Raw genomic sequence first — 144,179 nt, forward strand, 5'->3', positions numbered from 1 at the left:
GGATTAGAAAATGTATGTGAGCCTCTAGCACAGTGCCTGGTGCCAACTAGGGCTCAACATGTAGTAGTATCATGAGTATTTTAAGCAGAGTAATATGGCATTGGTGTATAGCACGGTTTGGGGATGGAATAAATGAGAGATAAACAAATTGAGATGTACATAATTAGTACTAAGAAAATATTGTCAATTGCTTCGCTACTAATAATGAATAGAATAAACTGCTGGTTTTTTCCAGGAAGATGAAAGGCCATTTCACTGGTTACCTGCTATTCCCAGTTATAAAGCCATGGTCTCTGGCTTCATGGAAACATTCTTGAACCTCTCTGTGGAACCATTTAGTTCTACTAAGACCCTAGGATATGTGTTCAATTCCTCTGTGCTATACCAACAGTTCTTTAAGTACTTTTCTTAGCACACAAGTATAACAGACATGCAGCCAAATAAGGAGATGAAAATTGACAGGTAGGTTTTATTAATGTTCACCCTGCTGTGCATGTCAGAAGGCAATAATTTTAGGCAAACATGACTCAACTCCCAGTGCCGTCTCCATCTGTTGCTTCATCTCAGACTCTCATCAATTTATCAATCCAGTGTCCCAGCCTTATCCCCTACCAGGCTTCATGCCTGTTACTGTAATATTCTTGACTTTAATTCCATGATTTCTGACGTTTCCACAGGGTTTCTGATTCATTAGATATTATATGCTTCACTGCTTTGAATGAAAATGTGCTCTGTGATTCAGAACTTGAACACTCTAAACTGCTTCTCGTAAACCTAATATTTACTATCTCCATCAGGTTTCTAACATACTTGAATTGCTGGATTTCCCTTGGAAAACTGTATTAAAGTGCCCTCAACAACCCAAATGCCAGTATTCTATTTAAAAGCAAAATCCTACTACCATGTTCTGCATCACTTGGGAATTTTGCAATGTGGCTGAAATATGAAATAGATAATTAATGTACCTATCCAAGCTATACAAGTCTTATGTATTTTGCATTTTTCTATGTATTTATAATTGAATTCAAAAAGTTTGGGACTTGATAGGATGTTGTGATCAAAGTATAGTCAACAATAGAAGAGAAATTAATGTCATGGCCATTCTATTAGAACTCTTTCAACTGCTAGCGATACAACCCCATCTCAAACCAGCTTGAGCAAAATAGACTTTATTAGCTTAAATAAATAAAACATTCATAGGTTTCTAGCTCAGGACATAGCAGCATCCAGGTGCTGATATATAGCTCTCACTCTCCCTTTCTTGGACAACTAGCTTTTCTAGGCATAATGAATAGCTGCACCCTACAATATCCCTCTCCAGCATGCTATCTTAGCAACTCCACAGAAAGAAAGCAATGAGACGCTTTCTGAACTAAGCACTAAGACCAGGGGACTAGGGTGCTCTAATTAGTTAGACCTAAGGCATGTAGCCTCTTCTGCATCTAGGAAATGGAGTCATCCATGCTCAAATCATATAGAATGGGTTCTTCTCGGGAGTGGATGGGATTTGTCAATAGGTACGATAAGGGATACTAAGCAGACAAAATCACTGATCTTTTCCATAGATTTTCAAGAAGATGACAATGTTCTCAAAGATAAATCTACAAGATACTATCAAATAAATTGTGAAATTAAATATACTCGGCCGGGCGCGGTGGCTCAAGCCTGTAATCCCAGCACTTTGGGAGGCCGAGACGGGTGGATCACGAGGTCAGGAGATCGAGACCATCCTGGCTAACACGGTGAAACCCCGTCTCTACTAAAAACTACAAAAAACTAGCCGGGCGAGGTGGCGGGCTCCTGTAGTCCCAGCTACTCGGGAGGCTGAGGCAGGAGAATGGCGTGAACCCGGGAGGCAGAGCTTGCAGTGAGCTGAGATCCATCCGGTCACTGCACTCCAGCCTGGGCGACAGAGCGAGATTTCGTCTCAAAAAAAAAAAAAAAAAAAAAAGAAATTAAATATACTCAAGTTAACATGTAGAGGACAATCTGTGTTTGTGCCATTGAAAATCAGGTAACTCTTGAAGAGAATTCCCAATAAAAACATATGGAGGAAATCAGGCTGCAATAGCTTTTGCACCCCTCATTGCTGTTCATATTATACAAATATCACCAAATTAAGCTTCCTAAAACTCTGCTCAAAAATTTTTGATAGCTACTCAATACCAACATAATAAACGATGATCTTCTTAGTCTGAAAGTAGACAGAATTTTATTCAAATTTAGTCAATAACACAGATACCTTTTGGCCTTGAAAAACTATCTAGTCTCTTTAAACTTAAGGTTACCCATTAGTAAAATTATAATAACTACTTTAGTAGCTATTAGAGAACGAAATGAGTTTATCTCAGTATCTGGCACATAGTAGATGCTCAACAAGTAGAGGGTAGGTATGTTCTTAGCACTGCTTGTTTATTTCCTCTGCAGGAACAAACTTCTTCCCATTATACCCTCATTAAATTCTCCCAACATTTTCTTCACTTAGTGTGATCTTGGTAAAGGTAGAGATTTTGTCTTTTTTCCCCCACAGATAAATCTCTAGAGCCTATAACTGTGCCCACAGCATAATAAGAACTCAATAACTATTTGTAGAATAAATTAATGGTCTGCCTTGTCTCCTAACCCAAATTATTGACTTATTGAGGAGATGATACTAGCTCAATTCATGTTTATATTACCCCAAATTCCTGGTTCAGCAACTGAAACAAATCAATTTTTATTGAATGAATTACTGAATAGATAAAACCTGAGCCATTGGCTCAGTACTACATTTTCACCTCTCAAACACAAATATAGTCATTGATGAACATTTTAAACTGCAACCGTAATCATGATTTCTAGGATTTTAAGCTCATATTCAGAGGGGAAAATGGTACAAACAATACACCTTCATGCTCAATCAAAAACATGTGCAAACCAAAGTTAAAAGCATAAGGAGTGGCATTTATGTTGTTCAATGGCATAAAAATATAACGATTGCTCAATGACATGGAGCGTGTTCTTTTTAAACCAGTTTACTTTTCAATGTCAGAACAATAAATAGTAAATAGTATGTATTTAATAAAACATTTCTGAAGTCAGAGCACATTACTGAGTAATCAATAAAATGTGCTTTTTCATGTATAGGCAGGGCTGATATCACCAGCTTTTTAATGAATCCCCAGACCGCAGCAGAAAGTTTAATGGATTCCAAATTAGTGAGATTTTTATGAAAGTTATTAGCACACTTGTTCAACTAAGAACTTTACACCATTTCCTGGTATTTTCAACTGCTTTAATGAGGCAACAGTTACAACTTTGCCTAAATTTTATTGGCAGTATAATAGAAAAAAGTTCCACTTAGCCATCACTTAAGTCATTCTCCAAGTATTTGCATATGGGATAAGCATGACATAAAACAAGGAAGGGGTTGCTTGTTTTCACCAAATCTTGATGGGACTGCATACATGAACATGATTTGAACCCACATTAGTGAATTTCCTAATGGAAAAACATGACCTCTTACCTTTAAAACTTAAATGACCCTTTTGGGACTTTCTAAAAAGAAGGTTCACCCGACATTGCTAACATCAAATGACCTATTCAAAATAACTTCTTAATGTATTAGTATATGAATCAAAAACATCTGTATCATGTTTGACTTAAAATATCCATTTATTTGAAAATAAAAGGGAAAAATTTATAAAAATGTGTGCTTTATTTCAAAGAATCTAAACCATTAAACATATTTTTGATACCCTTCTAACATTTAATTCAGTTGATTGAAATAAGGCTTGGAGACATCTGTCTTTCTTCCTGAAATGAAACTCACTTGAGCCTTTCAACAGGGGTGTTTTGACCTGGGATCAATGCATTCAGATAGGCCTAGGGAAGTCCCTCAATTCCGTGAAATTACGTTCAGAATTTTGTGTGTCATGCTGACATGCTGGTATCTACAACAGTGTTTCTTAACCTTGACATTACTGAAATTTGGAACCAGAGAGTTCTTTGTTGTAGAGGCTGTCCTGTGCACTGTAGGATGTTTAGCAGCATCCCTGGGCTCTACCCACTAGATGCTAGTAGCATTTCCAATCATGACTATCAAAAACGTTTCCAGACATTACAAATGCTTTGGGAGAACCACTGATCTAGAGAGAGGGTCCATAGCTTTTAACAGATTCTCAAAGAGGTTAAGAGTGACTGTGTTAGTGTGTGGACAAAAAGACTTAGTCACCTACCCATTGGAACCCATAGATAAGTGTGCTGGTCTGACCTTTGAGGTTTCCCCAGATTTCTTTCTTTCTTTTTTTTTTTTTTTTTAATGTTACATAGGTATACGTGTGTCATGGTGGTTTGCCGCGCCTATTGACCCATCCTCTAACTTCCCTCCCCTCATCCCTCACCCCCCAACAGGCCCTGGTGTGTGCTCTTCCCCTTGTTGTGTCCATGTGTTCTTATTGCTCAACTCCCACTTATGAGTGAGAACATGCAGTATTTAGTTTTCTGTTCCTATGTTAGTTTGCTGAGGATGATGGCTTCCAGCTTCATCCATGTCCCTGCAAAGGACATGATCTCATTCCTTTTAATGACTGCATAGTATTCCATGGTGTATATGTGCCACATTTTCTTTATCCAGTCTATCATTGATGGGCATTCGAGTTGGTTCCATGTCTTTGCTATTGTAAATAGTACTGCAATAAACATACGTGTGCATGTGTCTTTATAGTAGAATGATTTATATTCTTTTGGGTATATACCCAGTAATGGGATTGCTGGGTCAAATGGTATTTCTGGTTCTAGATCCTTGAGGAATCACCCTACTGTGTTCCACAATGCTTGAACTAATTTACATTCCCACCTACAGTGTAAAAGTGTTCCTCTTTCTCCATAGCCTTGCCAGCATCTATTGTTTCCTGACTTTTTAATAATCACCATTCTGACTGATGTGATATCGTATCTCATTGTAGTTTTTATTTGCATTTCTCTGATGGTCAGTGATGTTGAACTTTCTTTCATGTTTGTTGGCTGCATAAATGTCTTCTTCTTTTTTTTTTTTTGAGAGGGGCAATTTTTATGTTTATTTTTAAAAAGAACATAAACATCAGTTCTATGAGGAAATTGAACCAGTTTCGGTGTTTCTAGTAAATAACTACAAAAACTGTTGTGCGACTTTTGCCTTAATCCCAAGCATTCCTTTGTTTGATGGTGAGTTTTGGGTTCTCAGTCTTTTCGTTATGATATTCCTCAAATTATTTGTGATAGGCATTCACTGAGTCTACCTGCAATATTAGTTCTACCACCCATTGAATATTTTTCTAAGTGAGTGTCCTCATCCTCCAAATTTCTATCATTGGGATTGAGGTATAATTTTCTCTGAATCATGTGACTTTCCAGTTGAGAAAATGACACTTACTTGGTCCAAATAAAAAGGAAATGCCTTTTTGTTCTGCTTCTTGAACATTCTTCCCTTCTCCAAGCTCCTGTATGACCACTGCAGCCTCCACTTTGAATCACTAACTGCTCATAATTTGGCAATGAGTCCGAAGATCTAGACTTTTACAGATTTGATTAAGGTCTGTTGAAATGATTATTTCACAAAATATATTGCCTTCGGATATTACTCTTCATGTGGTTGTGATTTTATACATTTTGCTGTGAACTTCATTCCTAACAAATAAGGCAGGAACTTCAAGTTCAATGACCATCCAGTGTACAGCAGGAAGAAAAACAGTGGATTATGTTGGCATGCAATTATGGAAATAATGGTAAGTATGAAAGTTAGTAAACTTGGAGAGAAGCTACTAAGTACTCACTTCCCCAAGTCTCAGTTCCAGGCTGATTGAAGCAGAAAGTTTTTGAAAATCTAGACATTACATCATGATTCCCCATTCTCTCTCTCATTCTTTTTCTTTATTTTTTAAAAATTATTATCATAATTTAAGTTCTAGGGTACATGTGCACAACGTGCAGGTTTGTTACATATGTATACATGTGCCATGTTGGTGTGCTGCACCCATTAACTCCTCATTTACATTAGGTATATCTCCTAATGCTATCCCTCCCCAGTACCCCCTCCCCACAATAGGACCCGGTGTATGATGTTCCCCTTCCTGTGTCCAACTGATCTCATTGTTCAATTCCCGCCTATGAGGGAGGACATGTGGTGTTTGGTTTTCTGTTCTTGTGATAGTTTGCTGAGAATGATGGTTTCCAGCTGCATCCATGTCCCTACAAAGGACAAGAACTCATCCTTATTTATGGCTGCATAGTATTCCATGGTGTATATGTGCCACATTTTCTTAATCCAGTCTGTCACTGATGGACATTTGGGTTGATTCGAAGTCTTTGCTATTGTGAATAGTGCCACAATAAACATACGTGTGCATGTGTCTTTATAGCACCATGACTTATAATCCTTTGGGTATATACCCAGTAATGGGATGGCTGGGTCAAACAGTATTTCTAGTTCTAGATCCTTGAGGAACCACCACACTGTTTTCCACAATGGTTGAACTAGTTTACAGTCCCACCAACAGTGTAAAAGTGTTCCTATTTCTCCACATCCTCTCCAGCACCTGTTGTTTCCTGATTTTTTTAATGATTGCCATTCTAACTGTTGTGAGATGGTATCTCATTGTGGGTTTGATCTGCATTTCTTTGATGGCAAGTAATGATGAGCATATTTTCATATGTCTGTTGGCTGTATGAATGTCTTCTTCTGAGAAGTGTCTGTTCATGACCTTTGCCCACTTTTTGTTGGGGTTGTTTGTTTTTCTCTTGTAAATTTGTTTGAGTTCTTTGCAGGTTCTGGATATTAGCCATTTGTCAGATGAGTAGATTGCAAAAATTTTTTCCCATTCTGTAGGTGGCCTGTTCACTCTGATGGTAGTTTCTTTTGCTGTGCAGAAGCTCTTTAGTTTAATCAGATCCCATTTGTCAATTTTGGCTTTTGTTGCCATTGCATTTGGTGTTTTAGACATGAAGTCCTTGCCCATGCCTATGTCCTGAATGGTATTACCTCGGTTTTCTTCTAGGGCTTTTATGGTTTTAGGTCTACATTTGAGTCTCTAATCCATCTTGAATTAATTTTCATATAAGGAATAAGGAAAGGATCCAGTTTCAGCTTTCTACTTATGGCTAGCCAATTTTCCCAGCACCATTTATTATATAGGGAATCCTTTCCCCATTTCTTGTTGTTGTCAGGTTTGCCAAAGATCAGATGGCTGTAGATGTGTGGTCTTATTTCTGAGGGCTCTGTTCTGTTCCATTGGTCTATATCTCTGTTTTGGTACCAGTACCATGCTGCTTTGCTTACTGTAGCCTTGTAGTATAGTTTGAAGTCAGGTAGCGTGATGCCTCCAGCTTTGTTCTATTGGCTTAGGATTGTCTTGGCAATGCAGGGTCTTTTTTGGTTCCATATGAACTTTAAAGCAGTTTTTTCCAATTCTGTGAAGAAAGACATTGGTAGCTTAATGGAGATGGCATTGAATCTATAAATTACCTTGGGCAGTATGGCCATTTTCACAACACTGACTCTTCCTATCCATGAGCACGGTATGTTCTTCCATTTGTTTGTGTCCTCTTTTATTTCACTGAGCAGTGGTTTGTAGTGCTTTGTTCTCCTTGAAGAGGTCCTTTACATCACTTGTAAGTTGAATTCCTAGGTATTTTATTTTCTTTGAAGCTATGGTGAATGGGAGTTCATTCATGATTTGGCTCTCTGTTTGTCTGTTACTGGTGTATAAGAATGCTTGTGATTTTTGCACATTAATTTTGTATCCTGAGACTTTGCTGAAGTTGCTTATCAGCTTAAGGAGATTTTGGGCTGAGACAATGGGGTTTGCTAAATATACAATCATGTCACCTGCAAACAGGGACAATTTGACTTCTTCTTTTCCTAATGGAATACCCTTGATTTCTTTCTCTTGCTTGATTGCCCTAGCCAGAACTTCCAACACTATGTTGAATAGGAGTGGTGAGAGAGGGCATCCCTGTCTTGTGCCAGTTTTTAAAGGGAATTTTTCCAGTTTTTGCCCATTCAGTATGATATTGGCTGTGGGTTTGTCATAAATAGCTCTTATTATTTTGAGATACGTTCCATGAACACTGAATTTATTGAGAGTTTTTAGCATGAAGGGTTGTTGAATTTTGTCAAAGGACTTTTCTGCATCTATTGAGATAATCATGTGGTTTTTGTCTTTGGTTCTGTTTATATGCTGGATTACATTTATTGATTTGCATATGCTGAGCCAGCCTTGCATCCTGGGGATGAAGCCCACTTGATCATGGTGGATAAGCTTTCTGATGTGCTGCTGGATTCAGTTTGCCTGTATTTTATTGAGGAGTTTTGCATCGATGTTCATCAGGGATATTGGTCTAAAATTCTCTTTTTTTGTTGTATCTCTGTCAGACTTTGGTATCAGGATGATGTTGGCCTCGTAAAATGAGTTAGGGAGGATTCCCTCTTTTTCTGTTGATTGGAATAGTTTCACAAGGAATGGTACCAACTCCTCCTTGTACCTCTGGTAGAATTTGGCTGTGAATCCATCTGGTCCTGGACTTTTTTGGGTTGGTAGGCTATTAATTATTGCCTCCATCTCAGAGCCTGCTATTGGTCTCTTCAGGGATTCAACTTCTCCCTGGTTTAGTCTTGGGAGAGTGTAAGTGTCCAGGAAATTATCCATTTCCTCTAGGTTTTCTAGTTTATTTGCATAGAGGTGTTTATAGTATTTTCTGATGGTAGTTTGTATTTCTGTGGGGTCGGTGGTGATATCTCCTTTACCATTTTTTATTGCATCTATTTGATTCTTCTGTCTTTTCTTCTTTATTAATCTTGCTAGCAGTCTATCAATTTTGTTGATCTTTTCAAAAAACCAGCTCCTGGATTCATTGATTTATTGGAGGGTTTTTTGTGTCTCTATCTCCTTCAGTTCTGCTCTGATCTTAGTTATTTCTTGCCTTCTGCTAGCTTTTGAATGTGTTTGCTCTTGCTTCTCTAGTTCTTTTAATTGCGATGTTAGGGTGTCAATTTTAGATCTTTCCTGCTTTCTCTTGTAGGCATTTAGTGCTATAAACTTCCCTCTATACACTGCTTTAAATGTGTCCCAGTGATTCCGGTATGTTGTATCTTTGTTCTCATTGGTTTCAAAGAACATCTTTATTTCTGCCTTCATTTCGTTATGTACCCAGTAGTCATTCAGGAGCAGGTTGTTCAGTTTCCAAGTAGTTGAGCGGTTTTGATTGAGTTTCTTAGTCCTGAGTTCTAGTTTGATTGCATGTGGCCTAAGAGATAGTTTGTTATAATTTCTGCTCTTTTACATTTGCTGAAGAGTGCTTTACTTCCAACTGTGTGGTCAATTTTGGAATAAGTGCAATGTGGTACTGAGAAGAATGTATATTCTGTTGATTTGAGGTGGAGAGTTCTGTAGATGTCTATTAAGTCTGCTCGGTGCAGAGTTGAGTTCAGTTCCTGGATATCCTTGTTAACTTTCCGTCTCATTGATCTGTCTAATTGGGATGTTGAAGTCTCCCATTATTATTGTATGGGAGTCTAAGTCTCTGTAAGTCTCTAAGGACTTGCACTATGAATCTGTGTGCTCCTGTATTGGGCGCATATATATTTAGGATAGTTAGCTCTTCCTGTTGAATTGATCCCTTTACCATTATGTAATGGCCTTCTTTGTCTCTTTTGATCTTTGATGGTTTAAAGTCTGTTTTATCAGACACTAGGATTGCAACCCCTGCTTTATATTGTTTTCCATTTGCTTGGTAGATCTTCCTCCATCCCTTTATTTTGAGCCTATGTGTGTCTTTGCATGTGAGATGCGTCTCCTGAATACAGCAAACTGATGGGTCTTGACTCTTTATCCAATTTGCCAGTGTGTATCTTTTAATTGGACCATTTAGTCCACTTACATTTAAGATTAATATTGTTATGTGTGAACTTCATCCTGTCATTTTGATATTAACTGGTTATTTTGCTCGTTAGTTGATGCAGTTTCTTCCTAGCATCAATGGACTTTACATTTTGGCATGTTTTTGCAATGGGTTGTACCTGTTGGTCTTTTCCATGTTTAGTGCTTCCTTCAAGATCTCTTGTAGGGCACGCCTGGTGGTGACAAAATCTCTCAGCATTTGCTTGTCTGTAAAGGATTTTATTTCTCCTTCACTTATGAAACTCAGTTTGACTGGATATGAAATTCTGGGTTTAAAATTCTTTTCTTTAAGAATGTTGAATATTGGCCCCCACTCTCTTCTGGCTTGGAGAGTTTCTGCCAAGAGATTTGCTGTTAGTCTGATGGACTTCCCTTTGTGGGTAACCCGACCTTTCTCTCTGGCTGCCCTTAACATTTTTTCCTTCAACTTTGGTGAATATGACAATTGTGTGTCTTAGAGTTGCACTTCTCGAGGAGTATCTTTGTGGCATTCTCTGTATTTCTGGAATTTGAATGTTGACCTGCCTTACTAGATTGGGGAAGTTCTCCTGGAACATGTCCTGCAGAGTGTTTTCCAACTTGGTTCTATTTTCCCCATCACTTTCAGGCACCCCAATCAGATGTAGATTTGGTCTTTTCACATAATCCCATATTTCTTGGAAGCTTTGTTCATTTCTTTTTACTCTTTTTTCTCTACACTTCTCTTCTTGCTTCATTTCATTCATTTGATCTTCAATCGCTGATACTCTTTCTTCCAGATGATTGAGTCGGTTACTGAAGCTTGTGCATTTGTCATGTAGTTCTTGTGTTATGGTTTTCATCTCTATCAGTTCTTTTAAGGACTCCTGTACATTGGTTATTTTAGTTAGCCATTCATCACATCTTTTCTCAAGGTTTTTAGTTTGTTTGCGCTGGTTATATCGTTCCTCCTTTAGCTCCGAGAAGTTTGATCGACTGAAGCCGTCTTCTCTTAACTCGTCGATGTCATTCTCTGTCCAGCTTTGTTCCATTGCTGGCGATGAGCTGCTTTCCTTTGGAGGGGGAGATGTGCTCTCGTTTTTTGAATTTCCAGCTTTTCTGCACTGCTTTTTCCCCATCTTTGTGATTTTATCTGCCTTTGGTCTTTGATGATGGTGAAGTACTGATGGGATTTTGGTGTGGGTGTCCTTTCTGTTTGTTAGTTTTCCTCCTAACAGTCAGGACCCTCAGCTGTAGGTCTGTTGGAGTTTGCTTGAGATCCACTCAGACCCTGTTTGCCTGGGTATCAGCAGCAGAGGCTGCAGAAGATAGAATATTGCTGAACAGCGAGTGTTGCTGTCTGATTCTTGCTCTGGAAGCTTCGTCTCAGGGGTGTACCCCACCGTGTGAGGTGTGAGGTGTCGGTCTGCACCTAGTGGGGGATGTCTCCCAGTTAGGCTACTCAGGGATTAGGGACCCACTTGAGCAGGCAGTCTGTCCGTTCTCAGATCTCAACCTCCGTGCTGGGAGATCCACTGCTCTCTTCAAAGCTGTCAGACAGGGACATTTACCTCTGCCGAGGTTTCTGCTGCTTTTTGTTTAGCTATGCCCTGTCCCCAGAGTCTACAGAGGCAGGCCGGCCTCCTTGAGCTGTGGTGGGCTCTACCCAATTCAAGCTTCCTGGTGGCTTTATTTACCTACTTAAGCCTCAGCAATGGCAGGCACCCCTCCCCCAGCTTCACTGCAGCCTTACAGTTAGATCTCAGACTACTGTGCTAGCAATGAGGGAGGCTCCGTGGGCGTGGGACCCTCCGGGCCAGGTGTGGGATATAATTTCCTGGTGCGCCATTTGCTAAGACCCTTGGTAAAGCACAGTATTAGGGTGGGAGTTACCCGATTTTCCAGGTGTTGTGTCTCAATTTCCATTGGCTAGGAAAAGGAATTCCCTTCCCCCTTGTGCTTCCCAGGTGAGGCAATCCCTCGTGCTGCTTCAGCTCTTGCTGTTCGGGCTGCACCCATGGACCAGCACCAACTGTCTGACATGCTACAGTGAGAAGAACCCAGTACCTCAGTTGAAAATGCAGAAATCACCCGTGTTCTGTGTTGCTCATGCTGGGAGCTGGAGGCTGGAGCTGTTCCTATTTGGCCATCTAGGATGCACCCCCATAAATGTCTTCTTTTGAGAAGTGTCTGTTCATATCCTTTGCCCACTTTTTGATGGGGTTTTATTTTCTTACAAATTTGTTTAAGTTATTTGTAAATTCTGGATATTAAACCTATGTCAGATAGTTAGATTGCAAAAATTTTCTCCCATTCTGTAGTTTGCCAGTTCACTCTGATGCTGTGACAAAGCTCTTTAGTTAGTTAGATCTCATTTGTCAATTTTGGATTTGTTGCAATTGCATCGGCATTTTTGTCATGAAGTCTTTTCCCATGCCTATGTCCTGAATGGTATTCCCTAGGTTTTCTTCTAGGGTTTTTATGGTTCTGGGTTTTACATTTAAGTCTTTAATCTATCCTGAGTTAATTTTTGAAGATGTTAAGGACTACCTTTTTTTTGGTATAAAGTGTAAGGACCACATTTTTGTGAAAGGTATAAAGTAAAATGGTCCAGTTTCAGTTTTCTGCATATGGCTAGCCAGTTTTCCCAGCACCATTTACTGAGTAGGAGATACTTTGCCTATTGCCTGTTTTTGTCAGGTTTGTCAAAGATCAGATGGTTATAGATGTGTGGTGTTATCTCTCCTCCATTGGTCTATACGTCTGTTTTGGTACCAGTACCATGCTGTTTTGGTTACTTTAGTCTTGTAGTATAGTTTGAAGTCAGTTAGTATGATGCCTCCAACTTTGTTCTTTTTGCTTAGGAATATTTGGCTCTACAGGGTCGTCTTTGATTCCATATGAAATTTAAAATAGTTCTAATTCTGTGAATAATGCCAGTGGTAGTTTGATGGAAAGAGCATTGAATCTGTAGATTACTGTGGGCAGTATGGCCATTTTGATGATATTGATTCCTCCTATCCATGAGGATGAAATGTTTTTCTATTTGTTTGTGTCCTCTCTTATTTCCTTGAGCAGTGGTTTTTGATTCTTCTTGAAGAGGTCCTTCACATCCCTTGCTAGCTGTATTCCTAGGTATTTTATTCTCTTTGTGGCAATTGTGAATGGGAGTTCATTCATGATTTGGCTCTCTGCTTGTCTATTGTTGTTGTAAAAGAATGCTTGTGATTTTTGCACATCGATTTTGTCTCCTGAGACTTTACTGAAGATGCTTAGTTTAAAGAGCTTTTGGGCTGAGATGATGGGGTTTTCTAAATATAAAATCACGTTGTCTGCAAACAGAGACAATTTGACTTCCGCTCTTCCTATTTGAATACCCTTTATTTCTTTCTCTTGCCTGATTGTCCTGGCCAGAACTTCCAATACTATGTTGAATAGGAGTAGTGAGAGAGGGCATCCTTGTCTTGTACTGGTTTTTAAAGGGAATGCTTGTAGCTTTTGCCCATTCAATATGATATTGGCTGTGAGTTTGTCATAAACAGCTCTTATTATTTTGAGATATGTTCCATAAGTACCTAGTTTACTGAGAGGGTTTTCCTACATTTCATTCAAAAATGAAACCTGCTGCTATTATTCTCATGTCTGGCAGAGTGATGTATCCCCACCACCACCACGACTGTTCTCTCTAAGCAGGGCCATCACCTGAAGATTTGTTGCCTCAAAAACATTTGTTTCAGATTTCCTGATATCTGAATGGCTTCAGAAAGTCTAAGGACTATGTTTAAAGAAGGAGAGTCTTATGAACCTCCTAGGTTTGTTGTGATCAGGAATTCCACTTTGCTTATCTTGTTTGGATTCTCCACTACCCAACCCAATGCCTAACTCACATAATCAACATGTATTTGGTTAATAAATGTGCAGTAGAATTGTGAAACCCATGGCAACTGCAGCAGTTTATTTTTAATTAAAACAGCCCATAGGAATGAGGTAGTTCTGGAGTTACTACCTCCCAAAGTTCTGATTTTCTCTTTCTACTTTCTGTAAATCTTTTGTCTGAGAGATCCAACTTAGAGAGAACAGAGTCCAGTGAGTACATTCCACCATTAACTTCAAATCCTGGGCAGTGGATTTTCTCTTTGCTCCATATAGGTTTGGCCCTGTATACAGGTCACAGGTATCCATGAAGGTCTGTAACATTCATAGTATTCTTATGATCTCCAATGAAACCCTGGTGAAGTATGGGATAGTTCTCACGCTCCCCTTTCATTTTGCCAACAAGTTCATGAATTTTGACCTGCTTTCCTTTTTCCTTTGAAATAGCTACCACACTTATTGTATTCTATGTTATTTTCCAAACCTAATTCTGAAGTGGCATATAATCTTTCCAGCACCCTTTCATATACCCTCCGCCACCACCACCTACACACAACTTTCTTACCTACCCCACAACAACCTAAAGATGTTTTTCAATCTAAGTGTTTTGTTGGAAAACCAAAAAAGAATAATAAAAATGATGAATAAGAGGAGATATAAAGTTGTAATGTTGCTGATGTCTCACAATCTTTCTGCTAGTCTATAATTCCTCACCACTCTTTCAGATGTTAACTGGAAATTTTACTGACAATTCTCTTTAATGCTATAGGTGGAGCTCACCAAGCTTAAGCCTTTCTTTCTTAACCCTGCTTTTGTCTGGATCTGTGGCTTCCTAATGCTGGGCCATACATGTGAAGCATCACAATCATCTGGGAGCTTGAAAAGTACAGATTCTGAGGCCCAGCCCAGACCAAATGAACAAAGTGAATCAATCTGAACATCTTATACTGCTAAATGGGGAGAGGGAAGAATGACTTTCTCCACATAGTCATTCAGGGACCCAGGCTAATAGAGGTTCTGCAGTCTTCAATACAGGCTTCCAAGGTCACCAAGGTCATCTCTCTCCACTCTGTAAAAGAGAGAAGAGCATGAGGAGACAGGTGTGGGAGGTGTATGTAGCTCAGGCTTGGAAGTGACTCATGTTCCATTGGCCATAACTCAATCATATAGCACACCAAACTGCAAGGCTGACAGGGAAATGTTGCCTAGTTGTTGTTCCAGAAAGAAGAGGAAAACATGGATTTTGGTGAGCAGCTACCATTATTTGTGAAATGATTTGAGATAACTAATATTCTTTTGGCAGGGCTAGAAAACCAGCTTTCAGCCACTAGAATTGGTCTGATGTGAAGAAGTCACTACTGCTCTGCTCGATGTTGCAGTCATCATGTGAGGGAAGTAGCCGTGTACCCACTGCCATCATCAAAAGCCAGATTCTTGCATTTCCACTATCAACAGTAAAATGGATTCTGCCCATTCCTCTGGAGACTGGAGCCACAGAAGCCTTGCAGAGCTGAATCTGATGAAGGAAGTCCAGGTCGCATTGCTTGGCCCTAGCTGCAAAAGGGAAGGTTGGGAATCAAGTCTTCTGGTTATATTTTTAGAAAGGCAGGACTCATAAGACTAGACGGTGACCCAAACACATCCAGGGTATTATAGAGCTGCTAAACATCTAGAAACAAATGATAAAATCCACACCGCAGATAGAGCTTCGAAAGGAGGGGCCATTGGCAAGCAACCCATAAGAAATAAACCAAAATATATCAAGAATTATGATAAATATAACACAGTGATTGACAGATTGGACTACGAAAAACAAAAATTCAGCTATATGCTGTTTACCGTAAACATCCTAAGACATAAAGACATAAAAATGTTAAAAGACAATTATGGAATGTCACTCTAAAAAAAACCGTTGTAGCAAAGGAGACTGTAAGCACAGTAGTGTCACCAAAGTGAAATTTGCCACATAAAGATTCAACTCACTGAAAATACATAATAAATCTAAACTTATATGTACCTAATAAAATAGCTTGAAAATATGAACAGCAAAATTTGACTGGACTACACAAGCAACTTGGAAAATCCTCTATTACAGTGAGATGCTTATCACGACATTCTCAGTAACTAAGTCAAACCCCAAATTAATATGTATATAAAGATTTGGCAAAGTCACTAACAAGCTTAATCCAATATAAGTATATATTTAAAACCTTGTTAATACCCTCCACTCTACAAGAAAACACTTCACATCAATTTGTTTACAGAAGCCTCCACTGTCTAGTTCCTGTCCTCTCTTTCAGCTGATGATTTCCTTGCTATTGCATTGAGAAATTTTAAGCATTAAGAACTTACCCAGGCTCCTTCTATCACATTTTCCCACTTGCCAACATGTGCACCCATACTCTGCCTCCCTACATGTACTGTAGATAACTACCTGTGCTCCTATGTAAAGCCAGTCCCTGTCCTTGTGCACTAGGTCCCATCATCTCTTCCAGTTTCTTTTCTCTAAGAGGCCTCCTTTCTCTTCTATATTATTCTGCTGGATCATTCCATCAGAATTACTATCAGCTTTTCCCCATCTCCTCTGCAAATATTGTTCATTTCTCTGTTACCCTTTGTAGTAAAAGTGCATGGCTATCTCCCAATACCTGTCCTCTGATACTCTCAAATCTACTCTAGTTTGGCTTTCACAGCCATTATTCCACTGAAACTGTTCTAGTCAAAGTCTTCTGCACATTGCTAGATCCAATGGTCATTTCTGAGTCTCCATCTTACAATACTATTATAAGCATTGACCCAGTTGATTACTCCCTCCACTTTTATCCACTTTCTAGGATACAAATCCCCCTTGGCTTTCTTCCCATCTCAAATGTTGGTTCTTCTCAGTCTCTTACCGGTTCTTCATCTCTTCTTGGACCTCTTGAAACTGGAGACGCTTAGGGCTCAGCCATTAGTCCTTTTCTCTTCTCTTTACATACTCACTCCCTTGGCAACCTCATACAGTCTTGGGGCTTAAATGCCTCTTATTTGTTCCAAATGTATATCTCCAGACCAGGAATCTCTGGAAATCCAAGTTTGCATATACAACTACCTACTCAACATCTCCTTTTGAACAGCTCGTTGACATCACAAATTCAACTTGTCTAAAACTTAACTTCTAACCTCACGCCCTCTGCCCCTGAAATCCTAAGTCACCCACAAACTTCCCTGCCTCAATTATTGATGATTCTATACTTCCATGAACCCAGGCAGAAACTGTGGAGTCATCCTTGACCCCTCTGTCTCATACTACCAATATTCTGTCAGGAAATGTTTAGGTCTATCTCTAAAATATATCAAGAATTTGCCCACTTCTCCCTACCTTCACTACTGTTACCATTATCCATGCAACCATCATCTCCTCAATGGATTGCCACAGTATCGTCCTAACTGGACTTCCTGCTTCCATCCTTCCCCTTTTAGTCTATTCTAAACACAATAGCCACAGTGACCCTTTGAAAATCTAAACACATCACATCACTTCACTGCTCTCCCTCTCACTGGGAGTAAAAGCCAAAGACCCTATAATGATCTGCACCTCTTATTATCTCACCTTATCTCTTACTACACTCTTTTGTTCAACCCCTGCAGTCACACTGCCTCTTTGTTGTCCTATGAACACAACACATAAACTCCCACCTATCAGTATCTGTATCTTTATGCTCTTAGACGCTCTTCAATTCTTCACACTGTTTATTACCTCTGCCTGAAATGCTCTGGACTACTGAGGTGGGTGGAATGAGGGGGAATGAGGTTAGAGTGTTCTTGGCAGAATGAAAAAACATGAGCAAAGACCTTAAAGCAATAGAGAGGGTATAAAGAGCAAAATGTGCTTTAAAAAAAAAAAAAAAAAGTTTAGAGGGAAGGGATGATGGTGAATGATGAAGTCGGACTGAGAATTAAGTGGTGACCATTTCGTAAATATCCATGTAGTCTCTGTTAAAGAACTTAGACTTCATCATAAAAGCAATAGGGTATCTTCCAGTTCCTTGACCTCTTTATCTCCAGTGACATTTCTCTTAACCCTATCAGCCACCCATCGCCATGGTCCCATCCTAGACTTTAACAACACTAGACATTGCATTAATTCTGAAATATTAATTTCAAATGTTATACATTCTAACTGTCAGATCACTTGCTTCTACATTCCCACAGCTAAAAGCCTTCACCTTCACCAAGGCCCTCACTATACTAATCCCATCACTTTCTCACTAACAATAAGCCCCTGCCTCCCTCATCTCTTCCCTTATCCACCATACATCCCATGATCTACCACCACCATCACACTCTTTCCAAAGACCCTCAGCTCCCTTCCTCTTTTACCCCTCCACACTACTGTCCCAGCAAAACCCCAATTGTTAATCTGCCTTTCTCATATGTGTACTGACAGCTGAACATTGATAGAGAAATATCATTCATGTAAACTTACTTGTTTCACTTTAAATTAACATCACAGACCACAAATGGGTACTCAATAAGATCCAGAAATCCTACTGTTTTTCTAAGAGACTCACTCCCACACTGCCTCTTTCATTGTATCTCCTTCTTCTAACATCCCATGCCCCTCCTCAGCTTTCACCTTTACTTTTAGTTAATGACTTTGCTTCATACTTCATTGAGAAGCCATACATGGGAAGACTCATCATCTCACCCTCCACCTACCAATGAACCTGCATTTGCACTGCTCTTCTCTACAAGTCCAGGGGAGAACATGCTCACTCCTTCTAAGGAAGGTCCCTCCTCCAAACATGGCTCTTGATCCAATCCCTCTTGCTGTCACCAAGACTGGGTCATTCTCTCCCTTTCCTTCATTATCATCACTTCTTCTCAACTAAATCATTCCATTGTTATCCTAATATTCCCTACTAGCTCCCAACATAAAAGAAAAGGTCTCACTTCTCTGCATAAACCTCTCCAGGTTCCACTCTCTCTCTCCACTTCCTTTCACCAAAAAACTGCTTCCAACTTTTTCTATACTCAGCCCATCCTCTTTCTTACTTTTCATTCTCTCTTCAGTCCACTCCAGTCTGGTTTTCCCTCCTGACCATTCCAATTAAGGCTGTTTCGGTCAGTTGCTATCATCCTCTCTCCTGTCAAGTTCAAATAACTTCTCCCTGTCCTTATCTTACCTCTCAGCAGCATTGCAGAAGAGACTAACTTCTTTCTTTTAAGAATCTTCTGTTTACTTCCCTGACACAATGCATTCTTACTTTTCCTCCTACCTCGCTTGCTACTCCTGACTCTCTTTTGATATCTCTTCTGCAAACTCTCTTTGTTGGTGCTCCTCAGAATCACTCAGGAACTCTCTTCTACTCCTTTCTATTTACACTTAAAAAAAAATCCCATCCAATAGTTTAAATTACCACCTGTATTTTAACGATTCCGAAGTTGGTATCTCCAGTATGGATGTTTCTTCTCAACCCCAAATACCCACCACCAACCTTAACCAATGTCCAGTTGAAAGTTTTACCATCTGAATGAGTCTGAAATTGAATTTCCAATCCAAACCCCCCATACCTCCACCATCTCAGTAGATGCCCTTATTGCTCATCTGATTTGCCTAGCTCAAATGCCTCAGGATCTTCCTGATCCCTTTATTTCTCTTATCCGTCACATTTATTCCATCAGAAAGACCTACTGAATCTAGCTTCAAAACCTACTTCAATTATGTCCATTTCTTTCCATCTACTATGCTACCAGCTTTGTCCAGGCCACTGTCATTTCCCTTTTTGGTCTCCCTTTTCTATCTTGCCCATCATTTCCCACTCTATTCTCTACATAGCATGAAGTGATTTTTTAAATAAGATTATTCCTTCACCCATCCATGACTGCATAATTTACTTAGAATAAAATCCAATCCCCTTACTATACCTCCTGCAACTGGGCCTGACCTAGCCCTGCTCAAGTCTATATAGACTTCCTTCCCCCTTGCTGACCAACACTCATCCCCATAGGTCTTGCCTCAGTTCCTCAGATACAGCATGCTCTTCTGCTTCAAGGCATTTGCATATGATTTTTTCTCTGCTCGGAATATTCCTCCCACCACTCTTTGCATATCTAGCTTCTTCTCTTCCTCCAGGATGGACCTGAAATGTTATCATCCAGAGTAAATTTTGCCCCAGTCCAACCTTGGTTTTTCGAGAGCTTATTATAATTTATACTTTTTTGTGGACTCAGATTGTCTGTTTACTGAAATAGAATACAAGCCCCATGGGCAATGATCACATCCAACTTGTTCACCTTCATATTCCTATAGTCTAGCACACAGCTGGGCACAGCACATACTTGGTGAATGAATTAAATAAGGAATTACTGAAATAGAAGGAGGGGAGTGATATGATGAAATCAATATTTCAAGGTAATGATTCCCAACTTGGGGCAATCCTTACTCCCCAAAGGATATTTGACAATGTCTGAAAATATTTTTTCTTGTCATGACTGCGGTAAGGGAGGATTTGCTAGAGGCCAAGGATGTTACTAAGGATCCAGTGAAGCACAGGACAGCCCTCCACAACAGAGAATTATCTGACCCCAAATGCTACTAAAGCCAAGGTTTAAAAACCTTGTTTTTAAAGTGAAACTCTGTCTCTTTAAACAAAAACAAAAGCAACCAACTTGCTATACCTCTCTCAGACTCGCTTTTCTCATCTGCAAATGGAGGTAATTATATCTACTTTATAGAGCTATTGTCAGGAATAAAGGAGATAATGTGTGTAAGCAGTTAGGGGGAGCGGAATGGATTGTTCCCTATGGCCTCCAGAAGAAGCCAGCCCTGCCAATGGGATCCTTGGTTCTCAGCCCTTGGACTCGGACTGAATTACATTTATATATGTTTATAGAATCATAATATGAAAATATACTCTTGACCAAGGAAAAGTGTTGTTTAAGAAGAAGTCTTAATTGTAACAGACTAGCATATTTTAACTGTTTTTCTTATTATAACACACTGGGATAGAAATCACTATGAAGAAAAATACTAAGAAAATACACGTTTAATTTCAGATTGAAGTTTATGACTACAGGTAAAGCTTAAACAACGTTTTTTAAATTAAACTATACCTTAGATTCAGCAGAACTCTCCCATCTGCATAAGAAGGTATTCATGGCGTTGAGAACAGCAGTTACATATCAGAGTGACACTTGCATTGATAAATCATCCCTTGCTGTTGCACTCTTCAAATTAGCAAATGTAATAACATCATCTGGCAATGGGGCAATATTTATAAATTAAATTTATTAACACATGCACAAAAAATCCCTATTTTAGAGAAATCAGCAGAGAATTTAAATAACAGACTATTGCTAGTTGGTCTCTTCTTTAACTGGCAATGGGGAGGCCAGTTAAAATGTTGTTCCCAGGTGAGAGATGATGGCCTGAAATGACGTAGTGCATGCAGTATAGAAAGAAATGAATAAATATTTAGGATGTAGAGTCAACTGTACTTTGTGATAAACTATATGGAGGAGACAGAGACAAATAGACAGACAAAGATATTCAAGATTATTCCCAGACTTTTGATTTAAATGTCTAGATTAAGGTAGTGCATTTATTGAGTCTAAATGTATAAGTGGAGCTCATTTGGAGAGGAAGATGCAATCAATTTCGAATGAAACATGAAGTTAATAAACGACTGTGGAAGTCACAATACAAGCTCAATAAACTCTAAATTTATTGCTAAAGTTAAAAAACTCGATATAAATTTGTAGAGGTAAATCATGACAAATATTATAAAGGTAAAAACAATGTGGCATGGATAAATACCATACAGAGAGTTACTATAGATATTTCACCAAAGAGAAAAAAAGAATAACATGAAATAACATAAAGAGGAGTAAAATTTCAGAAATGTAATGATTAAAAATACCTATAGAAAATAATTGAAAGGATTAATGTATAATTCCTTTTAGCACAAGCAAGTCAATGAAATGACCAGTTTCTACTATTTATATGAAAGGAATTTAAAGTTTTACAATATATAGAAAGAAGACAATAATATCTATTAAAACAATGGTATTAGGTCTTCTGGTTTTATTTCTTTATGACTTGAAGTTCTTTATCATGAAGAAGATTTATATATGTTTATAGAATCATAGTATAAAAATATACTTTTGACCAAGGAAAAGTGTTATTTAAAAGGAAGTCTTAACTAGCATATTTTAAAATATTATACTAATTGTGGTAGGCTGAAAACATGGCTCCCGAAAGATACCAGGTTCTAATCCCTGAAACCTGTAAATCTTACCTCATTGGGAAAAAGACTCTCTTTACAGATGTGATTAAGTTAAGGATCTTGCGATGGAAATATTATTTTAGATTATATAACAGGGTCCCAAAGGCAATCTTGTAAGAGGGAGATTTGACACAGAAGGAAGAGAAGGAGGCCATGTCATTGCAGAGACCAATATTGGAGTGATACAGCCACAAATCAAGGAATACTGGAGCTAGCAAAATCTGGAAGAGGCAAGGAATGGATTGTTCCCTACAGCCTCCAGAAGAAGCCAGCCCTGTCAATGGGATCCCTGGTTCTCAGGCCTTAGACTCAGACTGAATTACATCACTGGCTTTCCTGGTTCTCCATCTTGCAGATGGCATATTGGTCTTCATAATCATGTGAGCCAATTCCCATAATAAATCTCCTCTCATATATCTATATATCTATAGATATAGATAGATCTAATTAGCTAGCTAGATATAGACATATAGATTATATTGGTTCTGTTTCTCTGGAGAACCCTAATTCAATGAGATTTGCATTTTAGAAGAATCATTCTGACTACAGACTGGGGAAGGAGTTGGAAGGGAGCTAGAAGGAATGCAAGGAGATTTCTAGGAAACAAGAAACAAGCAAGGGATAATGGTGATCTGGAATGCATTAGTGGCTGTGGTGACAGAAAGAAGAAAACAGATTGAAGAGATGTTAAGGGAAATGCATAGATAAAGCTAAGTAATTCATTGCATATGAGGGGAGAGAGGGAGGAAAGAGTCAAGCTGACTCCCAAGTTTCTGAATTCAGCAACTGGTTATTTTGCTATTTATTGAGAGAAGGAAATACTGGTGATGATTTAAGGTGAGAAAAGGGCTCATTTGAATTTGAGATGTCTGTGAGATATCCATGTCAAGACGTGTTCTCTGATTTTAAAAGCAATATGCATTTATAGTGCATTATTCAGAAAACAGAGTACATGGAAAATAAAGCAAACATCACTTTAACCCCACTACCCAGAAATAGCCACAGTTAATATATGGGCATACAGTCTTTTCTTTAAAGCTGTGTGCACGTGCCTACACACACACACTTATAAACACACACATATACACATAGGCACACACAAATATTAGGCTATTAACATTTTGTAGTCTATTTTCCCCTTAACAATGAATCATGGCCATTTATAAAGATATTATTCTTCTACATTATTTTCGATGGCCACATAGGATTTCATTATATAATTTGCTAAATTTGATTTAACCAAAGCCCTATTGTTACCAAATTATATTATGAGAAGATTTTTGGACCATAAAACTATGCTGTATATCATTATACATTTGTCAAAACCAATAGAATGACCACCACCAACAGTGAACACTAATTGTAAACTATGGACTTTGGGTGATAATCATGTGTCATATGGGTTTGTTGATTGTGACAAATACACCAATCTGGTTCAAGATATTGACAGTGAGGGAGGCTGTAAGTATGCAGGGGTAAGGGATATACAAAAACTCTCTATGTCTACTCAGTTTTTCCAGGAACCTAAAATTGCTCTAAAAGAAAGTCTACTCTGTGGGTGTGTGTGTGTGTGTGTGTGTGCATAGAGAGCGAGCATCCTTGTATATAAAACTGCATATCTATTACTTTAAGATAAATTCCAGTAAATGGCATTGTCTGTTCAAAGAATATGCTCATTTAACATGTGCTTATTGGCCAAGCACATGTTCAATGAGGCATGGTGTCTCCTGCCTGTAATCCCAGCACTTTGGGAAGACTAGGCAGGAGGGCAGAGGATCACTTGAGCCCAGGAGTTCGAGACCAGCCTGGAAAACATAGTGGTATCCCGTCTCTAAACAATAAAAAAATTGTCCAGGCATGGTAGTGCATGCCTATAGTCCCAGCTACTCCAGAGGCTGAGGCAGGAGGATCGCTTGAGCCCGGGAGGTCAAAGCGTTAGTGAGCCATAATCACACCACACTACACTCAAGCCTGGGTGACAGAGTGAGACCTTGTCTCAAAAAAAGCCACATAGGCAAACTCAGGTTGCTTGTGTTGCCAAATTGCCCTCCAGAAAGTATTTAATAACTTACATTTTTACTAAAAGAGTACAATTGAGTTGATTTTTGATCCCTGACTCAACACAGCTCATTATTGCATTTCACTCTATACTTCCATTTATGCCTTCCTCAAAATGGTAAACATTATTGATGCTTCTGTCAACAATATCCCATTTTCTTCATCACAACGTAGTACCAAGTTCACCTTGTCTTTTGATTACCAGCTAGTTCCATCTCTGAGAAAACGTATGCCATGCTAATTTGTCTTTATTTAAAATTTCAAAGAAATTCTCACATGGATCCCAGATGTTGACTACTTAATGCAAGAAAGTGTTTCCTCATTATACAAATATGGTATGTGCTCAAAATATTGGCATTGTTTAATGAATCACTTAAAATAACTACATCACAAAAAACAATGGTTCATGTGTGAGTCATAATTTAAACAATGCCAATTTTTTATGTGTACCACATTTGTATAATAAGGAAACACCTTCTTGGATTAAATGGTCAACATCTGGAATACATGTGAGGGCTTTGAAAAATTAGCATTGTATTTTCTTAAATTTTCCCAGTATAGAAAGAAATCCACACTGGAGGAAACTTTCACAACAATTTATGTATCCCAGATATTCTTGCAAGTAGTGTGTTGTGTGGTTGGTACACAACAAGCTAAAGTCAAAGCAATATTAGTCAAATTCCATGGGAAGGACTGCTAAGGAAGTCTAAGTCTTTTGCTTTTGTTCATTCTAAGCCTTCTCCTCTGATATTGTAGACTATGATTGTAGGAGGTTGAATAGTGGTCCCCCCTGCAAAAAAAAAAAAAAAAAAAAAAGTCATGTCCTGAACCCTGGAAGATGTGAATGTCAGCTTATTTGAGAAAAGGGTCTTTGCAGGTGCTATTAAGTAAGGAATCCTGAGACATGATCATCTGGATTTAGGGATGGTTCTAAATCCAATGCCAGGTATCCTTTTAAGAGAAAGGCATAGGGACATTTGGGACACAGACACATAGGGAGAACACATAGGAGAGAAAACCATATGGAGACAGAGGTAGACAATGCAGTCATGCAACCCCAGGTCAAAGAATGCCTGGAGCTGGAGCTGGACCTATCAACAACTGGAAAAAGCAGCCTTCTGGATGCATCAGAGGGAGCATGGCCTTCCTGACACCTTGATTTTAGGTGTCTTTCCTCTACCACTATGAGAGAATAAATTACTATTGTTTGTGGTAGTTATTGCAACAGACCTAGGAAACTACAATGCCTATTCAGTAGTTGATGGGCATGGCATTCATAGTGAAAGAATTAGATATATATTATGTATTAATTATATCACTGTATTTTATTCAAATTTGGCATGCCTGGTGTTTGGCTTTTGACTAACATCAAGGAATGATGTTTCTGCTTTCGGTGTAAATAACATTAAAAGTTTCCCAGCTCCCTTTTAACCTTGGAATGTTCTGATCTTGAAAGACTCTCCCCTTCGGTTATTTAAGCAACTTGGAGAAAAAATCCATAAATTTATAACAAGTGGGAGATTCTAGACTAAATAGGCAAACCAGATTTATCACCTCAGGCTTTGGAGTGGTGACAGATGCCAGATCCCCATTAGTTTGCTTGACTCCTGCCCACTTGGTAGACAATAATACATACTCAAAAAGCTGAATAATGTATCAGTTTGACTACAAAGCACAATAAAACAGACAAATATTATCCCGTATTATTATGTTTGCTGCTGGCTATGGACTCAAATCCAAGTGTGTACACTCTCTTGAATTTTGAACGCATGGGATATGTTTTGATAAGCTTTATGGTGGCTTTTTGGAAGAGGCTCTCCCTTTGGTGTATTTGATACACTATATTTAACACCACTAAAAGTATATTTATTCAGTTTTCATTCTAAGTCTTATGTTTGTTGAAGTTTCATTTAGCTCAAATAAATGATAAACATCAGATTACTTTTCTTAAGTGTATTCTATGGTACAAAAGCCCATGATCATTCTTTCTATCACCTGTCATCTCCTAGCCCCATACCCTGGTCCACCTTAAGAAGTGAAAGAGCTACAAGGAGATATTACACAGCTGTCATAAACAGTTTCAAGTAATTTTTAATGACATGGGGCAATGTTCTGTGTACAAAATTGAGTAAAAAGATAGTAGAATCAACTGGATATATGCTATGGTCCAAATTTGTTTAGACACATATAGTTACATAAAAATACATTCAAAAAATGACTGAAAATGTTTCACGAAAGAGCTAAGTTGGCTATCACCAGGTGGAATTATATATGAACTTTACTTTGTTAGCTATATTTTCAAGTGTGCTTCTTTATAACCAGAAATAATAATGTAACAGAACTGAAGTAGTAGCTGGAAGCTAAGGGCCATCTTTGTTAGGCTATTGCTATGTCTTTAGGGTAGTTGCTTATTTCAGAAATTGTTTGTAATTAATTCTGCAAAATTTTCCATATGTATTCAAGAACATTCATCCTGACTTCCCCAACTTGCACTATTTGCTTTTTCTTCTCTCGTCCTACTTACCATAGGTATAGGCTGACCTGAGGCTGAGAAGGTAGAAAGAAAAATAGAAATAGGGTACACCTTGAACGAAAGGAAGCTACTGAATTCTTCCCTGGACTCTTTCTGGCTCCTCTTGGGTCCACTGTGGCCTGAATGGAGGAGGGACAGCACAGAAAAGCAGCAGGGTCAAGCAGCTTGCATTTTTCTGTATGGTGGATCATGGAAGAACCTTGCATTGCAAATGGAAGATGACGTGTTGGAGGATGTCAGAAGCTTATTTTTTGCCCCAAATTCACTGGATCCCATCACCAGCGGAATGGAAAATGTCACAGAATTTCTTCTTGGCAAGAAGACTAGATTAGAAGCTCCTTGAGGTCAAGAACCATGCTCTTCATCATACTTGTTTACATAGAGCTAGGATAAGGCTTCATACATGTACCCGGTAAGTGCTTAAATTTAGAGAGAAAAAATATTTTGAGGAATTTCAGATAGCCAAAATGCAGTGTCTAACAAGCTTATGTACACAGTAGAATAGGCTTCATGGAACCATTAGTCATCAAGGGAGGGGTCATGGAGCACACTGGGGGGTATGTAGTTTTTAAGGGAATGCATCAGAAAGTGGAGTGAAGGGGGCCAGAAAGAACATCTGTGGCTTGGACAAGCATATTTAATTGTGACTGGTATTTGAAAAATGAACAAGAGTGTGTATTAATGATTCTTGAGAGGTGGGGTGGGTGGCAGGGATTTTGAAGCAGTATGTATGAAGTGTATGCCCAAATCTGAGCACATATTCAAAACTGGTTGGAAGGTATAGCATGTTCATGGACATGTACTTTTAATGTTTGAGAACCACTGGACTGAATAATTGGGTTCCCCATTCAAACCACCATATTACTAAGAAAATAGAACTGCCCTTTAAACATTAATGATCATGGTTTTCATTGTCTCAAAAGCCAGTGATCATCCCTAACCTGTTTGTATATTTCCAACACTAAGTATTTATCTTTCTGAAAGCTTAGGGGATAATGCTCACCATTTTTTCTCATCTGCTTAAGATCTTTTTGATAATGTTTTTTTAAATTAAAATGCTTCAGCCTCCAGGCTTCTATGGCCCTGGCTCTCACTAGAGCACTATTTGTCTGGAAAGCAGACAAGAAATCTACTAATATGTCATCAACTGAAGAAATGGAGTCTGCATCTAGATGGCAGAGAAAATTATATATTTACATGAGGGGAGGAAGGATGGTAGCAAAGCACAAGAGAGAAGGGAGACCCTTCAACACGATAGGGGGCTCAGCCACTCTCTCCAGCCATTCAGGCAAGTAAAGGCAAAGTGAAAGCACACCGGGCATATGTATGTGTACTGTGTGTGTGTTTCCTAAGTACCGGTAATATATCCATCTAAAGCATACTTTTCCTAAGTGTTAACACATTCCAAAGTGGAAAACAATTAAAAGCTTGATTTATCTATTTGAATATCAAGCTAATTTTACAGTGAGATGCCTCTGCTGGGTCTTAGATGCCTCTGCTGGGTTAGGCCCTGAGGGAAGATTATCTAAGAACCAATTAGCCCTACCTGTATTATCAGATAGCCATGACAGAGGTTTCTCTTATTTGACTTTCAAGTTATTCTCAAGAAACACTGACCACAGGTAAGCATTTTATGATTTTAGCAGTGAGTGATATATATGTTATATATATCTCTCATATATATATATATGATAACAGTGCTTATGCTTAAACACTCCTATGGGACTATTTTCTATAGAGGCTTCATAGTTGAAGGATTTTGCAATTCCTTAATTTCCTTAAAGTTCAAAATCTAATAGAAAAGACAATACTGAAGATAAAATCATTACCCAAGTAAGATGGTAAAGCTTCTGAATTTCTTTAACAAATCTCACTGCAATCCCCAAAATGTATCTCTTACAATGCATCCCATAGCTGTGTGAATACATAACACTGGTATGCAATCCCCACATGGTTGGTAAGATTCCAAGATTCAAAACTTGAATGTCAGGGTTCAAATCCCATTTATTAACTTAATGACGCTGGATAATTACCCCAACCATACTCTGCCTTAGTGACCTTGTCTGGGTAACAGGAATCCTGATAGTAATTACCGTCTACATCACAGGGTTATTGCCATGAGGACTAGATGAGCTAATCCACCCTAAATGCTTAGCACAGTCTCTAGCACATAGGAAGTACCCTATAAATGTAAATGAGGTTAACATTATAAGAATAGAAATCATACTATAAATCATTTTAAGACTAGTTTTAAATTTCAAATTTTTGTCAGCAGATCCGTGCTCCCATTCCCCACAATGAGGCACTGAGACACGCTTCTAAAATGACTTTTAAGTAAAAGATCATGTGGTAAAGACACGGGTTGACATACCAAGTCCAATTCTATTCATATAAAATAATTTCCTGCTGTTGATTAAAACCATTATCTTCTGAAATATCTTTTCTAAACACTAAACCCTCAAAAGACGTTAACTTCTCAGACTAGCGGAGTTCAGCAAATTAGAAGCCACCATCATTATGCAGCTTACTCACTAACAAAATGCTACTTAATGAACTTCTCAGAGTGTTTCTTGTCCACAGATTGATAAGAGTTCAAGGCAAAACCACATCATTTCCTATTTTTGTTTCATTTCCTTCAAAGTGAAACATAATTTCTTCTTGGTCCTGGAGTAAAAACTTCTGGATTAACTAAGTAGATCATTACCAGAAATGCAATTTTAGAAAGATATGATTTCAGGGTAGTCAAAAAACACAAAACATCTGTGTAGTGTTTGTTAATACATAAAAATAACCTAATATGTAAAGTGTATGTCACCTAAGTGGAAGATTGAGTCTCTAACTAGAAGCGCAAACAGAAATCATCGTTGATTCTGTTAGTTATTGTGGTTTTAAGTCCAGTTAGAAAAATTTTAAGAACTGTGACACCACGACTTTCTTTAGTCTTGGCCAGAGATTACATACTTCTTGGCATAGATATTCTGTTTGGCCAATACGGTATTTGAAAAATTACTTGACTCAAATATCTCTGGGTGAGCCATAGCTTTTATTTACCTGACAGGGTCTTAAAGGCATTTTATTTTGCAAACCCTGGTCTAGGCCCATATTTACAGAGAAAAGAGTAAAAAATACTTATTAGTTAAATGGGCCTCCTGATGGCCCGATGGTCCAGAGACTTGGAGATTAAGGATACTAATAGTTATATAGAGAAATTCTTCTAATTTGCTTGTCGGGTTCATTTTAAATATATATTTTCAGTGTATGTATCTAGCAGCGGCTCATTTGATGAGGACTGCTGAGTCAAGGTGTTAAAATTCACTTACAGCTGGATACCAAAAGAAGTTGGAAAATAGAGAATTTTTTAAAACATGTTTTTGGAGTATGAAAGTTTGCACCAAAGTCCAAATTTTACATTATTTTCAAAAAATTAATAACATTCTGTCAATGGTATTTTTCTTCACATAAAAGGAAATGAATTTACTCAATGCAATAGTTAGAGAGAAACTAGTTTCTACTAACACATTTTAATGGATATTTATGTATCTACACACATAGAGACACACATACATATACACATACTAAGAGCAGGGACCGAGCCAGCTGTTGCTGTCATTCTTTTCAGTTCCATCATACTTCTTGGGAGATTCTACTCCACTTACAAATTAAGCCTGAGTCTAGGGCCACACTGGAGTGAGTTTCCTAAAGCATTAGTTCATATATCGCTCCAAAGTTGTTAGGCTGTAAGCACTGATGAGGTACAGGCGAGCTGGCATTAGAGCCCAAATGTTACTACTAAGCGTTCTTTTAAATTGACGTAGAAGAATGCTTCCATTCAGACGGCCCCAGTAAGTACACCCTTGCTTCCAGCTTCTTCTTCAGAACATAAATACAAGGCACCTTGCAGTGAATTTGCTTCTGGGGGTGGTGCCCCTGAACTCTCCTGGATTAGTCTTTCTGAAGGTTCTGGAGAATTCTTCCTCCATCTTGGACTTGAGTGCTGTTGGGGGACATCCCATATTGAAGGACATGGAGAAGGGAAACCCAGAGCAGACTGTGAGAGGGGATCCTCTTGAAGACCTACTTCTTGGATACACCTGTTGGAAAGCACTTCCTTTTCTTTGGAATTCCGCCATTTCATCCTTCTGTTCTGAAACCAAATTTTCACCTATTGACAAAATAATTGCACAAAATGATCACTTATTCCAGGTTATTTTACTTCAGCATTTTCAACTGTAATTGCTTCTACTATCCCTTCTACAGAATACCTTATGAGAGCCGACCTCAAAAAGTCCTTGTGGCTTTTCACATGAACTCCTTCAAAATATCTTTTTTTTTTTTTTTTTTTTTTTTTTGAGATGGGGTTTCTCTTTGTCACCCTGGTGCAATCTCAGCTCACTGCAACCTCCACCGCCCAGGCTCAAGCAATCCTCCCACCTCAGCTTCCTGAGTAGCTAGGATGACAGGCACGCACCACCACAACAGGCTAATTTTCATATTTTTTTTGTAGAGACAGTGTTTCACCATGTTGCCCAGGCTGGTCTTGAACTCCTGAGCTCAAAGAATCTGTCCGCCTTGGCCTCCAAAAGTGGTGGGATTACAGGCATGAGCCACCACACCCTGCCAAAAATACCTTAATCTAATATCCCCATACACACATTTGAAACAAAACAACTGTGATAAATTGGTTACACCCTGTAAGTCTGATAGCTTTCAAAATTCATTTAACTCCTAGATATTTTAAAATATCATCTAGTCTGTGCTGAATTATTTATTCAAAGAAAATGGATGGGCTAGTATTAGCATCTGAGTGTTTATTTAGTGCCAGGCATCAGGCTATGCACTCGGGATGGATTTTATAATTTGATCCTCAGACTGGCTGTAAGAAGTCCTCATTTCACATGTTAAAAAAACTGAAGTTTGGAGATATTAACTAGCTCATGGTCACACAGCTAGTGAAATGGAAGCACTGAGACTAGAATTCATGACTGTCTGACTCCAGGGCCCAGGCTCTTATAAACATTCAGACCTCATCAGGAGCTTTCTGAGACTAAATTAAGAATGCATTCTGTAATGCTTTGATAAATTGCAGGCTTTATACAGTTTCCAAGTCTTGATTACTCCCAGGATTTATCAAACTGTAAGAATTAGGCCCAATAAATAACAACTAATTGTAATTAAGCCAAAAGTGCTTATGATAGTGGTTCCTAATTTGAACCATACCTACCCCCAACCCATGCCACTTGAGTCTTTATTACTAACCTCCCTCTTTATACACTGTGTAGTCAACTGTGCCTGAGCTGACAACTTCACAACTGGTTTCCTGGAAGCTTAAAAGCCAATCACATTCTTTCCTGTGTATTGCATCACATCCTTACACTAACAATTTAGTTGATTTCTATTTTTAAAACAAAAACTAGAAAATTTTTACCTGAAGAAATAATTATTATATCAACCAAGTATTTCTCTCAGTGAAGAAAAAAATTCTAGCTGAGGCTCTCATTCCAGATTGGAAAAACAATTTCTTCTTTCTTTCAACTTGATCGGCAGTGTTCAAAATGGCAACCAAAGAAACCTACCCCAGGCAATTCAGTGCAAAAGACTGTCATCTCAGTTACAACACCATGATTAAGGCTTTTCATATGAAAACAGGACTAATGTGTACATACCACAGCACTTGGTTCTACTCATAAGCTCATTTATTGTTTGCAGTGGGCATTTATTCCTAGAAAGCATATTCCTAGAAAGCATGCCAAGTATTTCTAATGGTTTTCACTGAGACAGTTTTTTGTTTTCAATGGTGATTCTTTCCTTTATCATCACATTCGTTATTTCCTCTTCTCTTAGCTTTTCTGTATATCTATAAATATTTGTTGTTAAGTGATATCTCAAAGAAAAAAAAGCATAAAAGGAGTTTCCTCACAATCAATCGTGTTGAGACAAATGCATATATGGGGAGTAACATTGAAAGTTCTACCTCTCAAGAAATGCAAAAACAAATTCCAGATAGATTAAATAGCTAAATATAAAAATAAAACTGCAAAAGTTTTAAAAGAAAATAGAGATTATCGTGATAGTCTTGGGGAGACGAATGTTTTCATAAGCATGACATAAAACAGAGGATACATGGAAAAGATAAAAAGGAGCCGAATACATAAAAATGAGAAATTTCTGTACAAACATATGAACAAGCCAGAAACTACCCAACAAAACTAAAAGCAAGAAATCTAAATGATATTTGTACATCCATGTTCACAGCAGCATTATTCACCATAGCCAAAAATGGGAAGCAACCAAGCACCTAGGAACAGATAAATGGATAAATAAAATGTGGTATATACATACAAAGGAATACTATTCAGCCTTGAACAGGAAGGAAATTCTGGCACATGCTACAACAGAAATGAACCTCGAAGATATTATGCTAAATAAAATAGGCCAGGCATAAAAGTACAAACGCCATATTATTCCACTCATATGAGAGCCTTAGAATAGTCATTAATAGAAACATAAAGTAGAATAGTGGGTGCCAGGAGGTGGGAGAGGGGGAAATGGTGAATTATTGTTTAATAGATACAGAGTTCCAGTTTTACAAGATGAAAAAGTTTCTGGAGATGAATGGTGGTGATGGTTTCACAACAATGTCTATGTACTTAATGTCACTGAACTGAACACTTAAAAAAGGTTAAAATAATAAATTCTGCTATGCATATTTTACCTCAATAAAAAAAGTCACAAACTTAGGACTTTTGTAACATCTGAAACAGGAAAAATTTCCTAACCATAATATTCCATAATTCTTGACTAACAGCCAAAGTATTGCTACATATCAATAAAAAGACAATATGATAAAAAAAAAAAAAAAAAGATGCAGCCATGAAAAGGCCAATTCACACACTACAAGTGGCCAATAAAACAATTAAAAGCCCCTCACGTTCTGGTAGTTAGGAAAATTCAAATTGAAAAATTACAAATAGCATTGCCCATGAGAGTGGCAACATTTTTCAAATCATAAATGGTAGAGGTTTTGCAAAATGGAACTATTTGTTAGTAAGAATGAAATTTTCATATGTCAGTATCTAATTTGATACAATGTTGTATTTGGAAAGGAATTTTTAATCTGCCACATTTTAAATGTACGTACACTTTTACACATAAATCTCACTCACACTCTCTTCTTACAAAATATTTTTAAAGTGCATAAAAATTTGTGATAGTGAAAATTGGAAGTAACTTAAAATTGAGGATGGTGAAATGATGGTCTGTTACGAAACACAAAAAAAGAATGAAGTAGATCCGTATGTACTGACATGGAAGGAAGCAATCCATAATATTCAAAAAGGAAAAAAGCACCAAACAATACACATTATCAGTAGCATTATTCATAATAGCCCAAAACTGGGAACAATACACATGCCCACTATCAGTAAATGGATGAACTGTGGTATACTACATAATGGTAGTACTACACAGCAATGAATACACATGAGCTTTTACTACATACAACATGCAGATTCTCACAAACATACTGTTAAGTAAAAGAAGCATATAAAATTCTATTTATATAAATAATACTGAATGATACTATTTTTTAAAATTTGTTAATAGCTCTATGAGCCTATAATTCACATACAATACAATTCGCCCATTTAAAAGGTACAGTTCAAAGGTTTTCATGTATTCACAGATAACACAACCATCACCAATTTTAGAACATTTTCATCACCTCAAAAGGAAATCCCACACCCTTTGGCTATCTCTGTTCTACTCCCTATTTCCCCAGCCCTAAGTAGATTCATTTACTTCTTGTCTGTATAGATTTCCCCATTCTGGACCTTCAAATTAATGGAATCATATAATATGTGGTCCTTGTAAGTGTGTTATTTCACTCAGTATAATATTTTCAAGGTTCATCCATGTTGTAGTATTATCAGTAAGTAATTCATTCTTTTTTATGGGTAAATAATATTCTACTATATGGATATACCACATTCTGTCTACACACTGAATAATACTACTTATATAAAAGTACAAAAAGAGGCAAAACTAAGAAGTTACAAGTTAGGATAGAGGATACCCTTGGAAGGAGCAGATAGTGAGTGGGAGGGGATACTTGGAGGATCTTCTGGCCTCTACTGCTAGATCTGTGAGCTGGATATACAGGTGATTTGTACTGTTCTTTAGAAAATGTCAAAATACATGCACAATGTGATTAAATTTTTATGTAAGTATGTATATGTATATATATGTATATATATACACAAACACAATTATCAGCCTCTTCACTTGTAAAATAGAGGTAGTAAAAGTAGTTACTTCATAAAATTTTTGTATGAATTAATTGACACAAAATGTAAGGGCACCTGGTAAGCATGCAAGTGTTTGTGTTACTATATGTTCGTGCATATACAATACACATATATTTTTTAAATAATACATGATGTGTCAAAAATTCAAACAAGTGCCATTTGTGAATGACAGAAGTAACCAAGGAATTGGATTCGAGGAGAGTAAGATGAGTTTTCACTTTTATCTTTACAGGTTTCCTTTTCAATTGAATTTACCACAATAAATACCATGTAATTGATATATTGTAATTGATGTATTTACAAATAAGAAAATGTTAAATTACTTCTGAGATGCTGTAATTGATATACTGATATATTTACAAATAAGACTGGTATATTTACAAATTGTAATTGTAATGTTATCATTGATATAATTGTGTAATTCATACATTTGTGTAATGGATATATTTACAAACAAGAAAATGTTAAATTCTGAGATGCTGTAACTGATATACTGATACATTTACAAATAAGACTGATATATTTACAAATTGTAATGTTATAATCGATATACTACAATTGTATAATTGATACATTTGTGTAATGGATAGATTTACAAATAAGAAAATGTTAAATTACTTCTGTGATTCAATAAGACAGAAAGTACTCGCTCCTGAGGCACCAAATTTTAAACACAATATAATTAACTATGTAAAACCATATGCCTATGGATAAGAACAAGATAGCATACAAATAGGAAAATAGTTGTTTTTGAGGCAGGAGGAGAGATTGTGGTCATACCCCATAATTTTTATATATGTCTGTTGCATTCTCTTTTCAGAAGTCTCTTTTTGGGACCACAATATGTACTATCAGAGATTTTCACAATTTCTCAGAGCACTGTCAGATGGAACTTAGCTACTTTCCACTGCTTTCCATCTTTTAACACTTACTTCAAGTTTCAACTCAACCAGAGGCTCTCCAAGCTCCCAAACCTGCCTGTTGTCTCCCCTCTGATAATAGGAGCTTCTTACACCAGTGATATGCAGGCCAGGCCCACTGAGCTCCCCTGATATCCTCTCTCAGGCCCAACAGCTCCTCTGAGATTAGAGAGTTCCATCACTAGACTTTCCAGAAGTCGTATATGGACCCATCACACGGCTGTCCTTTGCAGAGATGGTGATCAACATAAGGCTTCAGAGAGATAAGTAACTTTGAGAACTGATCCCCTTATTGGGCAGTATATCTAACCTACCACGTGATACTGTCTAACTTTTTATGAGTGTCCATGGGGTGTGGAAGCTTCTGAGGTGCACAGACTTGTGTCTTATTCAGTATTTATCAATATTCCCTGTTATTGCCTACCTAGCACAGTGTCTTACACACAACAGACCATCAAGATCTGGCTGCTGATTTATCTGTTATATACACAAAACTGCTTTGTGACATAGACAGAATTCTTATATTTGTTTCTGTTTTTTTAAGTGAGAAACTGAGGCACAGAACAACCAATTAAAGTTATGGACTCATTAGTACCACACAGCTAGGAGAGCACAGACTGACTAATATAGGCCAATTACCCTCCACTACACCTCGTGCAGCTTCCTACTACTTGACAAAGTTGGGGCAAGCAGCTTGTGAAGACACTTCCCTAGGGTCAAGGAGCGTTTAGTCCAATAATAACTGTGTTTATTTTTTTGTTTTTTGTTTTTTTTTTGAGATGGAGTCTCACACTGTCACCCAGGCTGGAGCGCAGTGGCGCGAACTTGATTCACTGCAAACTCTGCGACCTGAGTTCACATCATTCTCCTGCTCAGCCTCCCAAGTAGCTGGGACTACAGGAGCCCACCACCTCACCCGGCTAATTTTCTTTGTATTTTTAGTAGAGTCAGGGTTTCACCGTGTTAGCCAGGATGGTCTCGATCTCCTGACCTCATGACCCACCCGCCTCAGCCTCCCAAAGTGCTGGGATTACAGGCGTGAGCCACCGCATCCAGCCAATAGCTGGTTTTAATAAGATCCAAAATTAACCACCAAGTCATCGGTAGTGAGGAACAACAGTAGAGTATGGTGGTTAGTCCAGAGCCTCCTCTAACTCTTTAGTCCCTTTATGTTAATTCAAAAATTGCAGGCAGATGTAGGCCTGCACCAGAAAACTCAACCTGGCAAACAGTGTTCGTGCTGCATTTCAGCTGCCACCATTCCTTTTGGCCAGACGCCTTTGTACAGTGAACTCTATGCACAACTGTACGTGGTATTTTTAGGTTAAAGAGAACACAAACCCCAGAGTCAGGTTGTCTAAGGTGGGAGCCTACCTCCGAAACCTCTTTACTACATGATATAGAACCTACATTCAGTTTCTTATTTTTTCATTTAGAAAACAGGGATTATTATAGTGTGTATTTCACATGACAACTTTAAGGAGGGTTAAATAGGAAACTTCCAGTGCCTTATGATATTGATTATTTGCAACAAGTAGGTCAAACGTTAAATGGAGTATTATACAACTCCAAAAGCCAGAAAGTCCCATTCACAATTATACAAAACCTCAATGAAGAAGAAAGCTATGTAAGTGTTGCAAATGTGAAACTGCTTAATTGAACTTGACATAAACCTAAAGAACAAAATCATGAAACCCATTAAGAAGTATTCATGAGTCACTCATTCATGCTTTGATTTTGGATTGGAAATGAAAAGAAAGATAGGAAAAGTGGTTCCTGCTTTTTGAAGAATTATTTAACCTGTTTCTCTGAACACAGAGCAAACGATTTATAACGTAATTACCACATCCTTAGCACTTCTCTTCATTTGAAAAGAACTAAGCAGCCCAATGGCAAAAACCTAGACCTCTCAGCAAATGGATCTGTTTCCAAATAGGAAATGGGACATATATCTCCACCCACTAAAAAATATGAAAAGCATTTCAAGAACACCTCAGGCTCTAGCACCATGCCTGGTATAAGAAATATTTGCCAAATAAATGGATTCCATTGTGTGCCTCAAGAAATCAGAAGCAGTTTCCTCTGGCCCACCACCCTGAACACAACTGATTTCATCTGATCTCACAAGAAATCAGAGGCAGTAGACATCTTCCTGCTCATTAGTACCTGTGATTCCTTTAGTCCCAAGTTGATGGCAAGTTTCTTTCGGTCTGTTTTGCTGATATATTTCTGTTTCTGAAACATTTTCTCCAGAGCCTTTCTCTGGTCCTCAGAAAAGACAGCTCTTCTTAAAATGCCCCTCCGAGCCTTGGAATTAGAGTCCTGTGTCAGGAGAGGCAGCACGCTGTCTTCTCCTAGAGTCGAGGGAAAAAGATACAAAACCCCAGTTAGCTTCAGAAAGAAGTCAGTCTTTCGTGGGACAATATGGTATCCTCCTACTCTGTACTATGGCCAAATGACCTCATTTCAACTCTGCTCACTTAAAGCAGTACTTCCTAATCTCTTTTTGGCTATGGACTCTGATATGGTCTGGCTCTGTGTCCCCACCCAAATATCATCTTGAATTGTAATCCCCACGTGCTGAGGGAGGGACCTCGTGGGAGGTAACTGAATCATGGGGGTGGTTCCCCCGTGCTGTTCTCATGAAAGTGAATGAGGTCTCATGAGATCTGACGGTTTTGTGAGGGGCTTTTCCCCACTTTGCTCTGCACTTCTCTCATTCTTTGCCTTCCTGCTGCCATGTGAAGAAGGACATGCTTGCTTCCCCCTCTGCCATGACTGTAAGCTTCCTGAGGCCTTCCAGTCATGCTGAACTGTGAGTCAATTAAATCTCTTTCTTTTATAAATTACCCAGTCTCTGGTATGTCTTAATTAGCAGCATGAGAACAGACTAATATAGACTCCTTCGAGAATCTGATAAATACTCTTTGCTCCACAGTGCAGGGGAAATATACATTTGCTCATCCTTCCAATTTTGCATGCCACATCAGACAGCCCAAGGTCCCGGTTACAAAGCCCCAATATGGATTAAGTAGTAGGTGATTTAAAAACTTCATTTTTCTCTAATTCTTCACTTGTTTATTTACTCATTTTTTCAAAAAAATTTTGAACACTTACCATATGCCAGACACTCTGCTCAATACTACACAATGAGAAATAAGACAGATATGTTTAATTGCCCTCCTTACCTGTAAAATATTGTAGAAGGGCATTTATTGAACTAGCATCACAAATGTGTTGTATTCCTAAAGAGGGAGATTTGGGAACACAAAACAAGGGGTCTGACATAAACCTGGGACAGGGAAAACTTGCAAAAGTCAGAGATGTTTAATCTGAGAAGAGAAGAGAGAACTGAAGGGCTCTCAGTCACTCCCCTGCAATTCCACTGATCATCAACTCCTTGAGGTCAAAAAGGCAGAAACTCCTCTTTCTGCCTTTTTGTGCCTAGCACAATACTGGTTCCCATGCTCTGAGAGTTTATAGGCTTTCATGGTTCATTCACTCATTCTGCTTCCCAGGTGTGGCAGGCAGAGAAATGGCTCTCAGAGATGTCCATGTCCTAATCCCCAGAACCTGTGAATATGTTATGTTACATGGCAAGGGGAATTAAGGTTGCAAATTGATTAAAGTTGCTAATCAACTGACCTTGAGATGAAGTATCCTGTATTATCCAGGTGGGCCCAATGTAATCATAAGATTCCTTATAATTGGAAGAGGGAGGCAAATTAGGAGGTCCTAGTCAGAGAGAGATTTCAAGATGCTACATTCTTGCTTTGAGGTTGGAGGAAGGGGCCAGAAGCCAAGGAATGCAGGCAGCCTCAAGAAGCTGGAAAAGACAAGGAAACAGATTCTCCCCAGAGCCTACACAACGAACACAGCCCTGCTTGATTTTAGCCCTGTGAGACCCATTTCAGGGTCTGACCTCTATAACTATAAAATAATAAGTACTTGTTGCTTTAAGACACTCAGTTCATGGTAATTTGTTACAGCAAAAATAGAAAACTAATACACTGGGTGTCAGGCTCACAGAACCAATTGCTGAAGAAACCAGACAAAGAGCACATGGTTCCCACCCTAAAGGAGCTCACTTTCTTATGGGAGGGGTGACTCATGAACATTAACTCTGTAACACAGCACCAGGAAGGCAGGCTTATGGTTATAGCTACTATGCATTCTGCTGCTTAATAATTATTTACTGAATAAACAAGTAAATGAATGTCTTAAGTACTAGAATAGAAAGATCTGCAAAGTGCACTGGCACCACAGAGGAGGAAATGATGAATTCAGAGAAAATAGTCAGGTCAAGTCAAGTCTAAAAGAACAATACCGTTAAAGAGAGAAAGAACCAAAGCCAATTCAAACAGTTACTAGTATGTCTGAAAGCACAAGGAATAAAGTCTATGCAAGGAAAAGTAAGCAGTCATCAAGGCTGCAGAAAGGCATAAAGCAGAGGCTGCAAGAGGGCAACCATATCCAGTCTGCAAATGGGCTTTTTTTGGTCTTAGCATGTTGGTTAAGAATTCTTATTTAGTTATACACATTTAAAAAGCAGGAAGTTCCACATAAAGTCCAGGTTTCTGACACCTCTTCAAAGGTAACCACACTGGGCTTAAAGTGAGTAGCAGGTGCCTCTTTTTTATATGGAACATGTGGCCCCAGTTTGCCACAGTCTTGCTTAGTTTGCTTTTTACCTGCCAGGCTTTTGAAGACATTTGGACCTCTAAAGTGGAATGGAGTCAGATAATAGAGAACTGCAAGGGTTTGGGCAGGTAATGAAGATCAACAGAAGTAGGACAGGACATAATAATAAACATACACTAAACACCACTATTAATGATTACTTTGTGTTAGGCCACTGATATGCATTATTTCATTTAATTCTCACACTGAATCTATGGAATGAATGCTACTATTACTCTCTCCATTTTACAGAAATAAAATGAAACTTAGGAAGGTTAAGTAACTTTGTTCAAGGTCACAAAGCTAGGGTTTCAAACCCAGGAGACAGATACCACAATAAATGTACTAACCCTACACAATACTGGCGTTATCTGATATGTATTTTAGAAGGAAAATGACAACAAATCTTGTCAATTTGGCTTCTACAATGTGACAGCTTCCTTTTCTATTTGTCTAAAAGATTACAAACATCTCCTGGCTAAGCCCCGGGTTACATCTCATTACAATTCATCCTCACTCTGCAAAATGAACCACTAACTTCTCCCTCTTTCCTTCCAGCTCTGTAACTCTGTATCTTCTTTGAATTGCCATAACCTTGAGATGTCATCAAGCCCAATTCTCTATAAAGGTCTACTTTCACTGATGCCCCTCCATTCACCTTCACATAGGATGTTGGTTATTTCCCCTGTTACATCACTAATTCTTTTTGCCTGTCTCATACCAAGATCATATCTTGAAGTCAGACTTTGACAACTAGATTCACTATTCTTTATCAGAGATTTAAGCAGTTTTATGAAATATTGATCAATAATAAAAATATTCTGAATATCTCAATATCTTTTCCTAAGTGTGTTTCTTCTCTGAACATTCCTTGGTTTGGATCTCAGCCCTTACATGCATGTCTTAAAGCAAGTTATTCAGTCTCTTCCAGCTGATTTTATAAGGCTGCTCCCAAGATTCAATGAAATAAGATAGCAAAATTTCAGTGGTTAGCTCACATTAAGGATCCTACAAATCTACTTCACTTCCCATTGTTGGATTTTATTTGATCTTTACAAGAATCATATGCCACAGATATCCCTCACTATAGATGAAGACGTGTTCAGAGCAGTCAAGGTCCAAAGACACACAAAGGACATGGAGCAAAGCTGGCACCAAGATCTTCTGAATTCAAATCAGTGGCTCTTTCCTCTGCACTCTGGCATTCTTAATTTCTAAATGTATCCAATATATAATTATTACAGCAATAAGTATTAAAAATTAGGAGGAAAAATAAATATCCACTGGTAAAGAAATGCATATGTAAATTATCCACTTGGTAAAATTTAAATGAATCATTAAAGATGAGAACTATGAAGATTAGGCAGCAGCAAAGAAAGTACTTACACTATGATTTTTTAAAGTATGATATTTAAGATACATATTATGTTCACAACTAAGCAAAAATGCAGAGAAAAAATGGAAAAGACAAAAGTAAACACAAAACTGTGTCATTGCATTATAGAATTCTGGACAAATAATTCATCTCCACTGTCCATGTTTTAAGTTTGGTTCTATTTTCTAATGAAAACAGGCAAGCATTGTAGCAACCTTTTTGGGAATAACCTGTCAGTTACCAAGTCGTTGTTGAGCAATAATCAAAGATGAATCCAAATCCATCCTTAAGGTGTTCGCAGTTGATAAGGAAAAGTCCAAGAAGAATACAGCCACAATACAGTGGGATGAGACCACAGCACAGAAGGCATTAGTGCACCAGATAAGACGCCACTGAATTAGGATGGTCAACAAAGTAGGTCCTAAGACAGAGCAGCACCTAGAAGAACAGCAATTCCTCTTGCTGGCACACGAGGGAAAGGCAGGTAGAGGAATTAGCATTTGCAGAGGCATGAAGCCAGGTGAAGACAAGTGTGAAACATGGCAGACCTAAGAATCTCACACAACCTAGTATTTCTGGATTGCAGGGTATGACTGGAAAGAACACAGGAGAAAAGCTGGAAAGACAGATTAGGGTCAAGGGTGCCTGAAACAAGTTTAGGTTATAACTTGTCAAGGGAAGCCTTTCAAGAAGGACATAACCAACCTAGCATTTTAGAAAGGCAAATGTCCTCTTGAGTTAAAAAAAAATCTTTTATGTCTATATACAGAGTCTAAAACAAATTTATGGTAATGGAAAAAATATGTACCCATTTTTTTCTAAGTGGAATTTGTATAAGTAAGGCTCAAGATTCTATTCATTTTGGCTCTTCTTCACCAAGATCTACAAGTTAAAATAAAATAGTAAGGAAATAAAACTCATTTAAATGCCCCTAAAACTTTTAGTAGCAACCCATAGGTTTCCCTAACAAGTTGTTTTTAAGTAAAGAAAAAGATTTGTTGCGGGAAGTCAGGGACCCCAAACGGAGGGACCGGCTGGAGCCACGGCAGAGGAACATAAAATGTGAAGATTTCATGGACATTTATTGGTTCCCAAAATTAATACTTTTATAATTTCTTAAGCCTGTCTTTACTTTAACCTATGAACATAAATTGTGAAGATTTCATAGACATTTTTCAGTTCCCAAATAATACTCTTATAATTTCTTATGCCTGTCTTTACTTCAGTCTCTTAATTCTGTTATCTTTGTAAGCTAAGAATGTACGTCCCCTCAGGACCACTATTGTACGAATTGATTGTAAAACCTGTGTTTGAACAATATGAAATCAGTGCACTTTGAAAAAGAACAGAATAACAGCGATTTTCAGGGAACAAGGGAAGACAACCGTAAGGTCTGACTGCTTGCACGGTTGGGCAGAATACAGCCATATTTTTCTTCTTGCAGAGAGCCTATAAATGGATTGCAAGTAGGGAAGATATTGCTAAATTCTTTTCCTAGCAAGGAATATTAATAATTAAGACCCTGGGAAAGGAATGCATTCCTGGGGGCAGGTCTATAAACGGCCACTCTGGGAGTGTCTGTCTTCTGCAGTTGAGACAAGGACTGAAATACGTCCTGGTCTCCTGCACTATCCTCAGGTTTATTAGAGTGGGGAAAAAACCCCACCCTGGTGAATTTGAGGTCAGACCCGTTCTGTGCTCTCGAACCCTGTTTTCTATTGTTTAAGATGTTTATCAAGACAATGCATGCACAGCTGAACATAGACCCTCTTCAGGAGTTTTTGATTTCACCCTTTGCTTGTGATCTTTGCTTTGCCCTTTGCCTTGTGATCTTTATTGGCCTCAGAAGCATGTGATCTTTGTTCTCTCTTTTGCCCTTTGAAGCATGTGATCTTTGTGACCTACTCCCTGTTTGTACATCCCCTCCCCTTTTAAAGTCCTTAATAAAAACCTGCTGGTTTTGTGGCTCAGGGAGGCATCATGGTCCTACCGATATGTGATGTCACCCCCAGAGGCCCAGCTGTAAAATTCCTCTCTTTGTACTCTTTCTCTTTATTTCTCAGCCAGACGTCACTTTGGGAAAATAGAAAGAATCTACATTGAAATATTGGGGGTGGGTTCCCTCGATAAAGATTCCCATCAAGAAAGCCTACAAATAAATTATTCTTACCATTGTGGTATATATTAACATTTGGGGCATCATCAACCCAAACTAGCCCTTGATCTTGAAAGGTGAGACCTGGAGTGGCTGTAAGGATCAAAGGGTTAACTACTGGGTCTGGTCCTCAAGTTTCAGTGCCCTATAACAAACAAGAACTCAACCAATAGACAAGCAAAAACAAAACACCAAAAATAAAGAATATTGTATTTTTTCCTTCTTTACTAGTTGTCTGGTTTCTTTTAGTACTGACCTCAATACACAAATCAAGCTTGTTCTCATAAAGTGATGTAACGTGGTTCCTACAAGAAGCATATGACAATGCTGCTATTCCTAAACCACCACTGATGCTCCTTCCCATGGCTCACCCATGTCTTTTATGGGCAATCTCTGGATCTAACCACAAACCACATTGATGAACCCATACCACTTTCATACCTTCTAAATATACATATAAGCCCCTAAATTTTATGTCTCCATAACACATGTCCAACTATTCATAAATGTATGACAAATGTCTGACTTTTATGGATACTTCCAGATAAACAAAAATAAACAAACAATATAGAAAGAAACAGGCATGGAGAATAAGGCGTGTAGCAGAAATGAGGCTTTAAAAGCTGGAGTCACCAATTCAAGGCGCTACAGTCTCTATCAGTTCGAGGATATTATTATTATTATGCAGCTTCCACATATATTTGGGCTTACATGTGCTGACATATGTGCCAACTACATGCATTATGTCATGTAATCTTTACAACAATCCCTGGAAGAAGAAATTACTTCCCCCATTGTTTACAGGAAAAACCTAGGTTCTAGAAAGTTAAGTTGTGCAATTAAAGTCACACATCAAAGCAGAGGGAAGCAAATCAATGCCTTTGTCAAATTACATCAAAGATCATCAAAGGTACGAGTGGGCAAGGAAAGAAGTGGGGAAGTGGGAAGAGTCATATTAAAATAGCAGAATGACGCAGGATAGGCTGGGTGCAGTGGCTTATGCGTGTAATCCCAGTACTTTGGGAGGCCGAGGTGGACGGATTGCCTGAGGTCAGGAGTTTGAGAACAGCCTGGCCAACATGGTGAAACTCTGTCTCTACTAAAAATACTAAAATTAGCCGGGCGTGGTGGTGTGTGCCCATAATCCCAGCTACTCAGGAGGCTGAGGCAGGCAGAAGTGCTTGAACCTGGGAGGCAGAGGTTGCAGTGAGCCAAGATGGTGCCACTACTGCACTCCAGGCTAGATGACAAAGCAAGACTCCATCTTAAAAAAAAAAAAAAAAAAAAAAAAGAGTGGCCTGGGATAGAAAACTTTTCGAAGGCATGATTCCCTGGACCCTGACATGCTCCCTAATCACCGTCTTCCCCAGCAGCCCTGTATGAGGGCCCAGTGAAGGGTGCTACAAATTGAGGTATGCTGTGGAGGGGAGGTGGGGGGAGACAGACAGAGAAACAGAAACACAGCATTGGACAATCTAGTGGTCATCATTGCCTCTCTCTATTGCCTCAACTTCCAGAAAACATGACTTAACTCTGAAGACAGGGCAATGGTGTCTGTAGCAGCCAGCAAACACTACCAAACAGAGAGACCTTATCCAGTCACTTTCTAAACATCAGACCACGAGCAAATAGCTGCAGCTCTGGCCTATCTACCATTGCAAATCAAAAGCATCTTGTACTGTGAACAGCTTGCCAGTAATGTGTGTAATGTTTAGACTCACAAGGAACTCATGTTAATCTCTGGATCACTGATCCCATTCGGGGACACTTCCTTTCTCCTGTATCTTTTCACCTATTGCTTTGAGAAGCTCTAGAAAGGCTTCTGGATCATGCATGTCCAGTGCTGCTCTTTGCCCCAGTATAGTTTCCAGCACCTGCCATGGCACTGGCCTTCTCTCTGTTTCCTGTTCTGTTCCAGCCTTTGCTTGCAACCTGGGCTACCCTGAGGTAGGCCAAGGAGTGCTATATAAAGTCCACTTCTAACAAGTCATGTTGTTTAATGTTTGCTTTCTAAGTTTACAGTTTTTCCATATTAAAAACTAATTCATAACCCGGTATCCCCCGACTTTGTAAGGAAAATAATAGCATAAGTCTATGAAGTACCATTGAATCTAAACCTCTCAAAGCTTTTAGTAAAAAATAGGATTATTTCAGGATAACTCAAGCCGGGGGCTACCAATAACACATTCAGAAACAGAATTCTTTCATCCTTTTATATAGATTCAATAGCTTTTCAGAACTGAAAGGGATAAGAGGTCATTTGTTTAATCCAGCTACAACACCATCAGCCTCTATTAACTATTTCCTCAAAAGTAGCTCATTTCAAACCTTGAGTCTGTGTCTCTCCCTCCTGGAGTCAGTTTTCCTCAAATGGGAGATGTTTCTTGTCTGTGTGCTCACCTTTTCCTGCTGCAATATTCCTCACAGTTGAGACTTCCTACCTCCTACCTTTCAGGGGCTTCTCTTCCATGAAGAGCTTCCTTACCCTTCTTATTTTCAAGTGTGTGTGTGTGTGTGAGAGAGAGAGAGAGAGAGAGAGATGTAATTTTTGCAGATTTGAAGTTCAGAGAGAAAAGACACAGCATTTGCCAAACCCGTGTGATTTAAATTAAAAGTCTATCCTTCTGTCTCTATATAATCTTGTATTTGGGGGTGCCACATGATGACACTTATCAAACAGCTTGATTTGCTAGAAATCATTCCCTTAAAACAAGCCAAAAATTAACTTTCCCTAAACTCCACTCATTAGTCCCAATTCTACACTTCATATCTATATGAATACAGCAGACCTGAGTTAAAGAAAACTCTCATGTTCTCTCTAGCATTTCTCTTCTCCAGGACAAAAATACTCAATTTTTTCCCCAAAATTCCTAACAGTCATACAGAGTCTTTGCTATTTTAAGTTACTGTATACCTCTTAACCTGGTTTTCATATGAGAGTTTGTTCAATGTACCTTTTAAAGTGGGTCTCCAGAACTGAACAGGTGCAGGCAGTCTGACCATTTCAGAGTCCAGTAGCACTCTGATGTCTCTTGTTCTGGAGGGTCTATTTCCAAAAGCACAATCCAAAAACCCTGTATCATTCTGTAGACACATACTGAGCTGACAGTACAACGCTTTCCTGCTTTGTTCTATTCAGCCATTCTCCCCCTCCCCTATTCTTCACTTGTTTTTGGAAACCAAAAATCAGGACTTTATAAGTAGCCCTGTTAGGTTTCACGTTATGCTCAGACTAGTGCTATAGACAAGATCAGAGACAACCACTCCATATTGCTAAGCAGTTCCCCTCCCCCACCCATCACCCACCCTTTAACTGCTTAAGAACATTTGGGGAGAAAAGGAACTCCATTCCAGGAATGTTACTCCAATACTTTCACTGCCTCTCTAGAACTGCTGAATAGAGCCATCAACTTGGAAAATCCATTGTCTTTGAGTCTCTGACCCCTTTAAACATTGTTCTTGGTTGACTGAATGCCATTTATCTATGGAACAGCCCTCCCTGTACTTTTGAGAAGTCAACACCTATTCAACTTATTGCACAAACTCGATTATGTTTTAGGCAATATAATTAGCCTTCTTTTTATATTAGAAAAAAATTATGCATCCCTCTGAAGATCTTATAGTGCTAAGATTAATCCCTATTTAAAAATTGTATGCAACCTTTTGTAGATTTCCACAGATCCTGTTCAGTGTCCTCAGTCCACTGGCCACTCCAGCTGAGAGCAGTAAAAGAGAACACAGTCAGGACAGGTGGTAAGAATACTAATCAGTGCATTCCCTGTCTTTGACCATGAAACTCATAGAACCAACCTACATTCACAATTAGAAAAATAATGTCCCTTCCTTTCTGCCTTCAACACAATCCTAAAAATTGAAACTTGGAAAGTGTATTACTTTTTTTAAGTTTTAACAAGAAGAAGAAGACAGTACAATTATCTTAAAATGTAGAATATAAGTTCATCTCCCAAAAGGCAGAGCAGTTTGTCCCAGAAGAATACTTTCCTGGCTCAAATTTTTATAACGCTGCTCCAAATTTAAGCTTTGTCTTTTAAGGCGTAAAATTCAAAGGTCAAATTCAAGTTGGGTACTCAAAGACGAAACAAAACAATTATCTGATTAATTCAATTACCTAGTCTACATCATTAGGATTCCTATACTTCAAGTAATTTTTAAAAAGTCATTATTTACATAATTTCCACAACTTTCCATTTCATGTTATTTGAGAAATACGTTATTTTGAAAAGAACCTTGAGGTTGTAATATCAAAGATTTTCCATACACTGCTTTGGGTGAGGGGAGAACGGTTAGCACTGCCTTTTAATTTTTCCCCACTGTAAGTGTTGTGCTTAAATAGCCTATTAAACTATTTACTATATGTGAGAAGGCCATTGAATGATTGTTTCCACATTGCAACAAGAAGTTAGTCGTAAATCTAAGAAGTTCACAAGAAAAACTAAATCAATATTAAATAAATGAATCATGTAAAGAATCAAAATAATACTTCACTCGCATAGTTAAAAATGTGCTGGTCTGATCCTACTCTTTTGGAAAGAGTGAAGCAATATAGTGAAACAATGATGAGGGCCATTGATTTAATCAGTTATTACACTTTTCAATATAAACCTAATTTTGGCTGTCTGAGCTGAAACTTAATGCAAGTTTATTTGGACAGTCCACTTTCCTTTGTTTGTACAATGGAAAATAATATAAAGACCTGGGCATAAAAATCATTCTTATTATTTAAAAAAGAAGAAAAAAAGAAAAACTAGTAAATGTCTTATTAAAAATTGTTGTACGGATATAAACCTTATTAACTGTACCTTATTTATGTAAAATTATTTATTGACAGCTTAATTCTATCATGTTATTATTTGCTGCCAATACAAATGAACATTACAAATAAGAAAATATGAAATTCATTTTAGACTTATAACTAATAATATGAGAAACTATCATTTATTAAAATCACTTGTGGGATCTCTAAACTGTTTTAAAATGCCAACTTTAGAAATGAAGCCAAATCAAGTGAATCATTTTCTATCCTTGATTAGAGCTGCACTGACTTTCAGATTGTATATTTATTTTTAAGAAAAAGATAAACACAGGACTTCATAAACCTCTAGGGTTAAACACTGTAATTTACAAGAGTTATGCAAAAGGCACAAAGTAGGAAAAACTGGGAAGCAGATGGAGAAAAATAAGGCCTGCTTAAAGTAATTTTTCAAGCAGTAGAGAAGATAAAGTCATCTAGAAAATGTCTTTAGCATTACTCTTACATGCTCTATTTATTGAACTGGCCCAGCCTTTCTTTTCTATCTAGTAAACTGCCCCAAACTTTGATAGCTTGAGACTCTTCAAACATCCCTATAAAATAAGTACACACACACACACACACACACACACATACACACATGCACATGAATGTCTGTCCACCTGTTAAATGGAATTTTTTGTCCATTTCCACTTACCTGAACTGCCAGAGATTTTCTGAAGTAAAAACCCAGTATCATATCATGATGAAATAACTGAAGCTAAGCGTGGGACCTCTTTTGATCTCCACTCCCGAAATCTAACACTGAAGACTTAATTCCACAGAGATGCCACCATGATACGGTACCAGATATTTGGGTTTTAGGTCTCTACTCCAGAAGTCTTTTCCTGATACCCTCATATATGGTGATAAATGTCTCCTTAATTTGCACAAGAGTTTTCAATTGTCCTCATAGGAGACCACCTTGAAGGAGCGAGTAAAAGGTTTAGTCATGGTTTCTATTTTTCTGTTTGAATTCAATACATTCTAGTTAAATGGACAATTAATAGGTCACTTCCAAAATAGTAGTGTATCAGTCCCGGTTAATAAACAATCCCCACAGTTGATAATGGGCCCTACGTATTCAGCAAGTCCCTGTATACACTCAGCTCATCGACTAAATCCCTTTTCAGGTAGACAGGGTTATATGGGAAGATGAGCTAGAATGAGTCTATAAAAGTCAGTTTCATTCACTGCTTTATTTTTCAGTCAAGTGTTTTAAATGGTGTCCAGAAATTCACTTGGAATGTGAGACAGGAGAAAAGACTGACACACAGAGCCTTGCTTTATGACCATACAAAAGGGCAACTGACCCTTGCCCAAGCCTTTTCCATGTGAAATGGTTCCTAAAGTTCATCTGCAGAGTGAAAAATCGTGGTGAGGTCGCGTGTGGATGAGTCGAGTGAAAGTGACGATTGGTCACGGGTCTGTCACCCATTGTGGCCGGGTCTCAGCCATGTAAAGTGCTCTGTGGGAAAGTATCAGCCCCCTAAAGAGATGCTCAGAGCCTGCAGCTCATTAAACCGCCAGCATTTGCTGCCTCACTTGTCAGGAATTATTCTGTCGAGCAACTGTTTTCCTGAACCATTCCCAAGACACATGCACAGAGGCAGCAGGGATCTGAATTGAACCGTGATGGGGTTCGGCACAGGAGCCGGACTCAACTCTTATTTCACTTTTCACCTGACAGAGCTGTTAAGCTGAATAAGTGTTTTCTCTTGGGCAGCTGAAAGAAATGCACCCCTCCACTGGATCTCTTTACCGTAAACTCAAATTCCCTGCCTAGAGATTCTCATCTGACCCAGAAATCTCAAGACCAAGGGGAACTTTACTTTTATGCCTGTGTTTTTCCTTTGCCTGTGAGAGTGTGTGTGTGCACGCTGCGAGATTTCGAAAGTCTGTCATTCTCACTCCACCCCCAGACTCTACTAAAATTTTGCTTTTATAACGCTGGGAGAAAAGAGTTCTCTTGAAAATATTTCCAACAGTTCTGGTTGGTTAACTTCAAGATGCCAAAAATGAGAGATTTATCTCCTCTCATGATCTTGACAATTTTAAATTATTCTCCATAGATACTTAGTGACTTTCTGTGTTACATTTTAAGCGGAATGGAAATTTTACACAGCACAACTTTTTCACCTTCCTTCCTTTCCTTTTTCCTCTTCTTTAAAGGAGTGTTGCTACACATTTCAGAAAAGCCAAACTGGTCCCTCCGAGATCTTTTATATCAAATGGAAAACAAGTTGCTTTTGGTGATGTGTCGGCCCTGGGTTTCAATGCCATTAGAACTGCTCACAATTGCTCAGTGTGCTGAGGTTTGATAAATCTCTGGAAAGCTCCTGAATAGGATTGCTGTGATTTTTAGTGAGGAATTAGCTCCTTGCCGTTGCATTACCAATTAGTTTTCCAGAGCACATTAAATCCTGCAGCTTTCCTTTACAGAGTAACTGAGGCATTGCTGATGAAGCATAAAAACTTACTTGGAAAAGCAGCGGAGGATGCAGTGCGCCGACAGGACCCACCACAGCACGCCGAGTAGAATGGCGGCGCGCTCAGAAGAAAAGGTTTGGAAGGTGCTGCGGAGAAAGCATTGATCTCATTGATTAGCCATTTCTTTAAGACAATATTCAAAACTCCAGTTTCCTAAAAGTCATTGAGTAAATACTTTGCTTAGTTTTAATTTGTTTTGAAATTAAAGTTGTTGTAAAGTAGCCTTTGTCTGTCAAAGAGCATGCCAAATAATCTCATCAAGATTTGAGAGGTGTGGTGGAAAGATGCAAAGAGACTATGAAACACCAAGCCTCTTAGATCATTTTCTGCGCAGTCATCATTGTAAACAGTAAACATCAAATATTCCTTTATTTAAAATACCCTAGAGCAACACTGTCCAAGAAAACTATCTGTGATTATTGGAAATGTCTACATCTGCATTGTTCAAAATGGTATCTGCTACCCACATACAGCTACTGTACACTTAAAATGTAGCTAATATAATGAATAACTGAATGTTTAATCTAAATTCACTTATATTTAAATAGACTTATACGACTAGGGGTTACATTAAATAGCACAGCTCTAGATATCCTACTCACCAAGAAATGATTTAAATTTTATGTGCTTACATTTAATTGTTAAAGTTTGTATCACTTTGCTTATTTTCAGATGGTTCTTTGAAACATATAGTTAGTTGGATTCCAAAGTTGGTAAGAGTAAATTTACTGAGCCATTCCATAACAAAAAGTAGTGTTTCTGATCACATTTACATGACTTAAAGTATTTGAGAATAATCCCATCTTATCTCAAGAGAAATCTAGTCACCCTGAAGATATGTGTTTCTAGTATAGTGAGTTGTCGTGTAATTCTGCTCTGCATAGTTTTATTAAAATAATCTACTCATAAAATTTTCAGGAGAGACGCATGAACTATTTATGATTACTCCTGTGCAAAAGTATGAAAAAGAGACACATTTTGGTGACTAAAAACTTCTATAAAAATTTTTTGAAGTCTCATTAGTATAAGTTGTTCTATTATTTTAACTATAAAACCATCATAGAAATGATGAATCATCCTCTTTGAATTTAACATTTTAAGCTGAACTCTGTTCCTCAGTAGATGACAACAGTTATAAAGGATAAAACATGAATAATAACTCTCCATTACTGAGCACTTACTGTATGCCATGCTTTGGTTATGTGCCTTAGACACACCATGTCCTTTCATAGAATGTGTTTAATACAATATAACTGTAGGTGGAGATTGCCTAAAGTGGGCACTTGCCCATACCATGACACACTCTGAACAGAGTGCCTAGCACATTCTACATAGTCAAAACTTTTTTAGTAATTGAGCAAATGGTCTTCCAAACTAACAAACAGAAAACTTCCCTGGTCTTAGGGAAAGAATGAGGGTCAAGAATTAATCCTTCCCCTGCTTCCTGACCCATCCTAAAACATGGCGTCTTTCATAACTGATGACCTTGAAATCTAAAACATGACTTGAAAATAAATATTTGTATGATTCTCCTTTCATATTCAAGTGACAAATTCTTTCCTTTTCTTAATCACATTCAGTGAATATTGTTTCCATATGACTACATACCTTTTTGAAGAACACAGTAATTTCAGACTTGTATTTTAATGAACTGATGAGTTGTTTATGTTCATGTTTATTTTCACAATTTCTGTGAAGGATGTATCAAAATAAGTATAGTTCCCAATAAGAATTATTATAGTATTTCAGGGTCCTGGGTGCTTTAAAATTGCAGATTAATCATAAATGCAGTTTTCTTCCTAGCACACAATGGGAAGTTGTTAACATTAATGCTTTTAGGTTTTTTAAATACTTGGGCTTTTAAAGAATCAAGTGTTTGTTTTAATGATCAATTAAATCAAGTGTTTGTTTCAAATGATCAATTAAATTCTTAGTGATAAATGTGGTTTACAGATGTCTGATCTTAATGCTGAATTTAACCAGCAAAACCATTTTAATTGAATAGTCTATTATATCGCTCTACATTACCCTATCTTAATATATAAAAGCTGTAATCAAAATGACAGTATCAAAATCTGTAATTGCAAAAAAGTTAATCATAATCTACAGTAACAATTCTAGTTTTGACTAAAGAACTGGACTTCTTCACATTTTGTGACATGACCAGGCTTGAAATTCTATTGTGTACAATTTTTCACCATTTTAAATCATCTTTTTGACACACATATTTACACATGAGTTTAAGTCAATTCCTGATTGCTATACACAAATACATCTTGTTTAAGCTGGTTTATGTGAAAATCACTGTAAAATTCCAATTAAGTGTTTTTTTTCTTTATGTGTTCCTATTTTGACCTAAGTCAAATGCTAATCCAGTGAGCATGTGATTGCAGGAGCACTGAATGGTCTTAAGAAATCACCATTTAAAACAATGCACTGCATTGAAGGTATACATATATACATACCATATATATATATGTGTGTAACACTTTTAACTGTAGTGAACCATATACATTTTTTAAGTAATGACCAAAACAGGAAACTCAGCTTTGAAGAAAACAAAGTGACAAATTGATAGACATACCATAAACCCTTAAGAACTACTTGGAAGGTGCTCTGAAAAAGGTAGAAAAGGTAATTTGATCCTATATAAAATGCATTTCAAACCTGATCCGTGCCATCTAGATGCAGTTGCTTAATCATTTATCATGTTAGAAATGATTAACTGTAGGCTCACTGAACAATATTTATAATGATAATATTTAAGGAGTGCTTACTATATATCAGGCACTGGACTAGCTACAAATTTAACACATGCTATATCATTGATTCATTAACATTCAACACATCTGAAATGTGATTATGACCGCTCACAGCAAATTAAAAGAAAAAAGGATGAGAAAATCAATAAAGATTTAATATAATAATTAATTACTAGCCATGAGGGATAGAGATTTCATGCACCATGACTCTGCCAGTTATTCAATAAGAGCTGGACCCTGGATAACTGACACATCTCCCAAGATTTCCATGAGAAAGAAAAAAAATGGCCTTTCCTCTGGAAAAAAATATAAACAGGTCAGGTTCTAGAGCATGACGCCAGTTTATATTAACACAACATCTTGAGACACTCCAAATTTCATATCCTACTGTGATGGCTAATACTGAGTGTCAACTTGATTAGATTGAAGGATGCAAAGTATTGATGCTGGGTGTGTCTGCGAGGGTGTTGCAAGGGAGATTAACATTTGAGTTAGTGGGCTGGGAAAGGCTGGGTGGGCACCATCTAATCAGCTACCAGCACAGCTAGAATATAAAGCAGGCAGAAAAAAGTGAAAAGACTAGACTGGCCTAGCCTACCAGCCTACATCTTTCTCCCATGCTTCCTTCCCTCAAACATTGGACTCCAAGTTCTTCAGTTATGGGACTCGAACTGACTCTCCTTGCTCCTCAGCTTGCATACATCCTATTGTGGGACCTTGTGATCTTGTGTTAATACTTAATAAACTCCCCTTTATATATATGCCTATATATCCTATGAGTTCTGTTCCTCTAGAGAACCCTGACTGATACACCTACCAATCAAGCTTCCAATTTCTGTGTGAAACTGTTAGGAGTGACAAACAAAATGACTTAAAATCTTTGGAACTAAACTGGGGCCTGTCTGAATCCAAATGACTAAAATTATGTATTCAGAGAAAACTTCATGAACTTTCCGTATGACTTATTTGAAGATATAGATTCAAGATACTTTTTATTTTGCATGTTTATTTAAGATGGGAACTTCTAGCCAACCTAATGGTGAACTGGACTGATTTTTTTAACTTAGCTGACTAGATGGTTCTGTGATATAAGTATCCCATAGCCAAGCAAGGTTACAAGTTTAGCTACTGAGAAATTATTCTGTTTTCTAGAAAACAATAATTTTTAAAATTGTTTTTTGTTCTTTTCATTCCCCTTTAGTAAAGCAGAAGAACATCAGGAATCTAAATGGTGTGAAACCACATTCTTATTGGCAATACAAACTATGGTACTAACCGACTTGAACTGTTTTTCGAAGGAAGAATACTAAAGACCACTAATAAAACTTTCAAATAAATTTCAGGAGCCCACTGCATTTAAGAAGGATGAGGAGAAATAACAGAAAGTTCCAAAGTATCTTACTAAGGCAACCACTGGGGGAAAAAACCCTCTAGGAAAGAATGACAGGGAAGTAAATAATTAAGAATATTATTATAATAAATAATATTAATAGTTAATTAATTAAATTAATTAAAGGGATCAATTCAACAGGAAGAGCTAACTATCCTAAATATACATGCACCCAATAAAGGAGCACCCAGATTCATAAAGCAAGTCCTTAGAGACTTACAGAGACTTAGACTCCCATACAATAACAATGGGAGACTTCAACTCCCCACTGTCAACATTAGACAGATCAACGAGACAGAAAGTTAACAAGGATATCCAGGAATTCAACTCATCTCTGCAGCAAGCAGACCTAATAGACATCTATAGAACTCTCCACCCCAAATCAACAGAATATACATTCTTCTCAGCACCACATCACACTTATTCCAAAATTGACCACATAATTGGAAGTAAAGCACTCCTCAGCAAATGTACAAGAACAGAAATTATAACAAACAGTCTCTCAGACCACAGTGCAATCAAACTAGAACTCAGGACTAAGAAACTCAATCAAAACCGCTCAACTACATGGAAACTGAACAACCTGCTCCTGAATGACTACTGGGTACACAACGAAATGAAGGCAGAAATAAAGATGTTCTTTGAAACCAATGAGAACAAAGATAAAACATACCAGAATCTCTGGGACACATTTAAAGCAGTGTGTAGAGGGAAATTTATAGCACTAAATGCCCACAAGAGAAAGCAGGAAAGATCTAAAATTGACACTCTAACATCACAATTAAAAGAACTAGAGAAGCAAGAGCAAACACATTCAAAAGCTAGCAGAAGGCAAGAAATAACTAAGATCAGAGCAGAACTGAAGGAGATAGAGACACAAAAAACCCTCCAAAAAATCAATGAATCCAGGAGCTGGTTTTTTGAAAAGATCAACAAAATTGATAGACCGCTAGCAAGACTAATAAAGAAGGAAAGAGAGAAGAATCAAATGGACGCAATAAAAAATGATAAAGGGGATATCACCACCGACCCCACAGAAATACAAACTACCATCAGAGAATACTATAAACACCTCTACGCAAATAAACTAGAAAATCTAGAAGAAATGGATAATTTCCTGGACACTTACACTCTTCCAAGACTAAACCAGGAAGAAGCTGAATCCCTGAATAGAGCAATAGCAGGCTCTGAAATTGAGGCAATAATTAATAGCCTACCAACCAAAAAAAGTCCAGGACCAGATGGATTCACAGCTGAATTCTACCAGAGGTACAAGGAGGAGCTGGTACCATTCCTTCTGAAACTATTTCAATCAATAGAAAAAGAGGGAATCCTCCCTAACTCATTTTATGAGGCCAACATCATCCTGATACCAAAGCCTGGCAGAGATACAACAAAAAAAGATAATTTTAGACCAATATCCCTGATGAACATCGATGCAAAAATCCTCAATAAAATACTGGCAAACCGGATCCAGCAGCACATCAAAAAGCTTATCCACCATGATCAAGTGGGCTTCATCCCCGGGATGCAAGGCTGGTTCAACATATGCAAATCAATAAACATAATCCAGCATATAAACAGAACCAAAGATAAAAACCACATGATTATCTCAATAGATGCAGAAAAGGCCTTTGACAAAATTCAACAGCCCTTCATGCTAAAAACGCTCAATAAATTGGGTATTGATGGAATGTATCTCAAAATAAGAAGAGCTATTTATGACAAACCCATAGCCAATATCATACTGAATGGGCAAAAACTGGAAAAATTCCCTTTGAAAACTGGCACAAGACAGGGATGCCCTCTCTCACCACTCCTATTCAACATAGTGTTGGAAATTCTGGCTAGGGCAATCAGGCAAGAGAAAGAAATAAAGGGTATTCAGTTAGGAAAAGAAGTCGTCAAATTGTCCCTGTTTGCAGATGGCATGATTGTATATTTAGCAAACCCCATTGTCTCAGCGCAAAATCTCCTTAAGCTGATAAGAAACTTCAGCAAAGTCTCAGGGTACAAAATTAATGTGCAAAAATCACAAGCATTCTTATACACCAGTAACAGACAAACAGAGAGCCAAATCATGAATGAACTTCTAGTCACAATTGCTTCAAAGAGAATAAAATACCTAGGAATCCAACTTACAAGGGATGTAAAGGACCTCTTCAAGGAGAACTACAAACCACTGCTCAGTGAAATAAAAGAGGGCATAAACAAATGGAAGAACATACCATGCTCATGGATAGGAAGAATCAATATCATGAAAATGGCCATAGTGCCCAAGGTAATTTATAGATTCAATGCCATCCCCATCAAACTACCAATGAGTTTCTTCACAGAATTGGAAAAAAAAAAACTGCTTTACAGTTCATATGGAACCAAAAAAGAGCCCGCATCTCCAAGACAATCCTAAGTCAAAAGAACAAAGCTGGAGGCATCACACTACCTGACTTCAAACTATACTACAAGGCTACAGTAACCAAAACAGCATGGTACTGGTACCAAAACAGAGATATAGACCAATGGAACAGAACATAGCCCTCAGAAATAATACCACACATCTACAGCCATCTGATCTTTGACAAACCTCAGAAAAACAAGAAATGGGGAAAGGATTCCCTATTTAATAAATGGTGCTGGGAAAATTGGCTAGCCATAAGTAGAAAGCTGAAACTGGATCCTTTCCTTACTCCTTATACGAAAATTAATTCAAGATGGATTAGAGACTTAAATGTTAGACCTAATACCATAAAAACCCTAGAAGAAAACCTAGGCAATACCATTCAGGACATAGGCATGGGCAAGGACTTCATGTCTAAAACACCAAAAGCAATGGCAACAAAAGCCCAAATTGACAAATGGGATCTAATTAAACTAAAGAGCTTTTGCACAGCAAAAGAAACTACCATCAGAGTGAACAGGCAACCTACAGAATGGGAGAAAATTTTTGCAATCTACTCATCAGACAAAGGGCTAATATCCAGAACCTGCAAAGAACTCAAAAAAATTTACAAGAAAAAAACAAACAACCCCATCAAAAAGTGGGCAAAGGATATGAATAGACATTTCTCAAAAGAGGACATTCATACAGCCAACAGACACATGAAAAAATTCTCATCATCACTGGCCATCAGAGAAATGCAAATCAAAACCACAGTGAGATACCATCTCACACCAGTTAGAATGGCAATCATTAAAAAGTCAGGAAACAACAGGTGCTGGAGAGGATGTGGAGAAATAGAATTACTTTTACACTGTTGGTGGGATTGTAAAGCTAGTTCAACCATTATGGAAAACAGTATGGTGATTCCTCAAGGATCTAGAACTGGAAGTACCATATGACAGCCATCCCATTACTGGGTACATACCCAAAAGTTATAAATCATGCTGCTATGAACCACACATGCACCGTATGTTTATTCGGCACTATTCACAATAGCAAGACTGGGAATCAACCCAAATGTCCATCAGTGACAGACTGGATTAAGAAAATGTAAGCACATATACACCATGGAATACTATGCAGCATAAAAAGGATGAGTTTGTCCTTTGTAGGGACATGGATGCAGCTAAAACCATCATTCTCAAACTATAGCAGAACAGAAAACCAAACACGCATGTTCTCACTCATAGGTGGGAACTGAACAATGAAGCACTTGGACTTCGGGAGAATATACTTACACCGGGGCCTATCATGGGGAGGGCGGGAGAGGATTGCATTGGGAGTTATACCTGATGTAAATGACGATTTGATGGGTGCTGACGAGTTGATGGGTGCAGCACACCAACATGGCACAAGTATACATATGTAACAAACCTGCATGTTATGCACATGTGCCCTAGAACTTAAAGTATAATAAAAAATAATAATAGTTAATTAATTAAAATTAATAATTAATGAATAATTAATTAAAATAATTAATTTAATAATAAATAATAAATTGATTACAAATAATAATAATGACAGAGAAGTAAATAATTCCAAAAGTATGGTTTTAATGACCTCCTTCACATGCCAGGTACATGGCCATTGAGAAGTTAAAAATCTAAACTTCCGACTTGCAAATAATACACAATTGAACAGACAGTCTATGGTGGGGTAGACCCAAAACAAGACTCCAAAGAACAGCAGACATCTGTCTTGAGTAGTTGGAACAAAGAAATATCAATTAGCTAATGAGGTTTGATTTATTTTAATACTTAGTACATCTGAAAGTAATTCATTCATGTGATCTAACTGCAAACCTTGCCTTCAATCACCAGGCATAACAAGTTAGGTAAATTCATCCTTACCTTTCTGTTTATCAGAAAACAAGAGAAGCCTGCATTTTTTGCCTCAAAGGTGTTTTAAAGACAGAAAAACAAAGGGTCTTAATGTTTCGGTACAGCTCATGAGAAGACAAATCGAATGCAGTGTCTACTTGTTTGCTTCTGTCCTTTCAACTTAGGGCAAATAATATGTATTGCCTATCTGTCAACTGCTGAGCACTGCACTGTGTGCCAGGACTACAAAGATTGAAAAAGGAGTTTTCCTTCCTGGAATAATTTATATTTTTTAATATTCTTTAACTTACAGATTTGAGTCTGCTGGTTAATGAAATGAAATGTAAATTTCTCAGTTACTCCAAATTCAATTTTGTTCAGTGAAACCTGACACACTCCCCAAGGAAATGCAATCTAACAAAATTCATACTGTGCACATCCATAGCCAGTGGTTCTCAACCCTGAATACACATTAGAATTGTCTGGGCTGCTTCTCAAAGATACAGATGCCTAGCCCCCACACCAATTGTTTTAAATCAGGCTGGCTAGGATTGGACACCTGCACAGCATTTTTTCATTTTGTAGGTAATTATAAAATACAGCAAGGATGAGACTGTGAAAAGAACATAAAACAACACCTGACACATCGTAGACAATCAATAAATGTTAGCCTCTCCTCTTGCCATTAGTATATAATCTGAGATCAAGACTAAAACAGCATATAAAAAAGCAGTATTGTCCAGACTTCTACTGAAATACAGAATAAAAAGAAAAGGATATTTTAAGAAAGGCTTGTTCAAAGAAGGCTTTAAGCAGGAGAAACATCTTAATCAGGGTCTTGATTTGGAAAGTACTTGGAAGGGCAAAAGAAGAGAATGAAACCATTCCAAAAAGAAAAGGTTGCAGGGACAAAGGAAAAGAGGCAAGGATGGTGTTAACACATGGGGCAGGTGAAGGAGACCAGCCTGGCTACTGGGACAAGGTTCAAGGGGTGAACATTAAGCAATGTGGCTAGAAGAGTTAAATGCAGTTGATGGAATTAAGGTCTTAAAGGCCAAACTAGGTAATTTCATTTAATCTGTAGTCAAATTGGATAATTTGGATTCTCCTGAGTAGCTTGGTGACATGATGAAAACTACATTTGAGAAAAGTTCACCTGGCAGTGGTGGATGGGATGCAGTGGAATAAAGAAGGGCCAGGCCGGGCGCGGTGGCTCAAGCCTGTAATCCCAGCACTTTGGGAGGCCGAGACGGGTGGATCACGAGGTCAGGAGATCGAGACCAGCCTGGCTAATACGGTGAAACCCTGTCTCTACTAAAAAAATACAAAAAACTAGCGGGGCGAGGTGGCGGGCGCCTGTAGTCCCAGCTACTCGGGAGGCTGAGGCAGGAGAATGGCATAAACCCGGGAGGCGGAGCTTGCAGTGAGCCGAGATCCGGCCACTGCACTCCAGCCTGGGTGACAGAGTGAGACTCCGTCTCAAAAAAAAAAAAGAAGGGCCAAAGGGAAAGCTGCTATGCAGTAACAACGTGCTGTAGCAGCAGGTGATGATAAGCATTTGTGTGAACACTTCCAGCAACATCTTATCTATCCTCACAACACCAACAAGTTGACAGGGTCTGGCTTCCCTCCAGCTGTGGGACGCTAGTTCACTGTGATCATCACAGGTGCCCAGGGTCATCACCTCTGCTGCCTTACCCTCAGGGAGTCTCAATTAGACCGCTCTGAAAAAATGATCTAAACTTGAGGAGATTCCTTGCTCTTTGTATTATAAAGTCTATGTCACAGAAGAGAATACTACAAGCCTTTGTGAAGGCTCCCTGAGTTCCCGGCTATAGTACTCTGTGTGATTAATTCCTGCACTGGTCTACTCCAGCAGAAGATAGACCTAGCAGGAAATGCATCTGATATTGGTTATCTTGATTTCATCCTGGGACAGATTTTAAATGATCACAAATTATTTGGTAGTCCTCCCACTGACAGGTGGGGTCTATTTCTTCTTCTCTTGAATTCGGAATGGCCTCGGTGACTTGCTTAACCAAGAGATATGGCAGATAAGACATTCTGAAACTTCTACAACTAAGTCTTATGAAGTTCCAGAATGTCACTTCCAAGACTAAGTCATAAGAAACTGCAAGACTTCATATGACCTAGTGTTGGAAGTACCAGAATGTCCAAAGTTCCAAAGCCACATGGGGTTTTGGAATGTGTGCTCTTGGTGTTCTCCCTTTCCGAACCCAGCCACTCTGCTATAAAAAGGCCAAGAAACTTGGAGAGCCCAAGTATGAATGCTGCAATAAACAGCTCCAGTTGAGCACCCAGTAAACAGATGGTATCAGCGCCAGCCATGTGAGTAGCCATCTTGGACATCCAGCCCAGTCAAATCTTCCCAGGACTTTACTCCCAGTTGACATCTAACATCAGTCAAGATTCTAAGTGAGAACCACCCAGCTGAGCCCAGTCAACCCACAAAACTGTAAGAGAAAATAACAAATTGTTCTTTAAGCCACTGAGTTTTGGGATGGCTTCTTATACAACAATATCCCTTTTACCAATATTTTGCTTATGGTGAAATGGTGGGAAGGAGTGCTGCGCATCTTTTCCTGTATCTTACCAGTGGGTTTTTGAGGTATGTGCTTTAAAGTCAAATACTGAGTCTACCACTGTTCACATTTTGAAATGAAGAAAGAGAGGCTCTGTGAGGTTATATGAATTCCTTATGGTTACAGAATCAGTAATCTGAAGACCTTGAATCTAGACTTAAATACAGGAATGTTCAGAGAGCTATAGGTAGTTTTAAATTTAACCAATTTGCCATTTACATGTCGCAACAAGCACTGGCGTACTTGTATTATAAAAAGCAAGATAGTAAATACTTTACGGTTTGTGAGCTACACAGTCTCCATTATGACTATTCAATAGAAAAGCAGCTATACGAAATATGTAAACAAATAGGTGTTATTCTGTTCTAGCTTTAAACAATCAGATGGTCTTTTTTGTTTCAAACCCGATATAACCACAAAACTTGTTCAATACACCTAAACTCAATCCAGCCCTAGGTTATCTATTAAAAACTTGCCAGAAGTCACAGTTTTTATTTCTTTTTTAACATACATAAATTTTCTCGAAGAATGACTTATTAACTCCTTCCCATATTTTAATTTTAAAAATAATAGAGACAAAGTTTTAAAGAACAAGGAATTTTGAGTCTTTTCAAGAGGCCTTGTGGAAATCTATATATTGTATATTCTATTTCTGATGGTGCTTAGAGTTAACAAAAAATTAAGGTTGTTATGGCATGGTCCCTGAACATGTGAAAGAAAAGTGAAAAACCTGGTTCATCTGGGGAGTATTTATAAACAAGAAGGCATTAAAATAGTCAGCAATTTTTACAAAAAGACCCAAGTTTTTTTCTGTTTTCCTTTCCTTTTCCTGAATGCTTCAGTTCTAAAAGTCTAAAAACTCCTATAGGCTTTTTGATCTTTGACTTCAGAGAGAATTTTAGTACCTTAAGTTGACTGTTCACATACCTCACAAAACTGTGGCCCTGAAATATTCTCAACTAATAGCTGGTTGACAAAATGAATAATGCTATTAAAAATGAAATCAGCTATGGTAACTTTATATAGAGTGATGAATCACTCAGCATTGCCAAGTTAAGTATTGACTGGAGGCTAAAAAGAATGAAAGAGAGAGATTTCATTAAAAGTGGAAACATTACTGAAAGTAAAATAAAATATCTTGGAATAAAATACAAGGGCCTGGTAAGTATGTTATATGTTAAGGCAAAAATCCAATTTCTTACTAAGAGAGTATAAAATAGAAACATGATCTAATGAAGTCTACAATGAGGATTCTAACAAGCATTCCTAGATAAAAATCATAGTTTCATTTTACAACTTGCCTTTTTATTCCTGACAGACTCCAGGTGTATTTGAATGAAAACTTAGTTACTTAAACTGACTTAAAAGTTGTGTCCTTTCATTGTACATATAAAGAAAAACTACTGTAATTAAGAAAAACTTTACTTAGAGCTTCTTCTAACCGAAAATTAAATAGACAAACACTGTATTAAGGGTTGCAAAGCAAGATCCTCAAAAGATCTTCGCATGTAACGCCCATCTTAATGTAAGCACACATTTCTTTAAATAGTTTAAATAACAATTTCATTTCTGTATAAACTTTCATAGCAAAGAATCTCAAAGGATGTTATGAACACAATGATTAAACAGAAATTATGCATGGATGTTAGGTCCTTCACTTTTAAGTTGCTACCGTTTCACTGTTCAGCAGCAAATCTAACCATAAAATATCTTCTTACAGCAAAAAGACACCTACTGGTCAACAAGAACAGGAATGAGGTGGCACACCCAAAGCGGACTATCATGGAGTCTAAGCACAGCTTAGACTTAGACATGGAAACACATCCATGGCAAACAAATATAAATAAAATCACCCTTGGCAATCCCCCCCCCCCTTTTTTTTTTTTTTTTTTTTTTGAGACAGAGTCTCACTCTGTCACCCAGGCTGGAGTGCAGTGGTGCGATCTCGGCAATCCCTTTAAATTGCCCAAAACATACGGCATCCTTTTGACTTTATGTAGCATAACCCTGAACACTCTAAATTCTACGTTTAATTCTACGTAAGTCCATACGTAGATTTACGGGCATTCAAACCATCGTATCTCTTAAAATAACCCTCAAATCCCTAAAGGAAGGGAGCTAAGTGGAAAGTTCTAAAACATTCTTATTTGCCTGCTCCATGTACTCCTGTTTTACTATTAAACTTCAAGAGTTTCAGTACATATTACCAGACTGAAATTTACTTGTTGTTACAGCAAAGAAGAGAAGAGAAGCATGTGTTGGGGCAGAAGAGAGGTAGAGATATTGGTTCTAATAGTCTCTTTTATTTTATCCACTGCAAGAACTTCTCCTTGAACCTGAAGGTGTTTATTAACTTAGGGACCATAGAGTTGATTACTCACGAACTAGGTAAAAGTTATTAATATGTTAATTTTAAATAAAAAGGTATGTTGAGCAGATTACAGAAAAATATACAGACATAGAAAGAATATGGTTCTGGAATTCTCAAAAAATTCCACCAAAGGATGACTGGAGTGATGGCCTCAGCAAAGAACCACTAGCATGGGTCCCATCACTATCCCATTCAGAATCCCCTTTTGTCATCCTGGTTCTGAATCAGCATCAACACTCAAAATTCTATGATTTTAATTTGTCAAAACGAATCTAAATCATAGTGTCAACAACACAAAGCTCAAACTCAGGCTTAAAAAATAAGGTCACAAAGTCTTTACTTAGACTGGAATCCCCACCTTGAGCACAAATCCCTTTTCTCCCTCCCCTAGGTGCCTAAAATGTAAGAGAGGCCATTTTATTTCACACTTTCAGTGTATCTCAGTGGAGGAAAAAACTACCATTTGCAGCACCAGACACAAGTGTGAACAGTTTCAGACAGTCAACAATCAATGGGTAAACAGTACCTGGGATTGGGAGACAAATAAGAAAACTAGAGTGCACATTAAGTATTGACGGTCAGAAACAATTCTAACTGGATGCCAGAAAAAAAAAGTACTAACGCTCTTTTATTTCTTTACTACACAGAATGACTTACTTGGCAAAACTACTTTTTGCAGTTCAACTCACCTATCCAGAATGAACATTTGCTTTCCAGTCCTTTCATATGCAGCACAAGAATAGATTTAATAAACAATAAAAGAAATTATATTCAGGAAATTATTTTTATGTCAAACATTTTCTAAAATGCTTAAAATAACAAATGTTATTAATAAGCAAGACTATTTGTTCCACTTATTTTGAAGAGAACTGATGGCATAACCACCAATTGGAAAACTGATGTCATTCTGTAGCCAGGAGAATTTAAATCTTTTGGCATTTTACATTTTCAGGCCCTCTTTTATATACAAAGACATGAATATTTTTATCAGGCATAATATTTTCCAAATATTGTCACAAATAATGGCATCGGCAAACTTCTGAGGAAGGATGTCTGATAATCAGAGTTTACTCCAAAAACCTCCTGGTTTCCACTAATAAACTATAATACATTCATGACATTTTTTCTTTTTTCAGATATAAGCCCTGCAGGAGAACCTATTTACTATCCAATATTGCCCTAAATGTGCCCCTCCCTAGCCCTGAGTCCTTTGATTTTTAAAGTTTTAAAACTATTCTATATAAACAACTTGACAACATATAGCTATGGAGTGTGGCTTTTCTTGCTGTAAATACTCAAACTTAACAACTTTCAGGGATGAAGCACTGACAACTCTACTTTCGCCCACGAGCTGTAAATTTGTGTTACCGTGTTTAACTGTCACCACCTTTCAAATATATTTCATAACAAGAGGAAAGGGAAAGCTAATTTCTTCCATTATGGGCTGAGGTACAAAATCACAATTTGATTTATTATTGTGATACTATGTAATTGGTGATCCAATTAGCCCTCATTATTTTCTTCTAGTCAATGAAAGACTAACCTAAGGTAGGAGTCTGAAGATTTGGAGCAATTTTTTTCTCTTTCACAAGTTCATAGATGATTAAAGTGATACTTTGGACAAAAACAAAATGAGCAAATGAAATAATCATTGAGAAAAACAACTGGAATCCCCACAGCCATCTCATTAGCTTATTAGGAGGATTAAGGGAGCTGTTTTGAAAATGGCTGCTAACCTATAAAGCGGTACAGAACATGGAATGTAAGCTCTACAAGGGCCCAGTCAGTCATCTGTTTTGTTAACTGATTATGCCAATGGCCTAGAACAGAGCCTGACACATGGGCCACACTCAGTAAGCATGTGCTGAATGAATGAAATATATGGTATATTTAAAGTAGGTAACAAAAATAACGAAAAATAATGAAACAAAAACGCATACAGAAGCAGAAATCCCGCAGTTAAATGGTGGTATATTTCACCAATGAACTTAGAAATAACTCTGGGGCTTTCTTATTCAAATTTAGATGTAGTGCACTGAACAAATTAAGGCTAGGAAAAAAGCGGGCAGTCAACATGCGGAAATTACTAAAATCAGATTTTGTGGTCCACTCCCAAGTTAACGTCTAAAGGATCAGAACTGGTTGTTCAACAACATTTCAGAAAAATATAGTATTATCTTCCCGAAAACTCCAACTCTTAGGCTCTCCCCCAGAACACCAAATCACTATTTCATCCTCACCTAATTTCCACCTGATAGGAAAAAAAAAATTGTTGGCACTCCATTATAATTTCATAATTGTACATTCCATAAAATAATTCCCACATTTGGTAAGGCAAGAATCTGTAATTTAAATAAAACCGGGGCAATGTTCAGAAAACTACATTCTTTATCCAATTATCAAAATATATCAATATAAATTCTGGTTTTAAGCAGCATATTTGTGGGGTCAAATTCATGAGATTTTAGTTTTCTTCTTTAGATGTTCTTCTAGTTTCAGAACCTAATGTTTTCTTTACAAGAATAATTTTTTAAAAAACAAAGGTTGTTTGTTCAAATGAAAATTAATCTAGAACATCATCTCTTCAATGAGTATTGAATAAAATATTTGGAAAAACACATGCTTAAACTGTATTAGAATACTTCAAAAGGGAATAAAAATTCTTACAACCCTCGTAATTATTCCAAAAACAATGTTTGCAATTGGACACTTTAATACGTGTACAAGAATGAATATGTTCTTGAAAATAAAAAATGTAGTTATGAAAACTTTTAACCTTTAGTTGCAATATTTTGAAATAAATAAATAGATATGGGAAATTACTTTTGAGGGTTATTGAAATAACTGCACTTGACTTGCATTTATTTTATTTAAATGTAATCTGTAAAATCTGCAAAGGTTAAAATTAAATACCTTTTCATGGCTGAGACAATTATGATTAGAAACGGCGTAGGAATCCTTGAAAGATAACTTCTGTCAATACAAACAAGCCACCAAAAGTTATGCAAATCAACAAATTTTCTGGAAAATGTTATTTTTATGAAATATAATTTATTAACTCTTGTCCAAGTGAACCTGCTTTATGCCTAATTTTTCTAATACTTCAAAAAGAACAGAGAGGCCCAAATTTCCATAAACTTTGCCTTAACTGTTTGTTCCTCTTTCAGGGTGCAAAAAAGGCTCCCTAGCATTTAGGTTTTACACTAAGTGAATGAGACCGGTGTTCATATAGTTACATTTGTTCCATTCTGTTAGTAACCATTTCAAACTGAAAGACTAGGACAGGTTCTAAACATGTTAAATTCTATAAAGCCATTAGCAATAAATTTGATCCGGCAGTTTGCTGGGACAATGGAAACTGCTGAAAAAGCGTCTATTAGTCATTCTGGACAAACCCATCGGGATTAAAAGAATGAGTTAAGATCGTTTAAGGACGCAGCCAAAAAAAAAAAATCCAATTGGATCTCAGTTTCCGAGTCTCTAAGAAGCTTTTTCCCTTTTATCACTGACAATTTCAGGGAGCCCCACATAAGCTTTAGCTAATATTTGACTAAATTGTCAGCATCCTTCTTCCCAGTCCCACTAGTTAGGTTTAATACGGTGATTAAAATAAACCCAAACTGCCCTTCTTTCGGTAAATTCTTATTTACTGGTGAACTTCCTATTCCAGTTGCCAATTCAGCTGTTTTTCAGCTCAGCACGAAGAAAGAGCCGGCCTTCATTTCTTTGCGCCTAACGTGATCCAAAATTTAAGAGTGGAGAAAGCCAGAACTTTGCGCAACTCTCCTTCCAAAGATCGTTGCGCGCGTTCCTGACCTATCCCGACAATCCTAACAGTTTGAGTGGCAAAATCTCCCCTAGTTGGGCCGCGCGAAGCTCTCCTTGTCAGTAACTTTTCTGAGAGCTGGTGTCGTGCGGCCCGGGGCACAAGAGCGGGCGGGTTAGAAACGTTGAACTTGGTGAAACCCCTTGAGACTGATCCAGGCAGGCCGAAGAACCTTCAGAGTTTCCCAGTTAAGGCCAAAAACTTAAGGAGCCCTACCACCTGCTGAAAGAAGGGAACAGCAAGGAAGCTGGTGGAATGGAATGGGTGGGATGAGGCAAAAAAGAATCACAGAAAGTGGTGCGCCTCCGCCTGGGCCCCCGACTCCCAAAGTGGCATCTCCACTAAAGCTTGAAATGCTCCAGGAAGGTCCCAAACCGGCGCTCCCCGGGCACAGTGCGCACCGCCGGCGCTGCCAGATCCCGTGACCGCCCGGCCTGGGGACACGGTCGCGGCTGGGGAGGGAGGGGAGAGCTGGCTCACCTGGCGCTGAAGGCTGGAAGGTACAGTCTCGGTCCCCCGGAGCCCGGCCCGGCAGCGTGGCACTGTCCATAGAGGGACTGAGCACTTGAAAAGCCCACCGCGTACCGTAGGGCGCCCCGGCGGGGCTAACTTGTTCGGCTGCGGCGCACAGCTTTAGGGGAACCGGGCTGGCGGGCAGGGGCCGGAGTTGCGCGCCCGCGGTGGCCAGGGCGGTCGCCGGGCCGTGGGGCGCGGGCGGCTGCAGCCCGGGCGTCGGGGCACCCCCGACCCGCAGCAAGTTCTCGATCAGGAAACTCTTGCCCAGGTTGCCAAAGCCGGGCGCAGCGGGGAGGTTGAGGAGCGCGGAGGAAGCCACCACGTCCCAGTACGCACCGGCGTGGGCTGCCACCGCGCTGGGGAGCATAGTGCGGCGCCGGCTGGCCTGCTGCGCGCCCGCCGCACCGCACAAGGAGCCGCAGCTTCTCGTCGCCGCCTGCCGCAGAGCTGGAGCGCGCCGAGCCGGGCGGGGAGAAGAGGCCGCCCGGGACGGCGGCGGGCTTCGAACGATATTATTTATTTGCGTTGGGCGTTTTTTAAGGGATGGGAGGAGTGAGTGTGGGAGGGGGAAGCTGTGAATTTCTCTGGCCCACGGCTTAGGCTCTGGGAGCGTCGGGGGGAGTCTTTCCCCCTCTCTATGCAGATCTGGACGGTTTTTTCTGGTTTGTTTTTTTTCTGAAAGGACTGAAGGTGTGTCCAGCCCATCCATTCATGTCACCAGTCCTACAAAGTGACAGACGCGGCCAACAAGGGCAGTGCTGTGGCAAGGGGAGGGGACTCGTAGTGGGAGGAGGTGGGCATGAAAGCGACGTGAATCGGGCGCGCTCACCTCCTCCCCGCGGCCGTGCAGAGCCTTGGCACTCTCGCTGGAGCCCGCGCAATCCCCCAGGCGCGGGGTCAGGTGGATGCCGGCGTGGAGCGCCCAGAGGGCGGGGTGGGGTGGGGGGAACGCCCTGTCGTCTGGGGCGCCTCCCCGTACTACCTGTTGGGCGAACCCTGGCATTCCAGTGTTGGTTGTCACTTCAGCAACTGATGGGTTTCCGGGGGAAGTAAACGGAGTCGCTAGTGGCTGGAAGGGCTGTTATCAGGGTCAGTGGAAGGATATTACCGAGACTGTTGTAGCTGTGCCGCAGTTGAAAAGTTACTTCTCAAAGAGTGGGTTGTTTGCATATTAAATGAAGCCCTTATGTTGTAAGGGGGAAGGAGATGTGTTTTTCTCAGAGATCTTTTAAGAAATTTCTGTTTCCAGTGACTCATTTCCGGTCACCTTTTAATAAGATTTGTTTTAAGGGTTGTGGGGAGAGGTGCCTACAGCTTCTTCACTCCAGAAGAGAGGAGCTAATACTTGTTGATCTAGAGAAGGAGCTCGTAGTCGGGGTTGGTTAAATGCCAAATGACAGATGGTTGTGTTCAAAACCTGGAGGGAAAAAACCACCACCAGGTCCTCCTAGACATTGGTAGTTGAGTACGTTTCTGCAGGGAGACGGGGATGAAAACACTGCGTTACTTAGGATTACAGCTGCTCTTTTTTTTTAACTCTGAAAATTTAAGTATTTTAAGATGTATTAACAGTTTGCTAAGTGGGAACTGGACAGATGAAAAGCATGGGTGGGTGGGTGGGTAGGGATGTGTGTGTGTGTAATTAAAGCTTGCTTTTTAACCACAAGACAACTTTGGGAAGGCTGCTCTTTTAGGAAACTCTGTGTAACAGTGGAGTGTTAAAATTGTGAACTCTCTGCCAATTAACACTTACCATTGCTACTCTCCTGTCCAAATTTAGATGAATTTATTTAGAGTGAGATTTTTTAAGGATGTCTGTGAAGTTTGGAGTCACATTATATTTTTCCTCTTTATCCTAAGAATAATTTGGTCTGTGGCCTCAATTTAGTTAAAATCTGGCCAGAGTTGCCAGGCTAGTGAGATAAATATTCTTCATAAGTTCACCTTATGGTGAATTTAAATGCCCAGCTTCATCAAAGATGAGCATAGGTAACTAAATTAATAAAGTTTGGATTTTTTTCCTAAGAGGGTGGACAATTTTATGACCTGCTACTAAATGGGAGGAAAGTTATTTGAAAGACTGATGTATACTACCAATGTTCATTCACTTGTTGATTTAGTCAGCAGACCTTTACTGAGCATTTCATATTTATTGAACACTTGTGGTGGTCTTGGGAATACATAGAAGAAAGATCTGGTCCTTGCCTCGTGGGAATTCACAGCCTACTGCGGGAAGAAAAGTAACATCTGAGGAAGGGCTTCTAATTTGAAAGGAAAAATGTGAGAGAAAACTTTCTAAAGACAGCCTGTATTGTCATTCAGTTTGAAGAATTTTTTAATTTCCATCTTGATTTCATTTTTGACCCAATCATCATTCAGGAGCAGGTTATTTAATTTCCATGTATTTGCATTGTTTTGAAGATTCCCTTTGGAGTTGATTTTCAGTTTTATTCCACTGTGATCTGAGAGAGTGCTTGATATAATTTCAATTTTCTTAAATTTATTGAAGCTATCTTGGAGAAAGCTCTGTGCACTGATAAATAGAATGTATATTCTGCAGCTGTTGGATAGAATGTTCTGTAAATATCTGTTAAGTCCATTTGTTCCAGGATATAGTTTAAATCCATTGTTTCTTTGCTGACTTTCTGTCTTGATGACCTGTCCAGTGCTGTCAGTGGAGTATGAAGCCCCCCCCACTACTATTGTGTTGCTATCTATCTCATTTCTTAGGTGTATTAGTAATTGTTTTATAAAATTAGGAGCTCCAGTGTTAGGTGTCTATCAAAACCTCTGGGATACAACAAAGGCGTGCTAAGAGGAAAGTTCATAGCCCTAAACACCTACATCAGAAAGTATGAGAGAGCACAAACAGACAATCTAAGGTTGCACCTCAAGGAACTAGAGAAAAAAGAACAAACAAAACCCAAACCCAGCAGAAGAGAGGAAATAACCAAGATCATAGCAAAACTAAATGAAATTAAAACAAACAAAATACAAAAGATGAATGAAATAAAAAGCTGGTTCTTTGGAAAGATAAATAAAATTGATAGACTCTTAGCAAGATTAACCAAGAAAAGAAGAGAGAAAATCCAAACAAGCTCAATTAGAAATGTAATGGAAGATATTACAACTGACACTGCAGAAATGCAAAAGATCATTCAAGGCTACTATGAACATCCTTATGCACACAAACTAGAAAACCTAGAGGAGATGGATAAATTCCTAGAAAGATACAACCCTCCTAGTATAAATCAGGAAGAATTAGATATCCTAAACAGACCAATAATAAGCAGTGAGATTAAAATGGCAATTTAAAATTTACTGACAAAAACAGTCCAGAACCAGACGGATTCACAGCAGAATTTGACCAGACATCCAAAGAATTGGTACCAATCCTGTTGACACTATTCCACAAGATAGAGAAAGAGGGAATCTGCCCTAAATCCTTCTGTGAAGCCAGGATTACCCTAATACCAAAACCATGGAAGGACATAACCAAAAAAGAAAACTACAGACCAATATCTCTGATTAACATAAATGCAAAAATCCTTAACAAAATGCTATCTAACCAAATCCAACAAGATAGCAAAAAAAAAAAAAAAAAAAAAAAAAAAAAAGAAATCCACCATGATCAAGTGGGTTTCATACCAGGGATGCAGGAATGGCTTAACATATGCAAGTCAGTAAATGTGATACACCACATAAACAGAATTAAAAGCAAAAATTGCATGATCACCTTGGTAGACACAGAAAAAGCATTCAAAAAAATCCAACATTCCTTTATGATTAAAATTCTCAGCAAAATCGGCATACAGGGAACATACCTCAACGTAACAAAAGCCATCCATCTCTGACAAACCCACCGCCAACATAATACTGAATGGGGAAAAGTTGAAAGCATTCCTTCTGAGAACTGGAACAACTTAAGGATGCCCATTCTCCCCATTTCTCTTCAACATAGTACTGGGAGTCCTAGCCAGAGCAATCAGACAACAGAAATAAATAAATGGCATCCAACTCAGCAAAGAGGAAGTCAACCGGTCGCTGTTTGCTGATGATATGATTGTTTCCCTAAAAATCCCTAAAGACTCCTCCAGAAAGCTCTCAGAACTGATAATTTAAAAAAATTCAGCAAAGATTCCAGATACAAAATTAATATACACAAATCAGTAGCTCTTCTATACATCAACAGCGACCAAGCTGAGAATCAAATCAAGAATTCAACCCCTCCTACAATAGCTGCAAAAAAATAAGATAAAATACTTAGGAATGTATCTAACCAGTGAGGTGAAAGACCTCTACAAGGAAAAGTACAAAACGCTGCTGGAAAAAATCATAGACAACACAAATAAATGGAAACACATCTCATGCTCATGGATGGGTAGAATCAATATTGTGAAAATGATTATACTGCCAAAAGCAATCTACAAATTCAATACAATTCCCACCAAAATACCACCATCATTCTTCACAAAATTGGAAAAAACAATCCTAAAATTCATATGGAACTAAAAAAGAGCCCACATAGCCAAAGCAAGACTACGCAAAATGAACAAATCTGGAGGCATCACATTACCCGAGTTCGAACTCTATAAGGCCACAGTCACCAAAACAGCATGGTACTGGTATAAAAATAGGCACGTAGACCAATGGAACAGAATAGAGAACCCAAATACTTACAGCCAACTGATCTTTGACAAAGCAAACAAAAACATAAAGTGGGGATAGGACACCCTATTCAACAAATGGTGCTGAGATAATTGGCTAGCCACATGTAGGAGAATGAAACTCAATTCTCATCTCTCACCTTATATAAAAATCACCTCAAGATTGATCAAGGACTTAAATCTAAAACCTGAAACTATAAAAATTCTAAAAGATAACATTGGAAAACCCCTTCGAGACATTGCCTTAGGCAAGGATTTTATGACTAAGAAGCCAAAAGCAAATGCAACAAAAACAAAGATAAATAGCTGGGACTTAATTAAACTAAAGAGCTTTTGCACAGTGAAGGCACAGTCAGCAGAGTAAACAGACAATCCACAGAGTGGGAGAAAAATCTTCACAAACTACATCTGACAAAGGTCTAATATCCAGAATATACAATGAGCTCAAACAAATTAGCAAGAAAAAAAAATCTCATCAAAAAGTGGGCTAACGACATAAATAGAAAATTCTCAAAAGAAGATATACAAATGGCCAACAAACATATGAAAAAGTGTACAACATCACTAATGATCAGGGAAATGCAAATCAAAACCACGATGTGATCCCACCTTACTCCTGCAAAAACGGCCGTAATCAAAAAATAAAAAATAAAAATAATAGATGTTGGCACAGATGTGGTGAACAGGGGACACTTCTACACTGCTAGTGGGAATGTAAACTAGTACAGCCACTATGGAAAACAGTGTGGACATTCCTTACAGAACTAAAAGTAGAACTACCATTTGATCCAGCAGTCTCACTACTGGGTATCTACCCAGAGGAAAACCAGTCATTATACAAACATGCATGTTCATAGCAGCACAATTTGCAATTGCAAAAATGCGGAACCAACCTAAATACCTATCAATCAACGAGTGGATAAAGAAACTGTGTGGTTTTTATATATATATATATATATATACACACACACACACACTCCATATATATTCCATCATATATATATATGATGGAATACTACTCAGCCATAAAAAGGAGCGAATGAATGACATTTGCAGTGACCTGGATGAGATTGGAGACTATTCTAAGTGAAGTAACTCAGGAATGGAAAACCAAACATTGTATGTTCTCACTCATATATGGAAGCTGAGTTATGAGGATGCAAAGGCATACAAATGACACAATGGACTTTGGGGACTCAGGGGAAAGTCTTGAGTGGGGAGTGAGGGATAAAAGACTACAAATTGGGTGCCATGTATACTGTTCGGGTGATGGGTGCACCAAACTCTCACAAATCACCACTAAAGAATGTAAACAAACACCACCTGTTACCCAATAACCTATGGAAACTAAAAAAAAAAAACAAAAAAAACAAAAAAAACAGAAATAAAGGCAGTCTCACTGAACTGAGTTTGCTTGTTGTTGTTGTTGTTGTTCAGTTTTTTTTTTTTTTAAAGACAGAATCTGACTTTGTCACCCAGGCAGGAATGCAGACACAATTCTCGAACTCCTGGAACTCCTGGCCTCGGTCAAGTAATCCTCCCACCTGGGTCTCCCCAAGTGCTCGGATTACAGGCATGAGCTGCTGCGCTGGGCCCTGAACTGAATAGTAAAGGTGAATAGCGGTTGGTGATAGGATGTGAAGTGGTAAAATTTGAGATTGAGCAGGGAAAAGAGTGATTACATGATTATTGTCATCACTATATATATATATAATATAATATATAATAGTGACCATGCAGCCAGGCACAGTACAGGCATACCTCAGAGATATTGTGAATTCAGTTCTAGACCACCACCATAAAGTGAATATCAAAAGAAACCAAGTCACACAATTTTTTTTGTTTTCCAGAGCATATAAAAGTTATGTTTACACTCTATTAAGTGTGCAATATCATTATGTCTTTAAAAAAGTACGTACCTTAATTTAAAAATACTTTATTGCTAAAAAGTGCTAATATTCCTTTGATCCTTTAGCGAGTTATAATCTTTTTGCTGGTAGAAGGTCTTGCATCAATGTTGATGGTTGCTGACTGACCAGGGTGGCTAAGGATTGAGGTAGCTGTGGCAATTTCTTAACATAAGACAACAATGAAATTTGCCACACCAATGGACTCTTTCTTTCAGGAAAGATTTGTTTGTAGCATGAAATGCTGGTTGATACCATAGCATTTTACCCATTGTAGAACTTATTTCAAAATTGGAGTCAATCCTTTTAAACCTTGCCACTACTTTACCAAATGAGTTTATGCAGTGTTCTAAATCCTTTGTGGCCATTTCAAAAATGTTCACAGTATCTTCACCAAGAGTAGGTTCCATCTCAAGAACCCAGTTTCTTTGCATATCACTGAGAAGCAACTCCCCATCTGTTCAAGTTTGATCATGAGATTGGGGCAATTCAGTCATGTCTTCGGGTTCCATTTATAAATTCTAGTTCTCTTGCTACTTGTAGCACATTTGCAGTTACTTCCTCCACTAATGTGTTAAACCCCTCAAAGTAATGCATGAAGGTTGGAATTAACTTCTGCTGAACTCCTGTTAATGTTATTTTGACCTCTTCCCGTGAATCATGAATGTTCTTAATGGAATCTAGAATGGTGAATCCTTTCCAGCATGTTTCAATTTACTTTTCCCTGATCCATCAGAGAAATCACCTTTATGGCAGCTATAGCCTTACAAATTTTTTTTAAAGAATAAGACTTAAAAGTTGAAATGGCTCCTTGATCCATGGGCTGCAGAAGGGATATTGTGTTAGCAGCATGGAAACAACATTAATCTCCTTGTATAGCTCCATGAGAGCTCTTCGATGACGAGGTGCATTGTCAATGAGCAATAATATTTTGAAAGAAATCTGAAAGGCCCTAGGATTTTCATAAGAGTAAATGCCATTGGCTTCAACTTAAAGTCACCGGCTGCATTACCCCCTAACAAGAGAGTCAGCCTGTCTTTTGAAGCTTCAAAGCCAGGCACTGACTTCTCCTCTCTGGCTATGAAAGTCCTACCTGGCATCTTCTTCTAACAGAAGACTGTTTCATTTACATTGAAAACCTGTTGTTTAGTGTAGCCACCTCCATCGATGATCTCAGCTAGATCTTCTGGAACACATGCTTCAGCTTCTCCATCAGCACTTGGCACTTCACTTTTGCACTCTTATGTTATGGAGATGGCGTCTCTCCTTAAACCGCATGAATCAACTTCTGTTAGTTTCACATTTTATTCTGTAGCTTCCTCACCTCCCACAGCCTTCATAGAATTGAAGAAAGTTGGGGCCTTTCTCTGGCTAAGGCTTTGGCTTAAGGAAATACTGTGGTTGGTTCGGTCTTCTATCCAGACCACTTAAACTTTCTCTATATCAGCAATAAGGCTGTTTTATTTCCTTATCATGTGTGGGTTCCCTAGAGTAGCACTTTTAATTTCCTTCAGTAACTTTCCTTTTGCATTCACATCTTAGCTGTTTGGTGCAAGAGGCCTAACTTTTGTCCTGTCTTAACTTTTGACATGCCTTCCTCACTAAGCTTAATCATTTTTAGCTTTTGATTTAAAGTGAGAGTTGTGTGACTTTTCCTTTCACCTGAACATTTACAAACTAGGCTTTTTAATTGGCTGAATCTTGTTATGTCTCAGGGAATGGGAAAGCATGAGGAGAGGCAGAGAGGTGGGAAAACAACCAACAGCCAGTTGGTGGAGTGGTCAGACCACATACAACATTTATTAAGTTTACTGTCTTATATGGGCACAGTTCTTGGTGCCCCCAAACAATTACAAACAATTTGACATTATAATAATGTCAAAGATCACAGATCACCATAACAGATATAATAATAATGAAAACTTTCAAAATATTGCAAGAATTACCAAAATGTGACACAGAGACACAAAGTGAACACATGCTGTTGGAAAAATTGTACTGATAGCCTTGCTCAGTGATAGCCTTGCAGGGTTGACACAAATCTTCAATTTGTAAAATACGCAATTTCTGTGAAGCACAATGAAGCAAAGTGGAATGAAACAATAAAACAAGGAATGCCTGTATTAAACACTTTATACATATTAACTCATTTATCTTCACAATAATACTATAAGGTTGGTACTACTATTATCCCAGTTTTACTGATGGGGCACATAGAATTTAAATAACTTTCCTAAGGTGGCACAATTGTCAGAGTGATGAGGCTGGGATGCAATGATCCAAGCTGGATGATTCCAAAGCTTTGCTGTTAACCTTTAAGTTCAACTAGCTTCCCTTCATGAACCTAATATTCCATGCTACATTGTGTCAACTGGTTATCCTTAGATGCAAATGAGGCTGAAAAACAAGCATTCCATTTTTCTTTAGTGCATGGTAGCAACAAATATTTGAGTCAAGAATTACTGTTGGTTCAGCAAACTTGCTTGCCACAGCCAGAGAGGAGGCAATTGGAAATATCTAGAGGCGAAATTATGTGAAATTAATGAAATGGGTCAGGCAAGGTGGCTCATACCTGTAATTCTAGCACTTTGGGAGGCCGAGGTGGGAGGATTGCTTGAGCTCAGGAGTTTGAGACCAGCCTGAGCAACATAGGGAGACCCCATCTGTACAAAAAAAATCAAAAACATTATTTGGGTGTGGTGGCATGCTCCTGTGGTCCCAGCTTCTTGAGAGGCTGAGGTCGGAGGATCACTTTAGCCCAGGAGGTCAAGGATGCAGTGAGCTGTTATTGTGCCACCGCACTCCAGCCTGGGTGACAGAGTAAAACTTTGTCTCAAAAAAAAAAAAAAAAAAAAAAAAGAAGAAGATGAAATGAATGGCAAAAAGATTTAAATGAAGAAAGAAAATGTTGAACTACAGGGTTGAATCTGTAGGACTGGATGATTTTATAGGGCAGTTCTTAACTGGAGATAACTGGAGACAGTCTCCCCCTCCCCAGGGGACATTTGGCAATGTCTGGATATTTTTGGGGATTGTCACAACGTGGGAAGGGGTTCCCTACTGGTATCTAGCAGGTAAAGGCCAAGGATGCTGCTAAACATTCTACAATGTGCAGAACCTCTCCCACAACACATAATTATCTGGCCCAAAATGTCAGTAGTGCTGAGACTGAAACCTTCAGTTACAGAGGATAAAAGAAGAATGTAGGATCACTTCATTTTCTGGTTTGGTGACTGGGGAAGATGCCCACTTACCAAAATGGAGACTTAAAGGAAGAACAGCAGGTTTTACATCGGGGTCTGAACAAAAAGATGGAAATAGATCTGCTGGTTATTTATGGAATGTTCCAGGAAGAATATTTAGTGAGAAGAGAAATGACTTAAGAACAAAGTGCAGCAGGATGCCAACATTTAAGGAAATGAATAAAAGAGGATCTGTGAGAGACTGAAAATAAACAGCCAGGATTTGAAGACAAACCAAGAGAAAATGGTGTCATGGAAGACACAGGAGAGAGTTTCAGAAAGAAACGATGGCAGACTTTGGTAAAGAACTGCTGTATACTCAACAGTTTAATTTTCCAACTGGAAGACAGCTGCAATGCATGTTCCAGCCTTCCTTGCAGGCTGTGTTATGGCCAATGGAATAAAGGTAGAAGTGATAAATTTCTCCCTGGCCCTGCCCCCTTCTAACAACTCAAACAATCTTCCACACTCTTCGCTCCTCAGCTGCCAGATGCAGAGCTCCAGTGGAGGGCCTTAAGTCCATAAGAGATGGTGGAGCCACAAGATGAAAGGAGCCTAAGGACCCAGGTCACCACAGGGAATGCCAACAAGCAAATACATGAGGAGATCATGACCTAAATGAAAACTAAGCTTTTATTGGTAATCCCATTAAGATTTAGGAATTGGTTTCCACAGCTTATCCTCACCGACCTTAATATACTAACTCTAAAAATGCCTCAGACCAAATAAATAACTTGATCATGAGTGACTTGGGCAAGAGCCTCTTTTCATGGGGGCAAGGGAGCCAGAAACTAGTTTGTGGACTGCTGAATGCCAGTAGAAGGTAAAAAGGTGGCAATGGGGAGGTTGAAGAAACACAAAGGGAAAGCTAAAGGAAATCATGTGATTAAAAGAAGAGTCAAGGATATTTATATGATGAGAGAAAAGGGGCACTGCAGAGGAGAGGCTGAAGGTTAAGGATAGATGGGGGTGTTTAAGGAAGCAAAGTTCTTGAGGAGGAAGGAAAAAGTAGGATCCATAGTCCTAGTGGGACAATTAAAATTGAACAAAGAAGGGACAACACTTTTCCTCACATGAGAGAAAAGAGATAAAAATGGATTCAGAGAGACTTTGTGAGAAGGGGGAAGAAAAACATTAGAATTCTTGCCTCATGATTTCTGGATTTTTTTCTGGTGAAGCAGCTGTGAGTATAGAGGAAAGAAAATTGGCTCTGTGTTAAGAGATCTGGGTTTGAAATTCATCTGTACAACTGATTAGCTATGTGTGGTAGATCAATTTCATTTATAGTCCAAACTATGAGTTCCCTCCCCACTACAGTTTTGTAGTTCACTCCCATTCTGACTCTGGGCTTAATCATGGGACTTATTTCATCCCATGGGATAGCAAGCAGAGGCTTGAAGGACACTTGTGTGTTTCTACTTCCTTTCATGAACTCTTGTTAATATGTGAAAATAGACCTGGTGTAGCCCATGGGAGGAGATAAGAGGCCACATGGAGCAAAGCTGGATTGTCCCAAGATCCCAGCTCACCTGCCAGCTGACAGCAGATGCATGACTGAGTCCAGTCCAGAGCAGCAGAACCAGCCAATGGACTCAGAACTCAAAAGAAATTACTCTAGTTAATTATTTTAACCCAATAAATTGGAGTGGTTTGTTATACAAGTATACTGGACACTCATGGGACAGTTGTTTAACCTCTCTTAGAATCCATTTTCTCTTAGGTGAAATGGAATATTTATCCCTAACTCATAGCACTATTTTGATGTGTAAATACGATAATGCATTCAAAACATCTTGCTCAGTGTCTGACACTTAAAAGCAAATCAGAGTAATTGTTAACAGAAAGTTTAAAATGAGGTCATCAGCTGAGATTGAGGGCAAGAGACTAGAGTCTGCTGTAGTAAGGAGAGGAGCTAGGGGAAGGTCTGGAATAGCCATCTGAGACGAGAATGTATGACTGTATTAGTCTGCTTTCACATGGCTGTAAAGAACTGCCCAATGCTGGATAATTTATAAAGAAATGGCGTTTAATTGATTCATAGTTCTGCAGGGTTGGGAAGGCCTCAGGAAACTTACAACAATCATGGCGGGAGGGGAAGAGGCACATCTTTTTTGTTTTGTTTTGTTTTCTATTTTGAAAAAGCCATTTACTTTTTCCCAAATATTATTCTAAATAGGTGTTTTACAGATAAGGCTCAATATAAAGTTAAACATTCTATAGAAGGAAATCATTTTTACAGAAACTAAGAATAATTTTAACAAAAGAAAACCCTAACATCTGTCTAGATGTGGTTGTGTTCCATGGGAAAATTTCAGCATCCAAAGTGCAAAGAAAAAATGACTGTGGCTTTTCTTACCACATAAAATATTTACCATCTTCCTTATAGCCTATTCTTTATTGTTAGTTGAGATGCCAAAGGATGACATATTGATCTTTAGAAGTTGGGCTCCACTGGACAAGATTGGGAGTATGGGGGTCAAGCATCAGAATGAATTCAATTTTAAAAGAAAAACTGACTTTGACCCCAAGTTAACCCAAAGTTCAGCCAATGGCATATTAGAGATAAATACAAGTTGTACTTTCACATTTACAAGGTTGTGCCACTCAACACTATTAAAGACCTAATCATCCAAATTAAAACTACGCATACTCCCATCACTAGTTCTGTCCTCAATGCATCCCATTTTTATGAAAGCTCCATATTATAGCTCTGTTCATAATGGGGAATGAGAATTTCCAGGTCTTAGAAGGAGGCATCCTAAATCTTCTGGTGTAATCCTTTCTTTGCCCCACCCTCCCACTTCCCACCCTGAGACAAGTCAATCTTACCAGATAGGTAGGGTTTTTGTCATTGTCTCATGGAAATCAGTTATAAATGAAACTAGAGAAAGATCATTCATTCCATGAGCAGCATTTGACTTTAAGCCAAAGGGATAATAACCCCCCTTCCCCCAAAAGAATCACAATCAATTCCATACTAACCCTGCTACCCTTGGAAAGATCTCTCATCTAAAAGCTCCCAACAATGACCGGAACAAGGTACTGATATTATGTGACTCGAGGAGAAGGAAGGGGAGATACATGTAATTTTAGTAAAACTCTCGTGCAAAATTAAACTTGAATAAAAGCCTGGAGAATGCCAAAAGTAGTCATGAGTACAGGAGGCTGCAGAGCAGAGAGTACAGGTGTCCTTTCTTATAGTCAGTGCTGGGAGTAATAGGCAGATGTGACTTCACTGGAACATTGTAGAAGTAAAACAGTTGCCTTGTCATCCTAGGTTGGTGGCAAACTTGCTTTTGCTTCCAAATCTGGGAGTGTTCTTTGTGAGGGTGGAACTGACTCTCTGTGACAGGGAACTAGATGAAGGAGTCTTGAGAAGCTGATGTCCAGGAGTGGTCACAGATGCCAGTAAACTCACTTTAATATCTGGTGTCTGTGATGTTGAAAAGGCATTTGGGTTTTCAATGACATGTAGGGGGTCAATGTTCTCTTGCTCCACTATGGTGAACTGACTCCAATACTCCAGGGGCAAGGAAAGCAGGCGCTTGACCACCTTGAGTTGACACTTGATGTCCTGTAACATTGTAACTGGGTCTGGATTGGGCACAGCATGGGCCACTATTATAGGGCAAGGACTTTAGCCAGATTGGCAGCATTCATTTTAGTCTGTGGACTCTGAGCTACTCTCTGCAAGTGAATCGTGAGGAAAGCCAGTGTGTCCCTGTTGACCTGGAGCAGTTCACCAACAGCCTGGTATATGGCAGCTATGCTGTTGTCTTCATCTGTGATTTCTGCTGCTTCCATAAAAGCTTTGTTTAGGCGAAAGGTTCTTTGAAGTTTCGAAGAAAGTCTTTTAGAAGGCTGCAGATAGCGTGGATATCATCCACTTTGCTGAGGAGGGGTACAGTTTTCACTCTGAGGAATTTCTCTTTCAGCTTTTACTGTGCGGTCACCGCCCAAGATCCTATACAGGCCTCTCTCAGTAAGACCTCTCTGCTCAATCTCATTTACACAATGCACAACAATGGAGGGGATCATTGGAGAGGTCTGGGATACAAAGTAAGCCAGCATTCCCCCTCCAATCTTGACAGGTGTTCCTATCAGAGTACGAATGCAGGTAAGGGGACAGTGGTCCCGACATTCTGGATGACAGACCACACAACAGTCTCCACACTTCAGAGATAGTTTCCCAAATTTTATCTGCTTTCCACATGGAACATAGAATTCAGGTTTAATAACCGTCTTAGAGACAAAGTCATGCAGGTACATCCCTCTGTTACTCTCTGGCGTGCCCACATTGTCTCAGTTCTTGGCTCCAGCTGCCTGCTGTTCAGGGTGGGGTCACTGTTCCAAGGTTGTAAAGTACCTGTTTTCCTTTGGCTCCTGATCCAATATGGCACAGTCTCAATAGTGGACACAGCTTTGATGGGCCCGCCATCTCTGGGAACAGTTACGGTAGTTTTTGCAACTATGGATTCATTCCACCTGGTCTACTGTGGAGCCAATGGAACGGGTTTTCTTTACAGGTCCAGAGGGACCATCAACAAACTGTCGGCTACTAGAGCGCCTCTTTTCTCTCTTCTTCAGCTTGAAAGTCTTCACCAAAGAAGAGCCCCAATCCAGTGATTCATCAGTCTTGTCAAAGCTGATATCTGATAAAATGGAACCAGATTCATCGATGATTGATAGTCTTTTGTTCCCAGCATTGCTGCTGGATGGTTGGCCTCTGTTGAGAAAAGCCAAAGCTGATTTTTGCTCCCCGCTTAGTTGGCCAGATATGTCACACATGAACATCTCTCGAATCAACTGAATCTGTCATTCCAGCTTTTGGCAGTCAGCCTCAGCTCGCCGTTTGGATGTCTGCATCCACCTGATTATATGCATGCTTCAGCTTAACATCCAGAGCATTTCACTCAGTCTCTGCTTTTATCAAAAGATCCTTGTATTTCCCCCAGCTCATAGTCAGTCCTCTCCCACTTTTTAAAGAAATCCTCAAAGTCCTTCACCAGCTGGATAAATTGCAGTTCGTTTCCTTCACTGAGAATCTCCGCCCCGAGCACAAGCTGCTCAAACAGATTCTGCGTATTCAGTATAGTAGTATCCATCTTTTTCCGTCAGCCTGGCCTCACCTGGGCAGCCCTTCACTTCGCTCTGCGCCTCAACCAATGGCAGAGCAGCGGCCCCGCGGCCAGCTCTTGAGGCACATCTTAACATGGCGGCAGATGAGAGAGAGCAAGCGTGAGAAGGAGGAACTATCACACAGTTATAAAACCATCAGATCTCGTGAAAACTCACTATCAAGAGAACAGCATGGGGAACAGCGCCCCCATGATCCAATCACCTCCCACCAGGTCTATCCCTCTGCAACTGGGGATTATGGGATTCATGATTTAAGATGAGATTTGGATGGGAGCGCAAAACCTAACCATATCAGAGAGGAAAGTGCCAGATAACACAGTAGATCTCAGCTGAGGCCCTCAGACCATGAATTTTTAGTGGCTTTTTAATAGGCACATACTATTGTGTACTTTTCTCCAAAAGGACCCAAGACTAGAAGGGAGAGTTGGACTGTTTCATAATAACAGTTCTGCAGGCAGGCTCTGGAAAAATAACCCAGGAGCAATGAGCATGAGTAAAGATATGCATTTTGTAGGGTAGACTGGAAAGGGAAGATAGGAGGAACCCTGAGAAGTTAGGGGACCAGCAATCTCAGTAGGGTATAAAATTTGTGAATCATAAATGCCAAAGTGAGAGCACTGGTGAAAGAAATGATTGTGATCAGTGAGGTGGCTGCCAATGTTACAATTTCAGAAGCAGAGCAGTTCCAGTTAATGAAACATTCTAAGATAATGGTAATGGGAGTGACAGGCTAAAGTGGCAACAAGTCCAAGCCAATACGTTTGACAAAGAGATATCTGAGGTGGAGACAATAGATGAAATATCCCCATAGACACTGAATTCACCAAGGATGTTACATTAGTCTGTTCTCACACAGCTATAAAGAACTACCAGAGACTGGGTAATTTATGAAAAGAGTTTTAATTGACTCAGTTCCACAGGCTGTATAGGAAGCATGATTGCAAGGCCTTAGGAAACTTACAATCACGGTAGAAGGTGAAGGGGGAAACAAGAACCTTCTTCACATGGTAGCAGAAGAGAGAAAGTGCACAAGAGGAGAAGTGCCACACACTTTTAAACCATCAGATCTTGTGAGAACTCCCTATCAGGAGAACAGCATGGGGGAAATCTGCCCCTATGATCCAATCACCTCCCACCAGGTCCCTCCTCCAACATTGAGAATTACAATTCAACATGAGATTTGTGTGGGGACACAGAGCCAAACCATATGGGATATGAAACCAGCTTCCTACACACAGTAGACATTACGGCTAACGGACAGCTCCAGCACCTCTCAAAATTTTGTTAGTAACTTAATTCTTTCTCCTATTCCAGTTCAAAAGATTCTAGCAGAGGACTTTGGTGACATGCCTGTGCTTAGACCTAGAGAGGAAGAGTATGATGACTAAAAACAAATGACTAAAGTGAGAAAAAACCAATTTCCCAAAAGATGAAATGCTGTTCCCAGAAGAATGAAGTGGAGGTTAGTATATTACAAAAGAAAACAAACAAATTACACCTACATGTCTACCACATTTGCAAGACTGTAATGTTGTTCACACAGAATCTGTTGTTTAACCCTCCTATCTCCTAGAACCCATATTGTGTGGTCTTTAAATATTCCCCAGTAAAAGGAACCAGGACTCTCTGGAGAAACAGCTGAATCCACCTCTGCAGCAGGATGAGCTTGGAAGATCTAGCCATATAAGGAAGCAAGAAAGCTATCTGGGATCACATCAAAAAGACACAGGAGCCCAATTGAAGGTACTGCCACTAGGACAAGATGGGGCAGCTTGAGTATTGTATTAGTTTGTTTTCGCATTACTGATAAAGACATACCCAAGATTGGGCAATTTACGAAAGAAAGAAATTTCATTGAACTTACAGTGCCACGTGGCTGGAGAGGCCTCAGAATCATCGCATAAGGCAAAAAGCACATCTTACATCGCAGCAGGCAAGAGAGAGAATGAGAACCTAGCTAAACGTGTTTCCCTTATCAAATCATCAGATCTTGTGAGACTTACTTACTACCATGAGAACAGTATGGGAGAAACCACCCCCATGATTCAGTTATCTCCCACTGGGTCCCTCCCACAACACATGGGAATTATGGGAGTACGATTCAAGATGAGATATGGGTGAGGACACAGAACCAAACCATATCAAGTATGAAAAGGAATAATGACTATAATGGACCAAAATACCTCAAGTAGGTTAAAAATCCATGAGTCAAAAACGATAATTTTTTTTAAAAAAACTCATTAGCTCCCTTGGAATGCTATGGTACCAATTCACTACTATGAAAATAACAAATACATGGAAATACATGTTCATCGTGTATTTTAGCATAAGCAAATAATTTATAGGAGGTAAGTGCTCCTTTACAGAAGAATTTAAGTGTAGACCAATAAATGCAGAAGTAATGATAGAATTGGTGTATCATCATTACCTGAAAGATAGGCATATTGAGAAGGCAACACTTGAATCTACTGATCAATTTAATATGACAAAATAGACAACCTGATAATTGTATTGTATGTTAGCTTATAAAGGCCCCGGTTAGTGACCTCTATGCATCCAGTGTCTCACACTCCAACTTTGAACTCAGTCATGTGACTTCCTTTGGCCAACAGACAGTAAGCAAGGGCTTGACAAAGCACTTGTGAGTTTCTTCTGCCTTTGTATTAGTCTGTTCTCATGCTGCTATAAAGAACTGCCCAAGGCTGAGTAATTTATAAAGGAAACAGGTTTAATTGACTCACAGTTCTGCAGGGCTGTGAGGCTCCAGGAAACACAATTATGGCAGAAGGGGAAGCAAACATGTCCTTCTTCACATGGTGGCAGGGAGGAGAAGTACTGAGCAAAGGGGGAAAAGCCCCTTATAAAACCATCAGATCTCGTGAGAACTCACTCACTGTCACAAGAACAGCATGAGGATAACCACTCCCATGATTCAATAACCTCCCAGTGAGTCCTTCCCACGACATGTGGGGATGATGGGAATTACAATTCAAGATGAGATTTGGGTGAGGACACAGACAAACCATATAATTCTCATGTTCTCACATTTCAAAACTAATTATACCTTCCCAACAGTTCCCCAAAGTCTTAACTCATTCTAGCATTAATACAGAAGTCCAAGTCCAAAGTCTCATCTGAGACAAGGCAAATCCCTTCTGCCTACGAGCCTGTAAAATTGAAAAGCAAGTTAGTTACTTCCTAGGTACAATGGGGGTACAGGCATTGGGTAAATACACCCATTCCAAATGGGAGAAATTTGCCGGAACAACAGGGCTGCAGGCCTCATGCAAGTCCCAAATCCAATAGGGCAGTCATTAACCTTAAAGTTTCAAAATGATTTCCTCTGACTCCATGTCTCATATCTAGGTCACACTGATGTGAGAGAAGGGCTCCCATGGCCTTGGGCAACTCTACCCCTGTGACTTGGCAGGATACAGCCTCCTCTCAGCTTCTTTCATGGCTGGCATTGAATGTCTGTGGCTTTTCCAGGCACACGATGCAAGCTGTCAATGGATCTACCATTCTGGAGTCTGCAGGATGGTGGCCTCTTCTCATAGCTCCACAAGGCAGTGCCCCAGTAGAGACTCTGTAGGGTGGCTCCCGACCCCACATTTCCCTTCTGCACCACCCTAACAGAGGCTCTCCATGAGAGTTCCGGTCCTGCAACAAACTTCTGCCTAGACATCCAGGCATTTCCATATATCCTCTGAAATCTAGGCAGAGGTTCCCAAACTTCAATTCTTGAACTTCTGTGCACCCACATGCCCAACACCAAGTGAAAACTGCCAAGGCTTAGGACTTGCACCCTTTGAAGCAATGGCCTGAACTGTATGTTGGCAACTTTTAGCCATGACTGGAGCTGAAGCAGCTGGGATACAGGGCATCACGTCCTAAGGCTGCACAGAGCGGGGGGGGGCCCTGGTCCTGGTCCACAGAACCATTTTTCCTTCCGAGGCCTTTGGGCCTATGATGGGAGGGGCTGCTGTGAAGGTTTCTGATATGCCCTGGAGACATTTTTCCCATTGTCTTGGTGATTACCATTCAGCTCCTCATTACTTATACAAATTTCTGCAGCTGGCTTGAATTTCTCCCCAGAAAATGAGGTTTTCTTTTCTAGTGCATCATCAGGCTGCAAATTTTTCAAACTTTTATGCTCTGCTTTCTCTTGAAGGCTTTGCCACTTAAAAATTTCTTTCACCAGATACCCTAAATTGCCTCTCTCAAGTTCAAAGTTCTTCAGATATCTAGGGCAGGGTCAAAATGCCACTAGTCTCTTTTCTAAAGCATAGCAAGAGTCACATTTACTCCATGATATGGTTTGGCTCTGTGTCCCCACCCAAATCTCAACTTGAACTGTACTCCAATAATTCCCATGTATTGTGGGAGGGACCCAGTGGCACATAATTTGAATCATGGGGGCAGTTTCTCCCATAATGTTATGGTAGTGAATAAGTCTCATGAGATCTGATGGTTTTATCAGGGGTTTCTACTTTTGCATCTCTCTCATTTTCTCTTGCCTCCACCATGTAAGGAGTGCCTTTTGCCTCCTACCATGATTCTGAGGCCTCCCCAGCCATGTGGAACTATAAGTCCAATTAAACCTCTTTTTCTTCCCAGTACCGTCATGTCTTTATCAGCAGCATGAAAAGGGAATAATACACTCCAGTTACCAAGAAGTTCCTCATCTCCATGTGAGACCACTTCAGCCTGGACTTCATTGTCCATATCGCTATTAGCATTTGGTTAAAGAAGTCTCTAGGAAGTTCCAAAGTTTCCCACATTTTCCTCTCTTCTGAGCCCTTCAAACTGTTCCAACTTTTACCTGTTACCAAGTTTTAAAGTTGCTTCCACATTTTGGGGTATCTTTATAGCAGCACCCCACTACTCAGTACCAATTTACAGTACTAGTCCATTCTCACACTGCTATAAAGAACTGTCCAAAATGGGGTAATTTATAAAGGAAAGAAGTTTAATTGACTCACAGTTCCGCAGGACTACGGAGTCCACAGGAAACTTAAAATCATGGTGGAAAGGGAAGCAAACACGTCCTTCTTCACATGGTGGCAGTAAGGAGAAGTGCCAAGTAAAGGGGAAAAGCTCTTTATAAAACCATTAGATCTTTTGGGAACTCACTATCATGAAAACAGCATGAGGGTAACTAAACAATATCAGCCTTCCTTGAACACCCTGCAATCTCTATGGGAATAAACCTAGGGTCACCCCCTGAAAGAGGAGAGACAACATGGAGTAGAGCTCAATTGATCCGACTGAGACCATTCTAGACTAACCAGATCCCAACCTCTGAAATATATTTTGCCAAAAAACATTGAAATAAATCTTTAATCTGGCTGGGTACAGTGGCTCACCCCTGTAATCCCTTTGGGAGGCCGAGGGGGGAAATCACTTGAGTCCAGGAGTTCAAGACCAGCCTGGGCAACATGACAAAACCCCATATCTACCAAAAAATACAAAAATTAGCCCGGCATGGTGGTACATACCTGTAATCCCAGCTACTTAGGAGGCTGAGGTGGGAGGATCGCTTGAGCCCGGGAGGTGGAGGTTGCAGTGAGCCAAGATTGTGCCACTGCACTCCAGCCTGGGTGACAGAATGAGACCCCCCCCAAAAAAAAAAAAAAATATATATATATATATATGTGTGTGTATATATATATATATACACACACACACAAATTTCTTGGCAGTTATATATTTTGATCAAACCTCTACAGGAAATGCAGGAAATAGAGAAACATATTAACATATTAAGTAACTCCTCAGGTATACAATCTCTAAAATCCAGAATGTGAGACATTCTACACAACAAAAAACTGACTTCATTGTTAAATAAATGAAGAAAAAAAAAAGAGGGAACTGTTACAGATTAAAAAGAGATCTAAATCAATTAAATGCAACAGATAGACTTGGCTTGGATCACGATTAGAATAAAATAATGATAAAAAGGCATGAGGTAATTGGGGAAATTTGAACATCGATTAAGTATTTGATGATATGGAGAAGTTGTTGAATATTTTATTTTATTTATATAGAGAGACTGGGCCTCACTATATTAACCAGACTGGTCTCAAACTCCTGGCCACAAGTGACCCTCCTTCCTTGGTCTCCCAAAGTGCTAGGATTACAGGCATGAGCCACTGCACTCGGCCCTGGCATATTTTGTTCTATGGTGAACATCTATAGCCCCAACTACTACAGAGGCTGAGGTGGGAGGATCTCTTCACCCCAGGAGTTTGAGGCTGCAGTGCACTATGATTGAAAGCTGGGTACCTTTGAAGATAATGAAATTCAACAGGTCAAGTCATCTAATAATAGACTTTACTGTAACTGCAGAAGCACTTAGAAAATCCAAGGCAGAACTCATGGAAATCAGTGAAGATAAAACTAAATTCAGAAGGTCTTCAAGCAAGCCCCTCCCAGAAATGACTGATGAGTCTAAAACTGATGTAAAAACAGATCTGTTTATATCAACGGCTTCCCAACTGATGCAACTCATGATGACATAAAAGAATGGCTAAAAGATAAAGGTCAAGTACAATATTCAGATGAGAGGAACATTGCATAAAGCATTTAAGGGATCAGTTTTTGCTATGTTTGGTAGCATTGAATCTGCCAAGAAATTTGTAGAGACCCCTGGCCAGAAATACAAAAGCACAGACCTGCTAATACTTTTCAAGGAAGATTACTTTGCCACACACACAAAAAGAAAAGAAGAAGAAGAAAGAGAACAAAATGAAGTGGAAGCTAAATTAAGAGCTAACAGAGTGAGAAGAAAAACAAAAGTTAGAAGAAGATGCTGAAATGAAATATCTAGAAGAAGATTGGATGCTTGCTGAAATTATCAGGTGACTTAGATGATCAGATGTGTAGAGAAGAGTTACACATTCTTTTCTCAAATCATGGTGAAATAAAATGAATAGACCTTGTCAGAGGAGCAGAACAGGGGATGTATAATTCTAATTAAAGTAAATGTCAAGGAAGTATTGGGTAAAGCCAAAGACACGAGTAATGGTAACCTACAATTAAGGAACAAAGAAGTGAATTGGGAAGTACTAGAAGGAGAGGTGGAAAAAGAAGCATTGAAAAAAATCTTAGAAGACCAACACAAGAATCCCTAAACAAATAGAAGTCAAAACGTTGCAGATTTAAAGGAAGAGGAACAGGTAATTAAGCTGTCTGGCCTGGGTCTGCTAAAGGAAAAGTACGTTTCAAGTTTAAAAAAACTAAATCTGCTAATGATGGTGAACTGGATGAAAATGGTGCAACTAGACTAGTGAAACGAGCAAGAGAAGAAACAGACAGAAGAACCTGCATCAAAACAACAGCAAATGGTGTCAGTAGCTTAGTAAACCAGTAGTTTAGTAAACACATTTTTTATTTATTTTAATTAGGTTTTAAGCTGCTTTTTGTTTTGGGGAGCTTTTAAAATGAAAAACAAATTAGGTCCACTTCAATATCCATATGTGAGAAAGGAGAAGTTCTTTTGTTGTTTAACTTGTCTTTTTTTGTTATCCAAATGAGGATTTTTTAAAATGCATAGTTCTGTATGTGTTGTTTCAGATTATTCAAGTATTGAAAGGAGCAGTCTTCCCCTAAATTGCCTTTGTAATATGATAATGTTAGTACAAGCTAATAAAATATATTCTTTATTAAAAAACAAAACAAAAACAAAATAATCCACAGGGTTTGGCAAGTGATAAATGAAACAGAACAAGAGCAATAAGGAATGCATGATTGCTGAAGCTGGATAATGGTAGGTTGGCTCATTAAACTATTCTCTTGCATTCATATATATTTGTCTAATTTCCAAAATAAAAATAGGCAAAACAAAGTCCTTCATCACCTACAAATTATTTCCTGAAAGTAACTTCCACTAACAGTTTTTTATATTGTTTTCCAGACATCTTCCATGTATACGAAGGCAAGTTCATGTCTATCTATATATGTATATGTATATGCAAGTGTATATAATTTTTAAAGCAATGGAAATCATACTGTATAAGACAAATAAAATGAAATGAAATAAATTAAAGCCCCCAGGTATTTGTCTACATAATAGCAAACATCTGAATATTTACATAAATATATGTATGTGTAATGGTTTTGGAGCAGGAGAGAGTCAACATCTATAAATCTAGCCTGTCAGATTTGACTGTTTTTTAATGTGATATTAAAAGTGTAATAGTTATTTTTACATTAATAAAAATCTTCCTCATAAATACATACACTTTTTTGAATTAAATAATACATATTTTGGAGTCATGAATAGACAGTTCTTGCATACACTTTCCCTCTTCACCAAATGATTGCTTAATAGAGATTGTGTATAAGAGTCTTAGGAAACATTTGCTTAAGGAAGCAAAATTTAAATTTACTTTTACTAAAAGATCCTCAAAGTTCATATTTTTGACATATTCTGTAAACCCCTATAATCTAATACATAGCTTTATACCTAGAAATCATTTGATAAATACATCATTGCATATGATGTGCTGTCAATGTTGAAGTTGATAATGATAAAATGTAGGCCCTAAGTAACTTCTGTAATAACCAGAATAATTTCTGTAATAATTCTGCAAAAATCAACTTGATAGCAAATTGTCCAATTGGAAGTAATGTTCAAAATAAGACATTCTAAGCAAACTTCTTTTCTCACCAAGACCAAACAAGAGCATTTATCCTTAAAATATCCCAGGCCAAAACTGTCAGATGTCTGTGCTGCCTTGAGCAATATCAACCCTCTACTCTAGGAAAGTCTTGCAACTTACAATTTAGTGCTCTTTTCAACCAAAAGCACAAGTCATTCTCCCAGATTTTTATAGTTAAATATCAACTTTTCTACCAGTACATTTGGTGTACAAAGCAAACCGATCATTTTTTAACCTACATAGGAGAATATCTGCTTGAGAATTCAGTCTTGAACTGATGTCTCTCTGAATTCTGTCAAAAATACAGGTGAGAAAAAATTATACTTGATAGCATGTATAAGAGATGTAAAAATCCATTTTTCTGCATTTTCTCTGTTCTACTTTAGTTATCTTTTAGTATTACTGTAGTTCTTTGGAATGGTATGTATCTGTAATGTGGTTAGTATTTTACTTTAAATACTTTAGCCTAAGAAATGGATCTATAAAGGCGCATAATTTATTTTTAGGTTATACATACCTCAGGGCTGGTTAGTTGATATTTAACCAAAAGCCAGTAATCCAGAAGAGGCTACCAAAAGCACTTTGGTTATCTTTAACTTCAATTAACACTGGAGGGTTTTTTAGTTACCACTACTGACATAATAAATTATTTTTTCCCATTGGATAAATAAGTGGTATTAGAGAGGTGGAGAAAAACATTTTTATTTTTACATGAAAACTTATACCTTCCTGAATGGAAAAGAAGGCTTAATTCTGAATCAGTCCTGTGTTCAATCACTGACTTAGAGAATTGTTGTCTAAACTGAGCTATGATGTTAGCATCTCATGTTGGAACATTGTCACATTTCCTCAAGTGAACCTTTTATACAGGGTAGAAACTTGGAAGGACCAAGAGCTGAACCTCACGGAGTTTACAAAACGTTATATGACTGTTTCTTTGCCTGCTAGCACATAAATGTTTAAATATATCATAAAATTCAGTTTGACCCTTGTTTTCATGCCTGGTAGTAGAGTTATGGGGATAGCTCTATATCCCCTAATCAGCTTAATTAGATATTAGAGGCTACTCATGTTTAAGAAAAAGAGCATAATAATTGAGGATGCCTAAATAGGCTCAGGCCATTTTGCTGAAGTTCCTTGAAGAACCACTTTGGAAGGCCGGGAGCGGTGGCTCATCCCTCTAACCCCAGCACTTTGGGAGGCGGAGGCCGGCGGATCACCTGAGGTCGAGATTTCGAGACCAGCCTGTCCAACATGGAGAAACCCCGTCTCTACTAAAATTTAAAACTGAATCATAATTGAATTTTATTAGGCCAGCATGCCTGTAATCCCAGCTACTCGGGAAGCTGAGGCAGGAGAATTGCTTGAACCTGGGACGCGGAGGTTCCGGTGAGCGGAAATTGCACCATTGCACTCCAGCCTGGGCAACAAGAACAAAACTCCGTCTCAAAAAACAAAAACAAAAACAAAAAAAACAAAAAACACTTTGGCCTGTGCTGAAATCTGGCCGCCAAAAAAGAACAACCTCAAAAAGTCAAACGACTTCAGGGTCAGATGGGTAAAACCTGTACGTCGGGTGTAAAATAATAGAGAATGTGAGCTAGCAATTAAAGGGGAGACGATAAGGAAATGTGATCCTGCCGAGCAGAGCATTTGCCTAAGTGTTTGTTGTCACTAGGGTGGAGAAGTAGGCTGGAACCACATCATGCTGGGTCTTGCATGCAGCACTCAGGATTTTGGATTTTGCCTTCACAGCAATGAGATAGGATCATATTTGCATTTTAAAAGGACCACTCTTGTGGTGGTGTGGAGACTGTACCAGGATCTGAAGACACTGGACACTGCCAAAGTAATCTAGATGAGAGCTGCTGGTATTTTGGACTGGATCTGTGACACTGAGGATAGGAGCAGGAGAATTTGAGAGTTATCTAGGAGGTGGAGTCTATTCTACTGTGAATTTAGAGTCTGAGGAAATCTTGTCTTTCCTGAGGAACTAGTGTGCTTAATTTTATCAGGCCATGATGAGAATGACATAGCCCATCATGTTTTGGCTGCCAAGAAGTTGAGCTAATTTAAGAGCTCTATCGTAACAATTCTAAGTTTGTATTTCTCTCATTTTCACCCTCTCTCTATTTGACTTTAGATATTTTATGTTATTTTGATGGTTCTGTAATGTGGTAATATGTGTATCCACTTAGTGTGCCTCCTCAAATCCTGTGACAAATCAACACAATGTATACCCCATAAATATATACCATTAGTATGTATCAACAAAAATTTTTATTAAAAATTTAACAACAGGCAGGCATTTTTTTTTAATAAAACAGCCTGTACTTACAATAGTTCCACTAAGAATTGGACTTCTGCAATAGAGTCTAAAGAAGTTCTTCCCTGTTGCTCCATAGTCAGCTAAATTTTTCCCTTTGGCAGGAGACATCTTTGTGCTTGGTGGAGAGCAACAGCTCCTGTAGTATGAACTCAGGCTGGTGAACTCCAGGAGTGAATAGCTGACCTCCCACTGCTGCAATCAGCTGTAATCTGAGATCCTGCTTCAACATTCAGACACCTTTAAAAAGGAGATGGTGAGGAGCTAGGTTCTTTTCTCAACTGAAAGGAGAAGACTCTAGAGAATCATTGCAGCCTTTTTAGTAACCTGCTGGAAATCTGGCTGGTGCATGATTACTCAGGGAGAAATAAATATTTCCCAATAGCTGCTAACTCTGTGGATTCCCTCTGCAGCCTAACACCCACTCACAACTCAGAGCCTTGGGCGGATTATGTCTTAATCCTTGAGTTATTTTCTCTTCAAAGAGAAAAAACCTTTTATTTTTTAAAGAAAGTACAATAACATGTTAAGAAATTTATTCTACCACTTCAATAATCATTGCTTAATTAAATTTCTATAATTCTGTACTTTCTTAAATATTCTTCTATTCCCTCCACCCCCCACCCCATCCCCCAAATACTCTTGGGTCTTCAAAATAAATTCTAAAAACCTGGCTCACCTCTGAAAGACATGTATAAATATGTTTTCCATTTCGATCTGGCAGAACTCATGCTCTTATTGTCCTACTTTTCTTGCACATGCCTTTTCTGGCTGGCCCTATTTGACTTTTTGTGCATTATTTTGCCTTGCCCCAGGCATTGTTCATCTCCGTGCCCTGCATTCTACCTTCAAACTCTATTTTACTGACTTTCTTCTGTTACTGGGAAACTTCCCAGTTTCCTTCTAGGCCATTCAGTTTCCTTGGCATTACTTGCTCATTGATCATTTCTAACCACTTTCCCAATTCTGCTGCTTGGCCCAAAGTGAAATGTGAGACTACTGAAAGATTTTGAGGAAATTACTCTGATGCTGCTGAGCAGGAGTCTTTTCAGCTGGTTTTATCTTCGTTGCCTCAAAGTCACAGGTGCCTCTCATTCATATTGGGAGCCTACTGCATTTTGTAATTTGACCTGAATTACTGCTTTGAACAAAAGGATGCATATTGCATCATGAATTTTGTCATATTCTCCAATATTTACACCAAAATAGTCCCTTCAGATGAACTTTAAATGTTTTACATTTACTGCCAAAATTATAAAGCAAACCCAGAAAAGTTAATCCTTTGGGAACCTCTACTCTAAGGCTATGAATCCTGGCTTTCTGAACCAGATTTGGATGTGTTAATCTCTTTGTTTTAGAGTGTCATTTCTCTGGTAAGAATGTGTCATGTAAAATACAATAGACATTTTAAGCACATACACAAAAATTAATTTCTACAGTTTTTTTCTAGTTTCCTAATTCTATTGAGTTTTGCAGTTTTGATTTATTTGCAAACTCTGTAAAAATCCATGTTTAACTTTGAATTTGTTTGATTTGATAGTTCCAAATTACTGAGAAAAAAAGGGGTGTTCTCCTTTTAGAAATATTGTACTAAAATAAAGGAATGATTCACAGTGAGGAAAGAACCATGAAATTGAAAAAGGACATTTATAATATTTAAAAGGAAAGGAAAGTTTGATGAGGAAGGGTAAGAGCAGGTTGATGCTGAGAGCTAACTGGGGCAATTTATGTTCCCCTCTAGTTTCCTAGCCCTGTAATGTTAAAAGCCTGGCTGTGCATTAGGACCACCTGTGTAGAGTTTACTAAAAATGCAGTGTCAGGCATCACTCAACACTTTCTGAATCAGAATCAGAATTAGAATCGGTCTCTTCTGCAGTCACCCCAGATGTTGCTGATGGACAGTTGTGCTGTGAGTAGCCCCTTAACTGGCCTGGAACCTCTGCTTCCTGCCTCTTGGAACAAGTGGCCATATGGGAAGTGTGTCTACCCACAGATCACCATGCTAAGAAATGCCCAGGCCACATGAAGAGGCTCTGGAGAATGAGCCTCTTAGAGAAGGGAAAGCGGGCTGAGTATCATCATGAAACAGACAGACACATCAAGGCAATGGATATGTGAATGAGCCATTTTCAATGTCCAATCCTATTGAACCTTCAGTTGGCTACAGCCTCAGATACCATTCTAATGGTCACAGCATGAGACCCCAAGAGAACTATTCTGCGGAGCCTAGTCAATACACAAAAGCATGAGGGATAATAATGAACTGTGTTTTAAGCCACCAAATTTTGCAGTAGTTTATTGCACAGCAATAGATGACCCAAACATCAATCCCTACTGCCCCCTCAGGGACTTATCATCAATAATCTCTTTTTAAAATACACAAATAGAAATAACTGACATTTACTGAGGCTTACTATGTACCCTACACTGTTCTATACACTTTTTATGAAATCCTCTGAATAATCCTATTGAGATAGGTGCTGTTTTTATCTCCATTTACAAAAGGTGAAATTTATCCAAAGAACACAAATAAAAAGTGGCGTGGAGCAAGACAGTGAGATCCCAGAGTCTGCACACTTAACCATCACATGTACCTTAATCTGTCACTCTTTATGGGGTCTTCTCTACCTGCATTTAAACATATTTGAGTTTCTCCTTCTTGACCCTATAGATCTCCTCTAACAATCACTCCATTTCTCTCTCTTTGCATCTTTAAGGTTAACTCTCTAGAAAGGGTTGTCTACTTTCTGTCTCTTCTTTCTCCCATTCATCCCTCAAGGTATTGCTGACTTCTTCCTCTTCCACCCTATAGACACCAGTTCTTGTCTAAGCCATCCGTGGTCTCCCTTGCTAAATCTAAGGGATCACTCTTTGTCCTTGTCTTCTTAATTTCTCTTACACTGGTGATACTGATAACCATTTCCTTCTCTTGAAACTGTTCCCTTCTATAACTTCTGTGACCTCAGTCTCTCCTAATTTTACTCTTACTTTTCTAACATTACATCTCGTTTTCTCTTACTGCCGTCTCTTCCTCTGCCTGTATCTTAAATATTAGTGTTCCTTAGGAACTCCCTTTCTAATTATTATGTACAATTACGTCTATCCCTATGGCTTTACTCACTATCTTCATGATGAGAATCTCAAATATCTCTAGTCCAGATTTCTGTCTGAACCTGATTCTTAACCTGAGGTCCACAGAACCATTGGAATTTTGTGTGTAATTCAGAGGGGTCCATGAACTTGGACAGGAAAAATATACATCTTTCTTTTCACTAAACTTTACTTGAGACAAGCATTTTCTTTCATAAAACATATGGGCGACAAACCACAGTGGAATTATCAGTACTTCTATCAATAGAAACCACAGATTTTTAAAAAAAATTTTAATTTTTGCTTTTAGTTCTGGGATACATGTGAAGGATGTGCAGGTTTGTTACACAGGTAAACGTGTGCCATGGTGGTTTGCTGCACCTATCAACCCATCACCTAGGTATTAAGCCCAGCATGCATTAGCTACTTTTCCTAATGTTCTCCCTCTACCACCCCACCCCCAAATAGGCGCCAGTGTGTGTTGTTCCCCTCCCTCTGTCCATGTGTCCTCATTGCTCAACTCCCACTTATAAGTGAGAACATGCGGTGTTTGGTTTTCTGTTCCTGTTAGTTTGCCAAGGCTAATGGCTTCCAGCTTCATCCATGTCCCTGCAAAGGACATGATCTCATTCCTTTTTATGGCTGCATAGTGTTCCATGGTGTATATGAACCACATTTGCTTTAACCACTCTATCATTGATCAACATTTAGGTTGATTCCGTGTCTTTGCTATTGTGAATAGTGTTGCAATGAAGATATGCATGCATGTATCTTTGTAATAGAATGATTTATATTCCTTTGGGTTTATATCCAGTAATGGGATTGCTGGGTCAAATGGTAGTTCTAGTTCTAGATCTTTGAGGAATCACCACACCGACTTCCACAATGGTTGAACTAATTTGCATTCCCACCAACAGTGGAAAAGCATTCCTGTTTCTCCAGAACCTCACCAGCATCTGTTGTTTCTTGACTTTTTAATAATGGCCATTCTGACTGGCAAACCACATAAATTTTTATATCAAAATACAATTGTCAGATGTGAGGGCTGTCTGGCTGTGGCATCTGTCACCCCGTTGATAGCCAGGGTTGATTTGGCTGAATTGGCTGGCTAGGTGGGTGTCCCCTTCTTCCCTCACCATTTCATGTGGATCGCTCCCAAAGCTGCACGCTCAGTTGAACAGAATGACCATCAAAGAGGACAACCATCCCCGATAGAGGAGGACAGTCTTCAGTCAAGGATATAAGAGTAGCTGCGCTCTCCTGCTAGAACCTCCAAACAAGCTTTCAGGGTCCATTTGTAGGGGAACATGGGGCAGTCAAGCTTCCAAGACTCCAAATACATCCAAATGAGGTGCTGCATTGGTGAGCTTTGAATTTTTATAAGATGGAAATATCCTTATTTTCCTTTATGACTGAAACCTGATTTATGAAATATTTAACTAACCTAAGGTATTAACTGTTGTCTCATACTTTCCCACAAAAGTTTAAATTTTCTGTTTTTCACATGTAAATATTTAATTCATTGGCAATTATGGATAGTATGATATATAAGGAAATTATTTCATCAAAGCATGATGACACCACCATTCAATATCTGACATAAAAAGACAGAGCTCAGTCTGGGCAACATGGCAAAACCCTGACTCTACTAAAAATACAAAAACTAGCCAGCGTGGTGGCATAAGCCTGTAGTCCCAGCTACTTGGGAGGCTGAGGTAGGAGGATTGGCTTAAGCCCAGAAGGTTAAGGCTGCAGTAAGCTGTTATTGTGCCACTGCACTCCAGCCTGGGCAACAGAGCAAGACCATTTCTCAAAAAAAGAGACAAAGAGCTGTGTTTATTGCTGGTCAGGTATGGTCTCTCAGAGCACAGGAGACTGTTGATCTCACATGGCTGTTTTTGCAGCATGGAGTTCAGGGATGGGCTGACTTTCCAAGGCATCAGTGGGTTGACATCATCTATAGTAGTAGTGTGACTACTTAGGTAAGACAGTGGTTGGTTTGTTGGCACTTGAGGTATGTGACATTTTTGGAGTGAATCTGCCCCTGACTAGGTGGCTCTCAGAAGCCGGTTGCTGATCCTGTTTGTGTGACTTTCAAAAGTGTGTTGACTAAGGGGAGTTATTGTTCACATATTGAACAGGTTTCAGACTGTTACCACGGTTTCAGAACTATCTGTCTTAGAAAATGCTTGTGGAAACTTTAATTCTCAGTTCTTTCTTTGGTTTCTCATTCATCTAGAGCTATGGAAGAGATAATCAAGAGTTTTCCAGATTTTACTATGGTTGTTGATTCAAGACTTGGTTTGTGGAGGACTAATTTTTAGATTGAGCATTGATCAGTGTGATATTATCCTGTGTTTCTCTGGAGTAATTTAAGTCATTTTTCAGAAAAGTGGCTGTGTCAAAGTATTTGAGACACTGAACAACAGACATAGAAAAACTGTGACACAAATACATGAAGATAAATGTACTTAAGAATAGATTAGAAGATTCTCCACAGCTGGGGGTGATTAAGGAGACAATTCCCAACTATTCCCTGAGTCCATCTTAAATAGCCAGGCTGCCTTTTATTTTGGCTGAGATATAGAGTGTTTTACCTTATTTGAAGGGTTAATTCAGTACTACATGAAGTGTTGGCCAGGAGCATTTTCTTCTCTGGTTGGCCAAAAGAAAGTGTGTGCGTGTGCGCGCACGCACACACACACACACACACACATATTCCTACAGTCAGGTACCACATAATGATGTTTTGGTCAATGGCAGACCACATATATAATGGTAGTCCCACAGGATTATAATACCATATTTTTACTGTGCCTTTTCTATGTTGGATATGTTTAGGTATACAAACTCTTACCATTGTGTCACAATTGCCTGTAGTATTCAGTACAGCAAAATGCTGTACAGATTTACATCCTAGAAGCAATAGGCTATACCAAATAGCCTAGGTGTGTAGCAGACTATACCGTCTAGATTTGTGTAAGTACATTCTAGGATGTTCCCACAATGATGAAATCCCCTAACAAGGCATTTCTCAGAACAAGCAACACGTAACTGTATATACAAATTTGTAATTTATATTTCTTCTCATAATGTTTTATCTTTAAATCTGTTTTGGCTATTATTAATACAGTAACAGTTTTGTTTGTATTATTATTACCTTCTTTGTATATTCTTACATATTCTTAGTTTTAAATGTCCTGTGTCCTTATGTTTTAGATGTATGTTTTAGCTATAACTGTAATTTAAAAATTTGCTCTGATGATGTCAGTCTTCTAATTAATGAATAATCTCATTTATATTCAATGTGATTGCTTATATTTTCAATTTGTTTCTATAATTTCATTTTTTTCTACTTACCCTTTATTATGCTTTCTCTTTCCTTCTTTCTTGACTACTATTAAATTAATGTTTTATTTATTCTTTTTTCCTTCTCCACTAGACCAAAAGATATGTACTCTATTTCTATTCTTTTAATGGCTAATCTCAACATTTTAACACTAGTTTAAAGTTATTGCATATCTCTACAGTTGTTTTGAACAATTTGCCTCTAAATACAATTCTACTCACATGTTACCTTTCTGCAGTTATTTCTATATTGTTTTTATACCCTTAATATGATGATTACTTACATATACTCATCTAGCTACAAATTTCTTAACTTACTATTCCTTCTCACATATCATTAACTTTTTTCTATATTTATAGTCTATCCTTATGAAGTACATCCTTTTTTTCAATGAGTGGCAATTCTTACTAAAAATGTCTTCAGTTTGCTGTCATTGTTGAATTTGAATGATAGTTGAGCTGTGCATATATTTTAGATTTACAATAGTCTTCTCTAAACTTTTGGAGGTATCATTCCATTGTCTTCTGGATTCTGCTGCTGCTGGTGTAAAGTGTGCCATAAGTCTAATTGTTATTATTTTGTAGGTAATGTTTTCTTGGTTGCTTTTAAGATCTCTATTTCACTATGATGTATCTACTGATTACTCTTTTTCCTTTAAAAAATCTTCCTCAGAACTTCCTCAGAACATATCATTAATATATTCTTCAGAGCCTGAATCTAAAGATTCATATACTTGAGTAATTTTGGAAAATTCTCAGCTATTATCTCCTTAAACATCGCTTCTCTTGCAGCCATTCTTTAGTCTCTCTCTATTCAAATCCTATTAGACCAATTCTAGATCTTTTGCTCTGTTTTTCATTTTTCTCATTTTCTTTTTTATATTTTTATCTCTTAAGCCTTTGGGGTAATTTCCATATCTCTATATTCAAGACACTATTCCTCTCTTCAGCTGTTTAATTTGCCGTTTAATTTGAACTAGTGGAACTCTTACTGAAATGCTTACATTTCCTATTTTAATTCTAGATGTTCTACTAGTTCTCTTTTCAAATCTTCCTGGGTATTTTAATAATGTATTGATCATTTCCCATGTTTAATTCTTTTCTAATGTTTTTAAATAATTTAAGCATACTTATTTTATAGGTTCTATCAATAATTCTATTATCTAAAGAGCCTAAGGCTCTATACCTGTTACTTTACGAGTCATAAAATTTGCTTTTGTTAGTTGTTTCCTTATGTGTTGCAATTTTATTAAGAGTACTTTAGATTGTAAAGTCATTTTTTTTTTTTGAGACGGAGCCTTGCTCTGTCGCCCGGGCTGGAGTGCAGTGGCCGGATCTCAGCTCACTGCAAGCTCCGCCTCCCAGGTTTACGCCATTCTCCTGGCTCAGCCTCCCGTGTAGCTGGGACTACAGGCGACAGCCACCTCGCCCAGCTAGTTTTTTGTATTTTTTAGTAGAGACGGGGTTTCACCGTATTAGCCAGGATGGTCTCGATCTCCTGACCTCGTGATCCGCCCGTCTCGGCCTCCCAAAGTGCTGGGATTACAGGCTTGAGCCACCGCGCCCGGCCTGTAAAGTCATTTTTAATGGAGTTTTATCTTGTAGAAATCCACTATAGTTTGCCTTCAACAAGTATTACCCTAGAGATGTTTCGTGGCTACTTCTTACAATTTGCCCAACCCTGCAAAGATGAAGTTTTGGGAACAGGCAAATTGAGGAATTTGCCTGAAACCCAGGCTATGTATTTAAAATCAATATGTCATATTTTGTCCTGTAATTTTTAACTTTTGTTTTATACCAGTCGGTTTTAAATTATATTTAATTCACCTATATTTTCAGAAATAGAAATACTTTTATTTTTCAACAGGAGCCAGATTAATATTTTTATGAAGTATAAACCTAGCCATATAACTCCCCTACTTAAAACCCTTCATTGATTTTCTTTCTTTTTATTTAATTTCACTTTCCAGATAGAATCTGAAATTATTAATATGTTCTTGAAAGCCTGGAATGATATGACTCCTGGCAACCTTGCCAATCTCATCTCCATCAGTTGTCCACTAGGTTACTGCTCTCTGTTCGTTCCTCCAGGGTGAATGTTCCTTCCCATCTCTGAGCCTTTTCACATACTGTTCCCTCTGCCTCAAAGCCTTGTCTCTGTCCCAGCATTACCTGGAAAATGTTCATTTATTTTTCTGGTCTCAGCTTGAATGTCTCTTCCTCAGGAAGCCTTCCCTGAGCTCTCTAATTTCATAGCCAGCCAAAGTTAAAGCCCATGTTGTTCACTGTCGAAGCACCCTGAGGATTTTCTTTTCAGTGTAAATAATTTTTTAAAAAATTTAATGACTGTCCTCTCTACATGAATAAGATCCATGTGAAGGAGGCTGGGTCAGTCTACTAACAAAAATAACCCCATACAAAGGAAAACATGATATTTTAGGAGAAAGAGAGATAATTGCAGGAGCTAAGTCCAGAAATAGCTGGATCCTTACCCACACAGCCAGGTTATTTGGCCTTATACAGGAGAATGGACAATTCTTCTGTTTGAACAGGTAGAAAGGCAGAGACTACAGGTATGAGAATAGACATCAGTGGGTTAGTAGATTAGTCAGTGAGAAAATAATAAAGTTCTTAACCAATTACTTTTCTGTTTAGTGAAATGATATCAACAATGAGTGAGTCAAGATGGAGGTAGTGTTATATTTGAAAAGAAAAAAATTATGTTATTTTTTTTAAATTCAAAATTATGTTAAATTTGTTTTCTCAGAGAATGAAAAAGGGAACCGGTTTGGTAAAAGTTGGGGATCCTACTTCTGCTTAAGGTTTGTGGTTGTAGTTTAAAATGAGAGCATCCTGTATGGCTCTGAGTTTAATTACACCAGGAACAAGACCAGAGAAGGCAGAGGGATGGACTGAAGCATGGTTCACGTTTTGCCAGTGAGTGTCACTAGGGGAGAGAGAGGAGAGAAGCTGAGGTTAGATGGAAGGGAGTGATTATAATGATGAGCCACATGCAGTCATCTAAAAAGCAATAAGGGATGTATTCTAATCTTCAACGAATAGGGAAAAGTGACCAGAAGGATTGTGGATGCCTGCAGCATGGTAGAGTGAAGGATGATAATCCAATATAGTTCTTCAAAAGAAGAGAAAAAAATTGAGAAGGAGGTAAGAACAGTGGTTGGGAAACAATAATAAGGAGTGAAAAGGCACCTATCCCATACTCAGGCCCAGAGAAGACTCAAGTGATGCTGTGTTCTTAAGGGCGTACTAGATTTTGGTTAGAGCAAGTAGGTGAAGGGAGCTTTCAAAGGAAGAATTTGAGGGTACAGAGGACTTTGCTGAAGACAATGAACTCCACAGGGTGTACTGGAAGGATTTGGGGTTCCGTGACAGGTGGAATTTGGGTTGGATTGTTGCATATACAGTGACAGTAGAGGTCCAGGCAATGCAGGAAGACCTTAAGAGTTTATACTTCTTGGAATGACTTGAATGGGGAAGTATTGCATAAAAGGGATTAAGTAGGGGATTTCTCTGCCTTTCTAGTGTGATCTCAGCCACACTTCCCTGCAATCCTCCACCTATTACATTTAAAATCTTCCACCCACCAGATACACTGCTGCCCCAATATGTCCTATAAACCTTTGTTCAAACTGATCCTTCTGCTTAATAAGGATTTATCCCTCCTCTCTCCTGCTTCCTCTAAATAAATTTTCCCATATTCTCACCCAGTCAGTATGCATCTCTCCATATACCTCTATTGATATAATTGCTACCATATTCTGCTATTTACCTGTTCATTTATGTATAATTATTTCTCCCACAATAGATTCTGAGCTCCTGAACTGCAAATATGGGGTGGCCCATACTCTCCATAGTACCTAGAACTGCACTCAAAGGTCAATAGAAATGTAAGTAATTAAATTGTCTGCTTGATTTCCCCTGAGGCCTCCAGACTTCAGCACTATGTCCAAGATGGTGGTAAAGATTACCCATAGAAGACCCAGATAGAGGAGGACCTGTTGCCTCTGCCTCATTCTCCCCAATCCCAAACTAGCCCAGCCAGTGTCTTCTGGGGAATAAACAGCCTAAGGCTGTGAAAAGTCACTTTTTAATTGTCAACTATGAAAGTATCCATGCAAGACTTATAAATAAAATACTGCCCAAGTTGGGCTGAACACTAGAAACCTAGTTTTCACATGCTCTTTTTAAAAATATAAAGATACAATTATGGAATATGGAGATCAAGAGACTGCTTTTATAGTAATGGCTCCAGTCAAGGGTACCTTAATTTCACAAAGCTATTTTGTGTATAAATACTAAAGACACCCACATTTATAAAAACAAATTATTGCGACCAAGTGCAGTGGCTCACGATTGTAATCCTAGTACTTTGGGAAGCCGAGGTGGGAGGACTTGAAATCAGGAGTTTTAGACCAACCTGGGCAACAAAGCAAGATCCCATATCTACAAAAATAAAATAAATCTTTTAAAAAAACAAATTTTTATTTAAATAATTAAAACTATTTGAGTACATTTTGAATCAACTGCATCTGAGTTTATTACAACCAGGTGGTAGGTGAAATTATTTTGTTATAATGGAATTTTTCGTATGTATATAATTTAAAATGCATTATAAAGTAAAAATGATGATTTAACAATTTAGAAACTTTTTTCCTAAATAAGCATATTTTACTATTTTTACTTTGCTGAAAGGATTTATTTTAAGATGTGCCTATTTTATTTTTAAACGTGTCTTGGTATGTTATGTTTTTTTTTTCTGCTTAGAGATACTTAATCTTCTTATTATAAACCTTTTATATGATTTGTATGCATATAACTGCTTTTCAGAGTTGATGAGCTGTTCTCACATTCCTTCAAACACCCATGGTAGATTTGATTTCTAAATTCCCAAATGTTATAAATAATTATTTCTAAAATAATTATATGTGAAATTAAAAACTTTATGTGGAAAACAGATGAATTTTAGCTTATTTAACTTCCCAGTGATTGTCAATTAATTACTGTAAATCTTTAATAGAGTACTATGAAGACTCTGAGGGTAGCACTAAAAGTCAATATACCCACATTATTTTATGGTTCTGGGTGGAAAATTAAGTTATAGTTGCGAGGCCTTGCTTTCAAAGTCACATACTAGGCTGTAAATGCATAGGAGTTCAGAGTGTGGTCTTCAGTCAGGCTGCCTGGGTTCAAATCCAGCTCTACCACTTCCTTAAAAGTGTGACCTTGGGTGAGTTACTTAAGCTCTCTAAGACAGACACTATTGTTCCCTCCACAAATAACATTCTTCACCTATTCTTCTCTGTCTTTTTCTGGTTCACAGAGCCTTCACACCCCTAGAGAGGCCAAAAATACCAGCTATTTTCCTGCGTTCCCTTGAAGTTAGGTATTGGCCTGTGCTCCAATCCTGTCGATGAGATGTGAAGAAAGTCTGCCAGAGATATTCTCAGACAGATTTTGCTCCCTATTAAATACAGAATAAGAGGCAATGAAACTCACAACTTCTTACCAAGGTTCTTGTTGTGTGAGATAAAAAAATGTTCCTTGTTATTTCACCACATTTAATTGGGTATAAGTTGCACATAAAAATATATTGAATAATATATTCTTCCATTCAATATTGAATAGATGCAAGACAGCAGACACCTTTGTTTTTTATTTCAAGAGAAAGTTTTCAACATTTCACCATTAAGTATGATGACATATATAGGATTTTGAAGATACTGTATATCAATAAACCTATTCCTAATTTACTTAAGGGATATTTCTCTAATCACAAATGGCAGTTGAATTTTTCTATATTATTGAAATAATCATATGATTTTTCTCCATTATTTTGTTAATATGACACATTATATTAACTTCCAAAATTTATTCAATCTAAAATTCCTGGAAACCCAAGTTCCTTATGACATACTTAGTGTATCATCTATTTTAGATATTGCTGGATTTGGCTTGCTATTTCATCATGTTTATAAATAAGATTGGGCTTTAATTTTACTTTTTTGTCATAGCCTTGCCAGATTTTGGATTGAGGATATGCTGGCTTGCTAAAATGAGTTCATAGAAATCATAAGAGTATCCCCTTTATTTCTAATCTTTTGGAATAATTTTGAAAGTATGGCAGTATCTCTTTCTTAAACATATTTTAGAATTTGCCAGTTAATCTCTCTGAGCTGGAACTTTCTTTGTAGAAAAATTTAAAATTAAAAAATTAGCAATTTTTTTAAAACTACGAGAATATTCAGATTTTCTATTTCCTTTTGGGTCAGCATTGAGCTAAATGTATTTTTCCAAGAATGTATTTATTTTACCTCATTTTTTATAAAGTGGCATAAAATTATTTATGATATCTTCTTCCTATTTTTTAAATATCTCTGTGGTTTGTAACGTGCTCTTTTTATTCTTAACATATTTATGTCTACTTTTTTCTTCTTAGTAAGTGTTTTTGTTTTTTATTTCATTAATTTCTGCTCTTATATTTATTATTTCCTGCTCTCTACTTTCTTTCATTTTATTTTGCTATTCATCTAACTTCTTGAAATAGAGATTCAGCTCATTAATTTCAACCTTTTTTTTTTAAGTATTTGCATTTCAGACTACATATTTCCTAAGCACTGCTTTTTACTGTAGGTTTTTATTTGTATGATTTTCGTTATGAATTAGTTCAGAGTAGTTTTTTTAATTTCCAGTGTAATTTCTTCCTTGACCCATGGATTATTTACAAGTGTATTTTTATTTGCCTAATATGTTGGGATTTTCACATTTTTTCTGTCATTTCTGTCTAGCTTAATTGGATTTGGGTCAGAAAACATCCTTTGAAATTTGTTGAGACTTGCTTTATGGTCCAGTAGATAGTCAATCTTTGTAAACATTTTGTACATTATTGAAAATGATGTGTATCATGTAGGGTAGTGTTACATCTATTTCCATTTTGTCTAGATTATTGACTGTATTGCTTGAATATTCTGTATTTTTTGTTTGTTTGTTTTATGTTTGGTTTACTTTTTGTAACAGTTACTTAGTATAATTGTGGCTTTGTCCTTTTTTTTCCTTAAAAGGAAAATACTTCGGAATACTTTAACAGTATTTACTCTCCTCCCAATTTACATGCTATCATTGTCATATACTTTAATTCTATATGTACATTTTAAACTACATAAGACGTGATGAATATTATTGTTTTATTTAGTTAGTATTTATTTATATTTATCTGAATTTTTACCATTTCTTTTGTTTTCTTCCATTCCTTAATCACTTTCTATTTGGTATCATTTCCTTGTTCCTGAAGAATATGTTTCTGGTTGCATTCTCTATGGGATTTGCTGGTAGTAAATCACTTCATTTTTATTTATTTTATCTTTACTCTGGGAGTATATTTTGATTGGGTAAAAAAATTATACTTTGGCAAATTAGAAATGTCATACTATTATCTTCTGGCCTAATTGTTTCTGTTGAGAGATCAGCTCTCAGGCTGTTATTTCTTTCATAATAACCTCCTTTCTTCCTGTTTTTCGTCTTTTTCATTGTTTTTCTTTGGTTTCACCATGATGTGCCTCATGGGTATAATTTTGTTTATCCTGAATCCAGTTATAGAACCCCTTGAATCTATGATTTGCTGTCTTTCAGTAATTTTTTGTTAATTCAGTTATTCTATCTTCAAACATTGCTTCTTCCCATTTTCTCTTGTTTCTTTCTGGCATTCCAATTAAATGGAGATTAAATCTTTATACTTTATATTCTATCCTTTATGGGTTTTGTTTGTCTTTCTCTTTTGCCCTGGGTTCTGTCTTACCTCTCCATCATAAGTCTGGATATTTTATCCTGACCTCTTTTCCAGTTCACTAATTCTCTCTTCATCTGTATCTAATATGCTATTTAATCTATCTACTAATTTCTTAATTTTGATTATTACATTTTATATTATATTATATTTTTTACTTTTAAAATTTCTATTTGGATAAAGGTCTTCTGGAGGGATCAAATGTGCTATAACATTTTTTATTGTTTCTAGCTTTCAACTGAAATTTTTGAATATTATTTTTATCTCCTTGTACTTGGCAAGCAAGTTATTTTAAAACAATCTTTCGGCTGGGCACAGTGACTCACTCCTGTAATCCCAGCACTTTGGGAGGCCAAGGTGGGCAGGTAATGAGGTCAGGAGTTCAAGACCAGCCTGGTCAACATGGTGAAACCCCATCTCTACTAAAAATACAAAAATTAGCCAGGCATGGTGGCAGGCACCTGTAATCCCAGTTACTCAGGAGGCTGAGGCAGGAGAATCATTTGAACCCAGGAGGCAGAGGTTGCAGTGGGCCAAGATTGCACCATTGCACTCCAACCTGAGTGACAGAGCAAGACTTCATCTCAAAATATATATATATTATTAATTTAATATCTGGAGCTCCTACAGTACTATTTTTATTGTTTGTAGTTTCTGATGATTGTCTTTAGGCAAACTAGTCTACTTACATATCAGGTTATCTTGGATTGCATACCGCAAATTGTATATAAAAATTTGTTTGTGAAGTGATTTGACACATAGGATAATGTTACTTTCTCTAGTGAGGATTTTCATTTGCTTTTGTCGGCACTTTCAGATGCTAGCAATCCAGAATGACCTTTATTCAATTTCAATAACTGATATTTCTAGATCCTAAATGGGAGTGCTGGATTATTTATAGTTCACCTTTCTTTTTAAAGCAAAGCCCCTTAGAGTCCCAACTCAAAGTGCTTATCAGAGCCCCCCAGCCTCAACAGGTCCTAGAAGCTAGCCCATGTCAAACCCTCCATACTTTTTCTCATACTTGGGTTAGGGTATAGGATTATTTCAGTTGTGTATAACAGGCAAAACTAACATAGCTCAGGACTGGAATGACAGCTACATAAAGTTCCCTGAGAGTCAAGGTTCTTTACAGCTTACTATTCCTTCATCTATAGGATGTCATCCTAATCCTCAAGGTCCCTGCAGCTGTTAGAGCTCCAACGTAACACCTATATTCCAGGCAATTGGATTTGCAGGTGAATAAAAGGGTTGAAGAGAGAGCATTTCTCCTTATTCTTAAAAAGTCTTTTCGGAGGACCCAAACAATACTTCTTACATTTTATTGTCCAGAACGTAGTCACATCATTATGCCTAGCCACAAGAAAGACTGGTCAATGTGGTTCTTTACCTGTGCAAAATGTGCCCAGCTAAAATTAGTGTTTATCCACTAAGGAGGAAGGGAGAATCAATATTAGGAGTTAACGTAAAAGTTTATGCCTCAAAGGACTATGGATTAAGAAATAAAGAGAATTATAATGAATTTATGAAAGACTAAATGAAGTTGTCGTGCAAAGATTACATTTACGGGACACCTTATCCTAATGCAACCAATAGCATTAGGAGGCACTATGAGGAAAGAAATCAAAGCTTGAGAGCCTGGATTGCAGAAAAAAATTTGAAAAAGAAAAAGAATTACAAATTTGTGGGCAAAAAGGAATGGGTGAAGGGTAAATTTCTGGATATTTGGATACAGTTTAGAAAACTTACAAATTAAATGCCAAGCTCATATTTTTCAGATGGAATATTTTTGTGCTACACTATTAGTTGTGCAGGAATTAAAATGAAAACACCTCCAAAAGTGTGCCTGTTGCTTTCATGATAAATACTTTCAGAAAAAAGTCCTCCAGCACTTGTATCTACCTCTTAATTAAACACATAACAATATGTTTCTTACTCCTGAATTATTTTCTCCAGGATACATCCAAAACAGCACTTTGGCTAGCTGAGTTTGTGCGGAGAATTATACAAAGCACCTCCAGAGGATTTTATAGTGATGTCAAAGGGTAATACAAGATGTTTTGCAATGCAGTTTAGCATGGGTATTTCCAAATAATTACTTGGTTTGGGAACTATCCATTCACTTAAAATATTTTCCTATAATTCCTGTATTTGCTGAACTCTCCCCTGAGCCTCAAATTATAATACATACATATGCTATTAATTTTCTAGTGACTCTTATGTATCACTACAACAATACTGGATCCAGTGATCCAGTATTCAGGGCATTCTTTCCTCTAGCCTGGGCTTTCAAATATCATAGCTTAGTAATAATCAGACTTTGATGATAGAAACCAAAGTTAAGAAAATGCATTAATTTAATGACAAAAAATATTTGGAGGGAAAAAATGTGCTTTATTCTTAGTTCATTTAAAAGCTACTGAAAGTTTAGCCTTAAAAAGGGAAGAGAGAGATCAAACTTTCTTTTGCCTGCTTGCCAGATGATGCTAACAAGTCATTGTCCTTTCTCATTCAGGCATAAGTGCCTGAAAACTCCTTTTTCTTCTGCTTACCATTGCCTTAACCAGTAATACTGTTCTCAGACAGAAAGATACCTGAATGTCTAAACATTTATCTATACTAATACAGGCTCATTTCATGTGAATGTCTGCCAAGCAGGAACTAGGCTGTCAGCTTCATCCCATCAAAAAGACTTTCAGTCCCAAGGACCGATGGCAGGTTCCAATTGTTAAGTCATTCTTGCTTGAACTGAATTTTAAAGTCAGGCTCCTACTGTTAAAGAATGGAGCTCAAAGAGGGCATTTAGCCAGAAATGTTGCAATTCTAAATATAACACTTTTGGATATGGATTTTTTTCTTGCTGTCATTATTTTTCAAAATGTGGATACTGAGTAAAACTCCAGGGCAGCAAATAATGTGTAAGGGCAACCAATACTGCATAATAGTTCTTGTTTTGGTACATTCACTTTGTAGTGATTTATTAAGGGAGACTGAAAAAGCCTGATTAAAATGCATAAACAGTGCTGAACAGTAAACAACCATGTCTAAGGATGAAAAAATGGGACCCACATGCTGTGCATGGAAATTGCCCTTAACAACATGGCCTATTGTTGAACAGATAGGAAGCCAAAGGTTGCTTGTAATCAAATTTGAAGTTTCCCATCACTTATAAAAGCAACACTTCCTTGTGCAAACGTTTCAATTTGTTGTAGTTAAAAACTGCTTCCTGGCTTTATCCTTACCAGGAGTTCTTAATCCTAACCAGGAGTTCTTGTGACTATCAGGTGGATAGAAAAATTTAGACGGGGAGCCCACTAGACTTTACAAAATGGAACCAAGTTTTTAGTTTGCAGAAAAAATAAAATCTAAAGAATTTACAGGATAAAATTAAATTAAAGCAGCAAGAGACCTCAAGATGATTATTTCTTTTGTATTTTATTTAAACGGGGAAATTTTTGATGGGCTGGCTAGATGCTCAAATCTCTTCTCTTTTCTCACTCAAAAATAAAGCAGATGTTAAAAGGGGAGGAAAAAAGCAAACATTCGCTTGCTACAGCCTGAATCAAGCCTGTGGACAAATACTCAAAGAGAAAATTCAGTAATAATATGATAACACTTTTCTGATGGATTGAATTACATGGATACAAATACGGGGATTATTATGTAATGATAATTCTTTAAATTTATGTTTTGTTGTGAAGACTATTAATTCTAATTAAGGAGACAAAAAGTTAACTGCTAAACTTTTAAGCCATATTGATTCTTCCAATATATCAATATAATATAGTAGAGAATAAAGAAAAATAAAGAAATTTGAATATTTTTAAAAATATTATATTATATTCTGTGATGTCTTAATTAAATGAAGACCATTTTAAAAATGTCTTAATATTATTTTTCCAAGGAAATGTGAAGAATGAATACAACATCTTGACAAATGATTAAAAAATGGAATTAAAAAATGATTCCCAAATCTCTTACTGTTAAACATTCAGATATTTTTTATTTCCCAATAATAATATTATAATCAACATCCTTAGATAAGAATCTATGTGTACATTTCTAATTATTTCTCTGGTACAAATTCCCTCACAAATAATTTCTAGATCATTGGGGCATGAACATTTAACTTATTTTAAAAATTGCCTTCCAGAAGTCTTACTAATTTTTGTCTTCCCAGAAGTACATGGGACTGTATCAGAACTAATATTTGATGTTATCACTTCTTAATCTGTACAAAATTATTAAGTAAAAATGGCATCTTTAAAAAATAATGTGCATGCTTTTGACACATTTTATAATTTTAATAATGTTTATGATTCTTTCATTGTTCTTCTTTATGTATTGCCTCTTAATAACATCTCTAATCCTTTCATAGGGTCAATGGAAAAATTAAATAAGTCATATAAAATGCTTAATACACTGACTAGAAAATATTCAATATTAAATAACAGTTAATGAATTTTAGTTATAATTATGGGTATTGATTTGCTTTATCTCTCTGAATTACAGATACAAATGTGGTCAATAAAGAAACTCAGTTTAAATAAAGACAACATTACCATTACTCTGAGGTTATCTTTTTTTTTTTTTTTTTTTTTTTGAGACAGAATCTTCTTGTGTCACCCAGACTGGAGTGAAATGACATGATCTTGGCTCACTGCAACCACTGCCTCCCAGATTCAAGCAATTCTCGTGCCTCAGCCACCCTAATAGCTGGGATTACAGGCATGTGCCATCACACCTAATTTTTCGTATTTTAAGTAGAGACGGGGATTTCACCATGTTGGCCAGGCTTGTCTCAAACTCCTGGCCTCAAGCAATTTGCCCGTCTTGGCCTCCCAAAGTCCTGGGATTACAGGCATGAGCCACCGCTCCTGACCTGAGGTTATATTTTTAATAGTAACATAAACTTGTCATTTCTAGCAAGAACCCCAAATCAAAAATGTGTGGATGCAAGTTCTTGGTGATTAATTTATTCATGCTTCCCCCAGTTCCTGTAAGCATCACAATCATGCACTTCCTTTTACTTTGGGAACATAGTGGTAAGTTCAAGTTCGCAATCTATAGAGGTACAGGGACATTTGGTATCCCAAGTAGCATCCTGTGCACTTCTTAGACATGTAGGAGAATGTTGTAGCCTGCAATCCATGGAGCAGCCAGCTACAGGGAGAGAAATGCAGGCTTGGGCCAATGTGACTTCAGTGGCTCGGATCAAAAACAGAAGGGGTATTGAAGTGGCTCTTACTCCACTTCAAAACCAGAAAGTAGGATGTTCAGTACATTAAAGAGACAGTGATTAATTTTTATTAAAATGATGAGCACAATTCCTCTTTGGCAATAATTGCCATCACCCTACTTAGCTTACTCCCTGCCTCTAGACTCTTGCCTCACCAATCCATCATTACATTGCTACGGAGTTGTCATCCTCAAACACAGGATGGATTATGCTCTTCACATAATAGAATTATTTTAGGCTCTTCCTACTTATTCACCTCTGTCTTCATTAAATAAAGGTTTCGCAATTAGTGTGATATTCAAGACCCTTCTCCACCTAGCCGTAACCTACCTTTTGCAGCATAACTCCACTACATTTCTGTGTACATTTTCTACTCCAAATACTGGTCTACTTACCTCAAACATGGGCTGTGAGCATTCATTTCTACAAGCTTGGCTCATAATTACTGTTCACTGAGCCTCAAATGTCCTTTCTCCCCTCTCCCTTGACAGAGATCCCACTTATTCTTCAAAATCCTACTCCTTCCTCTGTAGTCTTAAAACAACCCACTTGACACATTCCCTTCTGCTTCATTCTATTGATATTTACATAAATGCCTTTTCCCACTAGATTATGAGAATATGTGAAATAGTGATCGTATTTTAATCATGCTCAGCTTCCCCACAGCTTGCGCAATATTTCACAAAAAGAAAGTGTTGAGTAATTGTTTCATGAATTGAATATGCAGTGATCAATTTTAGTTGCTTTCTATATAAATATGACAAATTCCTCGATGAGAAAAAGGTACTCCTCACTGGTTCCAAAGTAAGGTTGTCAGATAAAATATAGGCACTCAGTAAAATTTTGAATATGAAATTCAAATTCAAGTGGACATCCTCTTTTGTTTTGTTTTATTTTGATAAATCTGGCAACCCTAGTCCAAAGACATGTCAGTTTCACAACTGCCATGGTTAACTTCTGGACAACAATGAATTTGTGTAGGTATAAATCTGTTCCCATCCAATTCTGCTATAGCAATGTGTGTATAGCTACCGTGAATTCCTTCATGTAAGGGGAATGTAAAGGGGAAAATGAGCAGAAGAACAAAGGCAGTCGTTTCTAACTTGATTCTTATATTCTCACAGATACATAGTAGATATTTGAGGTACTCAGGGGCTATCATTCCAGATATGAATATAACTTCTTCAAATAGATAGTTGTTCTGATCAGCAAGATAGCCAAGGTAAACCTTTGAGGTCATTGAAACATTTTGCCTTTAAATCATCACCCAGGACATTTCTTCTCACTGTCCTTGAACTTTTTTATTGCCTGTCTGGCATCCAGCCACAACGAGGTCATTGTGTGGGCACTGGTTGTGCCAACCTTCCATGCTCATCCCTGAGGATCCATGTCTACCCCAAGCTATTTAATAACATCTCCTAAACTTATTCCCCACCCACACGTACCTCTCAACCCCAGCTCTTCTCTTTTCCAGTTTCCTAGGCAACAGTTTGCTAGTCTAATAATAAACCACAATGCTTGCCAACTTAAAATGAGAGATCAATAGAATCCCCAGGATTCTCCTTTGCTCCTAGATAACATCTGCAGTTTAACACTAACCTTCTGGGAATAATTCCTGGCTCCTCCTTCGTTGTGTGATCAAAAAGGGTTGGAATTTCCTGTAGGAGTGGGTGATGTGTTTCATAAGAGAATTGTTTCTTGGATAGAGAAACCTTACAGTTTTCTTCGATTCAAATTATGTAAGCAGCTATCAGCTGATGAGTTCAGCAGAATCTCTTATTTGTAGAAGTGTAACTAGTGTGTTCAGAACTCACCATTCTGACTAAAAAATAATGTCATATTTATCCAAATGCCACATAAGCTGAGCTCCCAGTTGCCTATAAGGAACACATTGCTCCTCAGAAGGGTGCTGTCTATATCCTCTTTCAGGCCATTAGAGAAGAAACCCCATAAGATATTCCAGTCTGGCCTCTGTCAAATCCTCTATTCCTTTACTTCTGTAGACAGACTCCCATGAGACCACAGCCTCTCCAGAAAAATACTCCCACAGAACCACAGACACATTTAAAGTAATATAATTGACTAATTGCAGGAAGTAAGTTTCTAGCCATGCGACATATTGAAAAGATAAATGTCGTTAGGATTAAACCAATGACTTCGGCCACCTTAGCAACTGCAGTTTAGTCAATCACACAAACTATCAGCAGACATGTGATGGAACTGGAAGAAACCGTGACACTAAATTAAGGAGAACAGAGACTGCCTGGACTTTCTGTTAGAAGAGTGCACAGCCTTCCATTTGCCAGAATATTGCTCCATACTCAAAAGCTGTGAAGCCCCAGATGTAAGTCGTGCACTCATTAGGACTCTGACTGCTAGTAATTGAAACCAAGTGAAGCTAGCTTTATGCGTTTACTTATTTATTTGTAGAGCATGGGTCTCAACATCTTGCCCAAGCTAGTCTTGAACTCCTGGCCTCAAGCCATCCTCCTTCCTTGGCCTCCCAAAGCGCTGGGATTACAAGCATGAGCCACTGTGGCTAGCCAAGCCTAGCTTTAAAAAATGAAAATGAAGAATTTATTACAATGACCTAGTGATGTCTCATGATTCAAGGAAAGAAGAGTCACATGAAAATGGGAATCTCCGGCAAATCTAAGCTCTCCTTCCCGCTGTGTGTTGTTTCATTCTTTTTTTTTTTTCCTCTTTCCCCATGAGCTTTCTCTGCTCCCTCATCTTCATGGAGGAATATGTCCTCTCACCATATTGGGTTCAGTCCCACAAAGAGACTGAAAGCTCTTCTTGAAGTGGGGTAGGGGAACCCTTCAAGGCATATTTCTCCATATGGCATCCAGGGGCCTGGCCTCAGTGGAATGGAAGGAAAGTAAGGGTCACTGTGAGCTTGGCAGATGCTACAAAAAGTATAGACTACTTTCACCTCGGTCACCTCCAAGTTAAAAAAAAAAAAAACAAAAACCGTATAGACTACAGGTGGTCACAGCCACCATCTCTAGTTTCCCTTTGACTAACACAGATTTGGAATAGGAAATAGTAGAGATGCTAGATATCTGGTCATACACTGCTGTTAAACTTGTCATCAAGCAAATTAAGAATAATAAGAAAGTATACTAAAAACAGTTTAATTCACAAAATGAAACGTATTAGAGGATATATCAGAAACTCCCCTCCCATAAACCCTAACTATTCCTTGGTTTGTCTTCCTTTGTAACTAAGCAGGAGAGTGGTTAGAAGTAAAACTCAGCTGAATTGATTTAAAATAACATCAGTCTATTTTAGCTCATAAAAGCTTTTGCTCTAAAATTACTGATGGTTTACCACTTGCAGAGTTTGGACCTCCAAAGTTTCCTCGATGCATTCCAGTTTCATTTACAAATACTTTCAAAAGAAGTGAAGATCATCTTACAAAAAGTAACTTTGGGATGCCATTTAGCTCTAATAACTAATACAGTGAATGAAGCTTTACTTACTTTTTCTTAGCATTTTTCCTCTTTTCTTTGGTACCCCTTTCACTGAATGGTTATACTTTATAGTTCTCACTTACAGTCATCTCCAAAGTAAGCATTTTATTGTGCATCCTTGTTTTTAAAATTAATACATTCCTTCAATTTATGTTTATTTACTAAAATATGTATATTATGAAATAAATAATAAAGACTTTAAAGAATGATCTAAAATAAATGTAATGTGAAACTATGTCTCTACTAAAAAATACAAAAATTAGCCAGGTGTGGTGGCATACACCTGTAATCCCAGTTACTCAGGAGACTGAGGCATGAGAATCACTTGAACCTGGGAGGAGAAGGTTGCAGTGAGCCAAGATCATGCCACTGCACTCCAGCCTGGGCAACAGAGTGAGACTCCATCTCTAAATAAATAAATAAGTAAATAAATAAATAAATAAATAAATAAATAAATAAAATGTAAGCAGACATTCTAATTTTTCCTCCCAAACCCCAGTAGGTCATATTGTGCACTAATCTATTGTCACAACATAGTCAGTTCATCTGAGTCCAGTTTTCCTTAGTGCATCATTTTTATTGTCCTAAAGGGCAGTCCTGGACTTTTACTATAAGGTGTTCTTGGTAACCATATTTTAAAATGAATTTTTTAAGACTAAACTTTTAATTATATAAGTGCCCTGAAAATTGATCTGTAATGAAAACACACACACACACACACACACGAGTGTAAAAGTGACCAGCCTCAACTAGGCAAAGTGAATTTCTTAAAAAATAAAGAAAATCTTTGAAAAAGTCAAACATGCTGGCACAGGTGGGCTCTTAAGAATAAGGCTACACACATTGAGTTGGTGGAGCAATGAGTCAGGCTGTGGTTTACTTGGACTAACACAACCCTAGAAAGCGCCAGGCACCGTGGTTCACACCTGTAATCCCAACACTTTGGGAGGCTGAAGTGGGCAGGTCACTTAAGATCAGGAGTTCGAGACCAGCCTGGCCAACATGACAAAACCCCATCTCTACTAAAAATACCAAAAAAAAATAGCTGGGCGTGGTGGCCTGTGCCTGTAATCTCGGCTACTCTGGAGGTGAAGGCAGGAAAATCCTCTGAACCTGGCAGGCGGAGGCAAGATGGTGCCACTGCACTCCAGCCTGGGTGACGGAGTGAGACTCCCGTCTCAAGAAACAAACAAAAACAAACAAAAAACCCAGAAGGGAGGAAAGAAAGCCAATTTAGATAGTGACTCTCTCCAATGACCAAATGACCAAATTCTGTTATTTTTTCCCCATGTCGTTCCCTCTGTCTTCCCCAAGACACCCAGGCCCTGAGGTTATGCTGACCCTGCCAGTGTTTCAGACCAAAGGAAATAATGAGATATGGTTAACATTAACAATAAACCAGCAATCTTATCCTTTAATAAAGCCCTTGTCACAAAAGGCACGACCAAAATTTAAAAAGTGAACTGAAAACATTTATTCAAAGAATGGCAGACAAAGGATTCATACCTCTGATCTATAATAAGGGCATACAAATTAATGAGATCAGAAAGACCTTCCACTAATAAATTGGCAAAAGCTAGTCACCAGAGAATAAATGATTGATTGGCCAATATGTAGGAAAATGTTCCTTCTTTATTTTTTAAAATGTCGTGAGTTAAAACAACAAGATACTATTTTTTCTCTGTCAGATTATCAAAGATTGTAAACTATTAAATAGTCTAGCCAGAATGTGGTAAAATGAGCTGAATTCATCACAGGTAGACGTGCATATTAACTTGACCCTTTGGAAATTAATTTTGCAATACCAAAAGATGTATGTTTTCCTTGATCTAGTAAAATCTTCGCTGTATCCCTAACCAAATTCTCTTCTGTTAACTGATCTTACAGAAATAGAACACAAAGATTTAGAGACCAACATGTTTATTGGCACTCTGTATAAAGCATTGACAATTTTTAAAACAGATTTGACAATATAAAAATAAATTACAATATATCTACAAAATACATTATTGTTCCGCTTTACGGTTTTGTGTTTATTAGGAGAGTTTGGTGCTATGATGATTGCTTATGTTAAAGTCACCCATGAAAAAAGTGGGATGTGCAGTTATGCTATAGCAATGACAACAACCAAGAGGGAAAGAAAAACATGGAAAAAGGCTCTAGGGGGGAATAAACACAAATTCTGAGTGATTTTCCTTGGTTTACAGACCTATGAATGCTGTTAGTTCCTCTCTATAGTTTCTGCTTTTAGATGTCTCTTCAGATTTATATCCATGTAACTATTATTGAGGAACTACCATTTTCCAGACACTGTCCTAAGAGCTTGGATAAAGTAATGATAAAAATAATATTTCTACTTTCAATAGGGTTGCCAGATTTAGCAAATAAAAACATAGCACATCCAGTTAAATTTGAATTTCAGGTAAACAATGAATAGGTTTTACTATATGTGTAGTATTTTATCTGGCAACCCTCACTCTCAAGGAATGTAATTTTGTGGGAGATAAATTTTCTAAATGACCGTGAAACTAACTCTTACAGTTTATTTTTTATTTTAGTAAGATACACATAACATAAATACGCTATTTTAACCATTTTTAAATGTACAGTTCAGTGTATTAAGTTCATTCATGATCTTGTGCAACCATCACTACTATTTAGTTCCAGAAATTCTTCATCACCTCAAAAGGAAAACTCCTTGTACATTATGAATTTACTTCCCATTCTCCATTCTCTCCAGTTCCTGGCAACCACTAATTTGCTTTCTGTCTCTATGGATTTGCCTATTCCAGATATTTTGTATAAATATAGAATCATAAAAGATGCAGTCTTTTATGTCTGGCTTCTTTCACTTAGAATAATGTTTTTAAGGTTTATTCATGTTATAGCATGTATCAGAATGCCATTTCCTTTTATAGCTGAATAACAGCCCATTGTATGTATCTATCACATTTTGTTTATCCGTTTATCTATTAATGGACATTTGAGTTGTTTCCAACTTTTGGCTATTGTGAAATATGTATTAATTTTATACCTTTAAAAAATAACTATCATTTAAACCATTATCCCCAGAAGATGATGTAAACCTTTTTCAGAGCTGATATGGTTTGGCTGTATCCCCACCCAAATCTCATCTTGAATTCCACCCTGCCATGTGGAACTGTGAGTTAATTAAACTTATTTCCTTTATAACTTACCCAGTCTCGGGTATGTTTTTATTAGTAGTATGAGAGCAGACTAATACAAGAGCCTTATCTACTTCAGTGTTATATGGTCAAATAATGCTGAGTAAAGTAGATGGCCAGGCAATATTCAGTCAACACAGAATAAGGTATTGAGCAAAGTAAAATGCTAGTTTTTTTGGAAGATAAAAAGAAGCATAAAATGTAAATCTTGCCGTCAAGAGGCTTATACCAAATTCTGGAAAATGAAAGTCAAAAGTCCAGCATTTCCTCACAAGCAAGGCTACTAAGCTGAGTTTATGTTACCAACTCAGGGCTTCCGCTAGAACAATAAGTAGGGCGCATCATCACATCTGTATGATTAAAATGCTTACCAAAAAAAAAAAAAGTCTGCTTCCTAGAAAAAAAAGGGAGAACTTTATCCAAAGATAAATCATGGTTTTAAATCCTTAAAGCTACCAAAAGACCAGAAATATTGGAGTCCCTCCTGAGCACCCCTCACAACACAGGCTAAATAACTGATTTCTGCCTTCCCATTTTTAGTGATCATTCTTTTGTTTCAGGTCCTCTGAGGTTTTCAGACCTACATCAGAAAATTCTTCCTTCAAACAGCTAGGGGAAGCTGGCTTCCTAAACCTCTTGCTGGCGTCATCATAGAGCATTATGAAGCATAAGAGATAGAAACAGACACGGGGGGCGCCGGGATGATTCTTTCTCTGTTGGCAGAACTCCAAGTGGTCGACGCCTGACCCAAAGCCAAGGAGACATAGAGGGGTGAGGTTGAGTAAGACAGGGTGGTGACAAGCAGAGTCAGAGACTCAAGATTCCCCAAGTGTCTTCTATGGTACAGTTGGTTCATATTCTGTCCCAGAACCTGCCACAACTTTCCCTCCTTCACCCCTGTTCAAGTTATCCCTACTGCCTAACCTCCTACTACCCACTGGTTGACTAAAATTATATGTGTTCTTCCTTTAAGGCTCAATGCAAATCCTACCTTTTCCGAAGAGGCCTTTGTGATCTTCCCTTCTGCAGTAAAAATAGATGTGAATTCTTCCTTCTCTGGACTTTCTTATCTCACCACATTTATTATAATTAGTGGATATTTTACTTTATTTTACTTTTTAAATTTTTTTGTGGGTACATAGCAAGTGTATATATTTATGATACAGGCATGCAATGTGAAATAAGCACATCATAGAGAATGGGGTATCCATCCCCTCAAGCATTTGTCCTTTGAGTTACAAACAATCCAATTACACTCTTTAAGTAATTGCTGGTTGTTATGAATCATGCTGCTGGCTTATTCTGTTGCTCCAATTGCAGTACAACTGTCAACACTTGATTTTATTAACTCATCCATTCCTTTAGTAAATATTTACTGAATATGAGATCCATAGGAACCATATACCGGTTTGTTTCCCTGCTGACTCAGACTGCTCTTTTTATTCTCTTTTGCCAGCACAACTTTCCCACCATCCCTTAAGGATTGGTGTTTTCCAGAAGTTTGCTCTGAAGTTTCTTCCTTCTAACATCTAACATCTGATATAGGTGCAATCACTTCCCTCTCTGGAGCCAATGGCAGATACTACTCATCATTCATGGAACTCCTTCCCACTCTGCCTGATGGTAGCCTTAAATTCTTTCCCAACACAGCACCTGAGAAAGCTATCAATCGTTTGGAGATGATAAGTGACATAAAATCTTTCTGTGATCCCTGTCCCTCTCTCCCTGGATGATTTCATCTACTACGACTTTCAGTTTTAATAATACTTCTGTGAAGATGATTCACAAACTCTACCACCAGCCTGACATTTCTCCTGAATTCTAGATACATACTTCCAATAACCTATAGTCTTTTTCCACTTACTTTCTCAAACTCGGCTTTGTCCAAAACCCTACTTACCATATACCCCATAAAACCTAGCCTTAGGTATTACTATCTACACGATCACTCAGCCTAGAGACTGCAGACTTATCTCCACTTTCTTTTCTCTCTTGCTGCCCATCTCCATACGCAGTTTATTATAGGTTATATTAATTCAACTTCATAAATGCCTTTTAAATACACAATTTCTTATCCTTTTCCACTTCCTTGGTTTAGGCCTTCATGGATTGCCTACATGGATTCTTGCAGGAGTCTATCATTCTCTGCAAATGAATCATGCTCCTCTCCAAATTATCCTCTTCTTTGCCATGAATTGTCTTCCTAAAGCATCTACCTGGCCATGTTAGTGGTTTCTTTCATTCCCTTTCATGGATCCCCAAAATTCTTAAGCGCCATCAAGAGGAAATACCAAATTCCTTTTTAGCGTGGTATCCAGAGCCCTTGGCACTCTGGCCCCAGACTACTTTTCCAAGTACACTTCTCATCACTTCTCCAATTCCCAGCTTTCTGCTTCAGCATGCCGTACAAGCTACTCCCTAAATACATCATGAACTTTCATACCTGTGTGTCTTTCCTCCTGCTGTGTCACCTGCTCAGAATGTTTTTCCCCACGAACTGTTCGGGAAATTCTCTTTTTTCCTTTTTTTTTTTTTTTTTTTTTTTTTGTAACGGAGCCTCGCTCTCGCTCTGTCACCCAGGCTGGAGTGCAGTGGCACCATCTCGGCTCACTGCAAGTTCCGCCGCCCCAGTTGACTTACACCATTCTCCTGCCTCAGCCTCCAGAGTAGCTGGGACTACAGGTGCCCGCCACCACGCCCAGCTAATTTTTTTTTTTTTTTTTTTTTTTTTTTTTTGGTATTTTTAGTAGAGACAGGGTTTCACCGTGTTAGCCAGGATGGTCTCCATATCCTGACCTCATTATCCACCCGCCTTGGCCTCCCAAAGTGCTAGGATTACAGGCGTGAGCCACCGCGCCCAGCCGGGGAAATTCTCTTTCAAAGCTTTGCTCTCCCCTTCTTCTTCTGTCCCCTTTACCTTTTCCACCTCCAGCCCTGTCTCCATTAATGGCCTATGTTGCTCTGTCATTTGATGGTCTGTTGGGTCTACCCACCTGGCTGGTGACAGCTAGAGTAGTCGTGTTCATTTTTGGATCCATATTATGAATTGCAGAGTTCTAGTAGTAGCAAAAGATCAGTAAATGTTCTTGGCATATGCCACAGAGAAGCACATCCTATATACTAAGTCACTTTTCTCTTTAAAGAGTAACTAGTTAGTAAAATAAGATGATTATTTTAACTTGTATTTGAGTCTCATCACAAGGTCTTTAACTGGAAATTGTTGAGTTGCCAATACTTTTCCCAAACCTCCAGTGAAATTTTCTTGGAAAGTTATGCAGAGGTGAGGCAATGAATCCAGACTTTGTAAAACAAAATTGTCCCATTATTTTCCTGTTGTACAAATAAAAGCAAAACCATCAAAGCTTGATTGACACAAATGGGAAAACCGCTTTTGTTTTGTGTAATCTGGTGTTTTCATTAAGTAATTTGCTGAGGAGGAAAAGAGTCTTTACAGGGGGTTCCAGAAGCATTCTGCCCAAGAAAATCTGATTAATTTCAATAGCAGAGTTAGAGTCTCCAACCTTACCCATAAAAGGCATCCCTAGAAAAAAGGACTTCACACTCACAAGCTGCTTCTACTTCTGGAGACAAATCCCATTTCATGCTGTCTACCCAACCCTGGAAGAAAATCATGACACTGTCAGAATGAAATATATTTTAAAGAGGGAAACCTTTGTTATGGTAGTAATTCAGCATAATAATATGATAAAAATGTCCTTGGTCTATGTAATGACGTAACTTTTTACTATCAAATATAAAAATTTTGGAAGGTGTAGCAGAGACTTAATGCATACTGAGCTTTAAAATTAAAGCTAAAGTAGCTTTGTTGGCGGCAGTTCTCCTCTAAACCAACCTAGTAATATTTACTTGCATTATAAGACTGTATTTAATAAGACAAATGGGATTGATGAATTATAATACATCGTAGTTTATGAGATAATAAAGGTCTCCAGTACAGATATTGCTGTCAGCAGTTCTCATTGGAATTTCGTCATGGATTGTGGAGGTTGATTTAAGTTATGCAATTCAAAATTTAAGTAGAAGCATTAAGAAATGGATCAAGATAGAGAAAGGTGGAAAAAAATCCCACAAAGCTAAGATACCAGTAAATGAATCTTTCTTACAAAGCAAAAAAAAAAAAAAAAAATGCCAGCTTACAAATGAGCACTCTCTTTAGTTAGCAGGCTAAATCAGTGTGCAGGCCTAAATAAAGGGAACAATGAACACCTTCTGACACCAGGCTGTGTGTCTGGTGAGCATCCTTCAGTGCAAATGTTAGTACTGTGTGAGTATTTATTGTGTTTCTATAAAGTCCTAATGAGCTCCTTGGGTGAGAGTGAAACCCTTTGCTTTTTCACACTGTGCTCAAGACCCCTAAACTTCATGGGGTCAAATCTAAAGAAAGGGTAATGGACCATGAGGTCCAGCTTAATAGACCTGATATTAACACAGCAGCAAGAATGTCACCAAATGCAAAGTTTAGGGCAAGCAATGAATGAAGTATTTGTTACACTTAAATAATATACAAAGGTTATAACAGAGTAGTGGCACTATATCAATGTCATCATTGCAGGACTGAAAATCTCCCATGTATGAAATAACCCTGTAACACATCTTTTGGTTACAATAAATGAATTTGCTTTCCAACAGCAAATAATAAATTACAATAGAAAGTTATGCAACTGTGTGACTATCTGTAAATCTGTAATTATTTTTAGATATTGAAAATCTCTTGCCCATATAAATAATTAGGATACCATTAGTATCTAATACTCATATAAGAAAAATGCATTGTATTCTTCATATTGGTTATACAGTTTATATACTTAAATGAACATTTTCTCAAAATGAAACAGATTTTTCTTTTATTGTAGTCTGGTTTCCTTAGGATAGGACAGATATTCTTGCTTTGAAATAAGTAAAGCATCACCACACTGAAGATGAGATCATAAGGCAGAACCACTTGTGTAAATATAGGACTCTTTCACCAGACTCCCTCATCCATGGAGTTGTTGGCTCATCACAATAACCCTTGTCTTTTATTACAGTGGAACTTCAGTTCAGATGATGCAATGAAAGCTGCAGACCTGGGATCTGAAAAATCTGCACTCCATGGTTTGATGTGTAAATTAACATTAACAACATCACCACTCACTCTCTCACGGGTAAGAATGGGAAGGCCTAGGGGTATGAACGAGTGAAAATATTGTATGCTGGTTCACCTTTCATGTTTTTATTTTCTTGCTGGGTTAATGAAATACTTTTCTTTGGAATTGACTGAAATATGTTATAAATTATTTGAGGACAGGGCTGTGTCTCTACTTCTGCTGTTTTATGTTTCTATTCCCCAACACCAAAGACACAGCCACAGTATTCTCTACATACTCCACACCTGATGGATATGTTTAGGAAATGTTAGTCATAACTTCCCAAATCCCCTTTTTTTCTATGACTTGATTGTCACAAAAGTGAAAAACTGGTATTTACTCATAAATTTCAGGCAGGACATTGTCAAATTGGTCAGCTAACATATATTCTCACGAACTTTCAGTAGATTACTAACTGCTAACTTCCCATTACACTTTGTGTTATTGATTTGGTTTCCAGCAGTCTGCCCCATCCACTAATTTTTGGAAGTTAGTGGAATGTCACTTTCATATTTGTAAAACTAGACTAGGTTCAATTAGATGAAAAACCTCACAGGTTTCAGATAACTACTGTCAACATTCAAATACGTGAAGCAAGGATATTTACAAACCAAAAACTACACCAAAGCTCTTAAGTGCTGTGGTTAACCGCAATCATTTCTCTTTGACTAATAAAGATGGGGGGAAAATGACATTATTTTACTTTACTTGTCATTTTCAAAGAAATACAGAGAAATTTAGAAATGGAAGCCAATTAATTTTTTAAAATGAAGAGAAAACCAAAAGCAGGTTATCTGTTGATAAGGTTGACCCTAAAGAAAGAACCCTAGGAGCTAGCCCAGTGTGTGTAATACAGGAAATAAAAACTCTGATCTACGTAAAAATATCATTTCCAACAGCCTGCCAGAATATCTAGAACTTCTGTAATTGGAGTCATTGCTGCGCACCAAGACAGTTTTTGGTCAGGCGTGTTGGCTCACACCTGTAATCCCAAAACTTTGGGAGGCCGAGGTGAGCAGATCATTGAGGACAGGAGTTCGAGACCAGCCTGGCCAACATGATGAAATCCCATCTCTACTAAAAATACAAAAATTAGTCAGGCATGGTGGCGGGGGCCTGTGGAACCAGCTACTCTGGAGGCTGAGGCACGAGGCACAAGAGTGTCTTGAACCCAAGAGGCAGAGATTGCAGTGAGCCAGAATCATGCCACTGCACTGCAGCCTGTGCAACACAGTGAGACTCTGTCAAAAAATAAGACAGTTTTTAATAGATGTCCATTAAAATGCTGACACAATATATTTACCCAATAATATTCATTTTCTCTCCAATATGTATTAGCCAAGAGCAAGACATGGTCCAGAGCAAATTGTTTGAACCAAAAGAGAGTACAGTCTTGAGTAAAGCAGGATGTGAAAGGAATTCTGGAGAGCCAGGAGACCCCAAAGACAATGGCTGTGGGGAGGAAGACCCAACCTAGGAGAGTGGCATTGTGCTGAAGACTTTGCCTTCTTTGAAATTGGCCGTAATACCTGGTTATGCCTACTAGTAAACTGTTTCTAAATGTTTCCCTACAATGAGAAGCTCTTTTAGGAATTTAGATTTGTACTTCCTGGCTTAAACATACAGAGGGGCAGTTTTTATTCTAAAAGAAGTGTGTGATTCATTTCTTCTGATATACTTTTAGAAGTAAGACCCACACAGATGTTAGAAAAGAGGTACTCCCACTTCCAGCGAAGATGGAGTAATAGGGACCAGATTTATCCTCCCATCAGACACACACACATACACATATATACACACACACACAAAACAATGATTTTCAAGACATTTAACTTTAGGAAATGAAGGACAGTGATGATTGAAATGATTTTTAATAGAGTTTATTTTTAGAGCAGTTTTAGGTTCACAGCAAAATTGAAAGTACAGAGTTCCATATACCCTCTACTTTCCCCCACCTCGCCCCTGACAGATACACACTGTCAACATCCCAAACCAGAGTGGTACATTCATTACAAGCAATGAACCTACACTGACACATCATTATAAATCAGAGTCCATAATGGTTCACATTAGAGTTCACTCTTGGTGTTTCATATGCTAGGAGTTTTGACAAATGTATTAATGACATGTATCCACTATAATAGTATCACAGATAATAGTTTCACCGCCCTAAAAATCACCCCTTTCCCCAACCCCTGGCAACCACTGATCTTTTTACTTATCTTTATGATTTTGCCTTTTCCAGAATGATATATAGTTAGAATCATACACTTTGTAGCCTTTTCAGATTGGCTTCTTTCACTTAATAGTATGTATTTTAGTTTCCTCCATGTCTTTCCTGGCTTGATAACTCATTTCCTCTTAGTGCTGAATAATAGTCCATTGTCTAAATGTACCACAGTTTACTTATTTATTCACCTACTGAAGGACATCCTTCCAAGTTTTGGCAATTATGAATAAAACTGCTATAAACATTTGGGTGCAGGTTTTTGTGTGGGCTTAACTTTTTGATTCATTTGAGTGAATAACAAGGAATGCAATTGCTGGATCATATGGTAAGAGCATGTTTAGTTTTGTAAGAAACCACCAAACTGTTTCTTCAATCTTGGTTGTACCATTTTGCATTTCCATCAGCAATGAATGAGAGTTCCTGATGCTCCACATCCTCGTAAGCATTAGATGTTGTCAGTGTGTTGGACTTTTGCCATTCTAATAGATGTGTAGCAGAATCTTGTTGTTCTAATTTGCAGTTCCCTAATGACATATGATGTTGAGTATCGTTTCATATCCTTATTTGCCATCTGTGTATCTTCTTTTGTCTTTTTTTTTTTAAACAGAGTCTTACTCTGTCGCCCAGGTTGGAGCACAGTGGTGTAATCTCAGCTCGCTGCAACCTCTGCCTCCCAGGTTCAAGCAATTCTCCTGCCTCAGCTGCCCGAGTAGCTGAGACTACAGGCACGCACCACCAGACACGGCTAATTTTAGTAGAGACTGGGTTTCACCATGTTTGCCAGGCTGGTCTCAAACTCCTGACCTCAAGTGATTCACCCGCCTCGGCCTCCCAAAGTGTTACGATTATGGGTGTGAGCTACCGTGCCTGGCCTGTTCAGATCTTTTGCCCATTTCTTCATTAGTTTGTTCATTTCTCATCATGTTCTAAAAGTTATCTGGATATCTCAAATGTATTATCTTGAATGTCTTCGTCTGGTATATCCTTTGCAAATGTTTTCTCCTAGTCTCATTCTGTTGACAGTGTTTTTCACAGAACAAAAATTTAATTTTAATGAAGTCCAGTTTATCAATTATTTATTTCCTAGAGCTAAAAAGTCATCACCTTGCCCAAGAGCATCTAGATTTTTCTCCTGTGTTATCTTCTAGTAGTTTTTGGTTTTGTTTTTACAGGGGGTCCATGTGCAGGTTTGTTACATGGGAATATTGCATGGTGCTGAGGTTTGCGGTATGGATCCCATCACCCAGGTAGTGAGCATAGTATCCAATGAGTAGTTTTTAAACCCAACCCTCCCTCCTTCCCTCCACCCTCTAGCAGTCCACAGTGTCTATTGTTCTCAAATTTATGTCCATGTATGCTCAGTGTTTATCTCCCATTTATAAGTGAGAACAAATAGTAGTTGATTTTCTGTTTCTGCATAAATTTGCTTAGGATTATGGTTTCCAGCTCCATCCATGTTGCTGCAAAGGACATGATTTCACTTTTTATGGATGCATAGTATTCCATGGTGTACATGTACCACATTTCCTTTATCCAATCTACCATTGATGGGCACCTGGGTTGATTCCAAGTCTTTGCTATTGTGAATAGCACAGCAATGAACATATGAGTACATGTATCTTTTGGGTAGAATAATGTATCTTCCTTTGGATATTTACCCAGAAATGGGATTGCTGCATCAAATGGTAGCTCTGTTTTAAGTTCTTTGAGAAATCTCCAGACTGCTTTCCACAGTGGCTGGACTAATTTACATTCCCACCAACAGTGTGCAAGTGTTCCCTTTTCTCTGCAGCCTTTCCAGCATCTGCTGTTTTTTGACCTTTTTTTTTTTTTTTTGAGACGGAGTCTCCCTCAGTCGCCCAGGCTGTAGTGCAGTGGCCGGATCTCGGCTCACTGTAAGCTCTGCCTCCCAGGTTCATGCCATTCTCCTGCCTCAGCCTCCCAAGTAGCTGGGACTACAGGTGCCCGCCGCCACGCCTGGCTAATTTTTTGCATTTTTAGTAGAGATGGGGTTTCACCATGTTAACCAGGATGGTCTTGATCTCCTGACCTTGTGATCCACTCGCCTCGGCCTCCCAAAGTGCTGGGATTACAGGCGTGAGCCACCACGCCCGGTCGTTTTTTGACTTTTTAGTAATAGCCACTCCAGGTGGTATGAGATTGTATCTCATTGTGGTTTTGATTTGCATCTTTCTGATGATTAGTGATGCTAAGCATTTTATCATGTGCCTGTTGGCCACCTCTATGTTTCCTTTTGAGAGGTATCTCTTCATGCCCTTCGCCCGTTTTTTAATGGGGTTATTTGTGGGTATTTTTGCTTGTTGATTTGTTTCAGTTCCCTATAAATTCCGTATATTAGACCTTTGTCAGATGCATGGTTTGCAAATATCTTCTCCCATGCTGTAAGTTATTTGTTTGCTCTGCTAATAGTATCTTTTGCTGTGCAGAAGCACTTTAGTTTAATTAGGTCCCACTTGTCTATTTTTGGTTTTGTTGCCATTGCTTCTAGGGACTTAGCCAAAAATTCTTTGCTGAGGCCAATGTCGAGAAGAATATTTCCTAGGTTGTCTTTCAGGCTTTTTATAGTTTGAGGTCTTATATTACATTATATAAATATTATAGCTAGTTTTTGTATATGGTGAATGGTAGGGGTCCAACTTCAATCTACTGCATATGGTCAGCCAGTTATCTCAGCACCATTTATTGAATAGGTAGTCCTTTCCCCACTGTTTTGTTGACCTTCTCAAAAATCAGGTGGCTGTAGGTATGTGGCTTTATTTCTGAGTTTTCTATTCTGTTTCATGGGTCAAGGTGTCTGTTTCTGTACTAGTACTAAACTGTTTTGGTTACTGTGGCTTTACAGTATAGTTGAAAGTCAGGTAGTGTGATGACTCTGGCTTTGTTATTTTTGCTTAGCATTGCTTTGGCTATTTGGTTTTTTGGTTCCTCTACCACTAGGATCCTAGTTCAAGCCACTATCATCTCTTGTCTGGATTATTATAGTAGACTACTGACTCCTTTCATTTCCAGTTTTGTCTTTCTGTAGCAACCTAAGTGATTTTCTTTAAAATATACATATTGTCACTTCCCTGCTCTCAATTCTCCAAAGGCTTCCCATCACACTGGAACTAAATCTGGATTTCTTACAATGGCATACCTAGATCACCTGGCACTGCCTGCCTCTTGGATTTGTGGCCTCCTGCTCATCTGGTTTGTTTCATACCATCTTTTGCTCATCTAACTCTGGCTGAAAGTGGCCATTTTGCTGATCTTCAAAGATGCCATGCTTGTTTTTACATCAGGGCCTGCTAGGGACTGAATTTTGTACCCCCCTGCCCTGAACTCAAGTTTATATGTTAAAACCCTAACCTCCAATGCAATATTATTTAGAGATGGGGCCCTTGGAAGGTCTTAAGAGTTACATGAGATCATGAGGGCGGAGCCCTCGTCATGGGGCTAGAGTCCTTATGAGAAGAAACACCAGAGAGCTTGCTTGCTCACACTCTCTCTGCCATGCAAGGACAAAGAAAGATGGCCATCTGCAAGTGAGGAAGATGGCCAACCCTGAAGCCCAGACATGCTGGCACCCTAATCACAGACTTCCAGCCTCCAGAACTGTGAGAAAGTAACTTTCTGTTGTAGAAGTACCCAGTGTATGGCATTTTGTTACAGTTGCTCAAGTGGACTGACGGGGCTTTTGTGCTTGCTCTTTCCTCAATCCAGAACATTCTTTCCTCAGATCTTTGCAGGGTTCTAGACTTACTCCTTGTGTTTGTAGGGCCCAGGGCAAAAGTGAAAAAAAGGATCCTTATTTTATGTTTAAAATGATAAGGCAAGATAACAAGCTGTCAAATAAAGTGTACTCTATTCTCTTGCCCTGACAAATGTTCATGATGACAATTTTTAAATTTTATTTATTTATTATTATACTTTAAGTTCTAGGGTACATGTGCACAACGTGCAGGTTTGTTACATATGTATACATGTGCCATGTTGGTGTGCTGCACCCATTAACTCCTCATTTACATTAGGTGTATCTCCTAATGCTATCCCTCCCCCCGCCCCCCTCCCTGCACCCCACTACAGGCCCGGTGTGTGATGTTCCCCTTCCTGTGTCCAACTGATCTCATTGTTCAATTCCCAACTGTGAGTGAGAACATGCAGTGTTTGGTTTTTTGTCCTTGAAATAGTTTGCTGAGAATGATGGTTTCCAGCTTCATCCATGTCCCTACAAAGGACATGAACTCATCCTTTTTTATGGCTGCATAGTATTCCATGGTGTATATGTGCCACATTTTCTTTATCCAGTCTATCATTGATGGACATTTGGGTTGGTTCCAAGTCTTTGCTATTGTGAATAGTGCCGCAATAAACATATGTTGTGCGTGTGTCATTTTAGCAGCATGATTTATAATTCTTTGGGTATATACCCAGTAATGGGATGGCTGGGTCAAATGGTATTTCTAGTTCTAGATCCTTGAGGAATTGCCACACTGTCTTACACAATGGTTGAACTAGTTTACAGTCTCACCAACAGTGTAAAAGTGTTCCTATGTCTCCATATCCTCTCCATTTCGGTTGTTTCCTGACTTTTTAATGATTGCCATTCTAACTGGTGTGTGATGGTATATCATTGTGGTTTTGATTTGCATTTCTCTGATGGTCAGTGATGATGAGCATGTTTTCATGTGTCTGTTGGCTGCATAAATGTCTTCTTTTGAGAAGTGTCTGTTCATATCCTTTGCCCACTTTTTGATGGGGGTGTTTGATTTTTTTTCTTGTAAATTTGTTTGAGTTCTTTGTAGACTCTGGATATTAACCCTTTGTCAGATGAGTAGATTGCAAAAATTTTCTCCCATTCTGTAGGTTGCCTGTTCACTCTGATGGTAGTTTCTTTTGCTGTGAAGAAGCTCTTTAGTTAAATTAGATCCCATTTGTCAATTTTGGCTTTTGTTGCCATTGCTTTTGGTGTTTTAGACATGAAGTCCTTGCCTGTGCCTATGTCCTGAATGGTATTGCCTAGGTTTTCTTCTAGGTTTTTTATAGTTTTAAGTTTAACATTAAGTATTTAACCCCTCTTGAATTAATTTTTGTATAAGGTGTAAGGAATGGACCCAGTTTCAGCTTTCTACTTATGGCTAGCCAGTTTTCCCAGCACCATTTATTAAATAGGGAATCCTTTCCCCATTTCTTGTTTTTCTGAGGTTTGTCAAAGATCAGATGGTTGTAGATGTGTGGTATTATTTCTGAGGGCTCTGTTCTGTTCCATTGATCTATATCTCTGTTTTGGTACCAGTACCATGCTGTTTTGGTTACTGTAGCCTTGTAGTATAGTTTGAAGTCAGGCAGCATGATGCCTCCAGCTTTGTTCTTTTTGCTTAGGATTGACTTGGCAATGCAGGCTCCTTTTTGGTTCCATATGAACTTTAAAGTAGTTTTTTCCAATTCTGTGAATAAAGTCATTGGTAGCTTGATGGGGATGGCATTGAATCTATACATTACCTTGGGCAGTATGGCCATTTTCATGATATTCTTCCTATCCATGAGCATGGAATGTTCTTCCATTTGTTTGTGTCCTCTTTTATTTCATTGAGCAGTGGTTTGTAGTTCTCCTTGAAGAGGTCCTTCACATCCCTTGCAAGTTGGATTCCTAGGCATTTTATTCTATTTGAAGCAATTGTGAATTGGAGTTCACTCATGATTTGGCTCTCTGTTTGTCTGTTATTGGTATATAAGAATGCTTGTGATTTTTCCACATTGATATTGTATCCTGAGACTTTGCTGAAGTTTCTTATCAGCTTAAGGATATTTTGGGCTGAGACGGTGGGGTTTTCTAAATATACAATCACATCATCTGCAAACAGGGACAATTTGACTTCCTCTTTTCCTAATTAAATACCCTTTATTTCTTTCTCTTGCCTGACTGCCCTGGACAGAACGTCCAACACTGTGTTGAATAGGAGTGCTGAGAGAGGGCATCCCTGTCTTGTGCCAGTTTTCAAAGGGAATGCTTCCAGTTTTTGCCCATTCAGTATGATATTGGCTGTGGGCTTGTCATAAATAGCTCTTATTATTTTGAGATATGTTCCTTCAATACCAAATTTATTGAGTGTTTTTAGCATGAAGGACTGTAGAATATTGTCAAAGGCCTTTTCTGCATCTATTGAGATAATCATGTGGTTTTTGTCTTAGGTTCCCTTGTATGTGCTGGATTACATTTATTGATTTGCGTATGTTGAACCAGCCTTGCATCCTAGGGATGAAGCTGACCTAATGATGGTGGATAAGCTTTTGGTTGTGCTGCTGGATTCAGTTTGCCAGTATTTTATTGAGGATTTTTGCATCAGTGTTCATCAGGGATATTGGTCTAAAATTCTCTTTTTTTGTTGTGTCTCTGTCAGGCTTTGGTATCAGGATGATGTTGACCTCATAAAATGAGTTAGGGAGGATCCCTTCCTTTTCTATTGATTGGATAGTTTCAGAAGGAATGGTACCAGCTCCTCCTTATACCTCTGGTAGAATTCGGCTGTGAATCCATCTGGTCCTGGACTTTTTTTGGTTGGTAGGCTATTAATTATTGCCTCAATTTCAGAACTTGTTATTGCTCTATTCAGGGATTCAACTTCTTCTGGGTTTAGTCTTGGGAGGGTGTATGTGTCCAGGAAATTATCCATTTCTTCTAGGTTTTCTAGTTTATTTGCGTAGAAGTGTTTATAGTATTCTCTGATGGCAATTTGTATTTCTGTGGGATCAGTGGTGATATCCCCTTTATCATTTTTTATTGCATCTATATGATTCTTCTCTCTTTTCTTCTTCATTAGTCTTGCTAGCGGTCTATCAATTTTGTTGATCTTTTCAAAAAACCAGCTCCTGGATTCATTGACTTTTTGAAGGGCTTTTTGTGTCTCTATCTCCTTCAGTTCTGCTCTATCTTAGTTATTTCTTTGCCTTCTGCTACTTTTTGAATGTGTTTGCTCTTGCTTCTCTAGTTCGTTTAATTGTGATGTTAGGGTGTCAATTTTAGAACTCTCCTGCTTTCTCTTGTGGGCATTTAGTGCTATAAATTTCCCTCTACACACTGCTTTAAATGTGTCCCAGAGATTCTGATATGTTGTGTCTTTGTTCTCATTGGTTTCAAAGAACATCTTTATTTCTGCCTTCATTTCATTGTGTACCCAGTAGTCATTCAGGAGCAGGTTCCTCAGTTTCCATGTAGTTGAGGGGTTTTGAGTGAGTTTCTTAATCCTGAGTTCTAATTTGATTGCACTGTGGTCTCAGAGACAGTTTGTTATCATTTCTGTTCCTTTACATTTGCTGAGGAGTGCTTTACTTCCAACTATGTGGTCAATTTTGGAAAAAGTGCAATGTGGTGCTGAGAAGAATGTATATTCTGTTGATTTGGGGTGGAGAGTTCTGTAGATGTCTATTAGGTCCACTCAGTGCAGAGCTGAGTTCAATTCCTGGATATCGTTGTTAACTTTCTGTCTCGTTAATCTGTCTAATGTTGACAGTGGGGTGTTAAAGTCTCCCATTATTATTGTGTGGGAGTCTGAGTCTCTTTGTAGGTCTCTAAGGACTTGCTTTATGAATCTGGGTGCTTCTGTATTGGGTGCATATACATTTAGGATAGTTAGCTCCTCTTGTTGAATTGATCCCTTTACCATTATGTAATGGCCTTCTTTGTCTCTTTTGATCTTTGTTGGTTTAAAGTCTGTTTTATCAGAGACTAGGATTGCAACCCCTACTTTTTTTGTTTTCCATTTGCTTGGTAGATCTTCCTCCATCCCTTTATTTTGAGCCTATGTGTGTCTCTGCACGTGAGATGAGTTTCCTGAATACAGCACACTGATGGGTCTTGACTCTTTATCCAATTTGCCAGTCTGTGTCTTTTAATTGGAGTATTTAGCCCATTTACATTTAAGGTTAATATTGTTATGTATGAATTTGATACTGTCATTATGATGTTAGCTGGTTATTTTGCTCGTAAGTTGATGCAGTTTCTTCCTAGCATTGATGGTCTTTGCAATTCAGCATGTTTTTGCAGTGGCTGGTACCAGTTGTTTCTTTCCCTGTTTAGTGCTTCCTTCAGGAGCTCTTGTAGGGCAGGCCTGATGGTGACAAAATGTCTCACCATTTGCTTGTCTGTAAAGGATTTTATTTCTCCTTCACTTATGAAGCTTAGTTTGGCTGGATATGAAATTCTGGGTTGAAAATTCTTTTCTTTAAGAATGTTGAATATTGGCCCCCACTCTCTTCTGGCTTGTAGGGTTTCTACCGAGAGGTCTGCTGTTAGTCTGATGAGCTTCCCTTTGTGGGTAACCCGACCTTTCTCTCTGGCTGCCTTTAACATTTTTTTCTTCTTTTCAACTTTGGTGAATCTGACAATTATGTGTCTTGGAGTTGCTGTTCTTGAGGAGTATCTTTGTGATATTCTCTGTATTTCCTGAATTTGAATGTTGTCCTGCCTTGCTAGGTTGGTGAAGTTCTCCTGAATAATATCCTGCAGAGTGTTTTCCAACTTGGTTCCATTCTCCCCATCACTTTCAGGTACACCAATCAGATGTAGATTTAGTCTTTTCACGTAGTCCCATATTTCTTGGAGGCTTTGTTTGTTTCCTTTTACTCTTTTTTCTGTAAACTTCTCTTTTCGCTTCATTTCATTCATTTGATCTTCAGTCACTGATACCCTTTCTTCCAGTTGATTGAATTGGCTACTGAAGCTTGTGCATTCATCATGTAGTTGTCATGCCATGGTTTTCAGCTCCATCAGGTCATTTAAGGACTTCTCTACAGTGGTTATTCTAATTAGCCATTCATCTAATCTTTTTTCAAGGTTTTTAGCTTCTTTGTGATGGGATCGAACTTCTTCCTTTAGGTCAGAGAAGTTTGATCATCTGAAGCCTTCTTCTCTCAACTTGTCAAAGTCATTCTCCATCCAGCTTTGTTCTGCGGCTGGCGAGGAGCTGCATTCCTTTGGAGGGGGAGAGGCACTCTGGTTTTTAGAATATTCAGCTTTTCTGTTCTGTTTTTTCCCCATCTTTGTGATTTTATCTACCTTTAGTCTTTGATGATGGTGACATACAGATGGGGTTTTGGTGTGGATGTCCTTTCTGTCTGTTAGTTTTCCTTGTAACAGTCAGGACCCTCAGCTGCAGGTCTGTTGGAGTTTGCTGGAGGTCCACTCCAGACTCTGTTTGCCTGCGTATCAGCAGTGGAGGCAGCAGAACAGCAAATATTGCTGAACAGCAAATGTTGCTGCCGATTGTTCCTCTGGAAGCTTCATCTCAGAGGAGTATCTGGTCATGTGAGGTGTCGGTCTTCCCCTCCTGGGGGGTGCCTTCCAGTTAGGCTACTGGGGGGTCAGGGACCCACTTGAGGAGGCAGTCTGTCCATTCTCAGCTCTCAGACTCTGTGCTGGGAGAACCACTACTCTCTTCAAAACTATCAGACAGGGGCGTTTAAATCTGCAGAGGTTTCTGCTGCCTTTTGTTCAGCTATGCCCTGCCTCCAGAGGTGGAGTTTACAGAGGCAGGCAGGCAGGCCTCCTTGAGCTGCAGTGGGGTCCACCCAGTTCGAGCTTCCCGGCTGCTTTGTTTGCCTACTCAAGCTTCAGCAATGGTGGGCGCCCATTCCCCATCCTCGCTTCCTCCTTGCAGTTAGATCTCAGACTGCTGAGCTACCAATGAGCCAGGCTCCGGAGCATGGGACCCTCTGAGTCAGGCGCGGGATGTAATCTTCTGGTGTGCCATTTGCTAAAACCATTGGAAAAGTGCAGTATTAGGGTGGGAGTGACTCGATTTTCCAGGCGCCATCTGTCACTGCTTTGTTTGGCTAGGAAAGGGAATTCCCTGACCCCTTGTGCTTCCTGGGTGAGGTGATACCTTGCCCTGTGGCTCACACTCGGTGGGCTGCACCCCCTGTCCTGCACCCACTGTCCGACGAGCCCCAGTAAGATGAACCTGAAACCTCAGTTGGAAATGCAGAAATCACCTGTCTTCTGCATCTCTCACGCTGGGAGCTGTAGACTGGAGTTGTTCCAGTTCCTTTTCTTTATCCCTTCATCTGTTGTTGGACCCATGATGACAATTTTTTAAGGCTAAAGCTGTGGTTATTATATAATATAGTAGGCCAAACATCAATGTTCACTAATTTTAATAATTTTTGTGCATCTCTAGGTGTTCTGTTAATGGAACAGCAATGTTTAGAGACTTAATAATTTAAAGACCTATATAATTCAGAAATTATTATGTTTTATCCATTAAACTTCTTTTTTCCTTTCATTTCCAGAAAATCACTGTGTTTTATAATCAAAATTTTCACAACAATCCATGTTTTGTTGACCATACTGATCTAAAGGATAAAAAATAATGTAATTATATTCAAAATGCACAAAATTTGAATAAATTTTAATGAAAAAGTCAAATTAAATGTAAAAACATTGAAATTATTCTTCAGGCTTTCAAAGAAGTTGTTTTTTAAATGTTAAATTATTTATTACAAGTAGAAAGTACATTATCAATAACAAATGAACATCAAAATCTTAATAAAATTATTTAAATAAAGGTAAAATTTTATTTCATTTTTTGAAAATTTACTTAAAATGTACTAAATATTTGTATACATATAAACTACATACAATTTTTTTTACAATTTTAATATATTAACTTTTTTCTTTAATTTTAGCACCTCAGCACAACTCACTTGTCTTTATGGCATTAGGACACTATTGCCTTTTGTTATGAAGTCACAGAACAAGAGATTTTTGACAAGCGTTTCCCTGGGGCCTGAGAAGTTTCATTCACAAGAAGAGATGTTTAAGGTCATGAACTGTGCTGTGCCAGCACCTATGCCTGACCTTGGGTAACAGAAGCACCATGTATTCTTTAAGAAATGTGTTTGTGTGTGTTTGTGATAGGTGGGGACCTCTAGTGTGCTGAGCCCAGGGAAGCTGCACTCTTGCCTGAGTCTGAATGTGGTATTACAAAGCTCACTCCTTTCATTCTTTCAGGTCTTGGCTCAAATGTCACCTTACAAGATACTGCCACCCCCGCCCACACACACACACACATGCACGAAGACACACACATATGCAGGCATGCATATATAAATTCTTATCTATACAGACATGTGCCCTATGACTATCTAGTCCCTCTTCCTATTTAATTTTCTTCAGAGCACTGATTCCTACCTGATATATGTCATGTATTATTTTTTTTTGGCTATCTCCCCAACTAGAATACAAGCTCTGTAAATAAACAGTCTGTAAATTTATCCTTTCCACTCCAGCTCATTCCAGGCATTGTGTACATGTGTTTAGGGAGGTGGAAATGGTAGCATCAGCAAGAAAGTAATGCAAGGAATCCAGGAAAATGACCCAATCTGCCATTGCCCAGGGATAGTTCTGACAAATGCCAAAAAATACTGTTTTCCAGATTTGTATGTTTACCCTTGAAACAAAAGGAATCTTCTCATAAGGTTTTGGTTTGGAAGCTAAGAAATTAAGACTATATTGGCAGACAGTCCTCTTCAGTTTTCTGTAATGAGAACTTGATGGATCTCTCAAAAGGCCTTCCTCACCCTCTGTGGTCCACCTTCACTTGTTTTCTTGAATGAGGTCATGTGATGGCTAATACTGAGTGCAACTTGATTGGATTGAAGGATGCAAAGTATTGTTCCTGGGTGTGCCCGTGAGGGTGTGGCCAAAGGAGATTAACATTTGAGTCTTTGGGCTGGGAAAGGCAGACCTACTCTTAATCTGGGTGAGCACAATCTAATCAGCTTCTAGCAAGGCCAGAATAAAAATCAGGCAGAAGAACATGAAAAGACCGAACTGGTTTAGCCTCCTAGCCTACATCTTTCTCCTGTGCTGGATGCTTCCTGCCCTCAAACATCGGACTCCAAGCTCTTCAGCTTTGGGGTTCAGACTGGCTTCCTTGCTCCTGAGCTTGCAGACCTTGTGGGACCTTGTGATCGTGTGAGTTAATACTCCTTAATAAACTCCCCTTTGTTTTGTCCCTCTAGAGAACTCTGTCATAACCACGTTACCAAAATGAGACTCTTACCTTTACAAATATGTATACATGAGAGTATTATTTACTGAATATTAAAATGTCAAGTTATATCACACTGTAATCCTAGCACTTTGGGAGGCCAAGGCAGGCAGATCACTTGAGCCCAGGAGTTCAAGACTGGCCTGGGCAACCTGATGAACTCCCATCTCTACAAAAAATACTATTAGCCAGGTGTGATGGCACACACCTGTAGTCCCAGCTACTTGGGAGCCTGACTGAGGAGGATTACCTGAGCCTGGGGAGGTTGAGGCTGCAGTGAGTCATGATTGTGCCACTGTACTTCAGCCTGGGGGACAGTGTGAGACTGTCTCAAAAAAAATGTAAAGTTATAAAGAAAAGGATGTTGTCTTAGCCCAATAAAACTAAAATGGAAAAGCAATCAGCAAGATTACTACTCTAATTGAAAACAAAAAATAATTTTGTTGATAAAGAATTCTGGTAAATATTATGCTACTGTATTTCCTAAGCTTTTTTGTCTTTTTCATTTCTTTACTCTCTTTCAAACCATCAATTGTAGATTATACCAGCACTAAGGTATATGAAGGAAGTCATTGTAAAAATAGTTAATATATTATGACCGAAGCCAAACATATATAGTTACTTTATAATACCAGCAAAGGAGAAAAAATGTAGGACTAATCCCATTAAAAAGCTTATTAGTAATACTTCACTAATAATACAGACTTCACTAGGTCAGCAGTTTAGCCGAAACAGTGGTCAACCTCATCAAAGTTTGCTTCCTTTTTCTGAAATGTTTCTTCACCAAATTGTGGTGTGTCTATGCCAATGGCTTCTTAAAAACAACAACAACAACAACAAAACCCTTAAAACATATGCTCTCCCTACAGAAGTTTTATACAATCTTTTACTCCTTTGGAAACTGAATATTTTAAATTGCAGTAACAATCAGTTATTTGACATAAACATTCAGTAGCTCCCCACAATATTTCCATCAAAGGCTAAATAAAACTATGAGATTTCATGTTTTATTCTAAAGACTTGGACTCCTTTATAAATAAACAGCAAGAACTGATGGCAATTTGCAGTTTCCTAGGAAAACTCTGCCACCTAGAATTTAAATATGGGAATCTATAGTTAGGAAAATGAAATAGACTTCATAGCTGTAGAGAGAAAAATGTCATACAATTTAAATACAATTATCTATGCAAAAAGGAGGGAGAGATATCTTAGTCATAGAACTGCAATGTTGTAGGGCAAGAACTTTGTGAAATTCACAAAGCAACTTTACTTGAGGTTTGAGAAGTTCTTAGGGTAAAAATTACACACAATAATCATAGCTCTAGGTCTTTCTTAGTTATCTGTGAATAAGTCTTCATTAAATTATGATGTGTCAGGAGATGTGCTATCCACTGGAGATGTAAAATTTAGTTCACATTCTAGTGGGGAAGAGCTACATTTTTTTAAATTACATTTAAAAATGACAAGTATACAATAGAAACATTTTAAACTACTGCAGAGTCACAGAAAAGGAAGTGATTACCTCTCTATAGAGAAGGAAGTTGGATAAAGAAGGCTTGCAGAGGCGGAAATAGATAACTGGCCTCAGTGGATACAAAATACATTAACATTCAATCAACTCCGCTTGACACCAGACTAACCAAATCTCTGTCATCTCTATAAACAGACTGCCAGATAAGCACGGCTAGTGGTTGCTTGTGTAGGACCCCACCCACTGGTATGCCTCAAACTTCTCTCACTTGAGAACTTACGTGCTTTTCAAGAGTCAAGAGTGTTGATTCCCCAGTGTTTATGCCAGTTGTACTTATTATTGTAGTTACTCAATGTAATTAAATATTATACAAACCAGTTCTATTTCAGCATGAAAATGAAGATAACCGAATGTCTGTAAAAGCTAATGCTTTGGAAAGACTTCATATAATAGCCATTATAAAAAAAATTGAAATTGTGGTTACATCAGGTATAGGTAAGACACCTGTAAGTAACTGGAAGAAATTTGTAAACATCTAGATGGATTTTGCGCTCATATTACTTTGCAAGGGCATTAAATTTCCACTCATCTTGAAATCAAATGAAATCAAAACTAAAAAATGTAGAACAATGCAAAAAGGACACAGATAATGCAATAGGAACTATAAGAAATTGTATTAGTCTGTTTTCATGCTGTTGATAAAGACATACCCGAGACTGGGAAGAAAAAGAGGTTTAACTGAACTTACAGTGGCACGTGGCTGGGGAGGCCTCAGAATCATGGCAGGAGGTGAAAGGCACTTCTTACATGGAGGCGACAAGAGAAAATGAGGAAGATGCAAAAGCAAAAACCCCTGACAAAATTATCTCATCTCATGAGACTTATTCACTACCACAAGAACAGCATGGGGGAAACTGCCCCTGTGATTCAAATTATCTCTCACCAAGTCCCTCCCACAGCATATGGGAATTGTGGAAGTATAATTCAAGACGAGATTTGGGTGGGGACACAGCCAAACCATATCAGAAATGTTCATCAGCAAAGAAAAAGCCTTGACTCCACACTGAAAGTTTGACAATGAAATGATATATTTATACATTTCAATTTAAAATAATTAAAAACTAGGCCACGTGCAGTGGCTCACACCTGTAATCCCAGCACTTTGGGAGGCCAAGGCGGGCAAATCATTTGAGGTCAGGAGTTTGACTGACCAAGATGGTGAAACGCCCCATCTCTACTAAAACTACAAAAATTTAGCTGGGCGTGTTGGTGGGCGCCTGTAATCCCAGCTACTTGGGAGGCTGAGGTGGGAGAATTGCTTGAACCCAGGAGGCGGAGGTTGCAGTGAGTCAAGATTGTGTCACTGCATTCCAACCTGGGTGACAGAGTGAGACTCCGTTTAAAAAAACAAAAACAAAAACAAAAACAAAAAAAACCTATGGTCATACATCACTTAATAACAGGGATACATCCTGAGAAGTATACTGTTAGGTAATTTCATCACTGTGTGAACATCATACAGTATACTTAAAGGCTCTATGGTATAGCCCGTTGCTCCTAGGCTACAATCCTGTACAGCATGTTGCTGTACTAGATACTGCAGGCAATTGTAACACAATCATATTTATATATTGAAACATAGAAAAGGTAATGCATTGTGCTGTGACATTATAACATCACCAGGCAATAGGAATTTTTCAGTTCCATTATACTCTTGAGGGATCACCATCATATATATGTGCTTCATCATTGGCCAAAGCATTATCATGCAGTGCCTGACAGTAATTACGAATAATTTTTATATATAGAAAAAGGTAATTAATAAAATAAATAGACAGATGATAGACAATTGATAGTTAGATCCCTCTATCAATTACAGATCCAATTTCCTTGGTTAAGAAGATGTAGTGGTTAAGAGCACAGACTCTGGAACCAGATTGCATAGGTCAAATTCTGGTTCCAACACTTATGAGCTATGTTGCCTCAGGCAAGTAGTCAAGTTAATCTCTTTGTACCTTAGTTTTATCACTTGTTGAAGGGGGCTAATAATATAGTTTTTCTAAGAGATTTATCTTAAAGATTAAATTAGTTAGTGTATATAAAGAACTTGGAACAACACCGGACACAATAA

General features: G+C 38.3%; 1 protein-coding gene and 2 pseudogenes across 1 annotated transcript; 1 reads left to right on the top strand and 2 right to left on the bottom strand.

Moving 5' to 3' along the window:
- Nucleotides 1–30,111: 30,111 nt before the first annotated feature.
- On the bottom strand, nt 30,112–70,240 carry DBX2 (developing brain homeobox 2). The gene is made up of 4 exons (XM_021922230.2): nt 69,032–70,240; nt 51,330–51,425; nt 37,996–38,183; nt 30,112–30,768 (listed from the first exon to the last, which is right to left on the bottom strand). The coding sequence occupies exons 1-4, from the start codon at nt 69,774–69,776 to the stop codon at nt 30,436–30,438; spliced, it is 1,362 nt and encodes a 453-aa protein (XP_021777922.2). The 5' UTR covers nt 69,777–70,240; the 3' UTR covers nt 30,112–30,435.
- An 11,875-nt stretch (nt 70,241–82,115) lies between these two features.
- On the bottom strand, nt 82,116–84,004 carry LOC101012169 (annotated as a pseudogene).
- Nucleotides 84,005–90,109: 6,105 nt separating this feature from the next.
- Nucleotides 90,110–93,912, top strand: LOC101014204 (annotated as a pseudogene).
- Nucleotides 93,913–144,179: the final 50,267 nt, after the last annotated feature.

This window comes from Papio anubis, chromosome 9 (assembly GCF_008728515.1).
Source record: "Papio anubis isolate 15944 chromosome 9, Panubis1.0, whole genome shotgun sequence".
Classification (NCBI taxonomy): domain Eukaryota; kingdom Metazoa; phylum Chordata; class Mammalia; order Primates; family Cercopithecidae; genus Papio; species Papio anubis.

Excerpts from the sequence above, each read along its gene's own strand:
- DBX2 (XM_021922230.2), bottom strand. The coding sequence starts at position 69,776 with ATGGATGGGCTGGACACACCTTCAGTCCTTTCAGAAAAAAAACAAACC. Across the intron at positions 51,426-69,031 it reads CTTCCAGCCTTCAGCGCCAG|CACCTTCCAAACCTTTTCTT; the intron begins GTGAGCCAGCTC and ends CTTTCTCCGCAG. Across the intron at positions 30,769-37,995 it reads TGGGACTAAAGGAATCACAG|GTGAAAATTTGGTTTCAGAA; the intron begins GTACTAATGAGC and ends TTTTGTCAATAG.